Source organism: Lytechinus variegatus, chromosome 1, assembly GCF_018143015.1.
Source record: "Lytechinus variegatus isolate NC3 chromosome 1, Lvar_3.0, whole genome shotgun sequence".
NCBI classification, from domain to species: Eukaryota; Metazoa; Echinodermata; class Echinoidea; order Temnopleuroida; family Toxopneustidae; genus Lytechinus; species Lytechinus variegatus.
In genome coordinates, this window is record NC_054740.1 from 18,869,863 (window position 1) to 19,014,041 (window position 144,179).

At 35.1% G+C, this 144,179-nt stretch overlaps 3 protein-coding genes and 2 long non-coding RNA genes across 7 annotated transcripts; 3 read left to right on the top strand and 2 right to left on the bottom strand.

Annotated features, from left to right (window-relative positions):
• The first annotated feature begins 9,912 nt into the window (after positions 1-9,912).
• On the top strand, positions 9,913-45,451 carry LOC121408263 (adenylate cyclase type 10-like). The gene is made up of 25 exons (XM_041599671.1): positions 9,913-10,884; positions 23,577-23,696; positions 27,095-27,229; positions 29,735-29,878; positions 30,782-30,987; positions 31,243-31,288; positions 31,895-31,941; positions 32,761-32,856; positions 33,409-33,559; positions 34,121-34,152; positions 35,093-35,211; positions 35,719-35,795; positions 36,481-36,661; positions 37,047-37,090; positions 37,593-37,773; positions 38,237-38,429; positions 38,892-39,096; positions 39,692-39,857; positions 40,391-40,563; positions 40,910-41,323; positions 41,908-41,950; positions 42,488-42,635; positions 43,023-43,103; positions 43,444-43,494; positions 43,934-45,451. The coding sequence occupies exons 1-25, from the start codon at positions 10,857-10,859 to the stop codon at positions 44,363-44,365; spliced, it is 3,513 nt and encodes a 1,170-aa protein (XP_041455605.1). The 5' UTR covers positions 9,913-10,856; the 3' UTR covers positions 44,366-45,451.
• A 4,624-nt stretch (positions 45,452-50,075) lies between these two features.
• LOC121408273 (sodium/bile acid cotransporter 7-B-like) lies at positions 50,076-92,320 on the bottom strand. 3 transcript variants are annotated; one of them, XM_041599699.1, is made up of 12 exons: positions 92,022-92,320; positions 86,980-87,062; positions 85,270-85,406; positions 72,188-72,263; positions 69,466-69,504; positions 67,623-67,658; positions 58,031-58,114; positions 56,911-57,076; positions 55,464-55,589; positions 54,555-54,705; positions 52,383-52,448; positions 50,312-50,373 (listed from the first exon to the last, which is right to left on the bottom strand). In XM_041599699.1, the coding sequence occupies exons 1-11, from the start codon at positions 92,119-92,121 to the stop codon at positions 52,430-52,432; spliced, it is 1,017 nt and encodes a 338-aa protein (XP_041455633.1). In that variant the 5' UTR covers positions 92,122-92,320; the 3' UTR covers positions 50,312-50,373; positions 52,383-52,429. The 3 variants fall into 3 exon arrangements, with proteins under 3 accessions (XP_041455616.1, XP_041455633.1, XP_041455624.1); XM_041599690.1 differs by having other exon boundaries at positions 52,383-52,451; XM_041599682.1 differs by lacking the exon at positions 52,383-52,448 and having other exon boundaries at positions 50,076-50,373; positions 92,022-92,309.
• LOC121408300 lies at positions 77,921-82,753 on the bottom strand. The gene is made up of 2 exons (XR_005969027.1): positions 81,919-82,753; positions 77,921-80,253 (listed from the first exon to the last, which is right to left on the bottom strand). It is a non-coding gene; the product is annotated as an uncharacterized LOC121408300 (long non-coding RNA).
• LOC121408292 lies at positions 77,930-80,248 on the top strand. Its single transcript, XR_005969025.1, has 2 exons — positions 77,930-79,452; positions 80,070-80,248. It is a non-coding gene; the product is annotated as an uncharacterized LOC121408292 (long non-coding RNA).
• LOC121407296 (ORC ubiquitin ligase 1-like) lies at positions 92,175-115,748 on the top strand. The gene is made up of 7 exons (XM_041598327.1): positions 92,175-92,178; positions 92,388-92,479; positions 97,099-97,234; positions 102,700-102,791; positions 104,453-104,764; positions 106,267-106,355; positions 113,256-115,748. The coding sequence occupies exons 1-7, from the start codon at positions 92,175-92,177 to the stop codon at positions 114,265-114,267; spliced, it is 1,737 nt and encodes a 578-aa protein (XP_041454261.1). The 3' UTR covers positions 114,268-115,748.
• The last annotated feature ends 28,431 nt before the right edge of the window (positions 115,749-144,179 follow it).

Sequence of the window (144,179 nt, forward strand, 5' to 3'; positions counted from 1 at the left end):
AAAATGAAATGAGGTTCGTTGTTCATTTCATTTTTGGACGAACGAACCCTTGGAATTACAAACCTCATTTCGTTTTCGGACTAACGAACCTTCGGAATTACGCCCCAAATGCTCAGATTAACTAACCCTTTTTCGTTTTCAGATTAACAAACATCGAGATATAGGCAATTTACGTCTTTCGGAATTATGAACCTTCGGAATAAAGAACCTTCGGAATTACGAAGTGTAACTGAAACAACAATACTATACATATTTGAATGACATGCTAATATGTAGAAGCTCACGTTTATTATTAGTTTGTGAAGAAGAAATCTGCAAACTAAATATTAAAAATTGAATAACAAATGATATTTTGAGCAAATCTTTATAGAGATAGATGACAAGATATGTAAAATTGGAGCAAACCTGAACAAAAGAATAAAAATGCTGCAAACCATAAGAACACTTGCAAATATTATATACACAATTATTTATATCTTTAGATATTCATATATTCTGTCAGAAATATGCTCTAAACAAACAGTGTATGTGTTGTGAGTTATAAAGTTTGTTGTCTTATACCTATTCAGAGGGGAAAGTACAGAGTAATCTTTCAACAGTAAATGATGTTTTATGATTATTCAAATAATTGGACAATAGTTTTATGTGTGCTTGATGTGACATTGTTATAGCTGGTCTGATGTGCAGATTGCAGTTAAGTAGAAATTGGCTGGCTTTTCAGTGATTTATTTCAAAGTATTTACCAAGAATCCTTGATAGCAATAATCCTGTCATCTTGAATATACGGAATGGTTAGAAATTATTCATGTGTGCACAATTTCTGTATTTAAATCTAATTGTGAATTCTATTCCTGTAAAAAGTACTTGTGTATATCTACAATTTTGTAATTTATGTTTGTACATCTTTTACGTCTAGTTAATTTATGTCGGGTCTAGTTTGCCAAATTCTTCTCCTAATTTACCTTGAAAATTGTGAATTGATGTTGATTAATTTATTTTTGATTATTTTAGACCTTTTCTGCAATTAGCCAAATCAGGGTAGTTGAAGAAAATATCCAATTACTGTAATATTGTTTGTAATGTGTAGTAAGTGAATGTGATATGCTGTGCTTCTCTGGTGTTGTCTTTTAAAACTTCACCAAATTCTCTTAGAGAAAACAAAGTGCTGTTTTGTTGTGTGCAGTGTGTTTGTGTAAGCATATAAATCTACCAATACATATTTAAAAATATAATCAGAAGAATGTATTCATTATATGGTTATTGTTGTCTGGTACAATTTCTACATTTCAGAATATCATATTTTTTCTTCACATTTCAAATGCTGTAAATTCTGTTAATATTGTTTTAATGACTATTTTCTGTTCATATGATCAAATATGAGAAAACAAAAGCCCTTTTCAGAGAGTCAACTATTAAACATAAACGGTGGTGCTCGAAAGTTAGTACAACCCACCAGAAAATGAACTTATTTAGCATGTTCAAGTTCGGCAATGTTTTAGATATTAAATCGTGAAGTCTGATGATAAAATATATTTCATAAAGTTTGTTTCTCTGGGCTTGCCGAACATTGTAGTGTTGTTGTCTACATTCAACACTCAGCATGGAGGAGAGCACCCGTTCGGTTCACTAACTTTTCAGCACAACTGTAAAAACAATATATATATATATATACAATATCCCTAAAGGATTGTTAAGTCAAAATGTGAGAAAAAAATTCATGACATAATACGATGCACATAGACTTTGTATTCATACATTATCAATGATACCTAATTTGAAGTATTCATCTTTGACATATTTGGGTTTATTTTTCTTTATTGATTTATTCAATTTCATGTCATATGGTGTTACCATAAGTGACCTTGTTTCAATGTAGAAATATCAAAATGCTGGATATATACTAAATATGTATTACATTACAAGCTATGCAGAAGTGTATTATTTTGCGTGTGCCTTTAAGATGTAGATATATAATAATCACTTGTTTTTCTGTCTCTCTAAATTGTTGATGAAATAAACCTCTCCACTGACGTAATAAAGTATGTTTGAATTAGTTTTTCTAGTGTGATTTATGATATTCCAATGTGAGGAAGAATCCATGAATGACATATGTATTAAAACATCAGGCGTAAATATTTTCAGCTGATTTAATTAATTGTAAATTTTTTATAGCTTTTTGGGGGTTAACTCGGCCTAATCTAAATAAATTGGACCCCTTTCGTTTTCTTATAAGAACAACTGTTATGCCGGAAAATATTTGGCATGAGTATTTTCATTGGCCCGTATTCTGAAGTTGGGTTTAATTTCAACTCCGGCCTTAAGTTGTGATTTAACTATGAATAGTCAATTGTGAGTTAATTTATCTTTAACGGCGCAGGTTTATATGCTCATTTGGCCATCAAATAATGAATAATTATCTGTAAATAATAGCTAAAACAGTTGTCTTTATCATTAAAGCATGATCAAAGAGCACAGTAAACCTAAGAAAAATACAATCATTGATTTTTTTATCATTGATATATTTTTTTTTTTTATTGTATTGATTCAATAAAACACATGAAAAAAAAGAAAAATACAATGTAAACAAGCTTTTCTTTCCGGCCTCCCATAGTTTAGACCCAAATGTAGACCATGACTTGTTTTAAACAGGACTTCAGAATACGGGCAATTATATGATCAGAACATTCCATATAATACAGTATATAGTGTCGATGATAACTTTTTGAATTACCGGAATTGAAAGGATGACACCCCCCCCCGGTTGGGAAGAATCACAAATAATTAAAAGACATCAAAAAGACTGACCAGATGTCTTCTCTGACAGTTACCATAGTAACAGTCAGAGGCCAGTGTCTTTCAGCCAATCAAAAACCAAGGATTTCTATGAAGTTGACAGCACTGACAATATAGTCAGTGCTGACAACTTTCATGAAACACCCACCAGAAAAACTAATGGCGTTTCATGAAAGGACTTGTCGGACGTTTTATCCGACAGGTCCCATTTCATCCGACAGTTACCATAGGAACAGTGCCACTCAGCCAATCAAAATCATGGAAAGATGTCAGATCTCACAACTTGTCGGATGAAAATATTGATGAAATGCTCCCCTGGAGCGTGCTATAGTCGTTTAGGCGCCGCCCATTGTGATGTCACAGTTGAAAAAAATACTACGCGCGTCGCTCTCGCTCTCTAGCTAGCTCTATGTTTTATCAACATCAAATTTAACAGGAGGCCGGCCCGCATCCAGGAACCCCATGCACTACAGCAACAGAAGCAACAACAATATAAAAGGCAAAGAAACAAAAGAAACTTGAAAACAAAGCAAGAAAACTACGTGAAATTTTACAAAAATGGCTTAAAATTATATCATACCAACTAATTTCCCTGAACACATAAAAAATAAGGAGGAGAAATAATGAGCATCGCGGGTAAAACTGGATACACTTTGGCGTTTATGCCAACTTTCATCATAAAAAGTTTGGGAAAATCTCAATAATGCCGAAGGGGAAGAAGAAATCCAAAAAGCGGGGTAAGAGAATCAAACTTCTATTGATTATTTTCCCGTTATTATCATTTTTTTTGGAGGTATGAAATGAGAATGAATAGTATTCTATCTTTTAAGATGATTATTGTATAATATATTGAAGATGAGGCGAAATGCTTGGCAAATGGTAACTTTAGTCATGACTTCTGCTACAATTTGAAAGAGTAATAAAAAAAGAGAAGGATTTTGTCCTAATTCTAAGTATGATTTTTATCGTCATCATCGTCATTACTATATGTATCCTTATCGCTTCCACCAACTTCAGTATCATTATTTTTATTAGACCGTATTATCATATCGCCATGCAGATGATGCTAATTTTTAAAATGCAGATAAATAGTCAGAGTCAGCATAATGCATCTTTTAAAAGAGAGTCAGCATAATGCATCTTGACATTTAGATTAATTAATGGCGATCTATCTTTGTAATGAGATGGCCAATACGCATTTTTTTTCAAAAACAATGACCAGCTAGGAACCAAATCAAATTTGTTCATTCATTCTTTCTTATTTGGCGTACACCTTGTGCCAATGATTGACATTTCTTTGATATCTACTATACGTAGATCAAGGAAAAATAACTCAAGGGCGAAGGCGGGGGGCAATGGGTGCATGTGCACCCTCCCGCTGACGTAGAGGACACTACAAGCAAGACGAAATTTGTACCCCTTCTTCTGCTTTCAACAGCTGATTTTCCCAACTTTAAATCCACCTCTCCCAGATAATGTGCACCCCCACACCACTTGAGTACGTTCCACCTCCCAGGCTCAAACCAGCCTACCCCATTGAAGATCATCCATGAATAAAAATCATATTTGAACCACGATAGTTTGAATACAATTCCCTCCACTCGATGTCGACGATATCATCCTCTTATATCCCATGCGTTTATCCTCTCTATCAATGGCACTATAGATAAAGGTACCCGACTAGTATTTTCTTAGTAATGATACCGTATAAAAAATAAAGATCAAAGCCTTATCCGAGACTATGCATGTTGAATTCCCAGAGAGGGAGCTCCGGAGAGAGAGAGGGGGGGGGGGGGGGGTAGATAGTAGAGGGAGAGAGAGACAGAGGGGATGAGGGCACATGATAATTTCGGTGGTACCCCTTTCAAAACAGTACGCCATTAATGTGGTGCAGTATGACTGAAAAATCCCTATACAGGAGAATAAAGGAATATGCTTCAAACTTAAGAGAGTATCGTAATTCCTAATTAATATTCATTTTGAATCTCTTTCGAGTACTGTATAAGGAAGTTGCTTCGTCTGTGCAGGGATGTGGCAACCCTATGTTAACCTTGGACGACGGAGAACGTCGAGCATCTTTTGAACAATCATGTGCCCTTGAGAGATTGATTACCATGGAAACAAAAACAAACTCAATAAAGACAAAATAAAAACTGATTAAAATCAGGGTCGACAGAATATTTTATATTAAAGAAGAACATCAAAATTCACCTTTTTTTAATTTACTAAAGAAGGGTGAACATGATAGACAAACATGTCCCGAGGACATGTTCCCCGCTAACCTAATAAAATGGTAATCATAATAATGGGTGGGGTTTTCAAGCAGAAAACACAAAATGACTTAATCCGATGATCGGGGGAATAAAATCTGTAGAGCGATGTAAAGAAGCGGTTTATATTATTGATCATAATATATGAAATTGACCAATGAACAAAGTTTCCAACAATTCTTTTTCACAAATTCTTCTGCATTTGTACATTTCAGCCGCAATGTCCCATTCCAAAATGAAGAAAACATCACTTTAGAAATGTGTGGGCCCTTATTTTAATTCTTGTGAGTATATGAATATCAAATAATTCTATCAGTGAATATATTAATGATACAATTTGTAGTTTATATCTATATTTCTATTCATTGTCATTTTATCATCAAATTTCTAGATATTTGTTTATTTACGTTATTAAGTATATTGCCTAAATATTGACTCAAATCAAGTATTCATTTACAACTACAATATCGATGTTATTTATTGTAATCGTGAATCTGTTTTCATCAGATCATTGATGAAAAACAGCTGTTTGCCGATCTTTTGTAGGTGTAAATAATAAATAAATATTTCAATTCGTCCGTTATGTTATCATATATATTTTATTTTACATATTTTTGGGGAGTACAGGTGGCTATTCTTGCTGTTCTCTCGTTTTCTTTTTCCTCCTTTTTTTGGAGGGGGGTAGTATATTTTTGATGGACAATGATAAATACGATTCACTGTACTCATGACGAACGCGCTCTCTCAGTCAGATAGTCGCGTGTTCGTGATGATGATTTAATGATTGCAGTCTATTGATTGATCAGAAGCAATATGATAGGGGCCAATCCATGCCATCAAACTGACTCATCTCATCCAGGCTCTAATTGGTCAATTAGTGTTCCCATAGATGAGATAGTGCATTTGCAGCACGAATGTTGAACTCTGACAGATATAGGAATGCATATAAGGGTGCGCAAAGCCCCCCCCCCATAAAATTAGCATCTTTAGAAAATAATCGAATATGATTGTCCCCTTTATCTTCTCGCCTCTGATAATTCTGATATACAGATAATCATAGAAACAGTTGTGTAGTGAGTAAAAAAATGTGAAGGGTCAGAAAATGGAGCCGCGATGGGGAGAAACTTGAATAGTCTTGAACGAGCCAAAATAAATCGAACTTTTGAAAAATTAAAATCTAATTATGTGATTGATTAGTATGATATCTTCACAATGATTTCATGAAATTACGTTTTTTTTATTTCGGTCTTGGAAATTGAGGGACCGGAGCCCCCCCCCCCCGTCATGTCACTATCTCTTCTTCTTTAAAAAAAAAAAGGGTCTTAAAGAGAGAGAGGAATGAAAAATGTATTCAGAAGAAAAAGAAAAAGAAAAAGGAGGAGGAGGAGAAGAAGAAGAAGAAGGAAGAAAAAAGAAGAAGAAGGAGAAGAAGAGGAGGAGGGAGAGGAGGAGGAAGAGGAAGAATAAGAAGGAGGAGAAGAAAAGAAGAAGGAGAAGAACCCTTAAACACCAAGTTGAGAGGCACTGTGTCTATGTATAATTATGCTTGTAGCAATGCACGAACCTACCCTCTTGAGTCTTTCGATTCGTAGAAAGAGGAAGGGCCAAAGGATATATGAACTGAAATTAGACATGATTCCGGATGGAATTATTGATCATCATAGAACTTTGACCTGAGCTAAAATTAGCTCCTGGAAACGGAATCATCTCTCTGTTAATCAGAGAAAGAGATAAGTATTTGAAATGTGTCTGTAGTCAGGATATTACCTTCGTCATGGTTGCTCGTAGAATAAAGTTCAATTTCAAGTTAAATTCATTAAAAACCCAGACATATCAATGAACAGATAATACAAAAAGATAAATAACATATATGAAAGGTTTTCGAGGACCCCTAAAAAGCAGAGCTTGTGAGTGGGGCCCTACAATAAAGGAGATGTAAACAATGAAGGAACATACTGTACATAATAAGTTTAAAATACAGATACGTATAGAAAAAAAACAGATGTAAGCAAAAACAAAACAAACACATACACACCCACCTACACCCACACACACACACAATGCATTACATGAAAATTAATTATGATAACCAATATTGGTTGGTTTCAAGTTCAACATTCGCTATAAGTCTGAACTTACCACGAAAATTAATCCTGATTTCAATGTTACACAGCGCTTTATCACCTACAGACGTCTCTATAGAGAGGGGAAAAAAAGATGCTTGAGATAAATATCACTAACATTTATCTTATACTAATATTATGAATGTGCGTTGGGAGTGCGAGGGTGTGAGTGAGAGAGAGATATAAAGAGAGAGGGGGAGAGAGGGGGGAGAAAGAAAGTGATAAGAAACTGATGAACTTGATAAATACCATGCAACGCCATTATCCTCATCATGTCAATTGAGAAATTGCATAAAAATATATGAGAGGAAGGATTTCGTTAAAAAAAATGAAAAAAAGTTCCAGGATGAGTTTGCGGGAAAAGAAGAAACTCAAAAACTTTGAGAGTATACTTAATCCCCCCCAAAAAAAAACTTTCAATCGAATAACAAGATATCGATTTTCAGAATGATCTTGCTTATTAGCACATTGAAGTATAATAAGTGAATGATATGCGCTGGACTTTGTATTATTTCACAGCCCACCATAAATATACCCACTTATCCTGAAAGTGGAAGCACATTCAACACTTATCATATATGTATGTATATTCAAGCAATAATGAGAAGAAAGCTAACAGATAGCGAGCAAATACAAACACAATGATAGGCAGATGATATCAAATATGAATAACTAAATAAAGATGAAGATGGAACGTTTGCAGACAATATTGATCGTAAGTATACTCCTTATGACATGCAGCGCAGGGACGCTCACTCATTATGTCGTGACAGTCATACCAATGAGACAGACTCCAAACAAACTAGATGCATATTAACATAAAAGCTTTGGTCGAAATAGAGTCGGTTTCCATCGGTGTTTATTTAGGTACAACTAGGTCATTTTCCTGGGATGAGCTGATTTTGTAATGAAAAAAGTTCCTAAGATAAATAATAATAATAATAATAAAAATAATGCTCTTAAATGGCAGAATGTGAGGCAAAAGCACTCTTCAAATTTCCAAAATGTTGCCACATTATCAATTTATCTTTCTAATTTTGACGACACTCTACCACATCCGTGGGGAGGGGGGGGGGAGTGGGGTGAACTATTCTATTCATCCTCTTTCATTTACCAGTACAAGGAAGTATAAAGCAATGTAACCTCCAACCAATAACAAACATTGTAATAAAAACACTCTTTAATACTCACTTTCATGTGATGTCCATCCCTAATACATTCTCAACATGAATCCAACCACTATACAAACGAGGAAGATATCTCCTCGTATGTAGCCAAAATAAATTTGGATGTAAGGTTACAAATACAATTTAAAGAAAGAATGGTGGCAGTCATTCTTATATCAACTATAAGTCGGTACTTTCTTCCTTGTTAGAGAGCAATGATCTTAGAATTTCGTGTTCTTACGACGAGGAAATTATGTGAGGAGGAAAATATACCGTGACTAAAAAGCCACGATTGTCAAAAAAAAAAAAAAAAATCATGACCGCACCCACTCCTCAACGTTGGTTCAGGTAACTCACAGCTAATTATTTCTTTATAGGTATTTGCTATTCTTCATTTAATGAAGTTTGATAAAATCATTAAAGATAAGTGTTGATAATGGCACAATTCATAACCGAGAAAAAAAGTGCTGAAACGCATCTTTATACCTCACTCGACCCAGGTGAGGTAAATGGGTACCGGCAGGAAGTAATTCCTCAAAAAGCTGTGTGCACCGAGAAGGTAGCCTAGCTTAGCCGGGTAATAATAGCAGGGCCCGCTGGGAGAACAGTTTTCGGAACTGAAGTGGCTACCCTGGGTAAATATACCTTTATTATTATTATTATTATTATATGTTTAGGATGATATTGGATGATAAGGCATAATTGACACTCTTTTTCAAATGGATTTTCACATCTCATGTTAAACCATGGACCAAGTTGTTGGTCCATGGTTTAACACAACCTGGAGATAATTATGAGATGGAATTAGGGAAAATGGGAGGAATTTAATATGTTATGATGACATGCATTTACCTTTTCATTAATTTCCAACCAGCTTTTCGCTTTGTTTAATATTATCCCCATGATTAGGCCTATATTTTAACCTCTTCTCCATTTTTTTCCTTCTCCCAACCAGATCATCCAAGTATAACAATCTGTAGTATACATGTACAGAGAAGGAATTTTCACCTACATTATTGACAAAAGTAGAAACAGCAACATAAGTAAAATATTATAGAACAGTAATGTAGCATAATGAAGACTCATTATTGACATCAAGTACAGTCATGACAGTAGGCCTGTGCATGACGATCCAAATGGCAATTACAGCAATTACCATTTCTTTTCAACGATGATTTAATCAACAGTCGTTCAAAAAGAATGCAGCAATATCTTTAGCATGCTGATTCTGAACATAGCTCTTGACGGGGATCCTAGCTTGGTTTCTTATTAGTTACCAGATACCTTCTTGTGAATAATTAAGTACATAATACTAACGAACCACTTGTTACTCGAATCTCTGGCCAACATTATAGTTTTGAAGAAAAAGCGGATAAGATATGCATGAATAGTAATATTTAGGTGGGTGTAGATTAGGCATAGGCCTACTTTAATAACGACGATTAATTAAAGTGGTGTATTCTTTACCCCCTTATCGCACGGACTACCCGTCGCTAGTAGGCTATCAATTTGTATAGATCTTGACGCATCAGTGTAAACTTGAGTCTGGGATCATCTGTAAGGGATGATTGTCAGCTGATACATTCTATTCGCGCGCGTAAATGCCCCGTCACAAATAAACAGTTTCCCCAAACGCCTGTCTGCTGCAGCTTTGTGGATGTGCTGTTGAATGTAATGGTAACACGTTTCATAAGGAAAGAAGACCCGACTGTGATCCCGCCTCTCACCAAGCACCACTAAAGATCTTCTTCTTCAGGCAATCGTTCGTCTTTGATAACAAAGTGATGATTGCCAATTTAATGGTGATCGATACCAAGGTTTGTCTCAGATTTTATTCCGCATCACTCCCCGCGGCCGCTTGAAAGCCGAACATTTTCTTCCGAGGTTTGCGCCGTTCTGAAATCAGCTGCACTCGTCTCCTTGTGCGAATAAGACGCATCTTCTAATCATCTTTCCTCAAAGCTCAACATCGGCTCTCTCGCTTTGGCCATAATTGTTTTCTGATATTGATTCAAATTCAAGACCATGAGAGAAATACAATTTTGAAATGTTTTCCCAATTTTCTGAAGGCTACAAAAGGAGGAAGAGGACTGGAATATTTTGATAACGCACCACTTACCAAAAGTGCAACTTTATCGCATCAGTGATTATTGTGGTTTCCTTCATGAACTATACCAAAATATAAGCAGATGATTACCCTATTTAACGGATACTCGGCTATTTTGTTTCATTGCCGTCGTTGTTGAAAATATCCATGTTAATAATTATCTAAGATTTTCCAGTGAACAGTACAGCTGCGTTGATAGTGAGTGGATAATGTACAGAGGACTCATTCGTCATAACACCCGTGACTTCCGTACCTATCCCTATTTATCCGGGCGAGCTCTGGGGACCAGCGTCTGTTTAAATTCATTTCAGGCCGTCTAATTAAAAAGCTTCAGTGGAAATATTTTCTGGGATTAAAATCAATAATGTGACTTATCAATTTGAACTATCTCGCGATAATGGAAGCTGAAACAGAACGAAGAGAAGGTAAGCTTTAACTTATTTAACCAACCGATCAATCATATGATTTAATTATAATGGAATGATGTAACCATCTTTTAATTGTTTTTAATGCATGAAATTGGTATTGGAGTTGATATATATGAAGCGATTGTACACTGTTTGAAATATTTCTATACATACGTTTAAAGTGCTCAACAACATCCACATCGTTGTGTTATCTGACAGATGTTTGCTACCTATACTATGTTGTCTTAAGATAACACGATTGATAATTATACAAGTAGCAAACATTCTTTAAGATGTTCTTTAAAGCCCCTTAAGCCTATACACATTGACATCGTATCTCATTTGCTTTAACAGAAATCTGCAGTCTAATAGCCCAATTCAGCCCTTAAATATTAATTAACAATTTGGCATTGAGGTGTCAAGATTTTCCGGACCATCGATCAAAATAAGTTTTGAATGAGTCACGTTAACGCTTTGTACTCGTTATCTTCATCGTTTTTTTTTTTGGTTAAATTTGCCAATTAGTGATTCACATCTTCACTGCTGATATTCATATAAGATAATCTTCGCCGGCATCCATGTACATGCATGGGTTCAAGTTCCAAACTTGTATTTAGTAGATGGGCATTCTTCTTTAATAACGCATCCTCTTCATACAAAATATGTTCATCATAACCTGCCGGAAAGCTTGCCAGACATTATTTTGTGGGTACATGCAACTGACCCAGAACAATTATGCATCACCAAAATGCATGAAAATGATGAAAACTCGTGTCCATGAAGGCCCTCGGCTAAAAATATATGAATATATTTTGTAAACTAAATATCGATACTTTTTTCGACTACAATTGTATCCCTGACATGACTGCGACTAAAAAGCTATCGGCTATCTCTATCAAACTAATAAGACTGCCAGAAAGCTCTTCGTAATTTAGACTTGCTTTTCTGAATGTAATGCCTTTATAATGAGCTGCAGTAAATTGTAAGTGTACATCATTCATTTGGTCACAAAATTATAATGAAAGGTGGAATATATATCATGTTTCATATTTTGCAATGATTAATGAGCCGTCAGAGACATCATGCAAAGGTGCAATTTAATACCCAACCCAAAGAAGGGCGGATTGTGTACTAGTAAGGGTTTATAGCTATTTATATCCTTTTGAGTTTTAACGTTCAAGGAAGCGGTATATTAGCACCTTTCTTAAAACGCAAAACTTTCTGCACCCTTGATCATATTGAATTCAATGGTGCATTATACGGTAAGTACAAATTATGCATCTCTGCATCTCTACATGCAGAAGAGAGATTTATAAACATGTACCCCTGCACTTGTTATACCTACACTGTAAAAACTGTGGTGTTAAAACTGACACCAATTGGTGTTAATAGAGGACCACACCCTGAGGCGTTAAAATAACACCCTAGAGATTGAACATAACACCAAAGAGTGTAAATGTAACAACCATAGGTGTTGTAATAACACCTATAGGTGCAAAACTAACACCACCAATTTAACACCGGTGTAAAATGACTGGTGTGGTCCTCTATGTACACCGGTTAACACCACAGTTTTTGCTGTGTAGTAGGGGAAGGCGGGGTAAGTTGTGACACTTTTTGCATTTTGCATGTTAGAATTGATATGACTAATAATATTGTAGAAAAAGTACCTTGCCTTTAAATTTGATTCTTGGGTAAATATTTTTCACCTATTTATAACTTTCTACCCCCACACCGAAATTCATTGTGAGCTTTGAAAAAAAAACGATGTCAAATGGCTCAACTTGCCCCATATGTGGGGTAAATTGTGCCACCTTCTGGGGTAAGTTGAGCCACAAAAACTATGTACAAAATGTATGCGGGAAGAAGCAGCATGTCAATTTTTTTAATTCAAGTCTTCGCTTTCTAATTCTCTATAAATGCTAACATCCTTTCAAAGTGAAAGAACTGTCATGTGAATTTACACCTTTCTGCCTGCATATCAATGGCTTTTCAATTTTTTTTTTTTTTTCATTCTTATTACCATAAGAATTACATGGCTCAACTTGCCCCATGTTGGCCCATTGGCGGCGGAAGCCAAAAATTTTAGGAGGGGACAACCAAAAATTTTTTGACAAGCAAAAAAAAAAAGGTTCTCATCAACCCAAAAATTTTAGGGGGGACGTAGGAAAATAAATTGACAAGCAAAAAAAAAAAAAAGAAAAAAAAAGGTCATCAACAAAAAATTTAGGGGGGGGGGGACCGTCCCCCCCTCCTCAAATTTAGGGGGGGACACGTCCCCCCGTCCCCCCCGCTTCCGCCGCCTATGTGTTGGCCGGCTCAAAGTACCCCAGTCCGAACTTAATGCGATATTTTCACATCCACACATTTCTTGTGCATCCATAATCTAAAAGACTATGACAAGAATGAAGATCCATACCTGGACTAACAATATTGTTCTTATTTCTTTATTATATTTAAAGACGTGTGTGGGTAAAAAGCACTCTTCTATTTGACACTTTTTTTTACTTTTTTGGCTGAAATTTGTATTTTCCATCTAAAAAAGTACTTTTTGTTTCAATGTCTAAAACAATATGGTTGGGTAAAGGGTTATGTAATGGGTCATCAATACATGACACCACAACAATGTCTGACTCATAGGCTATTGGCCTGGAGGTGGTGGCTCAACTTGCCCCTATGCTCAACTTATCCCGCCTTCCCCTATAGGTCCATGGGTATACATTGCCAGAATGCATAAAGAGAATGTAGGGGGGTTACATTTAGACGTAAGAATAGAATGTTTTTTTCATAGTTAACCCATTTTTTTTGTCTGAACTATTCATGAAGGTCCTGAATAAATTTGAATTACACTGGAGCAATTTCATACCTATAAAAATTCAAAATAGATTAGCAATAATTCATATCGCCTTTCATTTTAAGCGGGGAGGGAATATGAGATTGCCCGAGGTTCTCCCGACCAATACCATGCAAGTACTTGTCTTTTCTCGACATCACTCTGAATCCTAATGATAAAAATCCTCACTAAGATGCATGACAAATATTCACAAGGGGTAGCATAATGCTATGTCTCGAGTCCCCGATGTCAACATCATATCGCCCGAGGTTTAGCAGATCAAAATTATTCCAAGTCTGAGCAAACCTCTATTTTTATTCAAGGCGAATAGTCATTAGGATTATTGTTATCATATATGCGATTGTCATTGACAATGTGGTTTTGCAGAGAGCTCGTGAAATGAGGAAAATAGTTGTCTCCTAACCGACTTCCTAAACCACAAAAATGACCGTAGTTCAATTCTAATAAATTGAAACAACTTATAGTGATACTCCAAAATAGATTTAAAAAATAGGTGTCATGGTTGGATACATGACTGCACCATGGTAGGTATAGATTCAGGATTTTCAGGGGTGTGGGTTAAAGTGTTGCAATTGGGGTATCAAAGTCTCAGTTGATTAAAATCATTAAATAAATATGCAAAATACTCTCTGCGATAAACAAAACTAAAACAAAAATACGGAGATCAATACAAAAGTTACATCTATCAATTTTTAGCATAATGTCATTGATTTTATCGAAAGATATCAAATTCACTTTCTGAGTTTCAAGTTCCTGATCATGCTGACAGCATGATAATTTTATTATACATGTACATCAAAAATCTTAGAAATAGGACATGGCACGTGGATCCTTATGTTAATAAATTGAAGGAAAAAAATGAAACTGATCCCACCTGCTATTGAAATGTTTTACTTAGTCATGTTAGTAGAGGAAGGGAGAAATGGATGATAACATTAAGGCGAGTTGGTGGCGGAAAGAATTTAAAGTAAAAAGATTTTTTTTAAAGTGCTTTCAATTGGGGTATCAAAGTCTTTTTTCTAGTTGGTGGCGGAAAGAATTTAAAGTAAAAAGATTTTTTTTAAAGTGCTTTCTTTATCCAAATCAGAATACATCTCATTTATTTCAGTCGCATCTTTAGATTAACCCCAATTGCAATTTGTGAAAGCTCTTATGTAGCGCACGATCGATAGTGATTTTTTTTTAAATTCAAGTCACGTCGAGGTGTTTAAAAGCGGCTGTAAGAATAATTATTAGGCATTCCTGAATAAAGCGAACTGCTGAGGGTTTAAGGAGTCTAAAATACCCCCTTTTAATCACAATCTGATGATTCATGCACAGTTGATTCTCTAGAAAATCAAGTAGATCTATTTATGTACATGTATATTTAGAATGACAAAATTGTGGTTTGTCTTTTCGTACTGAACTTGAAAGCGGTTGTATAACGCCAGGCAGATCCTATGCCACTGAGTAATAATGTGCATTATGACGGCCACTTTTAACAGTTTAAGGAGTTCATTGTTTTTTAAGAGTTGTTTCCGACAGTTATTTTAATAATCATGTTGATATCGACGCTGTGGTCTGCATTTTTAATACGATGCATTTTCATCGTATTTTACAAAAGTATATATACATTAAAAACTGTTTGAAATATTTATACAACGCTCTTTGCTGTGTAGTTGTTGAACACTTTAATTAGATTTTAAAATATTAAACAACAAAGTTTAGTTTTTAATATTCAATCTTCAATAAATTAAGCACGTTTTTTATGTTGTAAACAATATTGCATAAAAAGCGCTGTATAATTATTAATACACATTTTGACACGATTTTTTTGGTTAGTTGTTAGAACATCGTCAATATCTTGAAAAAATCTGGAGCCCCCATCCCCATCCTGTTTTCATTCTTAACACGACTTTGGATTGTTGTGCGAAAGCATTTTAATGGTACATTCTGTAAAGTTGTTGATGTCCTTGTCATGCTTGTAGCGCTCTTTAAAACCGGTCATGGCTAGTATTAAGAGGCAGCGTATCCTATCGATATATTCTATATTCCATGTACATTAATGTGTGTTTATAACGGTAATGATGATATTTATGACGACAATGATAATGGCAATGGTAACTGTAGCGATGTAATGGCAACGACAACGATGACGACGATGATGATAACAATCATTATAAAAGGATGATAATAAAAATGATGGTTATTATCAATTATCATTAAAGAATGATAGAATCCAAAAAATAAAAGTAATAATAATGATAATCATCATCATCATTAATTAGCCGTCATCCTTCATTTCGCTTTTCTTTATGTTTTAATTTGTTTGTATGTTTCCACCCTGAATGACTTCATTACTTTTACATTATCATTTTATTTCATATGGATGTATCCGCTATGATGTTTCGTATTTCATTGTAAATTCATGAACATCGTTATGTTATATAAATTTTTTTATAATTTTTCATTTGTGTTTATATAATGTATTTTATTTCGTGTCATTTTATGTTCCACTTTTCTAATGTATAAAATGTACATTGACCTTTTAAAATGTTAGCTGTGAGTCAGTGGAAAGTGACATTTTCCTGATGTCTGGAAGTAAATACATCCCAGATAGCTATCCAGCACTCTAAATCCAAGTGGACTGTAGTTAAGAACCAGTCGAATTCTGGATTTAGTTTGAATCCTACAAATTTATTTCTAAATCTCTAGGAATTTGAATGGAAATTCTCTGAGATTAAAAACTACAATAATCATTAGGATTAAAATTTAATTCAGAATTTGATTGGTTCCTAACTCAGTCTTCTTTGATATACTTTTAATCCCTGTGATTTAAAGTTAAATGCTGACTAAGTAATGATTTTTCGCCTTATTAGATAATGAACATATATATTTATCAATCTCAAATCTACATCTGAGACAATAACTTTACAATCAATGCCTAAATTTTAACAATGTTACTTTGTTCATAAAATTTCAAGCAACATGCAAACAGAGATTATGAATGGTTTTTCATAGGTTTCAATAGATTGTATGTAGAGGTCTACAGACTACAGTTATTTGGAACATTCGATTTCAAAACTTTTTCTGAACTAAACAACTTTACAGTTGATAAGTTTACTAAATAACAAGACAACATGTGTTGAGAAGTTTAATCAACTGTTCGTAATATATATATATATATATATATATATATATATATATATATATATTGTTAATAAACTTTCTCTTTCAAGTAATTGAAACCTATATCAATAAGAAGGAAAAACTCTATGAGAGAAAAACGAGAGAGGCGGATATAACTATATTACATTGCGACATTTTGTGACCACAAAATCAAATTGGAAATCCATTTTTAGACGTCGAATAAAGTGTCCACTTTCGACGTTTCCTAATCGTTCAATAGCTGTATTTAAAAGGAAAGTCCACTCAACACATTCAACACATTTGATTCAAACAGATTGCACTTCGATCTGATGTGATGAGATGTTTTAAGGGAAACTATAATGTACAATAATAATTGGGGCACCATCGTGTTGGTGCCCCAATATTGTTGGGGGTACCTTTGTTTAAGGGATGCCCTTGATGCACCGGGTCATATGATACGTACACCACCGCCTGGATCACCCAGTCTCTGTCTTTCATTGAATGTGCATTAGAAGAAATAAGAAGTGTCAGGTGAGATGTAAGGACTAATTACAGTCCAGACAACTCTCACATCCCAGCTCCTAGTTCAGCTGATATCACCTTCATAAACAAAGGTTATTAATACACCTAGGATGCCGAGGTGATCTAAATAGAGGACTAACACCTAGTCCTATCTATCATAGATATCTGAGATGCCTGTAAGTAAGGTATCACAACATAACCCTGATTAGTACAGTCTTAACTGGAACATTGAGGGATAGTATTCAAAGGTACCCCCTTATTCAAGGTATATGATTCAGTCACATCAGTGAAACAGACTCCAAACCGACCGTTGGTCTGTCATTGGTAATAGCTTTGATTGGTCTTGAGTCGGTTTCACCAGTGTGGCTGCTTGTTGGCGGAATGGGTTGGAGGTAAATAGGTGAATCTGAATTTTAGTTTTGAACTTAGAGTTGAGTATATCTTTCGTTCTATATGAAAAAGGTAAATTTACCTGTAACGAAAGATAAGGGGCATTTATTGTTCATATTTGTAATGGGGAAATTAATTGCTTCAATAAATTATCAAATAACTTTACAAACACGTCAATGAATAGGTAACATGGAATGCATTATTAAAGGAATACATAAATGAATAGATGAATGAATAATTACACAACAAACACGAACCAATGTATGAAAGGATAATTAAATGAATAAGCAAACAAGATAAGCATAATAAAAAAACAATCAGTCAAATTATTTTCTCTTTTATCTGAATCGGGCTGATAGTGACATTTTTAAATCTGTTGAAGAAATGGTTTGGATGATTTTATTTTGCAAAAGTATTATGTTCTATGACATTCGTAGTGATGACCATATTCCAGTGTGATACGGTATACATATACCATACTGGAGGATACAAAGTGTGTTACAGAAATGAGGGAAAGCATACCTTTCAAAACAAAATATACAAGACTGAAAATGTGTCAAGGATGAGTCAAACACGATATACTCTCGTTTCCTTTATTTTCCATTAAATAAAATTCTAAGAAGCATGGATGGAATCCTATACGAAATATTCCGAATGGTAATTTAATCAAAATTTAACGCAAACATATGCACGCCTTTGTGAATTATTTGGATACATACTATTTTTTCGCCTATTCATGAATAATTTGATTTCAGTGATCAGAATGTTGAATGTAACGTGCCGTATTACGGTATGACTATTGACGGTGTAAGTTTTCTTTATTTCCAAAATTACATTCTAACATGGATGATTTACACGTTAATATGTTTTTTTATCTCAAATATAAAAAAACAACTCTCAGAAATATGTACATTTTCATTATTACGCCTGTCGTATACTTGACGTATTATACGCTCGGTGTCCGTCCGTCTGTCTGTCCATCCATTAACCTTTCCTTGTAAACGCGATAACTTCAGTTTAACTTAACCTAAGCTCATACAATTTGGTGTGTATGATACTACTACTAGTATAAATCCCAGGAAGCCTATTAGCCTATTGATTTTGAGGTCAAAGGTGAAGTCGCTATCTTCCACTTTTCTCATGTTTCTTGCTTGACCAATACTCAATTTCCGCGTTATGTACAGGCGGGCGTATTTTGTGCTCACCTTAGCGACGCTTATAGGAGAGGGGAGATAAGGGGGGGGGGGTACACCGACTGCGTTTTCTTCAAAGATAAATAATAAATACTCAAATATTCTTTTTATATCAACAATCCATATAACCATAGGGTTACAGACATGTGAAATTGTATATCCACAATCATCATTATGCAGATAACTTTTATTGAATTTGACTCAAATAAAATAAAAATGAAATAATATCTTTATCGCAAGACGAGACAAAATTGGACAGCAATCGACCAAACAATTAATTTGGTAGCAATATCTAAAAAAAGAAAACATCCAAAGTCAACGGATGACGCTCGAGAGAAAATAAATTTATTGAAAAATATTTGATCCGCAAATACTTCTCATTATAGGCCCATGTAAATGTAGCTAATAATGTTTCGATAAATGCGATTATACATTTTAAGAGACGAACAAAAAATCCGCACTTTTATACAATTATTCAAAATAATTTATATAGTCGGGCTTACCGAGGGGAAAGTATCATTCAATCTTAAATTCAAATAAGATTCGGAAGTAACTCCGGGGGACTATATCGCAGACACTTCGATTTATTGCAATCCAAGCCCCAAGCACTGGCAAGCCGTCGCCTTACTACTGAATTCATATTAATATTGTAATCGAATCTTCTAAACAATAGCTGTGAGACCATCACTTATGGAATGTTAGGTGATTGAAGATTGAGGCATTCAAACACCCCCGACGCCATCTTGAATTACGCTAGGACAGAGATATTCGTGTAAATTTCATGTACATGTTCCTAATCAATATGAAAATGTAGTCGTTATAACAGACTCATCTTTCATCATTATCATGTTGTCTACAATGTTATATGCACATTTCATATTTCATTTTCCAGTAAGTGATTGTAAAACGGATTGGAAAATCAAGAAAATAGAAAGCCCAGACTTTATCAGTCATAAATTTACACAAAGCTTTGAATTCCTTTTATATTTCACAAACTTGCATGTAACCTCTGATGGCACATGAGGAAGAACAGTAGACCTAACTATACAAAATAATGCGCATTTTGTTACAATACCCTGAAATACAATAAATACAAGAGTATTTATATAAGGTTTGTCATCAAAGTGCATGTGAACATACTAAACTAATACCACTCCAAATTATTAACCAAAGTTACGGTTTACCTCAAACTAAGGCTTTTTAGTAATCATTAACATTATCATGATTATCAATCATAAACTAACGGGTTTATGGATTTATAGTTTCTTTCGTTTGCTTGTTTCCCCTTTTGTGTAAGATGGAGCGCAGTAATGAGCCATGATTTAGGTAAGACCTACATGTAATTCTCAACTCATCATTTATTCAGCATTTGTAATTCCTCATTCATAATTATTAGCGATGTACATATTATAGAATAACACATAGTGCAAACGTGAAAAGAAGCTTCCAAAACTGATAAATAAGATACATATTTTATCATGAAAATACATTTCCCTGACTGTTTGAATTTCTTGTTGACTAGTTATGTTGTCCTTTAAAAAGTGGGATGAGCATTGTTCCCTTTAAGCCACTTGCGACCAGCTTGGATGATCGATGATAGGGGTGTGAGGTATCTTGGTTGAATAGCTCGGCTACTTCACATGTCATTCTATCGGTCTCATACGTCTTAGTCTCCTGATACAGACACTAATACCTAGGGATACCTAGGGAAGTTTCTGAATGTAGGCATGTTATGCCTCTGTATTCAGTTCTAGGTTTTTCCTCCTCAAGATGGCTGGCTCACTTCCGGGAACAGGGCTTTCGTAGTCATATTTTATTGGCTCATTTTTCCAGCATCTATCCAGGGCAGCTTCAAAACTGTGCACACTTGGGGCAGTGACAACATCATTATTTAGGCTGTTCCATGTCTTACGTATTCTAATCATTCATAGCATATGTTATCTGGGTCTGACGAGTGAGACTTTAGGAGGTTCCTTCGTAGAGGAAACCACATTGTATGTAGATCCTAGAGGCATACTCATTATCGAGATTAATCACACTAGAATAATTAAATTTAGTTGAAACCTGTGAGATAGGGTCAGTTGATTTAGACTAATATCAGGCGGCAGGCCCAGTCAGATTCATAAAGTGGTCACTTCAAAATTTGAAATACAATTTCATATTGATATCTGCTTCGACGTTTTTGTTGAGCGTTTCAATATCAATATAATTCCTAATGCATATAGATTTTTTTTGAGAAAAGAAAGGTAGCATAAACATCATTAAGCTCAGAATATGATAATTATAAAACAAACCAAATTTTCTGACATGGCAACGAGTTATTTCTGTAGACTGAAAGGACTAACAGAGGCCTATACCCTTTTAACAATTCTTGTTTCCTTGTCAACCTGAAAATGAATCAGCCCTACTAACATGACTGTTTAATAGCTCAATGATGTAATCATGGTAATCTGTGACATAAGTGACCCCCCAAAAAATAAGGGGGCAGATAATGACAGATCATGGAGCTATAGATCCATGGACAGTTTGAGCAAAGTTCTAAAAAGATGCGAGCGAGCGGAGCGACCAAAACTTTTGACCTTTTAATACAAATATATGAATTTAGGATAGATTTAAAAAAAACGATCAAAAAATAATATAACATTGCACTCTTCCCCTTTCCCTTTTTTGTGGTCATTTTCCCCTCTTTGGGACATGACCCACAGCTCTCTCCCCCATCTACGCCAGTTATTGATAGCCAAACTGGCTTAGTCTTAATACTTCATTCATTGTGATAGGTTTACAGTAAAATCTCATATACTACGTTCAGAATGAAAGAGATGTCTATGAATATTAAAAGCTTATTAAACATGTGCTATCTTTTCACTTTATGTCTGTTATGAAGTAGACAGAATTACTCGATGCATCTATTTTGAGAGTCGGAAATTGTGGTAACCTTGGTTGTCACCTCAATTATTACCATCTTACTAGAATGCAGTCTGGGTCCCGTAACACATAGGTTAGCGATTAATCGGTTTTCACTGCAATCAATCGTTGAAGAATATTCTGCGATGATTGCTAAGCTTTAATTTGTGTTACGGGCCCCATCAGTGGAATGGGGGAGGGGGTCGATTTGTAGATTCTATTACATTCGAAACTATATTTAATAAGTGACATTAATAGTAAATTCACTTTTAGAAATAATGACAATAATTTCCTACGATATCGCTATCCTATGGCTTCTTGTATAGGAAATTATGAGTTTTATTTGCCACGTCACTACCGTGAATTTTTAATTTTTATGACATTAAAAAAAAATGGTCTCGTCTGCGAGCATCAATAATTTTTGTTTTCAAAGTGAAATTATGCAGTATTTGAAAGAATCAGTAAAGCGTAATGTTATTTATTAGAATTGCTAATCTTTTCTCAGATTCGTCCCTATAACTATATGACTTACATTGGATTTCTTATCTAAGATATATGACTATTCTTATTAATATTTCTCGATAAGTGCAACCTCAGACATGTCAAACTTTGCTTTCTGCTTGCCAGACGGAGAAAAGTTGTATGTATGACTCAAGTTTTGAATCAGTTACTCAAAGAAACATCCATTCATTTTGAATAAAGTAATTAACATGTCTGCTCCACAAAAGAAACTTTTTATTGCTACAAATTGGCGATTAACATGATTATATAGTCTTACCTATGATGTCTTCGATCTCCAACGCATTGTAAATATAGTGTCTTAATCTCTTGTAGAAACCAATTACCATACATGTTGGAAGTTTATTTGATTACGTGGATACCACTTCTAAACACATTTGGAAACGTGTGCACAATTCCTAATTCCCTTTCACGTTTTCATGTATAGGACATAGATAATTGCATTTTGGAGTACTTCAACGAACTTGATATCTTAACTTTTTTAAATAGCACGTTAAGGAATTATGTATGCTTTAATGTACTGAAACTTTGTAATAATCTCATTTGGTCGCGTTATGTATGTTTTTGTATTTCGTTAAATCTGAAAAAAGGAACAGAACATGCACAAATCTTATTCTAAATCTAAATGAATAAATGTGTCCAAATGGTCGAATACTCTCTTTTCCCTCAAACACGCCCCTCATTCCATGTTCGCCCCATTTTCACTTTCACTTGCGTATAAAGAAGAAGCGTTTTTTTTTGGGGGGTGGGTAGTGGTATCTCAATGAAATTCAGAAAAGGGAGGGTTTTTCTAATCTTTTTCTTAAGTCTACACATCGAATTTCCTTGCACATTCGTCTGATTGGGTTTACCTTTCTATGTCATTTCAATAAAAGAATGAAACATCACACTTTCCTTTACAAGATATTTTTTATGTTCCTGCAGTATAATATCATGCTTGTTGCCAGTCTTCAGGAAATTTGTACTTTATTTAGAACAACAATTTCCTTAAGCTGCTCAGCTGATATTGCAAATGTTCATTTATTTATACATTTCCCATCCACTCTTGTCTTGCTCTTTTCTCACTCCATCCCCACCTCTCTCTCTCTCTCTCTCTCCATCTACCTTTGTTCTCTCTCTTTCTTGCTTCTCCATCACAATGTCTTCAATTCTCTGATGTCTATTTATTTCTTCTCATCCCTCTTTTCATTCCGGAGCAGATGACATCTTAGAGCTAGCTGCGCATCTCCCCGACCTAGTGCTCCAAGCTAGCAACAGCATCCAAGATTACCCTGCCGTTCAGCATGTTGAGAGTGTTGTCATGTTCCTGGATATCTGGGGTAAGTGTTTAACTCTTTCTGAGTCCATGAAGTTGGCTCCTGCAAATGTTTCTCTAATATATCAAATATGACATCAAACATATAGCTTAACCTAGCCTTGACCCATCACATGATACCTATAAGCCAAACCATGTCACCATCCTACCATTCAGATGGGGCAGTGGTTTTTGTTTGACGAGTCTATTATATTTACTTATTTTGGTTGATGTTTTTACGTTGGTGTTAATGATGTTTTTACTATTCAACTTCACCTTCTCCGTCTTCTTCCCCTTTTCCTTCTTCTTGTTCTTCATTCCTCTTCTTTTTGTTGTTCTTCTTGTTCTTGCTCTTCTTCTTCTTCTTCTTCTTCTCCTTCTTATTCTTCCTCCTCCTCCTCTTCTTCTTCTTCTTTTACTTCTTACATGTCTTGTAATTGTGAAACATACCCTTCGTCATTTGTGTCATTACAATGATTTGACTATAATCATTTTAAGCCAGTTTATTGGTTAGTTATAGTTTTGTGCTTATTTCTATTGGTATAAATTTTTATTCTCAAAATAATGGGACAAAGTAAGAAGCCCTTGTCGGACATTATCTACCATCAAATGCAAGCCAAGGAACACATATAGCTCTAGAAAAAATATCATCGAACTTTGTTCCAAATATACCCCTCCCCGAAGCCCCTAGGCTAAAATAGAACGACCAACAATAACATCCCAGCAACAGTTGCTTTACAGGTGACATGTTGGATATTGAAATCATCTCAGAATAGAAACGTATAATGGCAGAGCTTAAAAAAGCTATGAGTTAAAAGGAAATCTACTTCTATTCCTGAATATTTTGTGGTGCCTCTGTCGCCAAGCTGTTGCTTATGATAAAATGCATTTGGCGGAAATGTAGAAAGACGAGACGATAAGATAGAAGAGGTCTTCTGAAGGGAAAAAACACACCAATCCATGGGTAGGCCTACGGGCCGGCTCCCCCCCCCCATTTTGAGAGGCGCAATTAAAATTTGTAATGCAAGAATGCCATTAAAACAGAAGTGTGTCCCTCTTTTAAAGTGAAGACCTTTTTATTTTTTTCGCTTGTTAATTTTTTTGCGTGGAATTACCATATTTTTTGTTGAAAACCCTTTTTATTTATGTATTTTTTTTTTTTTTTTGGGGGGGGCTTTTCAATGTTTTCCTCGGGAAAATGTGAAAATGTACCCCCTCCTTTTTGGAAAATCCTGGATCCGCCCCTGGATAGGCCTACCCCTCCTCGGTGTCAACGGAAAGATGTTGTAACTTGAAGAAGGTCTTCATCTAAATTGCGTCATTTGTAATCCATGAGAAGTTTCAATGGTTCCATTTTGGTATCGAAAATTGATTATGCGTTAAATTCAACTCAGAAATTAAACTTGTTTGGAATTAAATATATTCAGGCAGAGAGCGTCAGATTAAACGAAATCGTTGATAATCGCTACTAATAAACCTTTTCTTTGCCGTAAAACGATTTTACCTTTCTTTCCCTCCATTTTGATCTTGATTTGAATGGTATATTTTAATCTTGATATTCATTTGGACGTCTGCCTTGATATTTGTCCTCGAAGTAATACATAGGAAAGATGATATTGGGATCTTCTATTTGGCTAAAGGCCTGGTCACACAGCCCGAGCGTTGTTGGAGCGGTCGTGGAGCGGTAGGGAGAGAATGTCGAATTTCGCTCACAAAATAAGGGAAAAAATCGAAAATGGTGAACGGTAGCGAGCGGTGATGATTTTTTCTCTCCGCTCCACGACCGCTCCAACAACGCTCGGGCGGTGTGACCAGGCCTTTAGTTTGCCAAAGGATAGAGGTCTTGAGGGAACAAAAATCAAGGATATATACAGGACAATTAGAAAGTGTTGATTATACAAACTAAAGGTGACGTCACTTTCGTTCTCAAAATGAATAACGGAGTACTACACAGGCCTCTCTTTTTGTATAATTATTTCTTCTTCGTTCCCTTTTCTTCTTATTTAATTTCTTTTCTCCTCTGATTCTTAATTCACGCATTAGTGAGGTAAAACAATTGAAAGAAAGGATACCAAAATGTCATTTGTCTGAGGGGGAGGGGGTATCTGAATTTCAAACAAAAAATATCACATGTCTATAAAGTAAAATATCTGATCTTTACTTTGATACCTCAATCACATAAAATGGTAAAGAAATAACAAAGTTCTGTTTCTTTGAAATAAGGCTTGTATTTTACATAATTTCATTAAAAAATATGTTATCCCAGATTCCTTATTGTACCCGTCGCACAGTTAACAGAAGACTTTGTTCGTGGCTGATCGTCAACAAAACGGTGCGGTAATTAAGTGCGACAGCTAGCCAGTAAAACGTTTACATTTTATAAAATTGTTAGAATTTAAGCATTATTTAAATGAACAGAACTCTGTTATTTCTGGACTAGTTTCTGTGATTGAGGTAGCAATTTAAAGAACAGATATTGTACTTTAAGATATGTGATTTTCTTTTTGAAAGACAAATAACTTCTTCTTATCCTTTCTACCGAGTGTTTTACTCACGCACGCGTGAATAGACTCTAATTTGTGAGTTATATACCAGGTAAAATACGAAATTCTAAGTTTTAAAATAACATGTGATTTGTCTGTTGTATTTGTGATAACTTGTGATGAATCATCAACAATTTTTTTTTTTCTGGGACGCGCTGTATAGTCAAGCATTGGTGCAAGCATTGTTCTGTCATTATGTGCATGCATAGAAGTTCATACCAAGTTAATTATCTGACAGAACAAGAAGTAGTGACCATGAAGGCGTTTAATCAACATTTAACAACTTTCAAGTTGTCAGATCTGACGACTTTCCTTCTTTTTTATTGGTTGAGAAGCGCAGGTGTCTTGCTGTTACTATGGTAACTGTGGGTAATGACTAGTCAATGCTGATGAATTTCATAAACATTTTCATGGAATTATAGACCAAAACTTTCTTCACAGCAAAAACTGTGGTGTTAACCGGTGTACATAGAGGACCACACCAGTTATTTTACGCCATTGTTAAATTGGTGGTGTTAGTTTTACACCTATAGGTGTTATTACAACACTTTTTGTTGTTACATTTACACTCTTTGGTGTTATGTTTAATCTCTAGGGTGTAATTTTTTTACCTCAGGGTGTGGTCCTCTAATAACACCAATTGGTGTCAGTTTTACCACCGCAGTTTTTACAGTGTTTCTATACTTTTTTGATGATGATGATGATGATGTTGTTGTTATTGATATTGATGATGTTATTGATGATTGTTATTGATGATGAAGATGATGATAATGACGACGACAACGATCACGACGACGATGATGATGATATATATTAAAAAACAGAAACATTAATCTCTTGCTAATTCTTGCTTTTACTTATTTCCTTGATACTCATCCAGGTTTTACCTCCCTATGTGAGAGACATACAAAGCTCAATCTTGGAGTTGATATCCTGACCAAAACCCTCAATGACTATCTAGGTCTCATCGAGAATGCTATCCTCAAGAACGGTGGCGATGTCGTCGAGTTTGCAGGTAAGAGAACGCTCATGACCTTGTCCTAATAATGTTCCTTCTTAAAATATATAAAACAGGGGGGTGGGTCGTGTGGCTATACGAGTGCTAGTGATTGTACAAAGACTGTAGATTACTAATTTGTAGACGATAAAGTGCAGCGGTTTAAAAACTAGGACCATATTCAACATTTCTAAATAAGATAATTAATCAATGAATTGATTAGATTATGAACAGCTCAGTGATTATGCTCCAAGGGGGGGGGGGGCAGGGGCATCCCCCATTGTGAATTCCCTTGTACTATGAGCACACGCATCATTTGAATAGCCTATAATAGTTTGGGATGTATGATTTGAACTTTAACATCGGTGATGTTTATTGGTATTTAACTAATGATGCCCATCACTCGAATGCTGCACAAAAAATGATACCAAGTGTAATATTAGAGAATAATATCAATTAAAAAATGAAAACAGTTCCTAGCACGTCCTGTTGACATTTTAAAGCGAGTGTTTGTTCTCGAAAAGAAAATTCATGATTGGTTGTTTATCTTGCTGTTCTACAAGGATGTTATTGAGAGCATTCTAATAGATCACATAACAGTCGTGTTTCAAAACGAACACATCTATACCGTCAAAATAAAGAGTGCAAATGTTTACATTATTATAGGCCTACATCATTATTCTTAAAGTCTATCCATGTAAGTCATTGTAGGCGTGTCTGCAATAGATTGGTAATTTGTGAAATATTTTTAGAATTAGTTCTAATTACTTTGTGTTTAAGGCATGCCTAGAAGATAAGTTATAAATGCTGTAATCTCTTCAGCTATTATTGTAGCTCCTGTAGACTGTATACATTTAATTTAATATATTTCATTGTAAAGCGCTTAGAGAATCAAGAAATTATTATTATGCGCTTAGTAGAACTAACAAAAGGGCACAATTGTTTTCATTTTTATTATTAGATAGTCAAAAGGGGCCTAAGCTTCCGATCCTAGCAGAATCTTCTTCGGAGGCAAAATGGCAATATTATTACTAATATTAACAAAATATTTTGATATTCAATTTTTTCCTAAAATTCACAACGTCATTATTAATTCTTTTATGTGCCGGTAATTCATCACTTTGCTAAGATTGCTGAAAACAGTGGAACACAAAAGGGCACAATTGTTTTCATGCAGTTGCAAAAGAAAGCAATCGATGTTTGGTGCACGACAGTTTGCATTATCATTATTTAACACAGTGTTTAATCATATCAAATCACTGTACTTTGCCATATTGGCTTGCTCACATTTTACTGTAATTACTAGCAAAGTATGTACTTATTATTCTAAAAAAAATAATTTTAGAAGGCACAAATATCATTCAAGAATGATGAAAGTAAAAGTATGTGTAATCATTATTGTAAGCTATGTGAGTTTATAGTGATAAAAGAGACCATTAGTTTGGTAAAACTGAAAAGGTTGAAGTCTATTTAGATTTGGATCATTGGCATTGTTGGCAAACATATTATGCTGATTTTTTTAGATATTGAGGCAAGGATGGGAAAGGATTCTATCATAACAAGACACAACGTCAAACAAAATGAATAAAGGGGAATTCCCATTGCATTCTGTGCCTCGTTATATCGGAAAAAGGATTATTGGCTTTCATATCATTACGTCTATTTGTACATTTTCTGTTTGAAAACATGGCCTTGTACTTGTTTTCTTTTTCTAAAGGAAGATCCTATCTTCTTCTTATCAGATTATCATTCTGTGCAAATTGTACAAATTCATTATTTTGTTTCGAAGATGATTGGCATAATGCCTTGCCTGCCTACCTCTTTATATCTCGACATAGTAATGACCAATTAAGGGCTCATCATTGGTGGGAAAATAGGGGGAGGGGGTGCATGCTAGATATGTGACGATCCTAATAACATTTCTTGATATAAGAGCGTCTTTTTGGATGTATTCAGATTATGTTGTCAAAAGAATGTAAATGTCAAATAAATGTCAGTTAAATTATCAAATTAGTGATAATTGCAATGTGATGCATGGTAGTTCCTACATCAGAAGAGGGAGATAAGGAGAGAAGGGAGAAGAAAGAGAGAGAGAGACAGGGGGTGGTAAGATGAGGGGACGAGATATAAGAGAAGACATTGATAAAGAAAAACTAGAATGTGACTATTGACATGCAAATAATTTTATGACTGAATTGAAATTATTGCATTTTCATTAGACTTCATAGTGCTTGCCTACTGCAATGCAGGGCATGAGGAAAGGTCATTTTGACTTTGGATATTATTATTCAGGCACGTGTTTTACAAAAGTAAAGATGCTGGTTTGAAAGAACCATTTTCGTATTTCATAGCACTAAAAAGAAAAGGTCATATGCAAAAGGAATATCATCGTTGACCTTCACTTATCCTCACTCCCTTTCTTTCTTTCTTTCTTTCTTTCTTCCTTCCTTCCTTCCTTCCTTCGATCCCCACCCTTCTCCTTTTCTCCCTCTCTACCCCATCATTTACCTTTCATTCTTACAGGTGATGCCTTACTGGTATTATGGGATGTTGATTTATATGGCCAGAGAGCGGCCATGGCTCGTGCTATACGATGTGCAAGACAGATCCAGAGGAAATGTCATGATTGGACAACAGACTCGGGCATCTCATTGGCTCTCAAGATAGGTAAGGGTAGCGTTTCATGAATATTCTGTGAGTTTTTGTTGAAAGCGAAAAAAACATTGCATTTGATTGGCTTAAAGCCAATACGTCAGTGAAAATCACTCACAAAACTCTTCATACAAATAATGATCCAATTATTAGTCTGAAATTGATGCTAAATCAAAGCCTATGTATAGCCTTTCATTTTATGATGTGTGCTTTTATTATTTTTTTAGCTAAATGTCAATGGTAATGGAAATGGAAAAAAATTTAGGTTAAAAAGTATACTCTGAATCCTCAATAATTTAGGCACGCCGTTGACCTCCTTATAGATCTGATTATGATATCAATTAATGAAATTTACGATTTTGTTAATGAAATAGATATACATTTGAAATAGAATATCAAAGGCATAGATCATTGTGAGTGTTTCCCCCAGATGAAAATGAAAGCAAAAATCATCAATTAACATAAATTTACATACCAAAATCTCAAACTCGATGCTAAATGCTTTTATATCTCCATGTTATCTGTCAAAGATCTACCAAGTATACGATCTATTGTGAATCACTAATCCTGTGTAATGTTTACTTTTTTGGCGCACTTTGGAAAATAAGAACGATATATATACTTCGGATGAAAAGACATATCTTCACTATATTCTTTGTGATGACACTTAGCTGTTTAATTATAATATACAAAATTAACTTAGGAATGGCGTTATATACCTCCGCGTTAATTGCTTTACCATGGCGGCGCCCATTTCATTCGAGGATTAGAATAATGTTTTGAAAGGGGGAATAAAACTTTTCCTTCACTAATCTCAATACTCTCACATCATTAATCATTATCTCCTTTTCTGTTATGTTTTTCCTGTTTGTTTATTTATACACTTCCCATCTTATTTTCCTCTCCTATTCCGCACAGCTCTGGCAGTAGGTCAAAGTTATATCACTTACGTTGGATGTCACTCGTGTCGTCATTACAGCACTAGTGGGCCAGCGGTGAATGAAGCTAACAGAACAGAGAAGAGATGTAGTAGAGGAAGTATAGTCCTAAGCCAGCAAGCTTGGGAGACCTGTCCCGATAGAACAGCTATGAGTGTGGAAGAATTACCCGAGGGAGAAAGAAAAGTATGCTGATTTCATGTCTTAAGGGGATCTTTTCATTATTGTTATGAATACCAAGTTGTACGAATATTCACTCACCCACATCTATCTGTACAACCTAAAATATACCTCGAGGTTGAAGAACATGAATCTTAATTTTTCCAAATTATTGTTTAAAATTGACTATTTTTAGAATTCACCAACACATTAATGATTTTGAACATTCTTCCTTATTAGGAGCATTTTAAATTTATAACTGTTTTGATTTCATTTCCCAAGCTTTTGTCTGTCGAGAAAGAATGGGCTGAAACAGAACTTGATCCAGGTATGTTTGTATTATGATTTTTTATCTTGTATATCAAGATTTATTATCAATTTTGATTTGCGATTCCTACCATCAAATTTGCTACTTTTTGCAATGTAGGCCTAAACAAAGAAATGATTTTTGATAATTTCCTTGCGATTTAAAGTATTGGGGAGGATGGGGGGGGGGGGTTAAAACCTTTCTTGCAAATTCAATTCCCAAATTCACTTGATATATACCATCCTTCAAAACGTTCTTTGTCAGTTTAAGAATTTTCGAATATGTCTTCGTTGACTTCGTATTCTATTTGATCGCTATGTTCCATCGCTTCATTATGTTTTTATACAATTCATTTTGCCCCCAAAAAATTTCCTGCGTAGAGTCGTTTTTTAGCATTATATCTATCTGCATGAATATTAATGTCAACTTTGCATCAATATGAAATTTATATATCACCTTATGAAAACTTAGAATTGTACTCCTTATCACTATTTTCAGAAACATCGAGGTAAAACTTTCAACTTTGAGTGACGTCACCACGATCCATTTGACATACGTTGAATAGTTATAGGAATGAATGTTTGTACATTTAGAATAAAAGGTTCGGTTTTATTTTCTCTATTTTAGTCCGAAAAGATTTTCAGACGCTCCATGATGCCTTGAAACAGGGACAGGTAATGAACTTATTCCTCTTTTAAACACTTTCTATATCCCTTCTCCGAAAACATCAGCTTCTGCTCAATTTATTTCCAATATACCCTAATCGATTGAAACGCGTTTTATTGATACAAATTTCTCCGCCCCTAATGAAGCGAGATGTCTTCTTTGAATTGCCGATAGATTAGATCCCTCTGGTTAATGTAACGACCAAAATCTCATTGAAATAATGTACTTTCATGAAATAACTGTATGTTTACGATTTGTACAGAAAAAAAAATTATGGCATGTTTATCAAATTAGGATGTTACATTTTTAATGTTTAAACAGAAGAACGATCGATTTTAGAAATCGTAATTTAGCTTATGATATTTAGCATGTTATGTTATGTCAAATATTTCTTTTAGCTTACAAATACCGATATATGTTTAGCCCATACAATCTTGGTTTAGGGAGTGGTTTTACGAAGTGCTGTGAAATTAATGACGGTGCCAAGAATTGATAAAGAAAATATACCTCAGTTTATATTGATCCATACGATTTAGATCAGTCTCATTTCTTTATTTATCTTTTTGGACATAATTCTCATATTTTTCAACTCGGATCATTATACACCACGTATCTACAAAAGATACCCCTATTTTCGGAATTCTACGAATCAATGACGTATACGATAGCAAACGGCATGAATTTAACGGTATTATTGTTATGCAATTTCTAACGGACAGTTCTCATATTCAGCAAGCTTTATTTAAATAATTCTTTATAGACGCTTTTCATTCTTGAAGACGTTATCGTAGATGATTTTATTTTGATCGTAATATTTTTTTCTATAGAAACTAGAGCGTGAACCTCGGATTCGGAAGATTAATTTCAAATCTGTTCATCGATCCAAGATGCGTCCCTTCATTGCACCTCCAGTTCTTAGCAAGGTATAATAATATCCTTAAATGATCATCATTGGAAGGAGATCCGGGGTGAGATGGAACGATTGGAAAAGAATTTGGGATGAGAAAGACAAGAGGAAGGGTGTGTGTGTGTGTGTTAAAGAGGTAGATAGGAAGGAGAGAGAGAGAGAGAGAGAGGGGGGGGGGAGAGAAAGCTCAATTAAATAAATTCATTTTTTTTACACTACAAGTCTTGACTATGAATTTTATCCATCATTATAAGTTATGAAAAGGATATTGTATGGAATGAAGACGCCCGCTTTGCTTCAGGCTTAATTGAAAAAATGCTATTGCTATCTTCAGTAGATAGTATTGAGCAATCTTTTTAATAGTATTCAATCATAAAATCGCCTGGGCCTTATCAAAATTTCCTTTTAAAATGTTTAAAGCAAACGAAGGCTCCTTATTTATTCTATATATTGCAAGAGCAGATTCTTATTTTGACAATATTACGCAAGATATGAGATCACTATTGACCAGACGATACTGGTATCAATGTTCTGGTATTATAAGGAACATCATGCTTTTTACTTTCAGTTTGATGAGAATCAATCTCTTGACTACCTATGTGAGATGCGTGAAGTGACAGTTGTGTTCATCAATCTTCACATGGACTCTGCGCATGATCATTCTACGTGTCTACAATCAGTATATGATAAGATACATACATCAGTATCACAGTTTCAAGGTACATTCTATTCTGCCATGTATCATTGTATGTCTGTCTCTCTTCCGCGTCTCCTTTTTATGCCTTTCAACTACGTTCCTTACAAATCTGCACAACGTTCAAGTAAACGCACAGTTCTCTCATTTTTATCTATACATCCCTCTTTGACCTTTCCATCTTCTGATTGTTCCCTCCTATTCTCTTATTCTCGTTCTTTTTCTTGGCACTGTTATCATCATCACCATCATTATCATCATAATCATCATCATCATCATCATCACCATCATCATCATCATCATCATCATCGTCATCATCCTCATTATTATTGTTATTGCCGTGATCATTGTTATTGTTCTCATAATTGTCATAATCATTATCTTTCTTATTCTTATGATGATGATGAGAATTATAATTCCATTATTTTTTTTTATCATCATTCATAATTGTCATGGTCAACATTTTTTCTCTTCTCTTTTTTTTATTTTAGTGCTTTCATCTTAGATGTTTTTATATAAACTATATAAAAATGTTTCTTATGAATACAATGAATAGAAATTGTTTCCGTTTTGTTTATCTTTCCAGGAATGATCAACAAGATCTTTGAGTTTGACAAGGTTAGTACAAAAAACATTCAAAATTTCAGAAGTCACATAATTTTTAGAAATAATTAGGAACGCAAAATGACATAAATAAGCCAATTAGATTATATAACACAAAAAATAATCTAGTTTGAGAAAGATCAGTTCTCTTGCTCATAAATGCTGAAAGTTTTCATTTACTATCGTTAAGGTAAAGCATAGATTCCAAACGTATATGTTTCAATCTACTACATTCTTTAATACAGCATATTCAGTCCACAAGTCTTCTTATCCATGTTATCACTCTCATCTCGATGCTTGCCTCTAAGTCCCTTGATAATGTTCATATCGAGCACCTTCTTGCCTTGTAAACACTCTCTCCATGACTCTTGGCAAATAAAGTCACTCTACACATCACAGTCTGGCCTTGCCTTGGCTATCATTTTCACCAACCTCTACACAACCAATATAAAGACATTCTATTCTTAAATGACGACCAAAATTAGAAATTCGATTTATTGAAATGTGATTTATCGGCGCAAACGTGCTTGCTTTCATCGCGAGCACGGCTACACGCGACCAATCGCTTGCTCCGAACTCGACCTAAATATAAGAAGCGCCATTTCAGGTCTGAGTGTATTCGGAGGGTATAGATTGAGTGAAAGCGAGACAGAAAAATTGGCAAGATGTGGTAAGCTATGACGTCAATTGACAATACCCAATCTCAAGATCCAGAGATCCATATTGCTTGAATATGTCTACGTCTTTTTATTAAAAGCAGGGATTTAACAAAAATTCCCCAACCGTCATCTGGATGAAATAGATAAACACTAAAAAGCGCGCGGAAATAAAGTACAGCCAATCTTAATATAGATTCTCGTCTGCGCCGTGTCTTTTCTATTAAGCTCTCACGATAAGGATTTATTTTTGTCAGGTTGATGGATGTACTGGAGGCACTTTTCTGTATTTCTTTCAGGGTACGAGTTTCTTGGTATTATTTGGTCTACCAGGGTTTAAACACGAACATGAAGCTTGCCATGCTGTTCAATGTGCAGGTCAAATCAAAGATGTTGTCAGTTCAATGATTGAAGTCAAGTAAGTTAACCGTCGTATCATCAGTCTTTCTTTCCCCTTCTCATACATCTGCTATCCCTACTGCTCTTTGAAACATACATAGCATATGTGTTGTGGGGTGCTGTTAAAATCATGATTTTTCCAAACTCACAAGAACAAGAAAAGGTTTCCCTGAATCTTTGGTTCTCGTAATTAATGAAGCAATGAGTCAACTCGTGTTCTAAACGGTACGTATATAGAACATCAAAAATGAAATACAAAAGGATGAATATAAATCCCTCAAAAGTAGCCACCAGAAAAAAATAAAATCCTCCTGAATCCGCCATTTATCTTTATGTAGTGTTGTTTGCAATATCATCACTATTTTTAACATAATTTCGAATTCCACGTTAGATGGGTGAAGTGATGAAAACGAGAAATTTAATATAAAAACAGTAAAAGACAAAATTTAACAAAGATGATTTTGTATATGCTAAAAACAAACTTTATCATTATTTTGGCTGTTATAATTTGCCTCCTTTCTAACAGGCAAATCTCTATAGGTGTAACTACTGGTAAAGTGTTTTGTGGAGTCGTGGGCCACAATGAAAGACACGAATATACAGGTGAGTGGGACAGGGGTTCAATACTTTAATACGCAACCTAGAGTTGATTGATTCTCAAGCTTTAGGGTGAGGAATGGTAGAGGGATGATGGAACGAATATATGGGAATATTATTTTTCATATTTTAAATTTTGCCAACCGGTGCCTATAGGACCTAGCGAATGCAAAGTATATAATGATTTAGCATCATCTTTTTTCTGTTTGAAATGTTGCAAAGGTATTTGAATTTCAGTTGTAATAGGCGTGAGGATAATGTTTTGCTTCATGTAAATCTGAATATTTCAAGTAATGATGATTGGTTATGAAAAAGCTTTCAATTATCTAGTATCATATTTTTGTTGGAAATGAATGCATCGATATTTGAATTTGAATTGTAATAGGCGTTTAGAATTTTTTTTTTACTTCAGGTAAATCTTAGTTTTTCACATATTTATTGGTTATTAATTGGAATGAAGTTATAATTTCTAACTGATTCAGGCAATTGAAGATAAAGAGTGTCATAGAAAAGACAGTTTGATATCGCGAAATAATCATAAAGCAGTATCATTTGATTTATGAACATATTTCTTAAGTGTGAAACGGTCTGCTTTCGAATCTTATTGCTCAGAAACGTCAAATCCTGCTTATCCATCATCTTGCACTTCTTCTTATCTTCCTTAACGCCAATCTTTATCTTTCTTCATTAGTGATTGGACCTAAAGTCAACATGGCGGCTCGTCTGATGATGCATTATATCGGGAAGGTCACGTGTGATGAAGTTACCAAGAAACGATCAAGGAATGACTCTAGAGGATTCATCAGGGTTGCTAACAAGGAACTCAAAGGCATCGATGATCCAGGAATGGTCTGGGAGTACACAGGAGCAGGGTGAGGGATGAATACATTTTATGATAAGATAGATATAGAATAGAAGGAGAAGACTATAACTATAAGATAAAAGCATAATGATAAAGTATGCAAATTGCTCAATAGATAGCAGCCAGTGATAAAAATGAGGTGCTATCAAAAATAAATTAGTATAAATGAGATTTTTTTCTGAAAATTAAATTGTCGCTGCAAAGGAATCAGATAGTGGGCAAAGTGAAAGGATACATATCTTAATTCATAAGAGAAAGGATTAATGTTAATGTTGATGTAAATGATTAAGAATTCATATACCACATTTCAAAGATGAATATAATATATCTTTTATATTATAAAGCAGCTATTTCTATTTAGATGAGATTTTACTTGTTATTATCATTTCTTTCAGGAATGTTGACAACTCTATTCCAGAGTATGGATATCCTTTACTATGTAAGTTCAATCATTTCCTTAAGCAATTCAAAAATTTCAGACTTGTTCACAGCAATTTTCAACTTTGTATAAGAAGAGGGATTTTTTATAAGTTCAGTCACGTTTCAAAGTTGTATTGCTATACAGGGGCGGTGATACTGGCAGAAAGGCAAGGAGAGTGTCCCAACAGTAGATTTTTAAAAATAAATTGAAGAAAAAAAAAGAAAAATTGGAAGAACGTTTAAAAAGTGGAAAGGAAGGAGGATTTGAGAAGAGATGGCTTGTTTATATAACTACGCAATACATGGTTGTTTTTGTTAAAAAAGCAAACAAATCAAGCACTACATGTGTTATCTTGCAACCCTCTCAAAATATTCTCGCGCCACCCCCGTGGTTATAATATCTGTAAAATTTTTAATCACATTTTATCGAACAATGTTATCAATGTGATAAAATTGAATAATGTATGCTAGTGAAATTGGTATACTTGTTGTATAAGAAAAAGTTTGTTTTTCTTTATCAGCATATGTGGAGGAATTTGAGCAGTGCTGGAAGTCACTATGGAGAATGGCTTCCTTAGCAACGAATTCATCTAGTACTATCCATCAACCAGCTAGGTTTATAGTAATTGGGGGAGACCCTGGGGTCGGAAAGACAAGACTACTACGATCTGTCATGGATACAGCGAAGGGAATGAATATGGCGTAAGTATAATGATGAATGAATACATAGAAATCTGTTAATTTCTCTCTTGATAATTTTGGTGAATTACCTAAGATTTTATATGCCTAAGAGCAAATGGATCAAACTCGTCTTGGAAAAAAAGATTAAAACAGATATCATAAAAGAGGAAAACTATGAGCTAGATTTTATCAAGCAAAAGCATTTTGGCCACGTTTTGCATTACCCCCATCACCGTGTGATGCGGTCTCTCTCTGCACCTCCCGCATGCAATACAAACTTATTTAATCCTTTACTTGAAACATATATTCCGCAAGCATATTATCATACATGAGTATGATAATTTTGATATGATGATTTCATATATACTATATATCAGTGAACTTGTGAAACAAAACCATAATCAAAATACTTTGGAATAACCTCAAAAAAGGTCTTAAGCTCGATACAATTCTTGAAGATCTTTTCCTCCCAATTTTTTTACAGAGTATACACATGTCGACCTAGCGTTGGTCAGTCAAGTACTCCCTACCATACAATCTGCTCCGTAGTACTCCAACTCCTTGATCTCCAGGATATAGGGAGCCCTCAGGAGAGGGAGCATAGGCTCCAGGAAAGATTCGAAGATACAGAGCTCTTCTGGCATCTATGTCTCCTTAACGACCTACTTGGAATTCAGGTATTATGACACAAAGTGTATATTGATATTCCAGAATTTAATTTTAAGTACTAGAGTAAAGGTCTGTGATTCATGTTTCTAATACTTTAATACTCTCCCGCCATTAAAGAGAAAACCCTCTTAGGGTATATATATCGGTATACTTCCAGATATTATCATGCCACATTTTGGAAACTGAAGGGATGAGTGTTTTGAATGCTTGTAAGGAAGGGAAGAATTGGAAATTGTAAGTTTTAGTACATACCTACAACTTCCAAATGGGTGTAGTAAAGAGGCAATACAAATTGCAAATATTGACTCATAATTTATAGATTGTATAAGGTATAAAATAATTTTTTGTACCCCCTCATCATTCAACTCCATATCTCTTTACATATCTATGCTGGTTGTTTGAAGACATCACTATTCTTGTGTTTATCTATATAATTACTTTACAAAATGATTCTTATTAAACTTCCTCAGATCCCAGTAACGGATGAGATCGCTGATCTATCTCAACGAGAGCGGACTCAGGCTCGTCATGCCGTCCTTGCCTACATCGTATCAGAGGCAAGGAATAGAGATAGCGCTGGAACCCTCATTGCCATCGACGATGCACATTACATTGACCAAGATTCATGGACTTACTTAGAGGCACTGCCATCCAAATACTGTCTGGTTGCTTTAGGTAGGCCTACCTTTACAATCTAGAAAACTATGTTATCCTCTCACAACATTAACTTGTTTTATTCCCAATATCCTAATTTTTTACAGTGTATGTTGTTTGATTACTATTTGAATCTGGTATTTTCTCTAATAAATCTGGGACTCGGGTCTGGGACAATCAATATTGTGAGCTTCAGATTTTCAATTGCCAACAGACCCCCCCCCAATCATCTTCTTTTATTATTGAATAATTCACTTTCTTTACCCTTCCAGGTGAAGCTCTTTTTTACGATTTTAATTCAATCAAGTTTAACAAAGTTGATTGCATTGGCAACTTACTTTGGCTCTATTGGCCATGACTCTATATAATATGGATGATTGTAAATGCCAGGGTGTAAAAACAGTTATATTAACAGCAAAATAAAAGGACGTATCATTACAAATGATAAAACCATCATCCAATATCAGCTAGCTTTCTCTAAATGTTCTTGATTTCTTTGATAAAGAATACGCAAGAATCAGTGCACGGAGCTCTTTATATTCATGGTTTTGAAAGAAGCATTGCCGAAAATGTCAAATCATGTTTCTTTTCTTTTTTTCTCCTTATTTTTCTCCAGCAATGGGAAGCTTCAGACGTGATGCAGAGGTACCTATCGCAGCCTCCAGGATCCTTCAAGCCAGGAGCACCCTCCATATCAAGCTCCAGGGCCTGGAGCCACAGTGTATGGAGCCTTTACTGTGTCAGCTCCTGGAGATGGATAGTGTTCCAAGAGAACTTACCATGTTAGTAGACTATTATATCAAGTATATGATTCTTGGACCTCGATGAAGAAACAGAGCCATTATATTGATAGGTCTTAATAGAATGTTTCATTGACAAGTATTTCTTTCAAGTCATAATATATATGTTTTTCTTTAAATTTTTATTTATGGTAAATTACATCACATCAAAAGAAAAGAAAGCCCCTCTTCCTTCCATATAACCCTTCTCTTATGCCATTATTTGGCTATTCCCAAACTATGATATTTGGAAAGAAAGTATACATTTAGTTTGCAAGTGGCCACAATATTTGTAGGAAAACCGTTTCGGTTGTGAAACATTACTTTCCAAATCCACCTGAAGACGTATTGGATCTGTTTTCTTCAGATGTTCTTATAGGATATTTTTGCATATAAATTAAGTTTGATGTAAGTATTATTGTAATCATCGGGTTGACTATTTCTATATTACACGTTTTTAATCAAACATTAGTCTAAGCATTTCATTTACATGATTAATCATTTTCAACAAATTCATCTTTTTTTTTAAATTTCAGTATGCTAACCTCCCACCAGGGGAATCGTATCAACCCATCTTGGGTAAACCAATGTGTATTCAACATGCTTCATCATCAACAATTAGAGCTATACACAGAAGGAGAGAGAACAGTCTGTCGGGTAGCTAAGGGAGTCAGGCTTATGGAACTGGATATACCACCTTCTCTTAGAGGTAGGTCTTATCATTCTTTGCATAAACAGGTACCATAGCTTGTAAATTAATTTAAAATGGGAGTGATTCATCAACATTTTCATCCAAAATGTTGTCAGATCTGACAACTTTTCTGATTTTGATTGGCCAAGAATCACTTTTACTACGTTAACTGTCTGATATATTGGACTAGTCAGATAAAACATCTGACAAGTCGTTATATAAAAATGCTCCCCAGTTCACCTAAAAGTTTATGATCATTGATTTAAATTCTTGAATAGAATACTTCCTATTATATTTTTAATGCAGAAAGAAATAATTTTTTAATGTTTTCAATTGAAAATAACACATTTTTGTTCCTTTATAGGCTGTATGATAGCATTCATTGACCGTCTACCTGAGCTACAAAGAACCACAGTCAAGATCATATCCGTGGTCGGAACGTCCTTCACGGCGGACATCATAGCCCACCTCATGCCTAACGTCATCCAGGAGAAGATAAACCCTACCATCGGCTCACTCCAATCCGCTGGCATCCTGGTCTTTGGCAGCGGCGGAGCATTGCCGACGGTGACAAAATCGACGACGATGACAGCAGGGTCGCTTAGGTTCCAGTCTGTGACACTCCAGGAGACAGCTTATGCACTCCTGCTGGAGAAACAGAGAAGGAAGCTCCATGAAAGATATGCTACCTACCTGGAGAATAATCATCTATCTGGTAGGAAGGGGGAGATCAGTTCTCCTGGTGGTCTCTCTCCTGCTGGTATCAAGAAACTACTTGGTAGGACATGATTCTTAATACCATCATTATGATTATCATAATGTACCAAAATAAATGAACAATATGATAGCATAAGGGCATTTTTCCTCAAAATATCAATTGTCCTGAAAACTGTGCTCTTTCATAATAAGTTTCAAGGCTATAAAGGAGAGTATAAAAATATGATGCGGACAGATAAGTATTCCTGGGGACCATATCGTCAGCATTTTTCATCAGACAAGTTTTCAGATCTGACTACTTTCTTTGATTTTGTTTGGCTGAGTGCTATTCCTGTGGTAACTGTCAGATTCAGCAAGACTTGGTTGCATAAAATTTCCAACAAGTCCTTTCATGAAATCCTCTCCTGTAATCCACACATACAAATTTGAGAAAGAAAGAAAGACAAAACGAGAGGGTGGAAACCTCATGGACGAAACATCACATTTTTGGCAAGCTGAGCAATTTAAAACCTGGTGACATTACAATATCTATATATTTTAGAGATAGTGGTTTTTAAAGAGCATTTAATTGACATCTAATCTTTCCATATTGTATGAAAACATGAAATATAAATTGAATGTTATTATCTGATTGCCCCTTTGCAGGAATAAAGACCGACTCTAAACAAAGAGATGACAACAGTAACAAGTAAGTAATCTAGGGTTTCGATTTTAAATGTTGAAAATTATGAAATTGTATGAAATGTTCCCATTTCAGTATTGATATAAGGCATTTGCTTTGTAAAAATGCAGTAGGTGAGGGTCAAAGAGTTTGATTTCAAAACACTTTCCTCTGCACCAATTTAGAAAAATATATTTTCCCTTTAAATGGGCAAGATACTGCATTCCTGGATTTCCCCTTAAAGTTTCACAAAGTTTTCACTAAGTTATTTTCCCCCACAATTTGAGGTAGTCAATATTTCTTTACTTCTCAAGAACTTCAGTGTTTTAGCATACACCTGATCTCTTGTAGAGAGATCAGGTGTATGCTTGATATAAATAACTATTATTGCTTTAAATAGGAAAGATGACATTCATGAATCACAAAAGGTCTTTACATACGTCATGAAATACTTGATTTCAAATGAGGCTATCTGAATCAAAGATGCACTTTTTTGCAAATGTATATCTGTCTTGAAATGGAACTACTTGAACTTCTAAAACTCAATCTTATTTTCACTTTCAGCATACTTTGTAAGAATGACGAACAATCTTTACAGTCTGTATATCCACAACTCGTCACACATTGGAAGAAGGCTAACAATCTACAGAGAGCTATTCATTACATGGTCTATGGAGCAGAGTCGGCTGTGGCACTTGGATATAACATGCAGGTAAACTGAAAATAATTTTTTTTAATCCTGAAGTCAGATTATGCTCCAAGATATTCAATTACAGTAAGGTTTTATGCTCTATATTCTTTGTAAATGACTCTTCCCCTCACAATCAATAGTTAGGTAATATGCTAAGCAGTAGAAAAAAGTATGACAACATTTATTCGGAAATGACATGAAGCATCAAATTTTGTATCTTTGTTTTTCTCCTGCTAGCTTCTTTGAGGGAAAAACCATCCATATATTTTTGGGGGTTCGATATGAACATAACTCTAGACATCATATGGTCAGTTATCTTTTTGTGACAAAGGCAACATATCTGCCGAGGCAACACCTCCATGACTCATCCTAATGATTGATTATTACATTTATTTTGTTATATTTTAGGCAATATCATTCATCTTTCAAGCTAAAAAATTAAACCCATCACCAGTGCAACTGAGACGATTGGATGAACTAGCTACCAAGGTATTTATCTGTCAAAATATGATTAAAAGTTTTATTGGTATTACCGAGCCATTTGGCAATAGCATGATCGTGTTGAAAATGGGAGAAATATTCTCACTTTCTACAGAGGAATGTCCAATCACTTCAGCCATTCTGAAATTTTCATATTTGACAGTTGGGTTGGACTTTAAGTTTGCGGTCAAATATGTCTTGAGAAAATAACAGCAACTGTAAAATGTCATAGGTTTATAATTTCACAACCGATATTGTTTGATTTTTCTCTTTTATTCAAATTAACTAATTGTAGCAGCTGACTTGACATTGAATAATTTTACATCAATGTCTCTTTTTTCTCAAACAGGCCACTGCAAGTCTCCTCTTCACCAAGAGAAGGCGCTCTTCATCTCCTGGTGTAAGTATACATTGATGATCGTAGGGATATGAAAATATGAAGAAAAAAAATGGTGTTATCAACTGGGGTAAATATTCTCCAAAGGTATCCCATCTTTCTATTTCTGATTGCAGTTTCAAACAAGAAAATATGGATTTTCAATTTTTTTTCTTAATTCGTAGGTAATTTTATATTTTAATAGTTTATTTATATGCATTTGTCAGCATATATTATTCAAGTAACAGTCCAAACCAGAATCAGCATTTACATTGAAATATATTGCTTTCTCTATAAAAAAATTGTTATCGCACAACAAAGTCATAATAACACAAAAATAGAATAGTAACTAGTGGGAAGGAAGATATAACCTTCAGTTTAGAAATTATCACATTCTAGTCACTTTCTTAATCTCAGAATTTCCATGATTTGGTAAAAATAAAATTTCCTTTTTGTCATACAGGGGGCCAAATTCAAGTGGAGGAACATGGCTGTGAAAGCAAGAAACTTTGAACGTTCACTCTCAGTTGAAGAAGAAGAAACAGACGACAAGGTCGATGTCGGAGGAGTGGGCATCGTTGACGTCTCTCCTGAAGAGGAAATCATCCCGTCTGATCGCTATCAAACCATCATGAAGTCTGCATGCCCTGAATTCACTGAGGAACCTCCACCACCACCCAGCCGCCTCACAGACGACATCTCTCACAGATGCAACGGGAATGTAGATACAAATGCACACTCTATGAATAAAATGGCGGGAAAACTGGTGAAGCAGACAGTAACAACATATCGAATATCCAAATATTACATCTATGCCGTCTGCTCAGTGATCGTAGCTTTCTGGGCATACCTTATCATGAACAGAGCAATATCTACTGAAAGAAACTCAACATGACCAAAATGATAATAACTTTGATCACCTTCTTATAATGGCTGAAGAATAGTATATAAAATGAGTTAAATTTTGTTGTAAATATAATGTAAATATCAAAGCAAGCAATATAGAAATTGTATATTTGTTTAGTATCACATTTTGTCAAATGCAACTATTCGGTCTAATTATATTTTCCTTGTGCTTTGAATGCTCCTACAATAATGATCAGATTTTAAATTGTGTGACACACTTTCATACATACACTAGGTGATTTTAAGTTGGCTAATACGATGGATTTTGGCGTGAAGGGCAAGAAATTAAGATGCTGAAGATGACAACTGAATGTTTTTTTCAAAGCTAAATACCACATGATGCCAATCCCAAACACCAGCACTCTGGCACCAGGGTGCTACCTCTAATACTTGTTATACACCAACACCAGCATTCAAAAACATACTTGAAATCACCCATTTCAACTAAATTAAAGAAACTCTAGGTGTTGCAAATAAGATTTCTCATAGGCCATTTAAAAGTGATTTTTTTCATACAAGAAATCTTGATTGGCAATCCATCTTGAAAATTTTTTAATGCAAGACTGGTGTACATTCTAACAAAAATAAATCCTGTCTTTATTTTGAGGGTTTTTTCATATAAAAAAGCTAGGAAATCTAAGGGTATGGGGATTTTAATCGTCAACTGTATGTTAGTAGTATCTAAGCATTCAGTCATGACAAATGGTATAGCAAACGGTCCAATTATATTTCTATTTCAAAAGACAATTGCAAATAGGCCAAAAAAATGTTAAACTGTGCTAAAATGGACGCATAATTATTTAATTATCATATTGATACGTTTCAGTGAAAATTAGAAAATGTATGTACTTATTGCGCTGTGTGCTTTTAGGAAACAATATTTGTTTCATGTATATATAACAGCACCCTGAGAGTAATATATTATCCCCTGCAAGTATGTCTTCCATTAATGTCCATCAAATATGACATGTCATGTATTGAACCTGAATGTGTAAATACTTTATTATTGAATTCAACAAAACTTGGTCATTCATTCTCTCTTCATTATTGTATTAAACCAGATTTTAAAAATGTATTTTGAGATACTGTTTTTTTCTGTCAGTTGTTTGTACCAAATCCCTATCATTTTACCATGATGGTATTCTGTATTCTATGGAGTGGAACATCAAATTCTCAAAATTACTTATTTTTCACTCCTTATGGTTGAAATAATGGTATGAGGAGAAGAGTGGTCATTAACTATTATTCATCTTGTGCAGCCCATATTAAACTATTTTCACACGAACACCATGGAGGATGGAATAAACAGTTTAATATTACGTTAAAATCTTACTTTGGACCATTATGTATCATGCTTCACTATCTATTTCTTATCCTAAATAGCACAGAACAAACTGAGACCTTGGTCATATTTTCAAAATACATTACTTTGCTCAATTTTATTCCAACATATATCATCATAATATACATGTGTAAAACATCTCATAGTAAAGGCACACATTGCTCTGTCTCCTACGCATTTTCAGAAAATTAAACAGAGAGTGCTGAATGTTCAAGGAATATGGCACTGACAAAATATGCAATCATTGAAACTTGGAAAATGCCTTAGCACACACTATCAAATATCACTAACTTTGAACTCTAAGAGACATGATTAAATCTGGTTCTGGAGACTTTCATTAACATTTGTCATGTGACAGCTGGTCAGTTTTCATAAATTTCCTTGATTTTGATTGGTTGAGAAGCATAGGTGTCTGACTATTATTTGATGAAATAGTGTTATGGATGATCGTCAAAATAACTGACTAAAATCTATCATGTGGCAAATCAATTATCTTAGCTCACAGACAAATTTACTCTGAACAATTTCAATAAATAAAAATATACAGGCCATTCATGATAAGGATGAATATTCATCACTATCACTCCAAACCCCACCCCCACTAATAGGTATTATTACTATCTAAAAATCATTGACTAACAGTGTATATCAGGAGATAAAATTATAAATATGAAATCAATTTAAGATGAGAAAAAGGTAGATAAATATAACTTAATATGAACAAGGAATGACCAATAGTCTGTAACTTAATCAATTACAACAAACAAAAGCAATAGGCACTGTGAACAAATAGTATTTCTGCTATTCATATTTACAATAGTTATGATAAAAGCTTGGAATCATCATTAACTTCACATTTTATTGAGATACAGAATAACAAGAAATAGAAATTCAACTACATAAATTTGAATAGTATTTTCACATCTACCATTCAGATTTTCTGTATCCTTACTGAAAGACAGAGGATGACATAAAATTATATTACAGATGTAAAAAAAAGGTATTTACAAATTCTTAAGATCTAAATATAACAGGCTTATCTAATTTCAAGTAAATATTGAGAATTCATCAAGGTGAAAAAAGGGGGATACATAGAAAATTAAGATGGGGGGGGGGGGGGAGAAAGGGGTGTCCATGATTGGAGAAGGAATGATAAAGCAGGAAGAAAGGAAGTAGAAGGATAAGAGAAAGAAAGAGGGGGGGGTGACCATAAAAATATGAAAAAGATACAGTTGGGTAGAACAATAAAGAGATATACTATGGGATTATATTAAAAGAACATGTTGCACATTATGCAATAACATTCCAGAATCAAATTGAAATGTGAGAATGCAATATTGCAGGAATAACAAATCCAACCATGCTCATAACACATTCAACATATCAATTAGGTCTTATATCGCCAAGAGGATAGAATATCATCTAAATATCTCAGATATTTTCGATACATTTTTCTAACCCTCATATGAAATTAATATTGATAGTGTTAAGTGAATATTCTAATATCATTCATTCATGTTCAGTACTATATGTACTACAAATACTACAAATCAGTACTACATAACAATTAACTTTGACTTGCAGAGAGCTCTCTGGTTGTCAAATAATGTTGCACTTGATGGCAGATAATCTCAAGAGAAATTGCCAATAATAATAATGAAACCCAAAAGTAGTGCCACATAAAAGAGGGATGTGGGTGATACTCCCAAATTTTCTCTTTATATATTTTTTGTTCTCTTTTTAAAAGTGATATAGATAAGGGCAGCCCTTCCCTTAACCTAAGTATGTAGCACAAAAAGACTTCATAGAAGTCACATAATAATAATAATAATAAATAATAGCCAATTTTAATAAAGCGCTTTTCCCAGAATGGCTCAAAGCGCGTCACAGCATATTATTACCCCGGTCATTGGATTCATTTCAATCCCACACGAAAAGTGCACAATTTCCACTCCCTGGGAGCATTCCTTGCATTCATCGCAGCCTAATTATGGCGCTTGCAAAATCAAACATACAACATCTTTCGCATCCTACCGGGTACCCATTTAGCACCTGGGTCAAGAGTGGCAAAGTGTGGATTAACGCCTTGCCAAAGGATGCTAGACCGCGGTGGGATTCGAACACACGACCCTCTGTTTACAAGGCGAGAGTCAGAACCACTACACCACGGCTCTTCCATACATAGAAAAAAAATAATAACCAAGCCCATGTACAGTGTGAATACACAGAGATCATTATATTATAGTTTTGATTTCTCTTTTCCAATGATTCCTTTATCAATGTTTTCATTCTAAAAAATCATTTCCAGCATTATCTCATGTCAACATTACCTCCTATGCAATTACATAGACATTGATAACCAACAATATGATACATTATGATAAATCTGCCAATTTATAGTGTAAATTAAAATGTTGACATGTTATATGATAGGTAATCAATGTAATGTCTTTTGTCACTGACCTACAAGTCTATAAAAACCATATTCAGAACAATTTCCATTTAATCTGTCAACCTGTCATCCTTGTCAACAGAATTACATTTTAAAATCTTTAAAAAAAAAATCATGCTCTGTAAACATGTGAGAGGTAATACATAAACATAACTTTTGGAAATAATGCACTTATATATTTTGCACATTTATGGGTAAAACAATAAAGCACTTGCTATTTCCTGAATTTGATTCCAGAAATAAGGAGTATCATACCCCTTTTCATGAACATGAAGTAGCAGCATTATAGATGATCATATTCAAGTGATAGTGATACCTTTTTTTATATTGTATAATAAGGTGAATTTTGGCATACATTGGAACCTTTCAGATCTCGTTATCACCTAGCCCTGGAAGTACAAAAACAAACAAGTTTCATATGAAATCTGTTCTCATGTAGATAAATTATGAACCATACAGAATGATAACAAGATATATTCATTCATAATGTACATGTAGGTATATTTGATTGATCAAAATCATGAAAAGTCTCAGAATACAAGTGGGTAAACCCAAACTCACCCTCATTGGGGAGACAAAAGTATAAATGTCAAATGAATCACTAAGATGAATATAAAGCATATTGGATAGAGAAATGCGGATCATATAAGAGAGTACAAATGAATTTCATTTGAAATGACCTCAATTTTTTGTTTAAAACCTTATTTTTTTTTGCATGTTTAAATTTTTTTTCTCAAATTTTTGTTAAAGACCTTTTTTTTTTGCTTGTAAACTTTTCAGTCAGCTTGAACCCCCCTTTAAAAAATCCTGCGTATGCTACTGCTGTCGGTCACTAGAATAACAGTCACAACCTACGGAAGAAAATTGTGAGGACTCACATCAAAATGAGGTTGTCTTGAAGAACAGCTGCTTTAACATTTGATGCATCTAATTTAGCAATGATATCAATAATTCAATAAATTTGTATATTTTCGGTTGCCTAAATTAGAGATGATTTCAATTGATCCTAAAACAAAGTAAATTGAAAATATTTCAGCCTAATAGTCTTCAGCACACATCAATATCTTTTATGTAATAATCAGTACTGGTCCTCTAATCAATACTCACTGGGATAAAGGTGTCATAATATCACATTCCTTAATCCTTATATTACTGATATAATACCATCATGCCCATCAACATTAAGAGGTACTCCAGGCTGAAAATAATCACATCTAAATAAATTGATTAAAATTTTAAAGATAAATGCTAAAAATTTCATCAAAATGTGATAAAAAATAACTTATTTTAAAGTTTAGCAAGTCATCATGAATAGGTGGGCTAAGGATGTCACATCCCCATTATCATTTTCTTATGTTATTGTATGAATTCATAATCATTTCATATCTTCATACATGTAAGTATGATATAGCTCCCTTATAATAATATATAAGTTGCAGCAATGACTTTCTACTGCAATAAATTATTTGTCAAGCCATTTTTTGTGTGTTCTTGGAGGACAAGATTCCAATAAACAAAATTTCATGAAATAAAATACAACAGAACATTGAATACTCTTGAAGATGTGAATAGAACTGTTTCACAGAAATAATGTACATCTTTGAAATGACATTACTTTGTTAATTCAAATCCAATTTTGATGAAATTTTAGTGTTAAGTTTGTCTGATTTTTCTTTATCCGTTCAAATTCTCGGCCTGAAGTACCCCTTTATATCATTATGTTTATACAAGGGAGTAACTAAAGAATCATGTAGTAGTCTACAAACTGAATGGAAAAGATTATTTAACTTATTACAAAAATTATCTCTTGATATAAAAGGCATTTACTCTGTAACAGAATAATGGAATAACATATCGGCCTTGTATAATTTGACTACCAGGTATATACATATTTTTATACCGGTACTTCTAATAAATAAAAAAATTGTACATCTGGTCCTCCAAAACATAACAAATACAAAGATTATGCTTAAAACAAAATGGACTATTTATCAGACTTTCTCTTTTAGTAGTCCGACCACCGAAAGATAAACTTTCAGCAAATAATTCTTTCATTTTCAGCTCTGGTCTTGTTTTCAGTCTGGCTTTATAGTTGGTCCATCTCCTTTGTCTTCGGTTCCTGGTCTAACTTTTTGGGATCCTGGTTCTGGGTGTGGTTGAGCCGTCTGTTGAGGTAACACTACTGAGTCCTCCTTCTTTGCTCCTGTTAAATATAGGATGAATATGAAGCTTACAACTAAAATGCTACAATATGTCACACCTATAAATTTGACAAATGTCCTAGGAATAACGTTTTCAGACAGACTGACATTTCAACAAGACACTGTATGCATATCATAACATTTAGGATTTAGATTTTGTACTCATTTAAAATCTTTGGCCTAGAGATAAGAGGAGTTATAGCACAGTTTTTCTTCTTCTTTTTTTTTATTGGGGGGGAGGTCATAGGAATAATTCTTGTGATTGAAATTTTATTTCAGTCACATATACTAAATATCTTTGATGATAAATTAAATCTACCAACCTACCATAACATTTGGGACACTGTCATACCAAATAATTGATTTATCTTGGTCTCTAGAAACTAACATCCCAGGCCATAAAAATCATGTTCAACCTTAATGTTACCAAAATATTCATTTTCTATGCAACAGGCATATGGAAATAAGGTCCTCTTGTTCTGAGATGCAAAATTCATACTCTTATTTATCTTGTCAATAAATGAAAATTAAAAAGCAGTAATTGTGATAAAAATACATCATGCTATTTCATCAGTGAGGAAAATGGGTGAAACTACAACAAACATGTCAACATCTGTTCTAAAAACTCATGATGATTACTCAACGACCAAATGTTTCAATGGCCTGAATGATTAAACAATGATGACCAAATCATAACAATGTGATGAACCTTTTATTTCTTCATTTGTTTATATTTGTGCAACATTCAACTTTTGAGTGAGCTCAGTAAAGATTCTGACTTGCACGCTGTGCAGCACATTTCATTGGAAAAAAATATGGAGATATGCTTTTGCTTCATAACTTCAATGGACATAATGCATGTAACACACAGTGGAATAAAATAAATGTCAAACTTGTATGATTCAATAGCTAATACTTCTCAAAAATATACAGTACAATGTATGTGCTTTATGTCTGATTTTTTTCAGCATTTGTCACACACAAAAAAACAACAACTTAAGATGTACTAATATAGTCTGCAATTGTTTTTGCTCCATAAAAATAAAAAAAAAATCAAATTTGAACTGACCATAATGAATACATTAAAATAAGCAAGATAAACAAAAATATAGCAACCAAGCATGAAAATGATTAATTGCCCTTGAAACCAATGTGAAATATAAAAAGTAAGACAAAATAAATATAAATTTGAAGTAATTGTAAAAGGGGTATATGTATGTTTTTTTTTTTTTGGGGGGAGTGGGTTCAATTAATAAATGGAAGCAAACAAGGTAGTTCGTGAATCTCGGGTTTTACCTGATTTTGCAATCAATAAAATATGCAATATGATCATTTGACCCCTAGGTGACCTTTGAACTTATCATCCTCATGAATATGTGTGTGGTATTTTCCAATGATTATTGTACCAAGTGTAAAGACATCAATGCAGAAATGACGATATGATAGAAAGTTGAACGAAAACTTTTTGACCTTACATCATTTGACCTTTTGACCCCTAGATTAATGCATCATCTTCATGTACACACATGTGGTATAACCCAAGAATCATTCGTACCAAGTATGAAAATAATTGATGACAAAATAAACAAATGAGTGCAGGTTAAACCAAAACTTTAACATTTTTGTAACAGACCAACAGACAAACAGAAAAAGTGATCACTAGCTCTCCGCCGAACTTTGTTCAGGCGAGACAAAATGACTCCAAAGAAAGTCCCATCACTTCATTTCTTGAAAAGCTTTGAGAAAAAACATCAACAATAAAACATACATGACATGAGTAACAAAAATATGCAATGCATTAACAAAATCTGGGAATCTTTTGCTGAATTCTGAGAAGAGTTAATCGGTACCAATGATATAAAATGCTACTTGTGCCCATCCAAAATGAAAGTGCAAATAACAAATTTTATTTGTGCATTAAATGCTACCATAACCACCATGAACATTGCTTGAATTGAAAGTGAAAATGAATAAAAGAGAAAATAAATGAAATAATATGAAATGAACCTACCCAAAAGAGGTTAGATAAAGTTGATACCAGAATGGAATGAATAAATGTTAAACAGTTGTTTGGTGTCTGCTGAAAGAAAAAGGAAAGTTGAACAGATTGAGATGGGCTTCTGAAAACAGATAGGCGGTGAAAGACAAAGAAATTCACAGGAACACATTTAGTTACATACTGCCTTCAGGCACTTCAAATTTCTTTGTACAGCATCAAAACAGTTTTCATCTTATGGTTTGCAGATTGGGATGTTCTGTATGAAAAATACCATTTCCTGTTTAATCACATTGATCATTTACATGAATCAAGATTTGTTTGCTTCATTTCTTCAAGGTTGCAAAGGTAGCATCACCTGACTGATAATTGATAGGTAAGGATAAACTCCATGGTGAAAATAAATGTAGCACTAGAAGATCTATGTCCACCAACTCTCTGTTAGAAAGAATAGCAGAAACTTTTTTGAGAAGGTGACAGGAAAAGTGAGACCCTTTGTTGATAGGGAGTATGATTTGTGCCAATTATGAAAAAATAAGGATTTGCTTTTATTTTATTTATAAATATTTTGCATAAATTTGACTGCATATTTTTCAAGATCTCAGAAGAAATATTAATATGAAGAAAAACAGGATAGAATATTTGCATACATTGTATAAATAAAACCCTGAAGACATTGTACCTTGAAAAAATTAGAAAACCAGATGATATTGCTAAAATTCATATTTTTTTGCTATTTTTTCTCAAAATGACTGCCATCCATTTGAAAACTGTATGGAACTTGTTGATTTTCATATACTTGCAATATATGCTGCATGATCAGGTATCATCATTTTTTTTGGTTTAGTAGTCATTTTGTATTACCCAGGGTAGCGCCGGCATTATCTACATTGTTCTGCGTAGAGGGCCTGAAACATATATTCATGGTTTATTTATTTATTCCAAAAACAATACACATTTGGCAGCCAATGGCTGAAAAAAAATGTGTTTACAAATGGTTAGTTCATTTCTTTTAAATCTGGTTTCAGAGTTGATATTAGTTCAGTGATTAAAAAAAACAAAACAAATTAGTGAGTGAGATTAACTGATAATTAGAAAGAATACTAGTTTAAAGGACAAGTCCACCCCAACAAAAAGTTGATTTGAATAAAAAGAGAAAAATTCAACAAGCATTACACTGAAAATTTCATCAAAATCAGATGTAAAATAAGAAAGTTATGGCATTTTAAAGTTTCGCTTTATTTCAGAAAACAGTTATATGCACATTCCGGTCGGTATGCAAATGAGGAACTGATGACATCACTCACTCACTATTTCTTTTGTATTTTATTACATGAAATATTTTAATTTTCTCATCATTGTCATGTGAAATGAAGGTTCATTCCTCCCTGAACACGTGGAATTCCATTATTTTAACATTTTGTGCTTCAGGCAAGGAGGTCCTAATCGTCAAATTCGTAAAAACTGAAATATTGTATAATTCAAACAATAAAAAACAAAAGAAATAGTGAGTGACATCATCGACTTTCTCATTTGGATGTAACTGGCTCGTTCATATAACTATTTTGTCAAAAATAAGCGAAACTTTGCAATGACATAACTTTCTAATTTTACATTCGATTTTGATGAAATTTTCAGCATTGTGCTTGTCTGATTTTTCTCTATTGATTCAAATCAAAATTTTTCTGAGGTGGACTTGACCTTTAAGTAAATCAGGGTTAGATTATCAGCAGAGATCAATTCTGATGTGACAATACAAATTAGGCTGTTCTGTAATTAAAAAAAAAATTGTGCCTTATTGATACCTGCTACTAAACATGCATTTTTTAAAAGCATTGGTTAAGAGTGAAGGTATTAATTAAACTTAATTTCCTTAATTTCTTTTCAAGTAACAAGTATCCTGGAGACCACACTGGATAACATGGCCTTTGATCTGAAAACGACTATCACATCTTACTTATTTCCTCAGTGAAAAAAAAATGGAATACAGTAATAAAATATTTAATTACCCCCCCCCCCCCGATAATTGTGATACATAATCTCTACACCACGCAAGCACATACACAAAAATAAATAATACCTTTCCAACACAAAGCCAACTATCTAATTTCAAATGGATTAGTGAGCCCTCTACTGCCCAGAGCATTACAGTATGACTAGACACACAAAGGATGATCGAGATCTTACCTTGTTTTCTGAGCTGCTACCATCCAATTCCTAACATATTCTACTAATACCCCACCTAGTAGTATCTGGGTGGGATGGTAGACTAGGAGAGGTATGGAGATGAGGGAAAGATGATCATAACCAGCAAATACTATCTTCAACATAGGTATACCTGATAAAGAAAAATAAAAAGAAAAGGGAAAATTAAAATTAACTGCTAAGGATAACCAGCAAATACTAATTTCAACATAGATATATGATCAACAAATGTTAGTCAACATAGCTATATTAAACATCACCATCGATGGTAATTTGAAATCATCTTTCATGGTAGGAAGTTTGTTATTTTTAAATTCATATTCAAAAGCCCAGTATCATTATATCACATCAGATTAATATCTGAATGTGAAAAGAATAAAGTAGATCTAAAAGGTAGTTTTTTTCCCTTTTTCACATAATAATGAAAACGATTTTATTTGATTAACAGATCCGAGAAATGATACCATAATTTGAAGTTAAATAAGCATGGATTGATGCCCACTTTGGCATTAAACTTCAATGTATTGAAAAGAGCTTATGCGTTGAATTTCACAGTCTTTCAATTTCAAAGCATTTCTTTCCTTACTCATTAATTCATCCCATTGAGGGATTACTATGACCGGACTTTACCTGGTCTTTAGTAATATCATGTTCTAAACGATTCAAAACAGCGTTCATCTCCCTAAACAGAAGACTCAGCGATGCTCTGGAATTCCCACGCCTGAAATTTTAAACCGCTCGACATCAAGCCTGTGACACCGCGTGACATAGCGCCACCTAGGGACTATCCCTTGTACATGGAGATTGGAAAAGTATCGTCAGGAGTAGCGGTCGGTCTATAGCACGACCCTCATGTAAAATGCAATGGCTTGGTAGATGCAAATCACTTACCTAACGTTAATGATTTATGCGTCGAACAGAACATAATGGCTACAGTGTCGGCCGGGCTGAAGCCAAAGAAGGGTAATTGTGAAGATAGGAATGTGAGGAGAAGTAAAAACAGCTGCACCAATAACACTGAATGGGAAGAAGATGGAAATACATCAATCAGATAAATAGAATGGATGACAAGGAATCATCTTTTTTGAGCCGTTAAGTAAAAAAAAGAGAACATAGACGGGACTTTCTGATATAACATATACCATTCAGTAAGGCACCTGGATGATGTAAATGGTGATATATTGATATTTAAGAGTCTATTAAATGGAACAATCATAGCAAAGGAATAAGGGTAAATAGTCACTTGGTATACAAACACTAAGCCCATTTTTTTTAAATTTGTCTCATCTGACATAGTCTGTTATCAGTTCATCTACCAACCATTTGGTCTAATTTCCATTTCATCCATTCACCATTTTGTACAATTTCCAAATGTATGGTCAAGCACCACTCACTACACACGATTAGAGAAACTGTTTATGTAACAATTTCATTTGATGACATATAAAACATCAAATAGACAAAGTGGAAATTAGAATATTAATTAAACTAAATGACATTTAGACAGATTGATATTTGGACCAAATAGTAAATGTAATGGTTAGACCAAATGGTAATAACCGACTTGGTAGTAGACCAAGCATATTTTACTTTATGAATTGCTTTGTAGCAAACATATTTCTTATTTTCCACAAACTTTATTTTCCAGACACAGGCTACTAAGTGACAGATGTGCAATTCCATAAAATGATCAACCTTTTTGCACATCACACCCCTATTTTTCTCAAGTCTTACTTCACTTCATAAAGTGACCAAGTCATGGTTAATGAGAGAATATTACTGACTGTCAAGAGATATCAGAGACAAAAAAAACTTCTGAAGTTCCCACATATAGGGGGTCGGATGTACATATTCTATGGGATTGCCCAGATCTACTTTAAAGACGAATTCCACTCTTACAAGCTGATTTTAACAAACAGGGAAAAAATCACACAAGCATAACACAGAAAATTATTATCGGAATCAGATGTATAATAGGAATAAGCGATTATATAAATATGAAATTTTAAGAGCTGAAGTCACTTTTGATAAAATTGAATTACTGAAAAGAGACCATACATGCAGTTTTATAACCATATTTGAAGTCAAATATTGACCTAGTTTGAAGGTAACCAAAAAAAAAATAATAAAAAAAAATCTACCATCAGCAGGGAAATCTGATAAACCTGAAATTTATCGAAACTTAGCCCTTCTGTACAAAAGGTATTTTCTAAAACCTGATGAAAGAGTGATGTATCATGTTTCACTTTTCTGCAAACTCTGAAGGTGAAATGGTAGATTTAGCTCCTTTTTGTATTAAACTCTCCATATTAATATTCCTGTTTAATGGCAGACTCACCTACAACTGCTATTGCAATAAGGCTGTAGTGGTTGATTTGAAGAGAAGGGTTTGAGAATGTATCGCAGAATGTACAGTAAATAATTAGTAGTAAAACTCCTTTACCCATCTGGCCAAATGGAGGTTTGGTCCTCTCTAACCAATCCTTAATGAACTGCCTGACAATCTGAAGAAAAAAAAATAATTAAGATTGAATACATCATCCCATAGTGAAACTTGCCTATATAGACTACCTACAGATATAAAAGTAGCTGGATTTATAGAGCGCTTTTTGCCTGAGGATACAAAGAGCTGCTATTATCACCCCGGCTTTAGCTCGAGCTACCATCACCGGCGCTCAGTGCATTCAAGGAAATAATCCTGCCAGGTACCCATTCACCTCACCTTGGTCAAGTGCAGCACTGTGGATAAATTTCTTGCTGAAGGAAAACATACCATGGCTAGGATTTGAACCCATGACCCTCTGTTTGAAAGGTGAGAGTCAGAACAACTAGACCATTACGCGCCCACTCTAATAAGGACATAAAGACTACCTACCGAAATAAGGATGGTAAAATTTACCAGCAGATGGCTTTTATGGACAGGTTACATGAATCATATGAGAAACTTTTGAAAGGAAACCAAACTAGCAGTCATTAAAGACATGTGGTTGTTCTGTACAGGTGGACACTAAATAGGTTTGAGTAGATTTGACTACAATACTATATCAGGGGCCTGTATCACAAAGCCTAGAAATCATTGTAAAACATTTTTTATGATTAATTGCATTGAGCCTGATGTACAATAAATTATCAAATCAAGCATATGATCAATTGCTAACCTTTGTGTTACAGGACCAAGAACTGCAAAATCCTTTTTTACTTTGAATAGTTGAAGAAATATATATTTTTTAAAAGTTTCAATATATACATATAGTTCAATAATTTACCTACAGGTAGTAAGGTTTACACAAGCTTGTTCAATACAATCATCACCACTTTACCACTTAAATCTATTGCCAATATATCAAAATAAACATTTTAATTAATTCATATAATTGAATATTCTTCACTTTGATGCTCTTGATTGGTCTTTATAGAACTTGTTTCACATTAAAGTTGCTTTCAAATAGAAGTCTTACCTGCCCAGCTATCACAGGCACTACTACAGTCATTGAAAGTTGACTTAAAATAGAACTGAAAGGCACTGAAGATGATGATCCCATCTGAAATAAAAAATAAACAAAATTAAAAGAAAGAATTTATACTTTCATTGCTAAGTTATGAAAATACTTACCTGATTTTCTTATTTACGAGATAACTCATACATCTACTTGATTTGCTAGTTCAGCCCTCTGGACTGCCATACCCGAATAGAACTCCCAAGGATTTAAAAAGCGCGAGCGCGCCCTCTCCCGTTCAGGCTTACTACCCATGATCACCGCGCAACTAGCGTCCATCTTCCTCACCTTTCGCAAGCCCATACGTTGAAACATGTTGCTACGCAAGGCGGAGGGTCGGTGGGAGGGTATCAAGTAGATGTATGAGTTATCTCGTAAATAAGAAAATCAGGTAAGTATTTTCATAATTTACTTCAATAACTCCATACATCTACTTGATTTGCTAGACCAGCACGGACTCAAACCGTAGGGAGGCATGTTTTCAATTGTAAGCCTAAGAAAATTTAAAAGAAAAAACAAAAACAACGAAATTTAGGGAGAGGGGGAAAAAGCCGCAGCTGCTTTAAGCGCCGAAGCAGCAAATCTCGCCTCGCTGGACGGAATGTCCTTCAAGTAGAAAGAAGTGAAGGAGTTAGTTGAGCGCCAAAAGGCGGCCCTCAAAAATGTCCTCGAGAGGAATGCCCTGTATACTCAGGAATACTAAGTATCATGGGCCCTCGGCCTAGTGTCAGGAGAACAACATCACCTGCTGACTAGAGCGTAAGAATCGAAATTTGTTGAAAATTTCAACAAGAATCGTGATCGGAAAACTGAAGCTTTTAAGGCTCAGTAAGTGATCAATCGACCAACCTGAGAAGGCGAGATATCTCAGAACCCCTACCGAAATTTAAGCGTGCCGCTTGCTAGTAACTAGCATGCGACTAGCAGGGCACTCGCTTAATAAGCGAGTGCATGCTAGCGAACAGTCCCTGCTCGCTAAAAGATCGCTTAACTATTACTCTGCACGCATATCACACGCTTATTAAGCTAACCGCATGCTAGTTACTAGCATGCCGCAAGCTTGCGCAAGCTAGTCGCACGCTTCCCGCAAGCTTGGAAATTTCTGTAGGGGAAGCCTCCGCGTGGGAGAAAACGCCCAGAATTCGATATCTGTCTCAAATGCGTGAGGGCAGAAATCTGCAGAATTCTGATAGAGAGCTGTGGTAAAAAGTTACTAGCGGTCCGAAGGGGACCAGGAACGACGGAGAGTAGGGATTTAGGAAGAAAACCACTCGTAAGGCAGACAAGGGTCGAGAAAGCGACTGAGTGCCATCCTGTTAATAAGGAATGCCGCGGACATGTTGCCTATGTAGAATAGAGCAGTCTGGTCAAAACAGCTCAACCGGGCGTGTCAGGGATACAGCGCGGTACACATCACGACAAAAGTGTGTTAGACCGAGTGATCGAGAGAGAACTCAGGATCCCCTTTCTCCCATACTGATTGAAGCACCCATCTGAGGGTGCAGTGCCCGCGGTGGAAGAGGTGGCTTGGCTCAAGCCACCATCGCCGAGAGAGCCCGTGAGGCTAGGCTGCGATGGCTGTCCGCTGGGCGGGGGAATCCCTAGCAGCAGCAAGTGTACGCCAGAGGGAGCTGGCGAAAAAAAATCTGTCACGATATTACGTGTAAACGACCATCAAGAGATGCTCTAAACGAACAGACATCGCCAGATATGATACCTCAACCGTTACATTCCCAACGGAATCGAATGAGGTAGCAACGGCCCTGTCCTATCAAGTTAGGGACGGAAACTGGCTAAGAGTGTCGAAGTCCTCGCTTGAAGAAACAAGCGAAGGAGACTTGAGGAAGTAATCACAAAATTTCCATCAGTCTGCGGTGAGAACCAGTTGTTTATGAAAACAGTCACAAGGCCTGTTTCTCAGGTGATCGTAAGAGCGAGCACCGCCGGCGCCGGTTGCGGCAGCGTGGAACAGTCCGATATCGGTAAGATAAGGAGCTCCAAAAAGCTGCGGGGGGGGGGGGGGCGGCAAAAATGACGCCCTAAGCAGCGGGGGATGAGAATCTAAATTTCTAAAAGAAGAACTCCAGTGAAGTAAATCATTTACATGGAGAGGCTCATCCACAGTCGGCCCGAGAGAAGGCGGGTCGTAGTGATCGTGGTTAGGAAGGCATAAGCATACATCCATCCACTGTTACATCATCCTCGGTCGTGCGGTGACCCTGGCCACATGCCTTGCATGGAAGGAGGATGAAAGCAGCATGCGGGGCGACTCGAGTGTGCCGTGAAAAAATTTCTAAGAAAGAAGCCGATTCGACTAACGGGCACGGTAAAGACATCCACCGTAGACCACTCCGCACAAGGAGGGAGCGGCGGAGACGCCCGCAAGATTGACCCACATAGAGGGCAGTCTATAAGATAGACAGTTAGAGCTCGACCGATGGTCTGGCGGTGTACAGTTTGGTGTGAACTCGCCGACCCGGTACGGTGGGTGTGCCCAGAAAGTAGGCATAGAATGCCGACAGAGAATCCTGGGGCTTTAAACAAGTTTGAACGCACGTACATAGCCAACAATCTCATGAGATGTACGGCGGTTACTTTCCTCCGAGATGATGTTTACCCAACCGGGAAAGACTCGGGGAACAGCTGTGAATGTCAACAGGAGGGATATCTAGCATATGAAAAGCTGATTCCTTCCACGTATTCGGTGCGGGTGCTGCCGGCGGTGTCCGGGGGGACGACCGGTGATGGCAGCTCGGGCAGGGTTCGTACGAGCCGCCCGAATACGAGACAAATAGGTTAACATAACCATAATGCATCGGGTGGTGAAGGCATAGCGATTATTAAGCACAGGAGAACTTTTAATCGCCGTGACATTCAGATCCGATATACATACTCATAAGCTCGGAGAGCTATGAGATAGTGAGACATACCGCTGAGCGGTGATGGTGCTCATATCAGAGTCGCCCTCTCTTCAGCGGCGATCGCTGGAGAACGGGTGTCTGTACTATAGCCCTGACTCTGGCGTTGCAAGGGTAGGAGCTAAGTAAGACAGGGCACCCTTACTTTCGAATAGAAAGTGAGGTTCAGGCCAGAAAAGCGACGGTCCCGTCGCCTGGGCGGACGGTCCGCGGACGTGATAGGTTGTCCTCTCAAAGCAGCCAAACATTCTCACGAGAGAAGTGCGGCATGCGGTATGTAAGAGATTCATACCTCCAATCTACGGGCCCGCTTAGGGGGAAGAATGGAGAGGGTTACCGCTGAAGGAGTCGTCGCCGTATGTGAGCTTGACGTAGAGGGCAAATTCGGGAGTACCTGCATAATAATCGCCCCCCCCCCTGCCTCTGCCTTCTCGCTAGCCTCGAGAGGCTTGAAAATTTCGAGACGGCGGCGCCGGAGCCTGGCGCTTCCGGGCAGCAGCAGAGCGGGGGTGGGTTTACACCCACGGAGCTGGCGGCTTCCTCGTCGTAGGAGCCGCCTCGTCTAGAGCGACCCCGTCACTCTCCGAGACCCCCAATTCGGCCGATTGAGCTCGGAGCGCCTGAAGAGGCGGGGCGAGAAAATATGGACTCCCTTGCTTCATCAATACCCCCGCTCGGAGGGTAGATGTGAGGTAGATACTTGTCAAGCAGCGCCTGAGCGCTTACTGAAAAGTCGCCCGCGGGATAGGGGTTGTCCTCGTAAAGGGAGTCTCGCTCTATGGACTGAACCGGGAGGTTGTCCAGTAAGCGCCGGGGTGGCCCCGCGTGTCGGCTGGGACACGTGCTCTGAGATCGACGAAAATGCTGGAAAGCACACGCGATCTTGGGGCACCCGGTTAGTCGGTGCACTGGCTGGCGATTTAACAGAATCGCTCGAGGATTTCCCGGGTGTCTGGTGGTTATTGCCCACTTGTCTCGCTTGATGCTCAGGGGCATCAGCGGGGTGAGTAGACGTCGAGGGTGGGGTGAACCCGCACTACTCGAAAGCAGAATGTAGCAGCATGAATAGCTGTGACATCTGACCACCGACACAAGGGTCTGAAGGAGGGACGCCCATGGCAACAGGGCTGGCCGACCTCACCTTCGACCTCTTCTTCTTCGCGGCCTCCGCCGGTGTGGCCGGGGCAGAAGAAGGCACAAGAGGCACGGGTGATTTCTTACGATTTGCCGCCCCTGGCAGGGCGGCCGTCAACAACGAAACTTCACCCGAATCTGACGGGGTCAGATTGTGGTCACAGTCTGATGTGTGACGCCTCTCGCGGTAGCAGAATGTAGCAGCATGAATAGCTGTAACATCTGACCACCGACACAAGGGTCTGAAGGAGGAACGCCCATGGCAGCAGGGCTGGCCAACCTCTCCTTCGACCTCTTCTTCTTCTTCTCTTTCTGCGGGCTCCGCCGGCGTGGCCGGGGCAGAAGAAGGCATGAGAGGCACGGGTGTTTTCTTACGATTTGCCGCCCCTGGCAGGGCGGCCGCCGACAATGAAACTTCACCCGAATCTGACGGGGTCAGATTGTGGTCACAGCCCGATGTGTGACGCCTCTCGCGGTAGCAGAATATAGCAGCATAACATGTATGACTGTAACATCTGGCCACCGATAAGAGGGTCTGAAGGAGGAATGCCCATGGCAACAGGGCTGGCCGACCTCTCCTTCGACCTCTTCTTCTTCTTCTTATTTTGCGGGCTCCGCCGGCGTGGCCGGAGCAGAAGAAGGCACAAGAGGCACGGGTGATCTCTTACGATTTGCCGCCCCTGGCAGGGCGGCCGCCAACAACGAAACTTCACCCGAATCTGACGGGGTCAGATTGTGGTCACGATCAGATTGTGGTTACAGTCTGTGTGACGCCTCTCGCGGTCAGGGGCTGGGCGATCTCTCCCGATGCTGTCAACGGAGGACGACTTATACGGCAGAGATCCTGACCTGTGCCGGGGGGAGAGAACCGCACTCTCCCTCCGGACTTCTGGTGACCCGGTAGCCGGTGGGTCGCATAGCCCTATGGGTGCTGCGGCGGCAGGACCTAGTTTAGGCTTGGAAGCCTTGGCTACCACTTTTTCCTTTGTCCGAGACCGTGGCACCACAGTCTCGGCCTTCCTTCTCTTAGCATCCGACCGCAAATTCGGAATGCTGATCGACGCACCCTCATACTCACCGCCGCTGGGCGCTCACCGCGGCGTCCCTCCTGCTCGCCTGGAGGCGGCCGACTTCTGTAACTTGCAATCGGGACGGTCCCCGTGGAGGGCACCAGGTCCTCTGGGGCTGTGTTAGTCCCATTCAAAGATACCTCTCTCTACCCTGAAAAAGGAAAAACAAGAATTTTTCTTTTTCTTTTTTTTTTTTTACAAAGATCTCGCTTAGATTAAAAGTGGAGACCGGAGTGGTCTTTCCCTCCTCCTAAAAGGAGTTTGTTTGAGCAAACAGAACAAAACAAGAGGGGAGGGGTAGGGAGGAAGAAGAACCTAAGAATAGTTTAGGTATCTGCCTGTAAGAAAATAAAAAGGAGGTCGGAGACTTTGAAAAAAGAACTCCTACAAGGTTCCCCTACTATATTCTCTTTTTTTTTTTTTTTTGTGCCCGAAGGAAAAATTCGAAACAAAAATTCAAAAATGAATGCAAGTTCAGAAGAGAAAGAAGTTTCCACCTGCGAAGAAACACAAAAACAAGCATTTCAGAGCAGGAAGAAAAGGGATTGAGAGACAAATAATTCCTAGATAAGAGAAATTTTACGATAATTTCCAAGAGGAAAAAAAAAGTAACCTCCTGTGGAAAGGTAAAGAAATTCAGAACAGGAGGAAGGAGGAACGTCTCTAGTAACGATTCCAAGAGGAAGAACGACACAGTAAATCCTCAAAGGGAATCGTAGAGCCCGCCTGTCGAAATAAAAAAATATATAAGACTAGGAGGGAAGAGGGAATTGAACGAAGAAAACAATTCCGGGACAGGTCAAAAAAATTTCTAACAGGAAGGAGACCCCACCTGTAAAGAACAAAAAAAATTTTTTTTTTTTTTTTTTAGGGGGGATTGAATAACCAAACAATCATCAGGTATAATTGCGTAAGCCGAATTAAACAATCCCCGAAGCGTCTGTGAATAAAATATTAATCAAGAATTTTATTCAGAACAGAAAGGAAAAGGAATTGAGCTTTAGGATCCGCCTGTGAATAAAATATCAATCAAGAAATTTATTCAGAACAGAAGGAAAAGGAATTGAGCTTTAAGATCCGCCTGTGAATAAAATATCAATCAAGAAATTTATTCAGAACAGAAGGAAAAAGGAATTGAGCTTTAAGATCCGCCTGTGAATAAAATATCAATTAAGAAATTTATTCAGAACAGAAAGGAAAGAGAATTGAAGAATTAATCAATCAATAATCAATCGAAAATCTTAATAAATCAATTCCAGAAAGCAAGGAAGGAACAGAGTTGAAGATCCCAACCTGCAAAAAGAAATAACAATAACACCCTCGACAACAAAGTGTAGAGGCTGTCTAGAATTTAATTCAAAAACGGCACCAAAAGCCACCACGCTTTGAACGTGAAGAACAATAACCATGACAGGTGGTGAAGGCTTGCTGCCACGTAGGCAGGCCAAGCCCGGTGCCTCGCGAACGCGCTAGCGATGCGGCGCGACGAGAACTCAAACGTTAGAAAACAATTTAAGTGTCACCAAAAACACGTCTAAAAAGTCACGCCAAGTGTAAATTCTGAACACAATCTTACACACAAATGGAAAGATTGAAATTAAAAGGGAGAATGCACCACAGATAAGCGAAAATAATATACCAAAGCTCAAAAAGATTTGAGCTCTTAGGAGACTTATCTGAGCACGTCTTGACAGGTGGCTTGCCGAAAGCAAAAGAGGAAGATGGACGCTAGTTGCGCGGTGATCATGGGTAGTAAGCCTGAACGGGAGAGGGCGCGCTCGCGCTTTTTAAATCCTTGGGAGTTCTATTCGGGTATGGCAGTCCAGAGGGCTGAACTAGCAAATCAAGTAGATGTATGGAGTTATTGAAGTAAATAACATGTTATTATACTTTCAAGTGTATGAATCTTTAAGAAAAATAAAGAGAAATATTAGCTATGTTTTCAGGGGTAGCAGGAAAAAAGTGTGAGAAAAACAGTTCTAACACCCTGGTCTTCAGCAGTTCATCTGCACACCCAAAATTCATCTGCAAAAATCTTCAATAATGAAGGAGGCAGATTAAGATGAAGTAAAATAGAGAGAAACAATAGAAGTAACATGAAACAAGAAAAAAAACTATTCTTCTTTATCCCCCTTCATTAAAGCAAATCTTTCTTCACTAACCCTTTAAAAATAAAGAGAATGTCATCTATCACAAAATGGGGGTAGCTGAGTTATGTCATATTCATAATCAATTGGAGGCAATAAAACATGAATAATGCCATTTCTAATGGAGGAAATAGCACTCCAGGGGATCACTCATTCAATATTCATTGGGAGGTTTGCACAAATCAACCCAAAACACACTCTCTTTTTTCAAATCCAGTTGATTAATTGACATTTTCAAAACAGTTATCTATATATCACATGTTGGGCACTTCAAATGAATTGAAGACTGAATTTGAATGCTTGGCCAATTTACAACCTGCTCGGCATGATACATTAAAGCTAAACTACAGTAGTTCAGTAAAACACTGATTTCATCAGAAAGTCTCTAAAACCAATAAGTATTACTATATCATTGTCGATCTAGATCTCGTACAATTACATAAAGTGAACTTTGTGAAATCATTAAATCTTAGCTGAAAAACATCACACTGAAGATCGCCAACACAGATAGGCACACGTGGGACAGTGTATATTATATTGCTGGAATAAAGACAGGACGGAAGTAACGGAATCTGCGCTTATTTCTCAGCAATTACACATTTTCTTCCAGAATCCTTCGGCACATATTTTTTATTCATATAAACAGACACTTAGGTGGTCATTATATTGGATTCTGTAAAAATTCATTTTGAGATCGTTACCAAAAATGGCATTTACCTTTAAGCTTCTTCATGTATGTTTAAGTTCCACTTGCAGTTGTAACAATTGCATTATTAAACATTTAGTTTAATTGAATCATGCCAACTGCATACCAATAAATATTACAAGACAGTGATGCATATTGTGACCAATTTTATTGGAAGTGATTATCTTGAACGTGCAATTCCAACAAAACATCAATCCCTGCTCTTTAAAAATGCAGAGATATCAATAATCATACGACACACATGCATCTCAAATACATGCTAGCTTTGATAATCATGACTTTGCCTGAAAAAAATAAATTGAAAGCGGTCTGCATTTTTTTTTCAAACATGGTAGATGAGATCTACATGTATATCAATCAAGGTCACATGACTTTGACGATTAAACATTGAAGCATTCCCAGTGACACATGGCAAAATATGATGTCTCATTTTCTGATAAATCATAATCACTTGCACTCGTGAAACCACATAATATGAAGAAGTGCCTCGTTATTTAGGTCAAGGGAAAATCTGTGAATTAATGCACATCAAACAATCCATGTTTGACGCATTTGCTCTGTAGTAGAGATAAAATATTCAACCAAGTTATTAACCTTCATGAATAATAAGAAGCTTTCTCAGCCTTTTTTCAATCCTTTAGCTCTACTAGAACAAACAAAGGAAAATCAAGACAAGGAGGTGATGTAGAGAGTAAATCGGCTGCTTGACTGTAGGCATAGTAATCTAGTCAGCCAACAGCTTCACGCCACGCTCCCTCAAACTTTCATGAATTCGGCATGTAACTTTGATGCTATCATATATAAGTCAGCAGATTCTGGCCATAGGGACTGAACGCAGATTTGAAGGGTGACGGGACATGGGAGAAAGAAGGGACACAAAACACTCTCATGAAAAAACATTACCTTGCAAGATTGCTTTCAAGAGAAAAAAAAGGGAACAAGGAACAAATATTTTGTTGCTTTTGTTAAATCTTACCTTGTTTTAGTAAAAGGAAACTGGAATTTTGTTTGTACATTTCTGATTAAACTTAATTTTAAAATCCTTTATAAGAATCCAGCCTAATGCTGTCAAACTATTCCCACGCTGGCAGTGAGGGCTTTTTATTTATGTATGCCCTTTCAAACAGATCAATATTTGAAGAAATATTTTCCCAGTCAATGAAATGGATCGCATTGAACAATTCAAACAAGAATCATTTATTAACAGACAAATGTATATCATAATTTAAACAGATGTATCAATATTTGAAGAAATATTTTCCCAGTCAATGAAACAGATCTCATTGAACAAATATCATTTATTGACAAAGAAATGTATATCAGCATTAAAAAAATATATATCTTCGAAGAGTTCAACTCAGAGTCATTTATTAAAAAATAAATTCAGAATCACTTCAATAAATTGAGATAATTTATGATTTTGAAAAGAACATATTCATAAAAGCTCTATGTAAATCATAAATCTTACAGGAATTTTCAATATTTATGAAATAATTGTCAACTTATACATAATGTAATGAATATCAACTTTGAATAATTTAGAATTTTTTGAAATTCATCAATAATTGTAATACTTACAAATATAAGTAACAAGATAGGCGTCACAATTATACCCTGTAATAAAAGTAAGAAAGTAAATGATATTAATGAAAATGAAATAGGTAATATTAATAGCATAAAGTATTTCTGCCATTCAAAAGACTTTGATATTAATTGGCGAACATGATTGGTTATTCAACGGAAAACCTCTTCATTGTTGGTGTTTAACCTGTTCTGTCATTATGAAAAATCAATATGAAAAAAAAAGTAAATTCCTACGCACATTAATCTTCAAATGATTTCAAACATCGTGGAGATTTACAAACAATGCAATGACCACATATGTGTTTTGCTCTTAAAGGGTTAAGCTTCAGCACTCTCTGTGCCATTTGAATGGTGAGCTTCCCCTTCTAGGCTCCACGCAGGCACTTAACTATCACTATAACCCCAAGAGGACATAGCTGAAATTGGGAGCCACTGGCGATCGCATCAAATCAAGACAAAGATGCCGAAAGAATGAGAGATAAAGCAGAATACCTTAGACAAAGGGAAGGAGAGATGAAGGGGATGGGAAAAGGTTGGAGGCAAAAAATATGTACCGGCCAATATGTACTATAACTCTTTAAATACACAGAAAACAAGATGAGAAACAAAATATTGAATTCTTTGAACTGTTAATAATAATATACTTATGAGGGTAAAACATAAAATTAGAGACTGCAAGATTTCAGCAGGAATTTAAAAAAATGTAAAGAAATTCTTAAATAATTTACTGATTCCAGAATTTAAGCAAAAGAAATTCAGTCACAAAAATCAAAGCCAATCAAAATACAAAACCTGAAGAAATGGAACAAATCGATCAAATTCAACCAAGAAAAGGAAAAAAACAAACAAACTGAGAACCACAAAAATCACAATGCCACAGAGCTCCCGGTAAAAAAAATATAAAGAAATATAAAAGCAATGAAAGTTTTTCATAAGGATAGATAGTGGTACACAAGAGAGAAAGGGAATAAATAGTGAGAGGTAAAAGGAGAGAGAAGCTAAAACGATGTACTTAAAGTACAAGGGTCCCACTTGTGACACTGACACCGTCTTGCGTTTAAGTCGTGCTTATCGGCATGTAATGAAGCTACAGTGACAAGGGTGCCACTGAGCCCCCCAATACACATGCAAGATAGATGAAGGGGCATCAAATATGGATGCTAGTTGCTCCCGATGGACAACGGAGGAGAAAGACCGAGGGGGTAGGAGTAGATGAGCACACCACATGTCAAGCTTCAAGCAAAGGAATGGGGAGAGATCAGCAGAACCTCTTCAGAAAGACCACTGGATGATGGAGAATTGATGTGAACCTCTGTAGAAAGGTCATTAAACTTGAATCAATGAAGATCATTGAATTTGAAGGTCAACGATATCATGGTTCTAGGTCATGAAAGCTGAAGGTCGTGAAAGTTGAAGAAGGCTGAATGTCATGAGATTTGAAGGTCAGGTGAATTTGGGTAACAAGAACTGGGGATATGATATTGAAGGTCACAGGTGTGCCCATTGGATGAATGACAGGATTTGAAGGTCAAGGATTAGGGAACAAGACAAAAGAGGGTCACGGGAGAGCAACAGCTATATGTGGATGAGAAATAAGAAGACTAAAATAAAAATATCTGCACATTACACCAATAAAAACAGAGGGGAAGCAACATAAATCTTTGACAGGCTGGGATAAATGAGAGGGGGATATGAAAGTCATGTTAAGAAAAAGACAGAGGAAGGAGGATGGGTCCTCATGGTGAATTGAAGGCCATATATCATGGGCTGTCTCTAGTATTGTGACATCTTCTAGTATGAGGTGCGGAAATGGTGAAAAATGTTCTGTTCAACTTACCAGAAAACTGCCAAAAGCTGAATTGAAAATAGCTGCCGCCTGTGAATAGATAGAAATATGATACATCACTAAAAAGGGCACTTTAGTGAAAACAATATTTAAAAAAAACCCCGTTAATTAACACAACTAAACTATATAAAAAAATAGTTCCACATAAAAACCTAAATATGTCTATATATTGGTCATGATTTCCTTGTTTCAGATAGAAATTGTATTAAGTGACCTATCATATCGAGAGCAATGGTTGATAGAGGATTTTTGACAATGTTAGGTTGAGTCTTTCTTGCGGTCACTGGACAATGAATCAAAATGTGTATGTGGATGGTTGATTTTATGAGGTGTTAAAACACCCCAGGACTCAATTGACATCCTACCATACTACCATCTTCCATCCCTCATCTTCTCATTCTCCATCTCTTATTCTCTTCCTCTTTCTCTCATTCTCTTTCTTCCATTTGCCAAGATCATCTATCCCCTACTTTTTGTTTTATCATGGCTTTGGTTAACCCAATTCTTTATCACTTCTGTATATCTTGGTCTTCATTTGTTCTTTCAACTTTGCTTACATGACCCCTTCTATCTCCATCTATCTCTCTCTTTCCTAACCCATCTCTCTCCTCTCTATCCCGTTCCTTCTTTCTCCTCCCTTACATATTCATTCTCTCTTTTACCATCACAATGATTTACATATTTACATTCTGTCCATCTTTTTCTGCTCATTTTTCCCCTTCCACTTCCACATACATTCAAGCGTTTTAATAGAGACATATTTTGTGAAAAGCGCTATACAAATAATGTTAATTAATATTATTACATTTATATGGTTGTATATAATGATTTTCTGTTATAATGCATCTAACATTTCATATGAGCTTATTTTCTTATTCTCCCTCTTTTTCCTCTTATCTCTCTCTTTCATATTCATCCTCTGTATTTCCATTTTTTTTGTCACTCTATATCTATGATTTCATTACATGTGTGTACATGTACATGAATAACAGCAGGTTGGCATTGTGGCTAAAACAGTATACACACTCAAAATATCATAGTATTTATTTCCAATTCATTCCTAAAAACAAATATTTCCAAACTGAATTGTTAACCAAATGTTCATCTGAGTATTTTCAATGCCACTATTTTACCTTTTCATAACCCATCAAGTCTATCAATCTTCTAACATTCTTCAACTTCTCAATCTTCTCTGATCGATTTTCTCTCTCTCTCTCTCATCATCTTTCTCTTTCTCTTCTCCTCTCTGACTCTCTCTCTCTTTCTCTTCCTTCCTATCCCCTCTCTCCCCATCTTCAGGGCACATTTTCTTCTTCTGATGGATGATAGGGTAGTTTGGCAGGGCTGTGCAGGGGCATCGCAGTGCCTACACTAGCGGCCTAACTACATCTAGCACCTACCAAGCGTGAAGAGCGGAAGAGTCTCTCTTCTTGTCGCTGCTCTAGACCCAAGCAAGCGTGACAGGGTCCCCCCATGCATATTTCAGCCATCAAAAGCGGCAAACATGCTCCGACATCAAGCGTGTCCATATTTCATGCCAAGGCTGGATTATCTCAATTGAAACATGAAGCCAGTCACTGAAATTGCTTCATCTTCCACAAGTTTTAACCATCCCATTGTATCATAAAGATACCACTTGCATCTCTCTTCTTTCTTTTTTTCACTACTTGGGATCTAACTTAAGGGCACCCTCCTTAAGTTACCCATGAATGCCTGAATTCAATTCGTTCGCTAGCTTCAGTTGATGTAACTGATAGTGTAAGAACAACAATGGTCTGTGAAGCTAGCCTTCAATAAATGTATTTACCAGCACCATCAAAGTTTGATGGGGTAGGGTGGTTAATAGATTCTGGTTAATTATATCCTCATGCCATCTCCATCCTAGAGGGACCAGTAGAGTATTCACTCCTCCATAAAGCTTAAATGAGATGATGATGGAGTCTCTTACACCATGCACTTTGTTTATTGATATGGGGAAGTCATTTATATCAAATCATGTCATTGGGTAATAGCCTCTCAAAAGATACCCATAAATTACAAAAAAGGGTAATTATATTGCAGACAGTGCCGAGACCATGAGAAACTCTTTCCAAAATCCTTCCTCAGATAGAATTTTGTCTGAATGGAAATGGAAGGTAAGGAGATTCTTACTCATGGACATCTCTACTTTTTTAACAAAATAATTTTAAAAAGTTTTAACTACAAGTACATATTAAATTAATTGAAGAACATACATGTACATTTATGATCTTATGATGCACAATGTTTTAGAATCATAATCATCATCACCACCCCCACAATCATTGTCATTAAAATCATCATCATCATCATCATCGTCACCATCATCATTATCATCATCACCATCATCACCATCATCATCATCATCACCATCATCATCATCTTCATCATCACTAATATCATCACACACATTTTTATCATCAAAATCACCACCATGATTAGAACTTATTTGATAACCATTATTATTGCCAGTAACTATACTTCAAAATCCACCATGATTATCATTATTAATATCAGATCCTATTTTCTCTCAGAAAAATGACACTCTGGGAATTTTTTTTCTACCCATGGATGTACCTGTTTATGTATGAGGGTATCTTACTAATCAAATTTGTTCCATAATTACCAAAATAACCACCATAACCACCACCACTATCACCACTTCTTCCAATGATGGTGGCATTCATTAACTCACCTCATTTCCTCCAACAGCCTTAGTTAGGATGACAGCTGATGATACAGGTGGGGGCATGCATCCTACTACCTGTAACCTGTCAATTTATCAGTAAAAATAAAAAATGTAAATCACTTACTTTGGTTACATTTGGTATAAGTTACTCTCAGAACAAAAGAACAAATTTGTTCCCTCTCTTTTTAGATAAAAGTTTGGCAACTTCATAAATGACCCCGAAAATGGGAACTTACATGTATCTTTTGCTTGAGGGACTTGCTTACTATTGAGGGACAGAATGCTACTTTAATAGTGTATAATTATATAAAAAGAGAGGGAGATGGAGAAAGAGAGTTGGTAACAGTTTCTAGAAAGGAATACTAGATATCCAGGGTAGCAACCCATGCTTGCACTTTTAAAACCAACCAATATTTTAAAATTTAGGTTGGTTTTCAACTTTTTAATAAAATTAAATCATTCAACTAATTCCATAAAATTTACTATATTTGCTTGGGTCTTCTTTGAGCCTTGGGTTTTAAATTCTGTCCAACATTTAAAAAAAACATATTCATTATCTATATATAAATAATGTTATTCTTCAATCAATAGCACTAAGATCACATCTTTAATTTTATTTTTTCTCTTTGTTTTTACTTTCACTAAAACACATCTCCATCTAAAACGCTTCAAAATTTACCATGAATACACTTTCCAGTCTCACTCTAGATCAGAGCAAGTGCTATCCATTCAATTATCTGATATGAAACTATATTGCTATCTGCATAAAAATCATAAGACTAAAAACAAAACTATTTCATAGGAATGATCAGTGAAGCAGGTTACAATAAAATGTGTTAAACTCCTCTGCACAAAGATCAATTAGTACAATCATATTAGTATAATAAATGTATCAGTGAAATGGAGCAGTCAAAGCATGAAGGATATCTATTATTTCAAACATCAAAGCAACCTCCACTTCATCCCTAATTTCAATCATACTTTTTTGAACATCTAAATGGTCTTTTCTAATTATCCTAAAGGTTAGATATAAAAATGAAATCATGCATTAAACAAATGAATTTCAAAGGATGTGAAAGCGAAAACATCACAGACTCATTTTTTTTTGGAAATGAAGAAAGTTGATAAAAAGTGCATGTATAACTTCAAGTATCAAAAACACATGCACACATGAACAAACAAATCAACCTTGAACTATACAATTCATAAAACCTACTCATCTTTTTACAGGTATTAAGTAAATAAAAATATATATTTTCAAAGACTGAAGCAGATCTATGGAGGAAAAAGAAATTATTATTTTTTTGTTTATTGGGGAGAAAGTGATAAAAAATATATCAAGAAGGGAATCATCATTCAGTAATGATGATAGTCTGACTGTGAGAAAAATAAAGATACACCTATACAGAGAGGGAAGAATTATCAAAGATATAAAGATGGAGTGAATCAGTGAAAGATAGATAGAAAAAAGAGAAATGAAAGATGAAAAAAATCCATTCAAGAGACAAACTATCCAAGCTATCAACCCAAAGCTCATTAAAAATTCTGTTCATTATCAAAAGTACTCACAGACTCTCATAGAAATGTGGAAATTAATGGGTCTCCACAACAAATCCCATACACTTCAGTGCTTTCAAAAAGAACAAACAACAAAATTTCCCATCACAGCTAAATTAATTGGATTCTACCTCCATGCTACCTGTTGGCCTTCCATAGAACTCAATCCAGTCTCAAACATGAATGGCAGCACACAATCGGTTTTTTCATCGTCTATCATTCATTATGCAACACCGCCTTGTTACACTCTCTTTCCAGCTTTCATCAATTTTTGAGTCTGGGTATTTTTACTCAACTTCATGGAAAATTCATATTTTGATAACTACAATGTAGGATGGTTGTTTTTTACTGCTACACATGAAGTGATTTTCTAATCTATTTTTCATGGGCAGCAAAGTGGGAGAGATCAATAGGAATTGTATATGTAGTCAAGTGTATAATAGAAAGTCAATAATAATTAATGAAGTTCAGATTTGTTCTGTCTGTGCTCACTATTAACTGATTGCTTGTTGAATATTGCAGTGAGCTAGGATGTGATTACATGATGCAGGCATGCAGAAAACAAAGATTTTTATTTAATCTTTGATTCTGGACCGTTCATGTGTATAATCAAAATCCTATCAACACAAATTCTGTTGTTTCCAACACTAAACATATAAATATCATACACCCCTTACCTTAAAAGCAAAACATCATATTTATTGTATCATATTTGGCATAAAGTGTTCCGGAACTGCAAATAGTAGACAATCCAAAAATGTGGCAATGATGTCATAAAAGAATATAGTATAAAATTTATAAGTATTCTTCACATATTCTGATGATATTTAGGTCAGAGATTTCAAAGAAGTCATTTATTTAACATGAGTTCTTTATGAATTATAAGAGCTACACAATATCCAAGGTTAGAAGGAACTATTTAGTCTGGTTCATTTTAATGCAGCAATAATTGATGAATCTCAGAGTCTTCACACGAAGTAGGTAAGAGTACATGGATTTTCCTTGTTCAATTCTGTTTACTCAAGGTTTTGTTTGTCAACATAAGGCAGCATTAAACTTTCAGACCACTACAGGATATGACACAGAATTTAGATTGAGAATAGGAGGTTTCGAGTAATAAAAAGCATTACTTTATGAAGAATTTGAATACCACAAACTTTAACTGATTAACTATAAGGTCATCTTTATCTCCATCATAATAAAAAAAATGCTTGTATCAACAATGAATTTTTTAAATCAGACTCAGGCTTAGTAACAGAGGCTTTGTTCCAGACTACCAATGAAAAAGTCAGGTCATTTCAGTTATCTTAGTTAGATATAAACTAACTAGAAAGTAGAATTAATTTGAGAGTATGGATCAAATTCTATATTTTTCTTGCACACATTGCATATGGAGATGTACGCTATTTTTTGTTTCACCTTCAAGTTAGAAATAGACAAATCACTTTTTAAAGAATTAATATTTAATTTTAGAAAATTTAGTGTCATTTGTAGTTATTCTAAAAGTTTTTACGAATTTTTAGTTGTGTTATCTATGTTGGATGTAGACTAACTAGTAATTATACATTTCTTAAGACTAGATCTGATTTGTGAAATTGTGGGTCAATTCTAATGGCATGACATATTGAATTACCCAATGTTTGTCCAGTTTATAGCTCTTTAGATATATATATCAAATTTACTGTTGGAAAGTACATGTACATCTGATATGAGCCTGGGGGATTGTGGGTCATTTGTGATAGGCCGTAGATTTATTTTATTTCTATTTTATTTTATTTGTCTTCTTTACCGAAGGTAGCCTGTTGCCCTGTTCAGTGATTGAAACACTGTTATCAACCAGGGCCCTGCACAATACCATGTGAGTAAAAAAACCCAACTTATTACACCTCACAAATCCCCAATTTAAGGACAAATATATAATGAACACATAATTGTTATACCGTATACATGTATGGCCTGAATGAATATGTTCTCCAAAATAATTTGATGCCATATTTATGTGGTATGTGTTAACACTTGTATGATGGGGAGGTATTCTTTGCAGTAATGTAAATTTTGATTTGCGCCAAAGACATAACTGTAATAAATAAAGCCAGATGTCAATGATCCTACAGGGGTTACATTAAAATCCCTGTCAAAAAACTCTATTTCAGTAATTCACATTATAACTGTTTTATAAACACTTTGTAGTATCAATTCTCAATTAAATTTCATTAAAAAGGGATTTGCGAATATGTTTACCAACTCGTAGGATTATGATATCATTTACATCTTGATTCGTTAATTGCAGTCATGCCTTTCTGTGGGGCAAAATCAATATTTACATCACTGCAAAGAATACATGTACCTCCTGATCATCTAAGCTTGAACACATACCACATAAATATGGTATCAAATTATTTGGGAAAAGATACTCTTTCAAGCCATATTTAATAATACATTCATTAATTCCTTTTTTTTCTTAACTTGGGGATTGTGAGGTGTATACATAAAACAATCATAAGATATACAACACATATGAAGTTGACATTATTACATTACAGTACATACCCCGTAGCTGCTTGTATGATGTCACAAATCAACAACTTAAATTAGAACTAATAGTTTTCTAAACTTTGATGGATTTTCTTCAAATATTATTTTTTTTGTATTACAACAAACTTTTGAATCAGGGTGAACTTCCCCTTTAATGCCAGAAAAGTTGAGTCATCTGATATACTGTATTTTTGCTGGTATACCTGCAGTTGAAATGATGAAACATTGCTCAACAGAAGTTGAACTACAAATTTGTACAGAGTATACTAGGAAGAGTAATGATTTGCTGGTAAGATCAACCTACTCTCAGGTCTATCACTAACTCAATTCTACTAATCTGGCCAGGTTCCTAACCCATAATGCAATGTTCTGAGCAGTGTACTGATTGATTATTAATATTTTTTAATATTAGTATCAACACATGTCTCAGTGCAGTCTTGATGAATTATGACACAACTAACTAAAGTGCTACTGAATATTTTTTATATAATATACTCAGTATATTCATAACTGAGACAATACATTGATCACTACATCACTACAGTCAAATTAGGTCACATCGCTCAGGATGGCTACAATTAGCAGGGGCCTCAGAAGCAAGGGTGGGGGGGGGGGGGGCTTCAGCCCCCAACTTTTTTTCCAAGACAGTGCACAAAAACGTAAAAATAACCATATGATTGTGATTGTTGGCATGGTTAGCCCCCCCCCCCCTCTGAAAACTGCTCCGTGGCCCCTGTTTAGTAGCTTAAAATTTCAAGGTACACTGTAACTCTTAAGTTTTCTTAATGTGCTGTGAAAATAAGTTCTAACGTTGAGATAGTTCAACAAATAATATCCTTAATATTCTAAATAAGTCACAAATACTGACAAGAAACAGAAAAATATTCTCGAAATAAGTCTAACAATTTCAAATCATTGCCCTTAATCAACTGAGCAAATGTAGGAATTATGTAAAAGGGTATTCATACAGGAAACCAGATAGAAAAAATCTTAATAGAACAAAAAAGATTAAAAGATGCATTTAAACAGAACCAAAAACACAGAACAACTGAGATGATTGTCCGAGAGATTGAAATACTTGAAGAATGACTGATGGCTTTTACTACACCATTTTTCTTCTTTTTAACATTTCCCTGTCTCTCTTCTGATTGCCAGGAAATGTGTCCATCCTTCGTTTTTTAAGAGCACTTGTTAATGAAGTTGTCCCATTTGTGGTAACTGCAACTTAGTGCATTGAGCCATGCAGTTTTAACTTCATTAGTATTAATAAGGTATGAGGATCTCACACGACTATTAATCTTGTCCATTTATGGCCCATTGCCTTGCATGCTGATGTAGCAAAGTGTAATCTTTTTAAGATTCATATCCCATCCACAGCCTATTCCCCCTTGAATATATATTTCAAAATTTTGTTTATCTCTTTTGTAGGGGGTGTTTATCATTTTGCGATTAAATACCATGTCCTCATTTATTCCACCAATTCCAATTTCCTTGGTTTTGTTTTCCTCTTAATGTTCTGCTCACCAACCTATCTCCGTTTGTCTTCTGTCCTTGTTCCTATAGTAATGTAAAAACAATAAAATTGATTGTTCTGTTTGATATTCAATACTCTCCTTGTTCTTATCTTACAAACTCTCCATGTAGATCATATTATTATATAAGGGTCATTCCATGGGGTTGGGGCAAAAATTGTGACATCAGGGTCAAAAAATAGAAATGTAATAAATGAAATGTTTTATTTCTTATATGTTTCATGGGACAATCCTTCAACTAAATCCACTTACAGGCATTTCATACCACCCTGCATATTGGAGTAAACTGAGAAATAAGATTTGACAAAATACCACCGTTACATGGACATCATTTATCATCCTTACTAAGACTATGCTCTCCCACTGTCAAAATAAAGGGGTTGATCTCCATTACTCTTGATAAATATTTTGCTAACAACATTGTTAGTCACTTTATTCCACACTTTTCAACATGGCATATATATTTTGAAAGATTTAGCATCAATAAATGGAACTTGATGCTCTGTGTGTATACCAGTGCCATGTTCTGTGTCGTTCTTTTTTCTCACCAGTCTAGAAAATTGAATTTATGATGGCATGTAGAACTAAATAGTTGAGAGAAGTCATGCCTCAACAGAATGAAATATTCTCTTTGGAAAAACTAAACTACTCTTTCTGGCATAACCTTCTATTTTTAGTGTTACCACCGCTACATGGACATCATGTCTCAGTAACAGAGGTATACTTAGAAGCAATGTTAAGTTAATGTCCATTAATGGCCATTACACACCAAATTCCACTTCATGCCTTAGAATATTTGCACAAGATCAATTGATTACACTAAAGAAAAACATTTTGCATGTCAAATTCTTTGCAAATAAAAGCAAATTAAATTAGAGTTTAAACAAGGAAAAATGTACAAAATTATTGACAAATTATATTTAAAATCATACTACGATAATCCTCAAGTTTCCACTTCCGTCTACCTCTGGAAACATTTACGTTTCTGCCTAAAGGGAAAAAACAAAACAGTGCTATCTTATGATCTCCAATTCTTTTTACTTTAAAATAACTCCTTCAAGATATTACTTTCAAATGTACATACCACCGTTACATGGACATCATGTCTCAGTAACAGAGGTATACTTTGAAGCATTGCTAAGTTAAGGTCCATTAATGGCCATTAAACACCAAATTCCACTTCATGCCTTAGAATATTTGCACAAGATCAATTGATTATACTAAAAGACATTTTTCATGTCAAATTCTTTGCAAATAAAAGCAATTTAAATTAGAGTTTAAACAAGGAAAAATGTACAAAATTATTGATAAATTTATATTTAAAATAATACTAAGGTAATCCTCAAGGTTCCACTTCTGTCTATCTCTGGAAACAAATGTTTCTGTCTAAAGGGGAAAAAAACAAAAGAGTGCTAGCTTATGATCTCCAAATCTTTATTACTTTAAAATATCTCCTTCACGATATTACTTTCAAATGTACATACCTCCGTTACATGGACATCATGTCCTTGTAATGATCATATTGAATAGTATTACATGTACTTGCCATTCTTTTAGTATCAACACACTAATGCGAGTTAACTCATCTTACTCAAGTGTAGAAATACAACATCTACAGGCAAGCTTCTAAAATGCATCAATGAACAGGTAAAATGTTTTTTTTTTATTCATACATGTACACGATTATAATTTTGATACCTTTGATACAATACTCGGGTGAAAAAGATGTAGGGAAAAGGTACTAGTTTAGTTCTTCTAAGCTACATGTATGGTTTTTCAAGACAAAACAACACAAAGTTGGCATGCAATTCATGGACAATGCATTAATACCTTACACATATAACTTGTTCAATTTGTTTACTCTAACTTATTTTACCTCAGTTACATGTACATGGTAATGTAGTTCTAAGTGACATTAATTAAAATATAATCATGTCATCACTGGAATAAATGCATTGGATAAAACAGTAAGTTCCAGCATGCCAAAAGGACAATTGTAAAGTACTTAGTGGACAAATTGAATAAAAAAAACTTACATCTGTTGTTTGAACATAGAGTCGTGAACAAGAAAGTAAAATGTACTATTTCTACTAAGCTACATGTATTCTAATAAATGTTCAAGAATAACACTGCAAACTACAATCTTTTCCTTTGGTTAAAAACTCTATGGTAAACTTCTTACTGGCAAATGCAAAAAAAAGTATTACACTGTACACTAAACCTGACAATAAGAAATAACATGCAATATTTCTCTCTGCATTCAGGTTACAAGTTTATGAACTTCAAGATGATCAGTGACCCAATGACAACTGTGTGGAAGAGGACTCTGTCAATGTCACAAAATAGATAGAGGTAGAATTGTGCCTCGCCATCAGGCCAGGAGTACAGGTCACCAGATTGACACTTCATGTACTGAAGATATATATTTTTACCTTCAACAGAGGCTACCTGTAGTTATTTGAGAAAAATAGTATTTGGAAGTTTGACTATTTTTTTACACAATTCAAATTATTACATTTTAATCAACAAAACTTGCTGGATTGTTTCCACGATATTTTATATTATTATATGAAATCATTTACTCATGTACATGTCTTGACATTTTCTCATTAAAGTAAGGGGGGTGGATTACTAGGGCAATGACAAGGAATCTGATCTGTTCTTGCAAAATACACCCTCACTTTGTATTTTTTTCATAGCAATTAGAATTCATCATTTCCTAGTTCATAAATTAAATATAAAGTTATGTTTTATACAAGGTTTTGTATTTGCTTTCTTGTGTTCTACTTTGTTTTCACAATACAATTACTTGCCCATTACCGGTACCTTTTCATAAATTATCTTTACTTTAATTTCGTTTCTCAATGGATGAATTTAATCTAATTTTATTCTGCATTATAATCTAGGGTGGTTATCTCGACAATTCCATTTAGTTTTGTATGACCATCCTATTTAATTTTCAACTATGAAGTTTAATTGTTCAAGCAATTACATAATATATTTGTTTTATTGGAATTAAATGAATTAATGGAATTCAAATGTGCAATTTACCTTCTGATACAGCAAATAAACTCTTGTGAAACAAACTCGATTGTGTCACTTTTTCTTTTCTTCGCTTGTACATGTTTTTAAAATGTCGTTATATTGCAATAAAAAAAATCACATTGAAAACAATCACAAAGGCTTTTGCTTTCTGATAAAACAAATACCCACCCCCTCTCCTAACAATTGAATAAATATAAATTAAAATACGATTGAAAAAAATCCTTAACTGAATATATAGAAATAAAAAAATACAATTGAAAAACGGAGAAAGAAATGAGGGAAAAAGAATGAGTGCTGAAAAGTATACCAACATTCAACAAGATGAAAAGTTTGGGGAAGGTTAAGCCTATAGCTAAGAATTACTAGTAATTGAATTATTCCCATGCTTCATCATACACAAAGCCCATCTACTATGTGTAGGGGGGGTAGTAACAGAAAAATTATTTTGCCCCTCCCCCCTCCTTTCGGGCTGGGATCAGCTGACAAGCAAAAAAAAAAAAAAAATTTTTTTTTTTTTTTGGGGGGGGGGGTCTGCCTCCCCCGTGGCGCCGCCACTGGTTCTAAATTCTCATTTTTTTTTTGCAAATTCAAATTTGATCATCAGGTCTTTGATACCCATATTACCTAGAATCAGTAGGAGCCAATTTAAACAAGGAGAAATTTTGTACCAAATTTGAGATGTCACCGTCATGATCATCAGTGAAAGAGCTGTTTCTGAGTATCCATTGGCCTATTGAATCAACATATTTTTGTGTAAAAAAAATCAACTAAATTACGATTGAATCATGTCAGCTACCATTCAAAACATGTTTGCACGGAATCACAGTAATAAAAGCATTATTTTCTTTGGAACCATTCAGCAAATCTGGAACAAACACGGCAATGTCTCAATCACATATTTCACTTACACGAGAAGCTACATGTGGGACCGAAGTGAAAGATGATGGAAAATTAGCGAGATTTTTCAAACTTAAAAACACTTTCTGCATGGTAATACAGTTCCACATTTTAAAGATAAGGTTTAACTAGTTTCAAAATACGAGTATCGTGATAAATCTCCGTACTTACGTCGCTTTGAAAGGGAAAACATCGTGGATATCCAATCCACCGTTACACAGACATTGCAGGAATATTCCCAATTGCAATGCTTCAAAACGCCCGCTATCATAGCTGTTCATGTGCATGTGGATTTCGGCTAACAACCCGTCCGTCTGATACAACGACGGTCTCTTCTCCGGTGTCTCCTTCTTACATACGCGATGAAATGTGATCCACCGTTACAAATTTGGCCCGGACATCGCCCAAAACATCGGCGACTCTCGATTAATTTAGATGACATTACCATAGGTTTTCAAAGCTAATCTTTTGATTAACAGTTGCTTACTTCCTGCCCTTTATTTCTGACACATAATTTTGGAAAAAATGATTTCTGATTTTTAGATATTAACCACATTACCGCCGTTACAGAAAAAATAAACGAGGACATCGCATGTAACGGTGGTATGCCGATTTGTAGGAATGATTTATGATATGAAGTCTCTTTTCATTTGCTATCCCATTACTGTTTTGTTATTAAACAAATGTTGCTTTATCAATCATGGCCATTTGAATTTGACTAAGTCTATCTTTTGATTAGATATCTTCAACTGAAAATGACCATTTTGGATGTCACACTTGGTACCCCAAAAAAGAGTCTGGACATCATCATTTAAAGTCTCACCATCAATAATACTTGCAGTTCAACATTTTTATTTCTGCATCAAGTAATTGCTTACATAACTGCCTTCCAACAAAACCACATTGCAACATCAAAACACCAAACACATTTTCAGGATAAAGCTAACAGTTCATAAGGAACACAAAAAAGTGCTGTTGCCCCAACCCCGTGGAATGACCCACAACTCAAACAAAGATTCTTGCCATCTGATTGGTTGAAAGGTGTTCAATATTTCGTCCATTCTTTGCTGCGTGCATTTTGTAATTTTCCATTGCAGGGTGACCGTGCATTTTTTATTTTTCCATTGCACGGTAATCGCGCTAGCGCTCCCTCACTATAATCATGTGTATGTCTACTTACCTTTTTGTGTATGTGTGTGTGTGTGAGGGTGTGTTTGCGCGAATGAAGTTAGCGCATTAGCGCATATCAAACTGACTGTGCGCACTCGACTCAAGATCCACGAAGCAATGAGCGTCACAAAACAATGAAAGCAAAGGGCTGATGAGCTTTCGATACATGGTGTAATCCACTTATCAGAGCAATTATCAGAGAAAAGGAGTTGATGGAAATAGGCCAACCTAATCTTCATCTTTTTTATTCCTTTTTTACATTTTAAAAAACTTTGTAACTTATATGAGTTATATAAAACAAATAATGAATGTAAAACTATTTGTGCAATGGAAAGAATATTTACATTCGATGAAAGATTAAATGTTCCATTCAACTCGGCTAACGCCTCGTTGAATGGAACTTTACATCTTTCATCTCATGAAAATATTCTTCCCATTGCACGCATACACATTCATTATTTGTATAATGAATCATTCTTCTTTTATCATTGTCAATATACATGTATAACATCATTTTCAAATTATATTTTTCTAAATTCTATTCTTTCAATTTCATTTCATTCTTGGAAAATATTACCCTCTTTTTTTTCTTCTTCTTCCTTCCTTTCCCTCCTTTGCTTTACTGTACTCATTCCTATCGTTACTTTACTTTCTTCTCTCGTCTATCATCATACATCTTTATACTCTAATATATTTCCATTCCTTTCCTTCCTGCATAGTCTTTCTTCTTCCTTTCTTTTTCATCTTCCTCCTCCTCCTAAAACTGTTTCCTTTCACACCTCCTAACCATCATTATCTGGGAATGGGCAGGTATTTTGTGAGTGAAATAATAAATGAGAGCAAAATATCGCCCCTGGGTATTGTACGTGTGTATCATTCTATACCCATCCATATCCTTGCGGGCTTCCCACTGCTCAGGCCGGCTACACCACCTATCATTCTGTCACATGATTTAACTATCCTTTCAAGAGTTCCCTCTTGGAATGTCCTTATTTTAGCCAAGCTGACCAACTGTCCTTTCAATCATAAATCTTGGGTTACAAACAATATCTAGTCTAATATTAGAGAGGAAACTGGAAAGGTCTGCAATTTAAGTTACTAAAAGGCACTAAAAGAGGAGGGTGACACAAGAAAGTGATGGGGGGGGGGGGGGGTCATCGGGATATGGGGAAAGGTGAGGGGGGGGGGACAGAAAATAGGAGGCCATGTGGACAAGGAGTACAGACAAATTAATTTAATATTCCAAGAGTCTGTAGGCACTATTATATTGTACATAACAAGCAAGAGATCAGTTACACACAAAAAAGCTATTGCTAAGCTATGTTCTGTGGGCAATATAAAACAATTACAAGCCATTTTATAAGGTTTTATCAACATGAGGCTTGTTCTGCAATACATGCAGATTTAGTCCTTGAACCAGGGGGTATTTTTAAATCATTAAATTTTAATCTTGGAGGGGAAATATTGGGATAATATTGGCATTGATGTATGATGCCAGTGGTACTATACTACAATTATCTCAAATTCCTGAGCACAAATGCTTGATTGACCAAGTTTCAACAACTACTCCTACATGTACTTCAACTATTACTACTACCACCATTTGCATAATAAGCTAACATATTTCAAGGGTAGAGCACAGCATATGGGGCAAAATTCCTACAACAAATGAAAGTGCCAAATTGACTGATGAAAATTTGATGATTTTAAAATGCAAATCTTATTTTTTTACTGATAGATTTATTACCAAATAATATATTTTACCCTTGTCTATTCATTACCCATTGTCTTTTTTCTCCCTTGTTATTAGGGTCAGGTGCCCATAATCCCTGCCCCCTCCCCCAACCCCAATCCACATGCCTGTGAATACCACCATCACCACCCCAAGTTACAAGACAACCTCTGGAAATTAAGGATGCCAAAATGAAAACCTGTATTTTTCACAAATCCTGTCAATCAAAACTTAAATTAACATGAATGTTATCATGCTATCAAATACACAAGAGAGACAAACATGATTGTCTTGAAGGCACAATCTTATCAAGTGGATTCATGAATGGGGTTGAAGTCTACAATCTATATATATTAAATATAATAAAGGGTTTTTCTGTAACATTTCCATCATCTACATAGGGCATTATCCTTTGAACATCCAATATTGAATACAATTAAAGTGTCAATTGAATGAACCAAGATACGTGTACATGTTTATAATATAAATAATATAAGTTGGGTAGAATTTCATTGAAATTGAAAGAAGCATGGGAAAAGGATTGGAACATTAGTATCATGTGATAAATATCCTCCTGGAAACAAAGATAAACAACAATTTAAAGAATATTTCCAACTTACCCTTTTAGGAGCCAGCTATCTATATCTGAGACTGACAGGAATTTGATAAGAACCCATATAAAGCAGGGAACAAATGCTAATGTGAAGAGCTGTACATAGCAGTGTAGCTTGACATGTAGCAATGCACTCTTCAGGTCCTATAAAGACAAAAATATAAGCGAATATATAAAGAACTTCATCCATTAACAAACTAATTAACAGAGGAAATCTTTGATAATGCTATTTTGTAGCTCAATTAAACAAAACTTGTATCTAAAAATAACACAAAGAATAAAAACATATACTTGAGATGAATAAAGTGCACATACAGGTATCTGCTTATTAATCTCTAAGTTCACAAAGGAAATTGACAAAATTACCAGTAAACAAAATAAAAGATTAAAATGCTATAAAGACTGTTGTTCAATCACGAAAGAATACTACTCCCTGAACACATGTAAATTGTTCATTAGGGACTGCATATTTCTTTGTACATGTATGGCAAAAACAAACAGTATGCAGGAAATTCTCATTTAAGTTGCATCAAATGAAAGAGGAAGAATTAAGCTCTAATACGCTAGTCATGAAATGTAATTGTGATGTTTTATGATATTAAAAACATGATACATTTGTTTTGTTCACTTGGGATGCATTGTATTTGTAAAAAATAATTGATGAGATACCAGAAACCATGAATGGTGTAGAAGTTCAAGTTGATCCCTGTCATTCAGTCATTTTTAGGCTACAGCCACTTTGTCTTCTTTCCAATCGCCACTTGGTCTAAACCCTCATTGTCTACTTTCCATTTGGTCTAATTCCATATGGTCTAATTCTAGTTCTACTCCAACTATTTTGTATAATTTTTCATACCCATTCCATTTAATATCCACTTGGTAGGCCTAACACTACTTTGTGTATGATTAGATATTCAAATAAAACAATCTGGGTATCTGACTTATTATTAGACCTGGGACTTTCGGGCATTTTTTTTACCAGTGGTAAATTTTGGGTGGGTACCTGCTACTGCTTCTACTACTACTTCTAGTACTACTAGCTACTACTACTGCTGCTGCTTCTACTACTACTACTACTACTACTACTATTACTACTACTACTACTACTACTACTACTACTACTACTACTACTACTACTACTACTACTACTACTACTACCACTACTGCTGCTGCTACTAATGATGCTACTGCTTCTACTACTACTACTACTACTTGTACTAGTAGTAGTAGCACTACTACTACTACTACTACTAATATTACTACTTCTACTACTACTACTAAATTCTATTACCAATATAATCTATAATCACTTATAAAGTGAATGCACCAGCTAGTCCCTTGCAGCAAGCATAAATGGGGGGGGGGGTGTATGCATGTAGCTAACTTTTGTGAGTGGATTACGAGAAGGCTTGAACCCAAATATGTTTTCTTGCCCAACTCTATAAATTGATCTTGTGGTCCTTGATCCACAAAACAAGAAAGCCAATTTAGTATAAAAAAGATGTTTCATTTTATAAGGAAACTTAAGCAGAAAATGGATCTGTACGTACAGCTGGTACTGATTAGCTGTATACTCCACTGAGTACTCTTACCTTGACAGACTACACATCAAATATGGGTGTAATACCAGTCATGTATTATAGTGATTTCATAAAAATTTATGTCTGAGTTGTAGTTCACGGTAGTTTCTTTTGGTAATTTGTACATAGCTACTTACCTCTGTTTTTAGTGAAAGACCACTATTGAAGAATATGATGGACACCGCAAGATATTTGACAGTTATCTCTGGTAGAAGAGGTCCTGAAGAATAAGAGTAAAAACAGTTTGTTATACTTTTCTTAGACTTTGAAGCATGCAAAGTTTGAAAGCAATATAGTACCTCATATTTGAGATGCTATCTAGACATTTAGTGACACTCTTTACATTATTAAGATATAAGAGAGACAATTTTCCATATCACAGACTTAGCTTACTAAAATTCAAACCTTGATTGTAAATAATTATTATTTAGTTATTATTTATAATCAAGGTTCAAATTTTATTGTTAAATAATAATTTTTTGCTATTATTTTTCAAAACGGCATTTTGTAACATCGCTTATTGAAGCTACTTCAAAACGAAGCTGTTCAAGGGTCAAGCCTATTGTATTTGTGATGTTTACGAATGGATCGAGGGATCTACTCAAAATCGGTTTGGTATGAAACCTCATTTTTCATATTTATACAAACAGTGTTTTCGTTCCTTCATACGCCTAATGTGTATAGATAATTAAAATTCAACAAATTTAGGTGATTTATAGCTTTAATTATGGATTGTTTATATGTCCTGCTTAAGCAAGTATGGGGAGGGTTTCAAGGCTCCATGATGAAAAGTCTATATATCACTATTCAATATATTTCAAGGCTAGGCCCCCCCATCCCGCGGGGCCTTTTTTAAGAGCCTGACAGACTTGTTGTCACCAACATTCATAGTTTTCATAATTAATGTAAAGTATGAAGACTACAGTATTATAGGTGGACTTCTTTCAGTTTAAAACATTAGTACAGTCCGACCTCTCTTATCCGGACACGTTGAGACCAGCACCAATCCGGATAAGGGATTTATCCGGATCTAGGAGACCCAATATTAAATACACGCAACTGCTCCCTCAATCCCCGCAAAGGCGGTAGCTATAGTACGCGTTATCTATTGAAGTGGGTGTACAGACAGAATTCACTGCAGTGTCAGCAGTATTTTTATGGAAATGAAATTGAACGATGGATAATTACCTGCTAAAATGATTGAGGTATAAATTGAGCATACCTCGAAAGAAAGAGAATGAATGACTCGATGAAAAACTAATTGTTTAAGATTAGGTCATCGCAGCGGGTATCGCAGCTTCGCAATGTCAGCCATTGTTATACTGACTATAGGCTCAAACATGACAGATGGTGCTGTCCGTATGAGGCCTAGCGTTAGCTCATGAGACTTGTGTTGTTTTTCCCTTGGAAACAAAAAGAGAACGTGATGAAATATTTGCACTGCGCCCCGATTTACTGGAAAATTAATCCTGCCAAAGTTCTTGCGGTGATTTGGGTTAGATATTTTCATGAAAAATAATGTTGTTTTAGGTAGACCATATTCTAAAATATATGTAATAAAAGTGAGTTTGCGTATAAGATTGAGTTTAGATGTAATCTCATATCCTCACATACTACATGTAGATTGAATTGAAAAAAAATATTAAAAAATCTTGAGCGGTAAGTATGCGTCCGGATAAGGGGAGGCCGGATAAGAGAGGTCGCACTGTACTAAACTAAGACAAAATGACAAAACCACAATTCAAGGGAAATTAATCAATATCAGCATCAACATCATAGCATCAGCAATATACGGAAGAGAAGGTACATGTAGTCCTATAAGTCTTCCGGTCGCTTCTTCTAAGGGAATTACAGACGATACAGCTTTGAGGGTACGCTAAAGAGTTGGATCATGTGCTACATAGTAGAGGTTTGACCAATGAATGTCCAATAGTCTTTTGAATGTATTTAGACTAGGTGCAGTGACAACTGACTAAGGAAGATTGTTTCAATCATTGACAACTCTGACTGAAAGCGTGCCCTCTGAGGTAGAATCTGTATTGTTACTTAAATATTTTCAATGAGTGACCTCTAGTTTCGTGGGCTTGGTGCATAGTGATAAACTTATCAACTTGGCAGAAATCAATACTATGAAGAAATTTGTAAACTTGAATCATGTCTCCACGTTTCCTTAAATTCTATATACAAGTGAATGTAGTTCCAAATATTTGAGTCTCTCTTCATATGGCTTGTTGGCTAAAATTGGCAGTAATTTAGTGGCACGTCTCTGGACTCTTACAATCTTGTCAATGTCCATTAAAAATCTTGGATTCCAGGCACTTTTCCCATTACATGCACTTTTGATTTTTGACTTGTTTTGATTTTTGACAATCAAAACAAGGGCTAACCTAGACCAAAAGCTTCGGTCTCTGTTAAGTTGGTTTTTCAGCTGAACTCCGTTGGCTTCACTCACCAAATACAGAGACCGAAGTTCTAGCGCGATCTGTACAGGAGACTCAATATCCATATGTTTATGTACTTAAGATCGGATAAAACGGGGAAGTAATTTGCGCGACAGCCGAGGTAAGTCACTGTTTTTGTTCCTTTTAACTTGATTTTTCTCCGTTTTTTGGCAATTAATGCCAAGAGGAAATATTAATTTGCATTTTGGTCGCCTTTATTTTCAACATTTTGATTTATTAAAGACAAAAATTGAAGAGCCCCGACGGGGGGATTTTGCATTGCAAGTCCCCTAATGGTGGCTGCACGATAGCGAGCCGTCTGTGTACGAGAATAAAAAAAAAGTTAAAAAACTCCTCGAAACAGACGGCTGCCAGCTGTCTAGGGCTAACCTTATGATTCATAACAAAAATGGCAGATCGAGATGGGGTAGAAGGAGAGAACTTTTCGTTTTTTTGAGGTTCCAGTTTGTGCACAGAATCCAGATGTCAGGAAACTGCCACTCGTTAGACCTTCATCCATATAATCGTGGTAAGTGCTTGATTTCTGTTTTAACTATTTATTCGGAGAATTATTTTTACCATACTTCACGCTATTCAGGTGAGTATGGTCAATTACACGTAAGGTCCTGGGCTCCCGCCCGCGGGCGTTCCCTGGGTAAGGGCTAGCCTAGAGCAAAAGCTTCAGTCTCTGTATTTTGGTTGTTCCGCTGAACTACGTTGGCTCCACTCACCATACATAGACTGAAGAGGTTGGGGGTCCGTGGCTACAGACAACGTATAGTGAACTAGCGTTTTATAGATCGCGATTTAAAACTGTTTTTTGAGCGAAATTTACAGTTTAATAAGACGCCCTCTCCGTTCGTTTGTAAATATTTCATAGTTTGGCTGCCTTAATTTGGATCGATTAGCTGTGCTTTTCCCAACTAAACATCGGTAAAGTATAATTTTCATGCATTTTCATCTATATCGTTTTTAGTTTTAAAATTGAATAATTAAATATTTTTAATTTGTAGTTTACATATCCTTAGATTGTAACCTCGATGTGTTATATAACCCCAAACTTTGGACTCTTGTCGGACAAAAGTGCTGGTGTTATAACAAATGGGAGCCCACACGGACACTGTAATCCCCCGTCGATGAATGGGGATTACAGCAAAATGTCAGAAATTGTTGAATAAATCCCAAGAAACGACGGTTATTCCTGTCTAGGGCTAACCTAGACCAAAAGCTTCAGTCTCTGTATTTTGGTTGTTCCGCTGAACTGGGTTGGCTCCACTCACCATACATAGACTGAAGCACTCATTCAATGAACAAGGTTATAATATAACCTTGTTCTCAGTTATATCTCCATGTGTGGCAAAATAAGGGTGGCAATGTTTGGCTTATTTTTTCTTTTTCTTTGGGGCAAATGCTTGATTTTTTTACACTGAGATTTCATTACACCTATTATTCATACTACTTGGCTCTTATTTCAATTTGATTCTTTAAATCATTTTTTTCTTAATTAAAAATAGAGATCAAAAAATGAAAATTTTCTTGCCATATTACTTTCCACCAATAGAGGGCGTACACAAAAATATGCCCAAAATTCAAGTTTTTGAGCGCTCTGGTGAATACAAATATTATTCCCAAGTTACTAATGAAAAATAAATTGCAACTGTATGAAAATTAGTAATTTTGGTCACAAAAGTGATATTTTAATGATTTTTTTAAGTGTGTGCTCTGTACAACATTGGCATACCATAGTCCTACCTGTAGATTCACCACAGGCAGGGTGGTAGCAGTGAACAAGTGGACTGAAGTGGTTGGGGGTCCGTGGCTACAGACAACGTATAGTGAACTAGCGTTTTATAGATCGCGATTTAAAACTGTTTTTTGAGCGAAATTTAATGATATAAATTCAGGGAAATACAAATAATTTAAGTAATTGCATACCTCCGACCGGATTTATGCCATTTTCTCCTGACCTGACGGTTTATCTTGCAAGTTGCCATCTTGAATGACGTCATTATCGTTAATGTCTTGATATATCGCGATTTAACTATTATCGTTTGTCTTCGTGAGTGTATCGTATCGTATTATTGCCTTGTAGGTGTGCTGGTGGAATGCAATATCGATATCACATTCGTACATTGTTGACGCCCTCTCTCCGTTCGTTTGTAAATATTTCATAGTTTGGCTGCCATTTTGACCTGTTTTCCTGTGTCGTACCCAACTAAACATCGGTAAAGTATAATTTTCATGCATTTTCATCTATATCGTTTAAAGAATGTTAAAATAGAATAATTAACTATTTTGAATTTGTATTTTTTATATCCTTAGATTGTAACCTCGATGTGTTTTAGAACCTCAAACTTTGGACTCTGGTCGGACAAAGGTGCTGGTGTTATAACAAATGGGAGCCCACACGGACACTTTACTGTCGGTGAATGGGGATTACAGTAAAATGTCAGAAATTGTTGAATCAATCCCCAGAAACGACGGTTATTCCTGTCTAGGGCTAACCATTCATTTTTTTGTAGATATCTAACAACAGCTGGGCATAGTAGTACATAAATCTATTTGACCCTTTTCTACTTAGGCCTACAAAGAAAAAAACAATAACAATTGTAACAGTGCTTATTAATAACTGAAAAAACATGAAAACAAAAGATAGAATTTGATTCTTTTTAGTGTAGGCCTAGAATTTTTAGCATGTTCATGAAATTTTAATATCTTCTTTTTTCTAGTATGCTTACCGCCTTTCTGTCCAATTGACGGCTCTGCTCTTGCAGCAAGTATGACAACTATGATCCCTATCAAAAACCAGTTTTCTTTTAATTTCTCAAGCAACCCCATTTTTGGTCCTTTCTCTGCACACACTGGCCACTCACGAGTCCACGTTGCACAAAATGTGTAGGCCTACGAGTGTTTACATGCTCGCCCAATAACACAATATGAAGAAAATATAGTTCAACCTCCTCGCGTAATACACTCTAATTTCTGTTCCAAATTCAGAGACAATTAACTTCATACAACCATTTAAAATCATAAGATGACCCTCCATGGTCTTTTCAAAAGCCTTAGAAAAATACATTCAAAATGCGCAATAATATTATCTTAAGTTTTCTGGTTATCAAACAAGATGGCAGCCTCCATGAAGAAACCGTCTGTATCATTTACGCTACCAATTGCTTGTCAAATCTGCTTAGGAAAGGTATTTTGATGAAAATTGTTGATTATTGTAGTTAAAAACAAATCGAATGTTTTATTCTAGATGTTTTTACTTTTAAATATACCGGTTTGCACTGAAGTTGGCATCGTAAATTGGTGTGTAGCTCAATGTTCAGTCCCAAGGCTTTGTTATCGTGTAAGTTAGTTTCTGTAATGTGCTAATGGAGTTCTACTGTACTTCTACATGTAGTTGTTTGTGCGGACTGCGCGCGGCTACGGGATTCGGGGGCTCGCGCTCAAGATCGTGGACCAGGCCAGCCTGGCGCGGTGGACATGGTTAAGACTAGGGAAGGGAGGAGGAGGTGAGGAAATAATTGAAGGAAAGAGCTAGAGAATCAAAGAAAGATGAATTATGAAAGAGAAAGGAAGGAAGGAATGAAAGAAATAAAGAAAAGAAGAGAGCAAGGCAAGAAAGAAAGATAGAATGAAAAGGAGAGAGAATTAAGCAATGAAAAGTAAAGAAATGAAAGGATTAAAGAAATATAAACAACTAAAACAAGTTAGAAAAAGAAAGAAAGAAATAAAAAAAAGCATGAAGGACATAAAGAAGGAAAGAATTAAGAATATAAATGGACATACATGTAGAAAGAAGGAAAGAATGTTATTTGATTCACAAATCAAATTGGCTATATTTGAAAAATCTACTTCCATCCACTCATTCAATGAACAAGGTTATAATATAACCTTGTTCTCAGTTATATCTCCATGTGTGGCAAAATAAGAGTGGCAATGTTTGGCTTATTTTTTCTTTTTCTTTGGGGCAAATGCTTGATTTTTTTTACACTGACAGTTTCCATTACATCTATTATTCATACAACTTGGCTCTTATTTAAATTTGATTCTTTAAATAATTTTTTTTCTTAATTAAAATTAGAGATCAAAAAATGAAAATATTCTTGCCATATTACTTTCCACCAATAGAGGGCGTACACAAATATATGCCCAAAATTCAAGTTTTTGAGCGCTCTGGTGAATGAAAAAATTATTCCCAATTACTAATGAAAAATAAATTGCAACTGTATGGAAATTAGTAATTTTGGTCACAAAAGTGATATTTTAATGATTTTTTAAAGTGTGTGCTCTGTACAACATTGGCATACCATAGTCCTACCTCTAGATTCCCCACAGGCAGGGTGGTAGCAGTGAACAAGTGCTTCCATCCAACTTGAACATTCAGCAAATTCTGCGGGTCTACACCTATAAATACTTTGGAGTTTCGTTAGGTCCAACTTTAAACTGGGAAAAACATTTACAAAACAGGTGATAAAAAGAATAGGGTCAAGGATTGCATTGGTCGGACGTTCAAGAAGTTACCTCTGGAAGGAATGAAACAGTATAATACATGTACATGTATATTGTATTATGCAGTCATTTGAATATTGTAATGCTGGGTGCATCTTTTTAAAAATACTATAGAGGATATGATAAGTAAACAACATCTAAATAAATACTGGTGGCTAGTATGAGAACCGCATCTGAGAATACTTAAATGGGTTTGCTTCCAAGATAGATGGAAATACTTTTATTTCATAAAAAAAATATACTTTCTGCCCTTAACTTCGGATCTTTTGAGAATTGAATAATTTTATAAGAGGATACATTTGAAGTCTGCACTAAAAAAGTGGAAAGCTTGTTGTGTTATGCCATTCATATTTTTTTTCCTCATATTATTTCCAAGATAACAAATCTAATTCATCTTATACCATTATTCTCATACTATTTCCTGTCTTATTTTCTTTATTTTTCATACAATTCTTTTCTTTTCATATTTTTTTCGTCATAATTCATTTTTGATCAGCTATTTACAAGATTTGCTTTAATTCTATTATGCTTATCATCTTCAATTCTATTATGTAAATTGAGATGAATGACTTCTCTACGCCCCCCTTACTTCTACCCAAACTCACTCTCTCTCTCTCTCTCCCCCCTCCCGCTTTATCTTTATGCTACATGTACCTCCCCAGTGCCACATATTTGAATTTCTATTGTTACGACCGTTTGGATTTGCATCCACATATTTTTGCCATTTCATGACAATGTTGTATACTGTAGTGATCAGTAAATGATATTATTCCAATCTCTCTTCTCTTTGCCTTTACCGCCTTTTCTTCTATTTCTCCCCCCTCCCTCCCCTTCTCCCCCTTTTCTCTCTCTTCCTCGACCCTATCTAATGCTTTTTCGTTTCTTTCTCTCACTCTTCCCCTCGTTTACTTCTTTTCCCTCTATTTTTCTCTATTTCTCACTATCTCTATCTTACTGTGTATCAATGCGTCCATCGTTGTTTGAATTTATTTGTAAATGTATTTTAGATATTTAATGTTATAATCTTTATATTACTGTATCAAACAGTAATATAATAATGTATTATGATTGTAATGTATAATGTACTCTGATTTATGTATCATGTAACTACATTGTATGTAATTTAACCTGCCAGCCAACCTGATAGGTTGCCGGCCGTGGTTTTTGTCTCACCTGCGAAGCAAAGTGAGACTATAGGCGCCGCTTTTCCGACGGCGGCGGCGGCGTCAACATCAAATCTTAACCTGAGGTTAAGTTTTTGAAATGACGTCATAACTTAGAAAGTATATGGACCTAGTTAATAAAACTTGGCCATAAGGTTAATCAAGTATTACTGAACATCCTATTAGAGTTTCATGTCACATGACCAAGGTCAAAGGTCATTTAGGGTCAATGAACTTAGACCATGTTGGAGGAATCAACATCGAAATCTTAACCTGAGGTTAAGTTTTTGAAATGTCATCATAACTTAGAAAATATATGGACCTAGTTCATGAAACTTGGACATAAGGTTAATCAAGTATCGCTGAACATCCTGCATGAGTTTCACGTCACATGACCAAGGTCAAAGGTCATTTAGGGTCAATGAACTTTGGCCGAATTGGGGATATCTGTTGAATTCCCATCATAACTTTGAAAGTTTATGGATCTGATTCATGAAACTTGGACATAATAGTAATCAAGCATCACTGAAAATTTTGTGCAAGTTTCAGGTCTCATGATTAAGGTCAAAGGTCATTTAGGGTCAATGAACTTTGGCCGAATCGGGGGTATCTGTTGAATTACCATCATAACTTTGAAAGTTTATTGGTCTAGTTCATTAAACTTGGACATTAGAGTAATCAAGTATCACTGAACATCCTGCATGAGTTTCACGTCACATGACCAAGGTCAAAGGTCATTTAGGGTCAATGAACTTTGGCCGAATTGGGGATATCTGTTGAATTCCCATCATAACTTTGAAAGTTTATGGATCTGATTCATGAAACTTGGACATAATAGTAATCAAGCATCACTGAAAATTTTGTGCAAGTTTCAGGTCTCATGATTAAGGTCAAAGGTCATTTAGGGTCAATGAACTTTGGCCGAATCGGGGGTATCTGTTGAATTACCATCATAACTTTGAAAGTTTATTGGTCTAGTTCATTAAACTTGGACATTAGAGTAATCAAGTATCACTGAACATCCTGTGCGCGTTTCAGGTCACATGACCATGGTCAAAGGTCAATGAACTTTGGCCGAATTGGGTGTATCTGTTGAATTACCATCATAACTTTGAAAGTTTATGGATCTGATTCATGAAACTTGTACATAAGAGTAATCAAGTATCACTGAAAATTTTGTGCAAGTTTCAGGTCTCATGATTAAGGTCAAAGGTCATTTAGGGTCAATGAACTTTGGCCGAATCGGGGGTATCTGTTGAATTACCATCATAACTTTGAAAGTTTATTGGTCTAGTTCATTAAACTTGGACATTAGAGTAATCAAGTATCACTGAACATCCTGCATGAGTTTCACGTCACATGACCAAGGTCAAAGGTCATTTAGGGTCAATGAACTTTGGCCGAATTGGGGATATCTGTTGAATTCCCATCATAACTTTGAAAGTTTATGGATCTGATTCATGAAACTTGGACATAATAGTAATCAAGCATCACTGAAAATTTTGTGCAAGTTTCAGGTCTCATGATTAAGGTCAAAGGTCATTTAGGGTCAATGAACTTTGGCCGAATCGGGGGTATCTGTTGAATTACCATCATAACTTTGAAAGTTTATTGGTCTAGTTCATTAAACTTGGACATTAGAGTAATCAAGTATCACTGAACATCCTGTGCGCGTTTCAGGTCACATGACCATGGTCAAAGGTCAATGAACTTTGGCCGAATCGGGTGTATCTGTTGAATTACCATCATAACTTTGAAAGTTTATGGATCTGGTTCATGAAACTTGTACATAAGAGTAATCAAGTATCACTGAACATCCTGTTCAAGTTTCAGGTCACATGATCAAGGTCAAAGGTCATGTAAGGTCAATGAACTTTGGCCATGTTGGGGTTTTTTGTTGAATAACCATCATATCTCTGTAAGTTTATTGGTCTAGTTCATAAAAAGTGGACATAAGAGTAACCATGTATCACTGAACATCTTGTGCGAGTTAGAGTAGTATTCAAAGTCAGCACTGCTGCTATATTGAACCGCGTGATGCAGGTGAGACGGCCAGAGGCATTCCACTTGTTGTTATTCTTTATCTTTAATAAAGACATGATGTACTACTACTTCTCTACATGTGTTTTACCTCTAGGTTAAAGAGCCGGTGGTCTGTAGCAACCAACATGTATTTTGTAACTCTTGTATGGAGGTATGGCTTCAGCACAGGTCTCATTGCCCGACATGTCGTATCCCCATTACAACAGAGAGCCCATGCAAACAAATCCTTGGTAAGATCACACTTGTCTTATATCATCTTTGAGAAATAAAGAATATGTAATTCTAGGACCAGATTTACACTAAGGGGAGGGGTACTGTTGGAGAAAAAAATTGAGAAGAGGAAAAAGGTTAAGCTCCAAAGCCCTCTTACCCCCCCCCCCTCCTGGAATATTGCCTGATATTTATATCCATTAAAAATAGGAAAATCATTGTAGTACATGTACGTGTACTGTAGGTGATTATGGATACAGTAGTGACCCAATCGTGTACACCTGTTTGCCTAACATTTCTGTCTATCCAGATTTCAGTAGAGAGCTTGTTTAAGAGTAAAATCAGATTTTTGTCATTTTCTATATAAGAGAGATAATTATCCATTGAAGAAATAAGTTGATAAAAGTTGGTAAATTTTAAAGGAAAAGGCCACCCCAACAAAAAGTTGATTTGAATAAAAAGAGAAAAATCCAACAAGTATAACACTGAAAATTTCATCAAATTTGGATGTAAAATAAGAAAGTTGTGACATTTTTAAAGTTTTGCCTAATTCAAATGAGGAGACTGATGACATCATCCACTCACTATTTCTATTGTATTTTATTATAAATATGAAATATTCTAATTTGCTCCTCAGTGTCAAGTGAAATACAATTGATTCCTCCCTGAACATGTGGAATTGGCACTGTTTAATACCATATGGTTCAATCAAGTTTGTCCTTATTATCAAATCTGTAAAAAAATATTGTATAATTATGAAAATAGAAATAGTGAGGGACATCATCGACTGTCTCATTTGCTTGTCAATGAGTTGTGCATAGCACTGTCTCATGAAAAATAAGCGAAGCTTTAAAATGGCATAACTTTCTTTCTTATTTTACATCTGATTTTGATTAAATTTTCAGCGTTATGCTAGTTTGATTTTTCTCTATTCATTGAAATCAACATTTTTCTGTGTGGACTTGATCTTTTCATGATAAAGAATCGAGATTTACCTTATGTGCATTTTTTCCCATTGTTTGATGAGTCAAAGTAAAATAATAGATCCTGCAGAGCTTGCTTTTATGGAAGATTTATGTATTACAATGAAGATGATAGTAATGTAAGCAAATCATTTATATTCTAAAAGAGGACACTGCTACCTGAGTAGTTGGATTATCATCCAGGTAAATATTTTTGTCAACATCGTGCTGAAATAAAATGGAGCTACATGTAAAGTAACATTTTGGCTTAGTCTTAAACTTTACCTGGTTTTTAATATTTTGTCATGATAAGGAAATGACCTAGATCTATACATGTACATTGTATGAAGAAATGTGATGCAGATTGCATCCTTCATGTGAGATGTTAAAAGTTTTACTGTTTTTAATGTTCTATTATTTTTTTGTAATTATATTTTAATCAATTGATTGTAGATTGACGAATTCATTATTTGATTTATTTGCATGTAATTTATTTATTTGTTTTTTATCATTATCATTACTTTTATTATTCTTTTTTTTTGGGGGGGGGGGCACTGAAACACTAAGACCCTAAACATGAAGTAAAAATCAAATGGCTTTCAGAGTTTCAGATACATGTGCTATGAATATAAATTATCATACTAAGTAAACCTCCAGTGAAATGTACTGTGTATAATGTATGGTATAAGCATACCATGTTCACATCTTACATAGATGTCCATTATCAATGTGTCAAAGACACATCATGTGTACATGTACTTGAGTTAAAATCTGATAACATTGTCATTCTTTTGTGTAAATGATTTTGTATTTTGTACTAGTTTCTTAATTTTCTCACCAAAATACAGTAATATGATACATGTACATATGAAATTGAAATTTTATTTATATCATGCAGTTGTACATAAAATTGTTGTTCAAATATACTCTGTTCACAGCATTAATCTTCAAAGGTACAAAATTGATTTATGAGTTTATAACTATTTTAAACACTGCACATGTACAACTATGATGGGAGCGTGGAACGGGGGCCGGGGGGGGGGGGGGTGCTGTAGGACTTTCTTTCCCATTAAATACATGTTATAATAATATATTATTATTATTATTATTAATACATGTTATGCTATGTACATATAAGTTTTTTTTGCATGTTCAATGCCCCTCCCCCCCATTTTCATGGCTCAGACCGCTTTCAAAATCATTCTACTGCTGCCACTGACATAGTTGTATTATGTATAAATTAAAATAAAGAATAATATGCATTGTACAGTTCTTTCCATGCAAATAAAAGAGAAAGCTTTGGATACTTTTTCACAATTTTTCACTTTTTCATAATCCTGAAAAGGTTCCATGACAATTGCTCCATTGGAAAATCTACATGAACTACCAGAACTGAATAAACCCTAATCCTTTTCTTTACATCATTCTGAAACAAAAACTCTATTACAATCCTTACTCTGACTGTATGCCCCCTGAGATACTAAGACCAGAGCAAATGTCATCGGAGCAAGTGTCCTGTCACCCCTGAAAGATGTCTAAAACAAATATTCTATGATTAAAACAATGAAATAGAAATGTTTTTTTTGCAATGTCAGAATTTCCTGAGTGAGAAAAAACTATGCAGCAGCAAAAATAATAAAAATCATCACCACTCAGTAGAAAGAGCTCATTGGCCATCTTTCCACTGTGATACACATTAATGCAAGTGTTACTGCCAATGAGCTGGCTCACAATCATATAACACATGCCTTATTTGGTGGATTTATTGTAAAAGTGCTATCAATGTTTCTGTTGGTGAATGCACTGTAGCCTTAATTCCAAACATTGTCATACAAAATATTTGCTGTCTTTTATTACCCATGTTAGCAGTTGGCAAAACATGTATGTGACTAGCCAGCACAAAAGACACAAGTCAGCCTAAATGTACTGTTTGGTTAATAAATCTAAGTTTTAGAAAAAGCTAAGTATTTTGCTTCAGAAATTCTAATGCAAGTTACATGCAACTTGGATTTGTAATCTGGATAACTTACATGTAATGATTTATGTTATCTGTATAGTACTATTAATTATTTTTATTATTATTGGTTATTATTAGTGGGGTTTTTTTTTGGGGGGGCCTCACCTGTGCTTTGGAGGTGTAAAGCGAACTGAATCACAATGACCTGCAAGTCTCTCCTCTCGATTTAACCCTATTGGGGAATGCAGGTGGACCATTTAACAATGGGGTTTCCTCCTACTCTTATACGGATAGCGCAGTGGGTTCTTAAGGCATGGTCACACAGCCTGAGCATTGTTGGAGCGGTCGTGGAGTGGAGAGAAAAAAAATCATCCCCGCTCGCTCCTGTTCACCATTTTCGATTTCGATTGTTTTTATTTTGTTTTCGATTTTTGTTTTTGATTTTTTCCCCAATTTTGTGAGCGAAATTCGACCCCCTCTCCCTACCGCTCCACGAACGCTCCAACAACTCTTGGGTGGTGTGACCATGCCTTTAACACAGGGCCTCCATTTAACATCCTATCCAAGGGACAGAGTATTTTCCACTGTAACCAAGCCTGCATCTATGGAACAGGGGAGAGACATTTATAGACTACCCATGCTCCAGTCATCCACCCAGGGTAGACTCAGTCTCAAACCCATGACTTTTGATTTGACAGGCAGATGCTTTACCGACTGAAGCAACTTTGAATGCAAAGGTGGCTCAGTCTGGAAAATGCAGGCTATATTATAGTGGAAAACACTCTGTCCATCGGATAGGATGTTAAATTGAGACCCCATGAAGAACCCACTGCACAATTCGTATAAAAGTAGGGGGGGCTCCAGTGTAGTGGTCCACCTGCACTTCCCTATTCACTTTATTGGGAGGGGACTCGCAGGTCATAACGATTTAATTTCCTTTTCGCCTCTCTGCCACAGGTGACAGGGAAAACAAATGACTCATAGAATTACATAAAATCACATTTAAATAATACCACTTGCAAATGTTGGAAATCAGACAGTTAAGGTAGGTGAGAAACACAATAGAACCTTTTTCAGAGCTTGTTTATAATTTTTTTTCTGAATCAAAATATGCAACTAGGCAAGCAGTGAAATAAAATTGTATTGCTCACCTGTATTTCAAGCTTATATACATGTAAGCCTGTGATTCATATTTCACTTTCTGCTTTAGTGCTTTTCTTCTCGGATTGGGTCTTTAATAGCCATTAGGTGGCACGTAAGGGAAAGAATTAACCTTATAAAAAAATCATGGCCCACTTAAAATTATGCATAAAAGATACCAAGTAAATTACAAACAAATGAAATCTAGGTGTATTTGCCATATAAACCTTAATAGATATGGGTAGCTGGTAATATAAGCATGTACTGAAAGAAGTAATAAATATGCGGCACTTCAGTCACACCTTCGAAAGAAAGGATTTGTTTTTTCATTTTTCTTTCTGTTACTTCGCTATGAAAAGACATAAAATTGGAACGACTGCCTTCACATTTTAGAAGTTTATCCATTCCAATATCTAGATTATGGGGAAAGTAATAAACACAACTTATTTCTATTTTTGTATTTATCACATTGTCTACAATGCAATGTAATAAAGGAACACATAAAAATGGAGGGTAATAACACTTCCCTAGAGAAAAGGCAAATTCTTTTATTCTTACAAAGGTTTGTAAATGCCTTAATACTACTGTATCGATAACTCTATGATAAAATCTTCTCCATTCCTCAATGATTTTTTTCCCCGATATGTAATACATTATACAAAGAGTTACACAATCTAGCTTTCAAAGAAGTACTGTAGGGCAAGCTTACTATTTTTAAATTTCACTCACGAAACTCAGAATATAAAAAGAGGAAATAGTTGTATGTATCAGTCTTTATTCTGTTACATCCAAGCACCTCTTGTTTTCTTGATTGTAATTCAATTAAGTTCTAAACTTTGAAAAGTTGCTGCTTTAAAGTACCAGTATTGATAATCTGCAGAGCAGTTTTCCAGCTTTCTGTTCAGTCATAATCAATACTACATGTATTCTTTAAATTTCTCTTGTAAACTTGTTGCTTTTAAATTGATTGCATCAAAATTGTAGAGAGAGAGAGAATATTTTGCACTCCGCAATCATCTTGCTTTCACTCCAGTCCCATGCATACGCCATCATGTGTGTTTACCAGCTATGAATCTTTTACACCAATCAGTCTAGTAGTGTGACTCCTAGACCCTCCTTTCATACCTCTGTCAGTTCTCATTAAACTTAGAATGCTTCATTAATATACCAGCACAACATTAATACACAAGCTCTACTAGACTCCATAATTGATGCACCAATTTCCAGTCTAATTGTATATTCATTCTCTTTGCAGTCTCTTTCTCCTTCTCTCTTTCTCTTTGCCTCTCTCCCCCTCTCTCTGTCTTGCTATTCTCACTCGATGGTGCCAGTCAATAAATACTTGATTCCTACTTTGTTTACTTTCTCTCGAAAAGAGGGATATCTTGTCTATGGATGAGGTTGATATTGCTATATTTTTACTCAGGTGGCCCCAGTTGCAGCGAAGGTTCGGAAAAGAGAAGGTCTACCCCAGAGCTCCGGAAGATGAGATTTGAGATCCTACACAGGGAATATGAGGTAAATCTTCTTTTGTAACTTTGGATATATCACTTGGACTTATTTTTATCCCAGATATGATTTGAAGGCTTCTGATTCATTGGTGTATATTCTACATGTGTTGCATCCTTGGATGTACTTTGGAACAGGTGTATCTAATCCAAGATGTATTTTGGAATGACTGGATTGGAACTGATTGCGATTGATTCTAGGATTGGGTACCTGCATTCTAACAGGTAGATATTGCTCTTTTGGATCTTATTATGAATTGCTAGAAATACTTTGGAGAAGATTAGATGTATGGGATGTGGTTTAAGAAGTTTTATACAACTGGTACTTGTGATTGAAGCCTGGAATAGAATGTTTACATTGTGTCTGCCATTTGGTCAGGAATGATTTAGAAATTTAATATTTGTTCTTGTGAAGGAGAAGCAGAAGAAACTGAACAGTATGGGGAGGATGCCAGGAGTGTTTCAGCTGTTCATAAAGCCATGCATACTGTTTGTAAGGTTACACATGACTTCACAAACAATGCAAATAAAAGTGCCAATATATGAGCTTTGTTTTTTTTCTAGGAGTATAGGACATAATTGGTTTCAAATAGTTTTATTTAAATTATGGTAATAAATGATTTTATGAATGTACATTGAAACATTGCTAAGATGCACAATTTCTTTGGTACTGTATATTCCATTAGTTGTAATAGCCAAATCTGTAAGGATTTATTAAAGGATAAAAATGATTGACAATATTGCAATTGAATTTATCGATTATATTTGTACTGCAATGTTGTATGCATTGGAATAGAAGGTGAATATCATTAAATGATTTCCTAGTTTAAATTTGATGTTGATAATTGCAACAAAATTTTATTTTGAACTCTTTTTACATGTACTTGTTATTAAACTGTTTGCATTTCATACATGTAGATCTCCTGAATGAAGACATGCCCAATCAATAAACCCATTGCTCATTTGAAAGCAATACCAGCCTACTTGCAATATCAAGTTTTTTAATAAATGAGGAAATCAACTCTTTTATTTTAATATCCATATATTTTTATTGTTGATCTTTTACAGTTTACATATTTTGTTTTGATTATTTTTAATTTACCCTTTCCTCATTATCTTATATACATGTATTTAAATTTTCATTACCTAAGTATTCTTGCCTATACACATATTTCTCATGTCAGTTTTTACAAAGGTTACTGTTTTTTAATGTTTGAAATATGTACATGTAATGAGTCTTTTAATTGTTTTTACTTTGTATACATGAACAATTCAGCCATTTGGCTGCGACTCATGTTTTTAATAAACCTTGAATTGAATTGAATTTCATATAATTTATGATACATGTCTGTCATCTGTAATATTCAATTGAGCCTTTGACGTTTGTACTTTGGTTCATCTACAATCTTATTAAAGATTATTCTTTATGCAATTTGGTATAGATCATATTTTATTGAATTTGGCCATTTTTCTCCCATACCAGTAGTGTACTTGTATTCAGTCATCACGTATATGGTTCTATTAATAATAACAGATTTCCTCAAAAAGCTCAGATTTTAACTTTAATTGATTATGAATTTTGATGAGTGTGATCTTTTAAAATACATTTTTATGTCTCCCATCATCAAATAATAATTGAAGTTTCCATTTTTATTTTTTTCACCCGTGCAGGCTGAAATTGAAACTCTCGAAAGTGAAGTGAATAGGCTCAGAGCTAGAAATTCTGAACTTGAAAAATGCAAATCCAATGAGTATCAACACCCCTCAACATCAGTAGACCCGTCCACTTCAAAACTAACTTCATCAGGTGGTTGTACTGACTTAAAGAAGCACCAGGTTGATACCACTAGGATAGAGGGGAGCTCAGAACATCCCAGTCAAAATAACATCTCAGCAAGTAATTTTCTTTTGCTGACACAGAAATACAAGAAGATTAGCCATGTTTATCAGAAGCTAAAGGCTGAGATGGAAAGAATGAGACAAGTAAGTATCATCCATCTCTCTCTCTCTTCACCCCACTCTCCTTCTCTCTTTCTTCCTCCCCTCTCTTTCTCTTTATTTAATCTCATTTGTGCATCGCTGTTCTTTTATCATAATGTTTATTCTTTCAACAGCTAATCTCAAAGAATTTTTTTTTTGTTTTGGTAAAACTGGGTTCTCTGTGACATTTATCCAATGCTTTTACAAGATGGCATCACATTTTCATATCCTATAATTGTTTATTAATAAAAAGCTACAACAAGGTTAACTGGAGTGGAGTCCTGAATTATAAAATTATAATATCTTGGAAGCAGTCATATATGTATCATTTGAATGTTTTCTGGTCTTTATTGAAAATAAGATGCTTTGAATTATGAACATGTATAAAATTCAGTTTTCCTTAGTTTTGCAATTGGGAAATAAAATCAAAGCTTAGACGCAACTTTTTAGGAGCATAAATCCAGATATGTCCAGTATGAAATTAACTATTGGACGATTTTCATAGCAAATGGAAGTATAGTCTAGATTGAATAAAAACAAGCAAGCAAACGTGGAAATAAGATGAAGTGAATTTTGGAAATAGATTCAGGGAAAGGCTTAGAAGCAATCAACAACTACATGTGCCTCCCCCATCAAAACCAAACCCCTCAAGAAGACTAACTCTTGAAGACTCTTGAAATATATTTGGAGGAGGGATTCTTTCACAGGAGACCAGAGGCACCCAGTGAAAGACAAACCTGTCAGAATGATTTGTATCTATTCTCTGTGATGTGTAAGAAGTCAATGACATTGTTTTGAGGTTTGGGTTTAGGGGGGAGATACGTGGGTTTGTTAGGGTGTGAGAGAAAGGTGACATACCGCGTGATAATGCAGCGGAAATGTGTCAAACCACTACCGCATTGGGCTCTGCATTAATAATAAGGGAACCTGTCTCTTCTTGATATGCTCATTGACTCAAACTGGTGTTATTGGGGCATACCATAGATCCTCTAAATAACTAAAGAGGAAAGGTTAAGAAATAGACAGTAATATGTGAGAGTGTTCATTGGAAACACTTAAGACTCATTTCCTATTCATACTTACAAGAAAATGACTTCCAACATTCATTTGTGATTACATATCCTTTCATTCTCTCAAATATATTACTTATTGCTGAGCTGATTTTTTATTCAAAATTGATACAAAATATCTTGAGCTATTCCATGCTTTCCTATGTGTTATATATTACTAACTAATGATTTATTTTATTTATATCCACTTCCTTTTTATTGTTACCAGCTTGACTGCATTTATAAGCCAATATAGTTGAACATGTTGGGATGCTAATTTCTTTCCATCATGTCATTTATTTTTTTGTATTGTATAACTGATACATGTATAAAACTTTACTTTGGCTGTATTCTTTAATGTCTGTTATGTACATGTAGTTAATGTTCGTAATAATGATATTGATGATATAAAATGTAAAAATCAAATGATATATTAAATGATATTCTTGATTTCAGGATAGCAATCAGTTGAGAGACACCAATTCAGGTTACCTATTAGAGATTGGAAGACTGAAACAATCACTCACATGTAAATCACCTAGAAAGTAAGTCATAACTGATGAATGTGATACATTTAGCTTTGTGTAGACTCAAATCTGATCTGGCGATTGCCAATACATGTAGCCTCTACTGGTGATGCTGTTATGTTCCATATAAAGATATCACCAAGGTTCTTGTGTTCTCTATGGCCAGGGTATGCATGTAATCTGCAGAATTACTGACACTATGAAAGGGCTAAACATTTGGAGATTGGCCTTCAGATTAGTCTATTATGTACAGATTTAAAAGGAAAACATGAAAATATATGTGATTTGTCTCATCTGACTGATTTCCATTATTAATTTTGTGCATTTTTTTTCAGCTGCGGGTGTTTTGTAATAGATTTATAGTTTCCAAACTGCTATTAATTGTGTCCTCAAGCTCCTTTCTCTTCCATTTTTTGCTTGGCTGCTGCCTCTTTATTTTTCATTCTTTCCCGCCATGATTACCATGATAATGTGGGATTCAAACAACATGCTGTTTCTGAAGATTGAATCTTATATATTACATGCATTTATTCAGTTATTTACACACAAGGATTTTTTTAAAAGAATATTTCCTCATTCACATTTAGATATTTTTTTAATTACTTGAGAGCATAAAAAATACAAATTTGTACAAATATGTGCTTCCTACCTAGTCAGCAGGTAAATGTATGAAAGAAGAATGAAGATTGTTCTCTCACTTCAGCGTTTGGAATGATTAATTGATTTCTTGAATGCTGCCCTCTTTAGTTGATGCCTTGTTATATTCAGAAAAACACCTACCTATATACATGATCTTTTTATGAATTCTAAGCAGTGGATTCTCTGATTCTCACTTGTATTTATTTTCCTATCTCATTGAAAATAATAACAAGGGCTACTTAGAGTATATCATTCAACAGGATTTCTATGTGTTTTACATACAAGTAACTTAGTCATATACCATAACATGGCATAAAAACATAAATATAACATGGAAAATGGACAAACTAACATTATAATACACCTTTCATGGACAACATGATTTAACAAGAGAACTCGCATTTGAGGAAGATGAAACTCAAGGGATGACCTTAAAGGGGAATGAAACCTTAGGAGCAAGTAGGCTTTCGTCGAAACAGAAAAATCAAAGAATAAGAACAAAGAAAGTTTGAGAAAAATCAGACAAATAATGAGAAAGCTATGAGCATTTGAATATTGCAATCACTAATGCTATGGAGATCCTCCCATTGGCAATGCTACAAGGATGTGTGATGTCACATGTGAACAACTTTCCCTTTGATGGATTATAAAATGCCCTCAAAATGTCTCTTTTTGCTTTCCATATCGTGATACAAAATCTTTATCCATGATGTATTCTTTAAAAATCTGTATGCCCTCCTATAGAAAGAACACACGATCAACAGATAGATGTGATAAAAGAGGAAATTTAAGTGAAATATATACTAAAGTAATGGGGAGAGTTGTTCACAAGTTACATCACACAATTTTGTTACATTGCCAATTGGAGGATCTTCATAGCATTAGTGATTGTAATATTCAAATGCTCATACATGTAACTTTCTCATTATTTGTCTGACTTTTCTCAAACTTTCTTTGTTCTTACTGTTTGATTTTTCTGTTTCGACACAAGCCTACTTGTTCCAAAGGTTTCATTCCCCTTTAAGTTGACTAGGTAATTAATTCCATAGTACAGGTGCTGCTGACTGAAAGGTATGATCCCAAAACGAACATGTTTTAATCATCATGATCATTGGTACATAATACATTCTGGCTAGAAGAGCGGAGAATTCTATGTGAGACATAACCAGATCAGACATATATAATGGGGACTTACTTGTCTTGCCAACTGAATTTAATTAACTTATTCTTAGCTTGTCTACTTTTACTTAAGTTGGTAGTGCAGGGGTATACTTGATTTTATGATTCAGGAAATAGTCTGTTTTTAATATTCTTATGTTTTAGGCTGATTTACTATCCATATCTGTTACAAATACAAACTCTTGCTTTTAACTACAGTGTACTTGTATATCTATAATCAAACTTTAGTTCTTGTGTTAAGAGATATTGAGGGAATTTTGCTACTGATTCTATATTTCATTCATATGAATAAAATCCTTGCATATTTTAATTTTTTATTCTCATTAAATTGAAAAGCATGAAGTACTGTATATGGAGATTTTTTTGTATGTTTAATTCCCCTCTTTGATTGTTCTGAGAGGATGAAAAGCTGATATCTTGTCTATAATAACTTTAGGCCTATAGTAGTTAGGGAAGAAAATTTGATGTTTATTTTTCATTTTCTCTGTGTTAAAAAAATCAGGGATGATAAAATTTTGTGCAATATATTTGTCTACTATATAACCAGATACTTGTGGAAAAAAGTGTAATTTGCTGGTGTTTTTCAAGGTAATACGGAAGACCTGTTGGTATTTTTTGTTTAGTGGCATAATGAGTCAAAGCTTTTCAGTGGGCAAGATTTAATGTATCTAATTTATAAAATTGTTTTGTTTTTATTTATTCGATGTATAAATTGTGCACTCTTATGGAAAGTTAAGCATTCCTGAGAAATATTGTAACATACAAATTTCTCAAACAATAAAAAATTATTGCCTGTTGTACGTTGTACCTGTAAATTGAGTAAACATACAGTGTAAGTTCTAGTATTCCAAAGGAGTCACCCTAAGAGAAATAAGGAGAAGAAGAAAAACAGTAAAACTTTGAAATTCATTTGAGGAAATTTTAGGAATAAGGAAAAACAAGATAAAAGGAAAAAATGTTGGATTTCATGAAGCTCTAATATCCCAAATCTCCCTAAAAAAAAGAAATGAAAGGAAACAGAAAAGCCAGTAAAATATAAATAATGGATAAGATTATTATTTATCATTTCAAAAGATCACTTGTTGAATGTACATGGTAGTCTATTCACTTTTCTTGGATATGATGTACATGTGCATGTGCATGTACCTTTAGGTGGTTTCAGACCGCCTCGAAGTTCGTCAGTTCCAGGTATTCTCTGATCGGGAAATTTACCCCGATCAGAAAATACCAGGTATTTTGGTAATGTGAAAGCAAACTACGCATAATTTCCCCGAGAGAAAATACCCTCTAAATAGTAGGTACTTGGCGAAATTACGAGACCTTTTGCAGGGATTTTTCCAAGGTTGCAGGTATTTTGGCAATGTGAAAGCAATTTACGGGAATTTTTAGCCCAGCGTGTCGTTGGGTGGGCGCGGCGGTGTGTTTGGCTGCTGGGCTAGTGACTTTGAATCTCGCGCCTTGCCTGCTTATCAGACCATACTGCACATGCTCGTAACTTTGGGAACTTATCCCGAAAGGGTATGTTTAAGGGCGGTGTGAATGCAGGAATAATTAATGGGTATTTTTTAGCCTAAAAAAGTTCTCGTAATTTAACGGGGATTCTTGTGATCGAGGCGGTTTGAAACCACCTACTGTTATTCTCCACCTATGTGGTTAGATGGGTACTGGCTGGATCAAATTCCTTGAAAGCTTCGGCCTTTGTGCCTACTTAGCCAAACTTTATGGATGGCGTCGGATTTCTTTCTTGGATAAAATTTGAGTTTTATTAACAACCAATATTATACTCTAATATTCAACTATTCCTAGATGTAAATGTTGTATGGGTGTATAAATATGCATTGTTACATCACTCATTGTCATTAGAAATCAGAATTAACTGATTTAAATCATTTCAATAAGAGAAGTTTGTACTTTATGGTTGTGTGTAAGTTACCCCTAAAGTATCAAATCCCCTTACATGTATGAAATTGATGTTTTGTACGGTAGTGCAACATGTTTAAAATGACAAATTCTTTGAGCAAAGTTTGTGAGCAAGACAAATTGCCTTTTAAGAATTGATGTTAAAAGCTCCTATTTTTCAACGATCTCAATTATTAGCGGTCTTGAATGCATTTTAAATTAATCTCCTGATTTCAATTATGCATGGAAAAGTAAACGTTACAAGTAAACAACTCTGACATGAAATATTCATTTTTACAATTTTTCATTTTTTTAATAGGAATTACATGTACGATATGACTAGAAATAAATTATGCATCAGTTACACTCATTGATGGGTAGAGAGCTAAAGTTCTGTAAGTACTTTTATGATGGCTGATTATCAGTTTTATTTTATGTAAAATAGTAGTTTCCTTTTTGTCTCACCCACTGTAGGTGAAGGGGAGACCAAGGGATCTGTTGTCCGTAACAACAAGGGTCCGTATTGTGAACTTTGGTGTAATTTAAACTCTACTCTAGTTTGTAATTTTGTATGGAAAGCCAATCATGAAACAAATATCTAATGCAGAAGTTCAATTTGTCAGCATGTTGATTTGTTACATTAATTTTCTTATATTGTACCGGCCTCATGGAAGACCAGCAGCATTAATTAGAGTTACAGCTGAATATGGGCTACCAGCTGTAATTTTGACCTTGTTTTATTCGCTGTACACTATTCTTGTAATATTATATATATTTTTGTTTAATCTTACAGAAATAAAAACAACAATGACAACATCTTTACCTAATTATTTCTTAAAATGGGTCCATCTGCCTATTTGAAATTAGGATACAGTTAGTAATTAGCAAATGTATTTTTACTTTTATCTCTTTCTATCACTACTTCAAAATAGTGCCGTCCTCTATGCTTGAGTTATTATACATGTACTTTACCTATCTCAAGGTCAAATCAGCCAACTCAATATTTGCATCAATTTTCTAAATGAGAACAATCCAGACAAATTTCTTTCTTTCTATATATATATTTTTTTATGACATGCTCTATTGGAATGAAACATCATGAAACCAGTTTCATAATTTGCCGATTTGCCAAATTGCTATGATGCATGGCTAGTTTTATTGGATGTTTACCATTTGTTTTAAATTCAAAGAATCATTTTGCTGATGATGCAGCATCATCACAATTGCTTTTCTCAAAATTCTTATATTTACTCATACAGATAGATTAATTTGATAAAAAAACAGATCCCAATATAGTAGCCCGGGGGGGGGGGGGGAGGGGGCAGTCAGATACATGTATATTGCTGTACACATGAGTGACCCCCAAAACATTTTTTTTTCCGGTTTACTAGTATTAGTAGTGGTAGTAGTAGTAGTAGTAGTAGTAGTAGTAGTAGTAGTAGTAGTAGTAGTAGTAGTAGTAGTAGTAGTAGTAGTAGTAGTAGTAGTAGTAGTAGAAGTAGTAATAATAGTAGTAGTAGTAGTAGTAGTAGTAGTAGTAGTAGTAGTAGTAGTAGTAGTAGTAGAAGTAGTAGTAGTAGTACTAGTAGTAGTAGTAGTAGTAGTAGTAGTAGAGTAGTAAGTACTAGTAGTAATAGTAGTAGTAGAAATCACTGAAGAATCTGTCATCTATTAAATCTGATACATATATTATACCATCAGGTTCTTAATATTTCTGAAAGGTGTCCTGTAAGTATGAGGGACACGTTTTATAGTAGCATGCAGGAAATTGAACCTCACAATTTCTTTATTAAAATTGAAACTTGACTTTACAAGATGGTTCTCAAGCAAATGACTTTTTGCTGCTGTTTTTTTTTTTACATAGATGCAAGTCCTAGATGATGAGTTGACTTGATTCTTATTGAGTTAGTCAGACTGTCAGGTTACAGACAATTCCCTTGTCCTCAGCTTTGGGGTGCTGGGACACTCCCCCTAGCTCTCAATTATGCATGATATTTGTGGGTCCAAGTCAAGCACCCTGCTTAATATTTCATGATTGTTTACACTCTAGGCTATCAGCAGCCATTCTAACCAATGAATGGTCACCACAAAAGAAAGTTTGGACCACAATGGCACCAATCAATAATTCTTCTTTGTCGGTAGCTCTGCCCCAGACATGCTTTACCCATAAGGTTTCCTTGTTAGTGATGTCGCTATTGTCTTGCTGACAATGAGGCGGTTTAGGAGATCATCTGGGTAGCTTGGATCATATATGATGGGATAATCATATGATCCCGGATTCTGAATAGATATCAATGTACAAGCAAGTACTCTTGTATGGAATAACATCCCCCTTTCACTGAAGTGAACTACATGTATCTAACCTAAATTTGCCTGTGGTTTCCGCTCTCATGAAATTTATAATTATAAATATCATTTATGGTATAAAGCTGTTTTAAGATTCATATATTGATCAACTTCATGTCATCTTTAGCCAAAGGAGCTTGTTCATTCTTTTTATTTTAAGGCCTGGTCACACCACCGGAGCGTTGTTGGAGCGGTCGTGGAGTGGAGAGAAAAAAAATCATCACTCACTACCGTTCACCATTTTCGATTTCGATTGTTTTATTTTGCTTTCAATTTTTTTCCCCAATTTTGTGAGCGAAATTCGACCCTCTCTCCCTACCGCTCCATGACCGCTCCAACAATGCTTGGGCGGTGTGACCAGGCCTTTACTTTCAAAGGAGGGGTAGTATCTTTCTATGTATGTGAATAGAGAAGGTATTGATTGAGCCAACAAGCTCCAGTTAGTTTTTAATCCTATAATTGTCTCTGTATAGAGACCTTGAAATGCAGCGTTTCCACTTGTAAACATGCTTTCTTCAGTATGCAAGTTTATCCTTCGAGATAATCTGATATGAATCTATTAACATTACATAAGTCCTCATGCACTTTTATCTAGTGTTGGAAAATTACATTTCAATTTCATCAGAAAATCAGTTATATGATATTTAAAGAAAAAAGCTTACAGTATTTCTCAAGATACTTTTATATGTTCCTATGATGCCACTTAAGTGCACAGTTCTTCACTTCTTCATATTCATTGAACTCTACAAATTTTAGTTCAAATATAAAGGTATAATTATTTCTTTTCCTTGTATAGCAGTCAGTAATGAAGGATAATACTAATTCAGCTTCTATCTGTGTTTCATGATGTTTCAGGTATGAGAAGTATGCCCAGGCAGCTCAACAGGCCAAGCTAGACAAGAGTGAGCAGGAGGTGAAGCAGTTGAAACGAGCCTTGGAACGTACTGATGTCTATGTGGAAGAACTAGAGTGCAAGTTAGAGAGATATAAACAAGCTCATGGTGCTTCAGAAGCCAGGGCTAATCTCTCTCTTGAACTTGAGCTGGATAGTTTAAATGTCGGACAGTCCAGGGATTCTGACAAGGTTGGTGAAGATATCACTAAGTTTCCAGAGTGTCCTAGTGCAAGAGATGACTGCTTGGCAGAAAGTCCTTTTAAGATTGAAGGTGATGAACCAGCAGCTAAGAGATTTTACTCCAATAAGGGAGTGACTCTGCAGTATTCTCCCTCCAGTAGTGGTACACCTTCCACAAGTTGTTTAAGTAGGGACACCTCATCTTCCCCTGATCTAATGCTTCATGCAAAGTTCCAGGAGTCCTCTAGGAGTGGCATTGTAAAAGGATCAGGAAGGGACTCACTATCTGATGATAGACCAAGCACAAGTTGTGTATCTTCTACTACTCCTAGCAGTGCTTTCAGTTTCCTAAAGCTGAATTCAGATACCAAGTCCGTAAGTAAAGTTGACAGTCAGGACAATGCTGCAATGGATGCAGAAAGAGGCACTTACTCCATGTTGACCTCTTTAAAGAAGAGTCCAAGAAGACACCTGAAGTTCGACACCCAAACACAGTACTCTTCTAGAGAGCCACTGAAGATTGATCACACTGTGTCTGAATCTGTTAGTTCTGCTACCGATAACCCCATTAACCCTGGTCAAAGAAATGCTCTTGATGTCAAAGGGAAATCTCCTGTAAAAAGAAAGCTGGATAATACTAGTGATGATACATTGAATGATCTGGATTATACATTGACTGAAGAGATTGTAGAATGCACAAAGTTGTTGAAGGCTGCAGAAAGAAGGATTCAGGAAAGGAATGGTAAGAACAATCTGGATCCTTCATCATCAGGTAACAGCTCCTCAAGTTAATATGAGAGATCCCAATTTAGATCTCAAACTTTGGCAAATTTCATGCAAATTCTGAGAAGCCAAAAGTGGCAAAATTTTTATTAATTTGTATGTTTCTTATGTTTACTGTGCTCTTTCTTAATTCATCGATGGTGAAGACAATCATCCATTTATATTTCCTAGACAATTGTGAATGATTTGAGAGCCAAATGAGCTAAAATATGATATCCCTACTGCTAGTGATTTATGTAACAATCGACTATCCATACTTAAACCACAACTTTAAACCCAAGTTTAAGTTGAACCCGACTTCAGAATACGGGCCATTGTTACAAGAATGTGCTGGGTCCTTTTTTCACCAAACTTTGCCATTTCTTAGTGGTTATTTTTTCTTATTTCCCTCTTAAGCAACATTAGTGAGGAAAATATGTTTATTGAGGCTGGTCAATTTTGCAAGTGAATTTAAGCAGTTATTCTTGTAATTATGTATGTGTTGGGGAGGGGAAAAGAAATTGGTATGTGTTGCATGACGTACGCCCGGGACAGACGCACGGTGCAAATGGCTCCTTCCCCTTCAGACTTTTTTTTTTGCGGGGGGGGGGGGGGTGCTTTTTACTAAGAAGAAAATTCTTATTTTTTCACTGTATTGTCCCCAGTCATTCCGTAATCCTCTCCTGAGCTGTGCAACACCAAAATGCATTTTCATTGTGTTGTATACAGATCCATAATGTATGGATGGAAATAGGTCCTGGTGGCAGTATACAAAATCTTTCAGTATGACCTAGAATTTGTACATATTTAATCAGCAGCTAGGCAAGTAAAAACTTTAATGATGTAAAGTTTCTTAATCAACAATATGAACAGAATCAAAATCCAGCCAATAATATATCAATATACAAATAGTAAATAAATTCCCATTCGTACAGGCACATGTTGAATGAGTCTTCTTTTCACACATAAATTGAAAGCAGCTCATAGGGGTAGCATATGATCAGGGCAGTACTAGATATGGGATAGCCTACTTTTTTTTCTCCTATATGATTTAGATAATTCACGTCCCATTTTGTTTCTTCATATTTATTTCAAGTCATTCATATTCAATGGCCCCTCGTGGTCATGTTTTTTTTTTTATAACTGTGTACAAAACATATACCATCAGATTGTGATTTTAAAACAGGTATGCGACCCCTGATATTATGTTTAGCTATTAAGAAAAGCTTTATAAAAAATGACCCTTGAGTATTAAGTATACATGGCAGGTCCTTGGTGGTCTAATTCATCTTTTGTATGATTTCATATCATTGTCTTTCTACCTTGTTTAATATAGTTGTATTAGTTGCATCCATCAGTAGCATTTAATTCAGTAAATATTTGTGTCATATCTCAGGTCCATTAGTATTATCTTTTTGTTGTTTCAAAAGCAATACATGTATGTACAGTATGAATAATGATTTAGATGATGCAAGACATGCTGGAAATATAATTTGTACATGATTCTAAAATTATGTCTACCCCTTTTCTATTGAAGATACTATTCAGTGTTTATTCTTTAGATGATGATGATGATGATAATGGTAATGATAATAATAGTAGTAGTAGAAGTAGTAAATGATAATATTAGAAGTGATGATGATTATGATAGTGAAAATGATAACGAAAATACTGGTGATGATGATGACGATGATTATAATGATGATGACGACTAAAGCGATGATGATGACGATGATGATAATGATTATGACAATGATGATGACGATGATGATAATGATGATGACAATGATGGTGATGACCATGATGACAATGATGATGATGACGATGATGATAATGATGATGACAATGATGGTGATGACCATGATGATGACAATGATGAGGATGATGATGGCAATGATGAGAATGAAAATGATGATGGTGATGATAACGGGTAGGTCAACCACCCTTATATGAGATCTTAGATGTGTAACTTTATATTGCAGCCGTTATTCCCAATGGAAAAAAAAATTATTGTGGCAGATTTTTTTTTCATTTAAGGGTAAATCATATTCAGAAGAATCGGTGGTAGTACACTTTCATCATTAAAAAAATGATACTTTTTTATCAGAAAATCCAGTAGGAAAACTAAGAAAGTACAAGTTTCTTTTCAAATTGTTTAAGAAAAATGACAAAAAGTTATGATTGTTCGCTGGATGAAAAAAATATTTTTATTCAACCTCCGTCAAAGAAAAACTACCTAAGTCCATTTGAAATTCAGTATTATCTAGATGACTTTCAAATGTAATTTTCTCCATTTTACTAATATTGCAAATACAATACTTTGATTACACTTTTCTCTAGTTTATGAGAGAATATTCGAGAATAGCCAGGTAAATAAAAGTGTTATTTTTCTCCAAATCACTTTGATTTATTATTGTTCCCGACGCGTACTTGTTCCCATTTAAACTTTACATAATGGATTCTTCTAGAAAGAAGTAATGAGCCATTTAGAACTTCAGGAAGGAGGATGATATTTTTCTCTTTGAAATGATGCTTTGTATATGGATCATCTTAACCATTATATTCTTTTTGTCATCTTGTTTTTATTCTCCTTCCCAAATGTATCTTGAGCTTTTATCCTCTAGGAGCTTGGGTTTAGTATCCTGTATTAGGAAAGAAAATATATGATCGCAGTGATGATAATAAAAAAAATCATTTCCTATCTGGCTGCAAATAATTCCATTTGAAATCTCAACGTTTGTACTATAAAGCTGTGATTGCGATGGAGAACGAAATTAGTGCAGCCTGTGCACGTAGGCAGTGGCACCGGAGGGGAGGGGGTGGGGGCGCCTGCTCCTATGATTTTTAAAGGAAAAGGGAGGAGAAAGGGTTGGTAAATAGAAGTCTCAGGCCAGCAGAAAAGCTGATAACTTTCCGTTTCCAGGTCTGAATATAAACATGTATTTAAGCTCGCCTTCACTGTCGCATTATTTGTTTAGTAAGGTACTTTCTTGTTCATAAATAGTCCTTGATATGTCTCATTACTTTTAGGTCAATACAGAATTATAGAATTAATTCGCATTTTATGTCTTTATGACATATGTGTCCTGTTCACCAATACATAACAAACATTTCTTTAACATTTTCCTTTCGCAGGAATATTAACATTAAACTCTGGCTAAAATAAGCTCGCCTTTTTTTTTGGGGGGGGGGGGGTAATCTGCATCCTGTTCATGACAAAAGGTGTATAGGATGGCTTGTTCTCGGGTTTGAATGTCATCCATTGTGAAGCTGCGCTTCGCGCTCGTTTGTTTAGACATGATGAAATGGCTAATCTTGCTTGTAGAAGTAAAGCTACTAGGTTAAATCACTTACAGTTCAGTGTTAAGAATTACCTACCCCAATCCTACCCCAAACAGCTTTATGCAATTTCAGGAACCAATATGTGAAAATATGGATGATTTTTTCCACCACCCCCACCCCCGTCAAAATATCCTGACACCTCCTCTGTACATAAGCAGTCATGCACGCTATGGTTGTTCAGAAGGTGGATTTTTTTTTACTAACAGACGTTGACGCAAATTCCTAATCTCTTTCTCATACAAAGCTTGGTGTGTCCCCCACTCAACTCTAATAACGTTTTTATATCTTTATATGATTTTTATCATGCTGTTTTGTTTGATTGTTTTTTTTTTCATCTTCCCGAATCCTCAATCAGACATAGAAGAGGTCTGAATTCAAAATGTCATAGCGCCTAGGGCTATGACAACCGGGTAAAGGACTTTTATACAAACCACCTTTTGAAGCTTCGCGGCCAGAGTAAGTCATGAAATTTTTGTGCATTAATTTCCTTTCAATTTATGAAAAGGAGAAGTATCGATGGCTCGCAAAGATACATAAAAACAGCTGCCCTTTAGGAAAAGTCACGTCCAAAGCTACTCCTTGTAGAAAGGGTCTGAAGTTTTTTATGCCATTCGATGGATGATGATCAATGTGGATTGAAATTAGCGCTATTGAGAACAAGCGATACTGATTATTAGGAATTGTAGAGCAGACAGCCCCCCATCCTCTACGATGAAAAAAAAAGATCAATTTTAAGGTGTAATAATCCATTAATATTCCTTTCGTAATACGTATAAATAAAATATTAATATCCAGAGATGCATCACAATACATAGGTTATTATATTCATCTCATTCTGTCTCTTTGTCTTTATGTTTTATTTTTCTGAACCCCCCCCCCCACCTTCATTCTTTTATTCAATCCATAACTTGTACTAATAAAAGTCCCCTTTCTAAGTTGTGACTGCCTTGATTTTAGATTTACCAATTAATACCCTCCCTATTGTTATTTCAATAAATATACGGCGCAAAAGTTAAATTACCCCTAAACAGTATTTTGCAGCGTCACAGCCTAAAGTGGCGTTATGTTTGTTCTCAATTTAATAATACGGGCGTTAATTGATTAGGTCATGATCAAGTCACATAATGGTCTTCTTTCTTTTCCCTTTCTACTTTTTTTGCACTACTTAAAAAGTGATAGGGGGAAATAACCACTATCCGCATTGCTTTATTTATTTGTTTACTTATTTATTTATTTGTTCATTCATTTGTTTGTTTTCTTTATTTTATACTGCTTGGTTGGCCTGTTCAGGTATGCAAAACTGCTTTCCAAAGGCGCCCTGCAGTTTAACAAATAACTGAACATCATAGAAATTCAATGTATGAGACATATATATATAACTAACTAAAACAGAATCAATAAATATCATGAAATCATTACATAAAGTAATTCAGTGTAATTACGTGTATGAGTTGACAGTAACAATTTTAATGATTTACAGTGTTTTTTTATTTCATGGAGGGACGTGAATTTTTGAATATCATAAAGGAATGAATGACTTAAAATATTAATGTCTGTGAAGAAAAAAAATAACGGAATCGATATAGGTCATGCACATGTATGTACACAATCATTCAACGCAAATTGCATCTTGTTAAAGCTTGTATTGGAAACATTTTTTTAAAATAGTTTGTTGAATTCGACTTCTTGTGATATAGTGCTGTGGTTGTTTAGTTTATTGTTGGACTAGCCTAGGCCGATTTTTCATCTACGGGGAGGGGATGAGGGTGGGGTGGGGGGGGGGGCGTTCAACCCTTCTAGATAACTGCCAAATCCATCCAGGTGGGTGTTTCATAAAGCTGTTCGTAAGATAAGAGCGACTTTAAGAACGACTGGTGATCCTTTCTTTTGGTAAATGGTATACACCATTGACGATGGTTTAGTGCGTAAGAAGGGTTCACCAGTGGTTCTTAAAGTCGCTCTTAACTTACGAACAGCTTTATGAAACAATCACCGGGTTATGCAGGTTTGTGATCTGTTCACGTTCGCGTAATGTGAACTCAGAAAAGTGATCTTTCCTATATATGTGTTCAATCATGTTAATCCTGATGAATCAATAATTATTTTGTTCATAGTCAAAACTGGAATACTTTTATCCAAACATTTTGCTCAAAACCCTTTGCATGTTTAGATTGTTCTTTGTTTTCTTATTGGCTATTATGACAACGAAACATAGCGGTTTATCTGTAGAGATGCAGGTGCGGATGGTTACACTTCGTAATTCCGAAACACGTATATTGCCTATACCTCGATGTTCGTTAATCCGAAAACGTGAAAGGGTTCATTAATCCGAACATTTGTGGCGTTATTCCGAAGGTTCGTTAATCCGAAGGTCCGAAAACGAAATAAGGTTTGATGTTCCGAAGGTTCGTTAATCCGAAAACGAAATAAGGTTCGTTAGTCCGAAAACAACATAAGGTTAGTTAATCATGAGTTTACGAACCTCATTTCTTTTTCGGATTAACGAACCTTCGGAATTACGAACCTCACTTGGTTTTCGGACTAACGATCCTTCAGAATTACGAACCTCATTTCTTTTTTGGATTAACAAACCTTCGGAATTACGAACCTCACTTGGTTTTCGGACTAACGAACCTTCGGAATTACAAACCTTCGGAAATACGAACCTTGGGAATTACGAATGTATGCGGGTACGGATGGGTAAGGGATCAGGGGCGCCTGCCCCAATGCTTGTCTTACACAAAAATAGTAACACATGGTATGAATTGACCCATCCTCCTGAAATGAGGATTAATCTAGGTCCATTTGGAGTTATAACAATTGCATACATTTAACATTTTTCCGAGCCCCCCCCCAAAAAAAAAAAAATTATTCGCCCTTATGAAATCTATTGATAATACTTTGAAATTTTAAGGTGTGTTTACATAGGTGCCTATGAAGTTTCTGAGTACATCAATTCTTTTATCTACAAGAAACAAAAGCGGGAGTAAATTGCACGAATTAACATTTTACAAGTCAAGTTTGAAAAACAACCACGTATGTCCATTGAAGGACTAAATGGCTTTATCTCCTTAATTGATAATTTCCAATAAAACTTTCATCGTTAATGTTCTTCGTTTCAACCTTCTTCCTTTCTTTCTATGCAGATCGATTCAATTTTTCAAATATATATTCCATTTCGTGCGGTTATGTGTATGAATTTAAAGTTTTCATAAACATATTAATTTGACTCAGAGTATGAAACACTAAGAGCAAACGAGGCTGACGTGACATCTACGCCCAAACCTTGGGCGTGCGAGCTTCTCACTCTTCGCTTCACGGCGCCACCTACATGACGCCATCTTACTACATTTTTTCTTTGATTATTTCCACACGTTATTCACTTTTATTCTTTATACTCCAATCCACCTTCAATTGTCCTTTTTTTGAAGGCAGATGACAAAGGATGAGACAAGATTCGTTGGCGATATCTCACGATTTTTTGACAACTCAATTATTATAATGGATTTTTTTACAGCATTTTTTCCATATTTTCGCCTTTTTGCACGTACGCGTAGTGTATCAAAAATTCGTCTTTCTTCATTAACGATATTTTGAAGGAAAGAAAGGAAAGGCTCTTAGATTGCCGTAGCCGATGGGAAAAAATATATTGATACCAATTTTTCTTCATTAGGATTATACTTTAGAAATTATGCAACATGTATTCCTATGCGTGAAATATCTAGCAACATGGATAGCAAATGGTAGATTACATTATCCGATATCAAAGTAAACACGGTCCACTCGATAGGGTAAATGCTATTTAAAAAGTGTCAAATAGATTTTGAGATCAAAATAGCGTTTAGATATTACTGACATAATTATGCGGGGTTTTTTTTCTTACATTATTTTATCTTATTTATTTGTAAATCAAATAATATTTTGGTTGGGGATGGTCAATCGACCAAGATTCAAAGATGTGTTTATCCAAGTTCCACTGCTGAAAATATATTGGTACATTATAGACGATGATTTGAACAAAATACTATACATGTAGTATAGGGTGAAATATTTCATAACTGCAGACACACTACCTGATATTCATGAGTATAAGAAGAGATAGATGGAGGTCATGAATGCTGAGTACACATAAAAATATATTTATTCATCAATAAAAGTCATGAATGTATAATAGACGATAAAAATGTAAACAAAAAATTATGAATCAATAGGCTCTAAATTACAGGGATTTGAAATAAATCCACATGGACTGTAGTTAGGGACCAATCGAATTCCGGATTTTGTTTGAATCCTTAAGATTCATTTTTAAATCTCGAAAGTTTTAAATTTAAATCATTTGAGATTTAAATTTAAGTCTTTAGGACTAAAACTAAATCCAGAAATCGACTGGTCCCTAACTACAGTCCAGCTGGACTTATTTTAAATCCCTGTAATTTAGAGTGAAATAATGTAAATTAATAAAAGATAAATACATTAAGAAAGGGATATAAATCAATGAATATACTTGAATAAATGAATGAAAAAATAAATGAATATATTAATCAATTAATTGATAACGGTAAACTGTCAAGTTATTTTCATCTCCCTCCAACCCCTTTAATATTTTCATTTGTTTTCAACATAAAAAAGATATTAGCATAATCATTTGCTCTCTGACAAGTGATACACACTTTTTCATGATTTTTTTTCATCAACTTCAAAATGATTAACAAGCCATTCGAGAAAAAATTAAATCATATAATCTACATAGAGACTGAAAATAATATATCGCGACTATATATCTCTCCCCCAATCTCGCCCTTTCTTTCTCTTTCTCTCCTTCCTATGTATGCCCCCCCCCCCCTGTGGAGCGTTGTGGCCCAGTGGATTAGTCTTCGGATTTTGAAACAGAGGGTCGTGGGTTCGAATCCCAGCCATAGCGTAATTTCCTTCAGCAAGAAACTGACCCACAATGTGCTGCACTCAACCCAGGTGAGGTAAATGGGTACCGGTAGGAAGTAATTCCTTAAGAAGCTGTGTGCACTATGAACGCCTATTGCTTAGCCGGGTAATATAGGAGCGCCTTGAGCACCTAACAAGGTGGATGCGCAATCTAAATATCCTATATTATTATTATTACTATTATTCTCGGCTGTTCCGTTCTCCTACATGTTCTACTCTTGCCCACCCCCTCAATATTTTTTTTGCTCAGTATACACCATTGGTGGAGATTTACATTTTATGAAAATGTTTTTTTGTCTGCTTTTAGAACCCTTTTACATAAAATATCCGTAAACTAAAGTTTTGTAATTACATACAATATCTTATAAGACATTGTCTTATGAAATTTCCATCCTTTCGTTCTATTATTAGGGGGGGGGGGGGTAATTATACATGTAAATGCATATCCAGCAACGCATTGTTAGAGTCTAATCGTCACAATGATCGTTTCATTTAGTAAAAAGTCACACGTTTAATTTATTCATTATTGTAAATCGTTTATTTCCACGTCATTGCATTTCTCGTTTGTTTTATTAATGCATGTCGTGCATTACCCATAGAAATCGATAAATTTCAGACTGATGCTGTCTTTATCTCCACTGAGGATGATAGTTACTGCCATTCTATTTTCAAAGCGGCATTCGAGCGTTAGTTAGAACTATTAATTTGGCTGTAGCTATTTCTTATCATCACGGCATGGTGTTAAGATCGTCCAGTATTCTGACCTTGACTTTCAGCGATTCCCCTTGCTAAACGCAAAACAATAGACATGGTGTTTCTCTAATAACATACAAAGGAGTGGGGCGTGTGTTTTAGAAACCGGTTTGTTGTATGGACGCGGAAACGAACGAGTAGGACGACATCGTCCTCATCTTGGCGTCGCGTTCCTGAGGATGGTAGCTTGGTTAGTTATGAAAACAGATCAGGAAGCGGTTAGCTTACATTAGAAGCTATAGAGCAGGTGGGACGATCCTTAGGCTTGCGATGCTCGAGATACGTATGATACACACCCATTATTCAAATGAATATAATGACACCTGCCTTCTTGTATTACACCCTTTCAATGATTCTTTAAGGTTAAGTGCTTAAACAATAAAAGCATAATATACCGGACATAATTGAAATGAACGCATCCACGCAAAAGCTCGCCTTTTTTCAAATCTAAACCAGAAGAGACAAGTCGGTTGTTTTTAAAGTCTATCAAAAGAGAGAGGATTACGAAATGGCAAAGGCAGGTGACTCTAAACTCATTAAGAAAAATAATTCGCCTATCAAAATCCAAACGTTCCCACGAATCAAAAGGGCTTCGTTAAATTGTGTTAATTTCTAATTCTTATTTTGGAAGCAAATTAAAAGAGTGGAAAGCAGTTATTGCTTATTAAACTCTAGAGGGTGGATTTGATGCGTTGCAAATCTGTAAATTCCGTCATTAGTTTAATTGAAAAATAATTTGGATTTGTAATTAACATTTTAGGTCAACTTTTGTATTGTAACAAAAATATGACTGCAAGTTCGAGAAATTGTAAAATATCGAACGAGGGGAAAATATTGGAAGAGCAATTTGTCCGAAAATGACCATTCCTTCAATCTGTTGTATGATTATTTTATTATTCAACGGTTTTACGATATGGAAAAAAGTTAGAATATATTGTATTTGGTCATATGTGACCTTGATCACTAGAATATAACTTGTATATAAAAAAAGATATTCATTTTGTCCATTTCTTTTACAAGTCATGTTAACGACCTTCAAATTTTACCTTTTCGTTATTATATGCCGATAATCCTCTTTAACGAGCGACTGGTCAGACATATTTACATATCCTCTAGACAATAATCGGTAAATATATAGTTGTTATTCAGTTTTGTTTCGTAGAAACACCAACTTCACGGGCATTTAAATACCATTTCCCAGGCAGCCGCTGTTTTTATTAGAACTTGATCAGCGATCCCGCTGCGTTTGTTCGTAGTATCAACAATCGAATAGCCGATCAGGCCTTGTGCCGACGCTTTGCCAGGCATCGAGTGTGGCTAATGTGTTCAAAAGCCGCACGCGAACCCCCCAAAACGTCTTTTTATTAGAACCATCAATATTTTGCTCATGGTCTTTTATCTAAAGGATAATATAATGTCACATCGATAGGAAAGAGAATGAGAAGGGAAAGGAATATTCTTCCATTGCCATGAACAAGAAGACGCAATACACCGAATTCTTTAGAGAAGAGTTGAGGATCTGAGTACATTGTCATCTGCTAAAGAGGTGCAACCTGAAGTCTTGGTAAAAGCCAAAAATTGATATTAAAAGATTGAAAATAAGAACACGATTATTAATAAAGATTAAAAAATACAATAAGCACTTTTTAAAAACTAGAGATTTTTTATTCTTAAATTTAAAATTTGTCGTGACTTATCATGCGAGAAATTCCCTCATTATGTCATGTAAAGTTTATACGCCATCAATTGAAATTTTCATAGAGAATTTCAAAATTATTTTGGCAGTGCATGCTTGGAGATATGATATCAGATTCATGCAAGCCAGGATGAGAGAAATGGTTATATCATAAACATTTTTTTTAAGATAGAAGTTAATGAATTTATACGCGACAAAAAACAACAATCATAATCATGACCAACTAATCGAACTCGAATGTCACAAAATCAAAATTTTAACTCTTCATAACTGTTATTTAGCATGTTTAGAATTTCAGTCAAACTTTCATGTTTGAACGAATTATTTATGTTTTTATACAATCCAGCTTGCATGGTGTCGAGATGAAATTCACCTTCAAATTCAAATTTGAAAGTAATTATTAGGATCCAAATCAACTTGCTGGGAATTAATTAATTTTTATTCGAAATTGTAAGTGTATAAGACTTGTGATGACTATTTTTTTCAAAATAGTTGGAATAATTTTCTTTTTGTAGATTTTACTGATACATGTATTTTCAACAGAATTTATCTAACTAGAATTCAAAGCCCCAAATTGATTTGAATTCGGAATTCCATTTGACAGAATAATAGATTCTTCCTTCCTTCCTTCCTTTGAGATAACTCACTTCCATAATATGCATATCCTATTTTCATTATTCAAAATCTTAAAACTAAATCTCCTATTTAATTATCAATTTTTTTACCCTGCATGCGTCTTGATCTTGTTCTTACATAAATCTACTTTGAAATTAGATGATGAAAACAAATGCTTCCAGCCTATCACTATCGTCAGTATGGAAATGAACTATACAGGCTACCTGTTATAATGTGACGTCATTATCATTTTTGTAAGGTGAGGGACGCAGATGTCTTCAAGGGTGTCTTAGGGAGCCGGTTTCACAAGATAAGTGGTATGATAATGTACTTGAATTGATAATAATTATTTCTACTTCAACTTTTTCGTTCAATATGAATTTTGTGATTTTACTTTAGATTTTGTCTTCGTATCTTTATACATTTCGTAAATTATGGGAAGTTGGTGGGCGGCGGGGAGGGGGGGGGGGCCTGCATAAATCCCACGTTTATGTCTTACAACGTTTGTTGTTATTTTTATATCCTATAATGGTTTTCATTTTAGTTTTAGTTTAAGCGATGAATAAAGTTCCATTAAAACTAGAACCCACCACGTGCAGTTCAGCGATTAGCCATTTCCCACTTCTCGCTCGTGCCTGCGAAACCTTACAAAAAAATTTACATCAAAGAATAAATGTTTAACATCATAAAAAGCTTTCAACTACAATCATGATTATAATGGTGCATTAGTCCCTTGTATATGAATAACATAAAAAACTGATTATCAACAACTTTATAGTTCGTGAAACCGGGAAGATGAAAGCCTTCTCTTCCAGGTGTTGCATGTGTAATGGCGTCCAATCAAAGAGAAAGGGTGTCAGTAAGGTTTAAACTTGGGGTTGGCAACTTTATCATATTTGTCATTGTTGCGAAAATGAAATTAAAAGGGACCATCAAATAATGAAGGAAGGAGTTTTCCTCGTCAGTGTGATGTTACGATCATTTCATAAAACCATGAAATACCCAACCTTTAGCTTGACTTTAAATCGTCTTTTATTTGATATTTATTTCATTCTTTTTCTTGATCTTTCTCATATGATTATCACTTATATATTGACATAATTTCTTTGATAATTTACATGGACTATTTTTTCAAAAGAATGTTAACATAATAGAAATAAAAATAGTCCCTTCTTTTGGTCAAGGGAATGACGGTCATGTATACACTATGGAAGATTATTTGGAAAATAGTAAGATGCTTTGTGAATAGATGCATCAAAAAAAGATAAATAAAAAGAGAAAGCTAGGGAGAGGGAGAAAGGAAGGGAAAAAACGAGAGGGAAAGAAATAGAGAAAAAAATGTGTGTGTGTGGGGGGGGGTGAAGATGACATTAGTAAAAAAAACAAATGTTATAGGCTGCAAAAGGGCTTATACGGGGGGGGGGGGTATCAAGCGCAACTGACGCAATGTTAAACACAACAGTTATTGCGGTGAAATGTAGGCCTATTACCCTTTGTCATGTTTTTAGGGTCATTGATTAAAAAAGTAGATTTTAGCTTTGGGCATTTTTTTTATTCCGCCTTGACCAAGGTAAAATCCTTAATGATACATGCTTGAGTTCACTGCAGAAAAAACGGCTGTGCCATATCATCTGAGATTTAGGAAGTCCACATGAAATATTCACGGGAAACAAGTTAGTAAGGACTGTATTAAACCGCCTACATTCATTTTACTCTTCTCTTCCTGACCATGAGATCGATATCACTATCGATAAATCGATACGGAGATAAAGTTTGTTTGTTTCAATAGAGTCTGGTTCCAGGGGGGCTCTTCTGCACCCCTTATTGTGTTCGTACCCTCTTTGGAAAAAAGCTACCGATTGTTTCTGTATATTATAAGAGCGTAAGTTTACAGGCCGTTATAAAAGAAGAATACAGGTTACTTAAAAGACTGGAGCAGAGCGAGTGAGCTGTATTTTATGCCTTGTGTCCGGCTTCCATACAAATAATATTATGCAATTTTGATGTTCATAAAAAATGAATTTAAAGTGTTTGTCGTATGGGCCTATATTTATTGTTGATAATTTCCTATAAATACTATTCCTATTTTCTTGCCATGTTTGAATCCGATTTATAATTCTTTATTGTGGTTTTCATAAATACATACAAAAAAGAATAAGACTCGAGAGTTTCAATCTTTAGAGGGAAAGTCCACCCCCAACAAAAAGATGATTTGAATAAAAAGAGAAAATTCCAAAAAGCACAACACTGAAAATTTCATCAAAATCGGATGTAAACTGAGAAAGTTATGACATTTTTAAGTTTCGCTTAATTTCACTTAATATAGTTACGTGTTGCACATCCGTGTCGGTATGCAAATGAGGGAACTGATGACATCACTTACTCACTATTTCTTTTGTTTCTTATTATAAGAAATATGAAATATTTTAATTTTCTACTCATTATCCTGTGAAACAAGTTTTATTTCGCCCTGAACATGTGGAATTACCTGTTTATTATTTTATGGTTCAGCCAAAATGGTCCTTATTGTCAAATCTGTCAAAATTAAAATATTGTAATTCAAACAATAAAAAGAAGGAAATAGTGAATGGGCACATCATCGATTCTCTCATTTGCATGTGTGCATACAACTATTTTATGAAAAAACGGGATAATAAGGATAATATTCCGCATTTATATAGCGCTTAATACATCGGAACGACGTCTCTAAGCGCTTTACAGACATATTATTACCCGGTCATCGGATCCTTAATGCATGCCCGCATACAATGTATGCACCTTCTCCACTCCCTGGGGAGCATTCCAACAAGAGTTCCAATACTCAATTGCTAGGCATACTACATATAGGCTTTCACATCCTACCTGGTACCCATTTAACACCTGGGTGGAGAGTGGCAAAGTGTGGATTAACGCTAGGACGCTAGGCCATGCAGGGATTCGAACACAGTGCACGACCCTCTGATTACAAGGCGAGAGTCAGAACCGCTACACCACGACGCTTCCAATATTTTGAAATGTCATAACTATTTTTACATCCGATTTTGAGGAAATTTTCAGCACTATGCTTGACTGATTTATTCTCTATTGATTTACAAATCAAACATTTTTCTGAGGTGGACTTGACCTTTAAGCAACAGTTGAAATCGCATGTGGACTGATTAAAGTCGATGAGCATGAAAAGTGAACTGATTAAAGGTGATGAGAATGAAAAAAAAAGTAAATTGAAATTGCTAAGTTCTATCTAGACAAATAAAAATGAGTATTGAATCATATTTGGCACGTTCTAGCTGGCGTTAGGTCCCATCGTACCAATCTTTACCGTACATCTGTCGCCCCTTCTTCTATACTGGCTCACCGATCGCCCAATTTGCATGAATATTTTAAGGAGCTGATGGTAGTGAGTGTGTGTCGGCTCCTAGCAATGGCCACCAATAAAATAATCAGCTCAGGAAGGAGCAAGACAAAACGGGTATATGAATCTTCAATAAGAAATAGACAAGAAATATTGTATCTAAAGTTGATAATAGGCAAGAAGGGGGGGGGGGGGCGAATGGGTAGTAGATAATATACAACTACAAGTAGGAGCCAGTTTTCATACGATGTGTCATATCTTTGGGCTATGGTGTTGTCGAGAGCTGTTTCGTCGGCACTTTCACAATGAGATTACCGCTCTACGCTTTCCCATTAGTATACGATCATAGCTCCTGAATTTGTCAAGGGGGTTTCTGAAAAGAAAGAAAAATCCGAAATAAGAGCCACGACACTTGCCGGAGTGGGTAGGTGGACGTTAAGGCGGATAATGATGTTGACGGAAGAAAAACGAGGGTCTTATAAATGCATTTAGATTGCAGAAGAACGAGAATGAAATAATAGAAGATTGGTGGAAGATTTGAATATTAAATTAAGATTTTTTAGATGGATGTATTGCTTCTTGATATCAGCCTGGGGTTATTTTGAGGGTATTAATGGATTATAACATGCCATACCTAACCCCTAATAATAATCTCCCTCATTAGTTTGCATTAAGTGACCATGTAGCTAAGTTCTTCTACTTTCTTTAAAACACAAGTCTCCTAATTCTTTATTTTGAATAAAGATATTGAAGCTACGAAATTATAATATTTAAAATAAACTCATTGTCATGATACCTTATGCGTAAACGAAAGACCTTCAATTCAATTCTTTTAACCTTAAGTTAAAGCCCATCAAGTTTTCTAAAACATTTGTCATTCAGTCTTATACTTTAGAAAATGCCGATAATCTGACAGTAAAAATGACAAGCTCCATGTGACTTATAGAACCGTATCTGAGCTAAGTCTAGGGTAATAACAGTTGCGTTTGTAATTCCTCTATAAAAATTGCTAATTGAATTCAATATATTACTGTTATTAGTAAAATTAGTAGTAGTAGTATTATATAGATATTTAAAAAAACCTAGGCATCACACAAATGTGATTCGAATGCTCAGAATTATGGAGATCATAGAACCAGACGCGAAGGAACACTTTCAGTTTTAGGGGGGCAAAATCCCGAAGGGGGCACAATACTTTTGACAGCGTGAGATACCGGAGCGATAAAGCGGGAGAGGGTGTGGGACCCCCACTGACGGTAAGGACATTGTGTATAAATGGAGTATAAAAGTTGCGTTTCTAAGAGCATTCAAAAAAAAATTTCTTGATAATTAAACGTAGAATTCACTACGGAATACTATACTTATAATTTATGAGAACATAATCTACGCGCAAAACGATCGCTTCGGAATGTGGTTTTCATGTCTGATCAATTAAATTACGTATTACGCTTATATTGAATAAAATACCAGAAATTACATTTTTTATACAATATTCTTTCAGAAACATTTATTCATGCATGTACATTTATATACACGGACGACGCGAGAGAGCACAATCATCATAAGTTTCAAGTAATTCCTGTCAGAACAAGGAGTGTATTAAGCAGAAGGAGCGTAACAACAGAAACAAAAGAAATTCTAATGAATGTCTTTTCAAATTCATAATGTATACTGCTTAGTGATATCGGGTCCGGTCTGAGCGTTTCTCGACCGCGCATTTGTTAGCCGACACAGCCAGTGTGCATTGGTGAACCACTTTCAATTTGCCATTCGGTTTTAGTCTAAAATGTATTCATATTAAAAGGTTATACATTATCACACTGTAATAAGATGGGATAGGGGCTTATCAAAGGTATGTTTCACAGAGGGACAGAGGGATGTTTCACAAGTGCCCCCGCTTCCGGCGCCCTTGCAGAGATCTTGTGGAAAATTCAAGATCAAACCAAAACGAAAAATACAATTTAATTGAGACAACCCCTGAAAAAAAACAGCGATGACGTTAACATTCATTTGATTTTTTTACGTTTTTTTTTAGGCCTCCTCATTCATAAATATTGCTTTTATCTTAGATTAATAACTTTTCATATGGGTAATGTACATGCATTTCAATCTTTTATATAAAAAATATAAATTTAGATTGTTTGTCAAGTGCTTGAATACCATAGTCGCCTGTATTTAATTTTTTAGATATAAGATAAATGATTCATTAAACGGACGGTTGAATGGTCATTTTATCTGGAGGTAATGAAACATCCAGAAATCTATTTAGACAGAATACAAAAAAGGGTCATAAGGAGATCGATCCCCCACCCGCCTGTAAAAAATCTACTGGTCACTATTCTCTTAAAGATAAAATTTCATTAACTTTCAGTTTTAAAGTTTGAAGTGGAATATTTTGACCACTTCTTTCCCTTTGTGTATCCGACTGAGAGGCGCATCATCTATCTTGCCCGAGATTATGAAAGAAAACAAGCTCATACCTAGATCAAGCCGGATAGCATTACGATCCTCCACTGAAAAGAGTTTTCAGCCGACTACAAAATTTCTTCATTAAAAGAGCCATTTCAACGTTTTTTTTTCGCTTTTTAAAATCATATTATGCTTAGCAGCTTACCTAACATGCTTCAGAGCATTGTGTTTGGTAAATCTGTGAAATAAAATCTTTAAAAAAAAATCTCGAAACTCCGAAGTACAGCCACAGCAACGACTCACCTAATATCACTTCTCCTTCATTAGCTCCATAAAATGAAATCTATAACACATCATTTTCTTTGCTCTGTGTTGAAACGAAAAGATAATTATTATGAAAAGAGGATTTAATATTCATGACCGTAACTCTTTCTCATTCTAGGTCGTAAAAATGGGATGCATTTTAGCGATATGAGACAAAGACGTAATATATCACTGTAGGCCTGACAACGGGATAAATATGGAGGGAGATTTTCCACCTTTTGAGACAAGAAAGCAGGCTTTGAAAAAAAGGATAGCATACAAGCAAGGCGTAGACAATAGTTACATGCGATAAATATCCGCCACCGTCGTACTGCATGCATAGGGCGGTTTATTCATTTGGTCTACAAACAGTTGGGCTAATTCTCAGAGTGTCTAATACCATTTGGGCTCAGTCCCTTTCGTTTGCTATTAACTTGGTTTAATTGCCATTTCGTCTATACTGCACTAGGTCTAATACCACCGTAGTCTAATTCTCATAGTGCCCAATTAGTCTAAGTTTAAATTCAGCTACTCATCATTGTGTACTTTGTCAACTAAAAAGTTGGTTCCTCTAAAATACGTGGCATTAGACCAAGTAAGACGAAATGGATATGGCCCGACTGGTGTTTAGACAACATTGTAAAATGGGCTAATTGGAAATTGGAACAAAATGGATAGTAGACAAAATGGATATGGCCTAACTGCAGGAGTTTAAAAAACATGGTAAAATGGGCCAATTGGCAAGTGGACCAAAGTGTTAGTAGACGAATAGATAAAGCCTACCTGGAGATCGGACAGAATGGTAAATAGGCTAAATGAGCATAAGACCAACTGGTGATCTAGGCTGATTAAGATTTGAACATCATTTCAATTGAGGCTATTTGAATCCAAGACACACTTTTTTTGCAAATGTATATCTGTCTTGAAATGGCTTTAACTACTTGAACTTCTAGAACTCAGTCTTAATTTTACTTTCATACTTTGTAAGAATGATGAACAATCCTTACAATCTGTATATCCCCAACTCGTCACACATTGGAAGAAGGCCAACAATCTACAAAAAGCTATTCATTACATGGTCTATGGGGCAGAGTCGGCTGTCGCACTTGGATATAACATGCAGGTAAACTGAAAATAAAACTTTTCAAATCATGATTTCAAATTATGCTCCAAGATATTTAATTACAGTAAGGTTTTATGCTCTATATTCTTTGTAAATGAGACTCTTCTCCCTCAAAATCAATAGTTAGGTAATATGATAAGCAGATAGAAAAGAGCATGACAACATTTATTCGGAAATGACATGAAGCATCAAATTTTATCTTTGTGTTTCTCCCGCTACGTTCTTTGAAGAAAAAAAAATCCATATATGGGGGGGGGGGGGGTTCGAGATGACAATTTATACAGTCAAAGAATAAAGCATTAGTGTTTATTACTCTACAATCATATGGTCAGTTATCTTTTGTGACAAAGGCAACATAATTATCTGCCGTGGCAACACCTCCATGACTCACCCCAATGATTGATTAATTACATTTATTTTGTTATATTTCAGGCAATATCATTCATCTTCCAAGTTAAAAAGTTAAAGATTAGAATAAAAACGGGAAGTAGACGAAACGGAATGTGACCAAATGCCTATTCAACATGTTTAATGACTCTCATGGCTTGCAATGAATTCTAAAGGGGGCAGTGCGGTGGGTGGGGTTATTTCATGTATTTTTTCCAGCATTTTCCATCATCAGAGCAATAACCAACTGTTAACCACTGATCAGTATACGCTGCAACCCCTTAGCTGGATATTTAAATGAAATGTGGGGGTAGTTTGGGGTTCTTCACCCCACCTCTTCCACCCTTTATGACCATGCAGATTTGTTTGCATAATACTGCGCAGGGATCTATTTTATATTAATGCTTCTGTTTATCTTTCAATTTTACAAAATTGCAGAAATGAAATGATAACAGAAATAGAATGAAAATAAAAGACAAGAATTACAAAATCATTGTTTATGGCTGAAACAGATGATATTTTTTATTCATATCTTTTTAAATATGACACTTTCAGGCCATCATTGCAAACATTAATTTACCCCCTTTATTTTTACTGTCATAATGATTTCTAGAAATTGGAAGATACGTTATTTGTTATTTTTTGGGTTGGAGGCGGTCTACAGTTCTGCTTGCATTGGAATTACCCCTATTAAAAACACCCCATAGCAATCTGATATCACTGAATCACGACAGAAATGAAACCTTATTGGTTGTAATGGTGATCATGTGACAATGCAATCTGGGCTACTAACAGGCCCGAGGAAGTAGAACGAGTTGAATCGCAACCTGCTTGGGTAATAATTACTTTAGTTTGGAAACTATATCCTTTATGACATGGTTTAATTTTGGTTTATTGTTCAGTACTTCCATGATTGACCCTTTCATTTCATTTATTTAGAAGATGATTTTTTTTATCAGATCACCATGTAAACGTGAATAATGAAAAGAGGGACCAGGCTTAATGGTGCGAGATAATTAAATTTAGAAATAATGCATGATAAGTGTAAATCTCAGTCCAATGACAACCGATAGATCAAATTAACTCGATGCATATATATCGCAACATGATTTGTAGAATAGTTCATAGGCAATAAAAAGGGAAAGCTTGGCGAAGGCATGAAAAATTAAGTCTCTTTGCTCAGTGTTTCACGACGCTATACGGGGTGAGTGCATTGCTTGTGGCCTTGCTGTGGTATCGCCTGTAGAGCTTAATGCAATGACATGTATTATGTAAACAATTTCTAGCTTCGCGCGCTTTTTGCAGCAGCGTCATCATCTTAATCATTCACAAATCAAATGAAATTTTAAACGTTAAACAAGAAATAACGTGCGATGAAAATGATGATACCATAAAAAGCGATTTAATTATCTCAGCCCAATTACTCTCAGCAATCTTGCGCTTAAAGCTGCATTCCAGTCATAGGGAAACACAATATCATACACGATATACTTTCATTTTGAGAATACTATTACTTTCTACAAGTACATTCATTGACTATTCCGGAAATGTGATGAATCAACTCATGGCATGTTGACATGCTTTTGAATAAGCAGAAACTTCCAAAATAAGTACTGAATTTGGGGGATATTTATTTTCCCCATCTCCTCCTCCCCCTCTTTCTTCTTTTTCTCTTCTTCATGTTCTTCTCCTTCTTTTCTTCTTCTTCTTCTTCTTCTCTTCTCTTCTTCTTCTACTTCTACTTCTTCTTCTTCTCCTTCATTTTAAACTTTGCTAATTGAAAATAGAATAAAAGTTTATTAAACCATATTAATTTTGAGACACTCTATACTAAAACGAATGACATTTGCATTCTGTCACCCATTTTTCTAACACTAGACATAGAAAAAAAGGGAGAAATGTTTGTTTAATTTATATCTTGATAATACATTTCATTCCTAATTGAATTAGTAATGCATAATTCAGTTGAAAATAATACAGACTTTCCATTACACAAGATTGCAGTAATTCAATTAATGCATTCTGACAGATGCCTTGATAAAGAAATTTCCAGTTTGTGATTTATAAAGGTTACGATACGATCCCGCGAAAAGAGAGGTGATAACAATGTAGATTATTTTTAATTCACTTAATTCAACCGAAAATTGGGGTAATTTTACGAGCCGTAAAGCCACAAATTGTTAATTTTTCATGCAGATCCGTTGACTATTGTTGCTTGATTATTGAACATGATTGTCTACAATCCTTGGTATTAGCATCCGGGAACTTCAGGTCAATTCACACGAAAAAGAAATGCATATACAATTCCTTAAAAAATATTTTGTATTAAATATGTGACAAACGCAATGATTCCAGGAAACATTTCGATAAACACGAAAAATTTAATTTCTCTAAAGTCTTTGTTCAATCATCCACCCCTCCAGAGTATAACGGGTGTGTACATAATATAGACGGTCTTTAAAGATTCGTGCAGTATATTTAATTGGTTGGAGAGCATTATTTGAAGATTTGTTAGCAATTCTTCCCTCTTTCCAGCCCGTAAAAAAGTTTTATATAAAAACAACATCTCTATTTCATGTTAGACAAAAATGTATGTTCGAACCGGGAATAGTCAAAATTTATTGGCGAAATATCTCCACTCCACTTTTTACGAAGCATAATAAAGTGCAAACAAGCGAGAAAATGCTTTAGAAATCAACAATAGAATAACATTTTGAAAATAGAGTAACATAATTATACTTGCATGCAAAAATAATATTTAAAAAGAATATTGCAGAAATTAAATGAAAATGAAACATAAAATTGGTTAATATAAGTATTGAATTATTGGGAGATAATGGAAGAATTAAATCAGTACAGACATTCGTAAAAGGGATGAGATAACGTTTGGTGAGAAGGCGAGCAAGATGCCAAATACTCCGTTCGAAGATTGTTATACTATCAACTGGAAAATGATTATCTTTCTATAATCTTTCCACCAGATGGAAAATGATTATTGGTAATTAGCGATAAGTTACACCCCAACGCCCATGAATTATATAACAATTATGTTGAGGATTGAGCAGAAAGACGGGAAGTGGGGTGCAAGGGAAACCAATTGAATGGAAGTCATATGTTGAGCTCGTATGTGATTAAAGGATTATTTTGGCGAAAGATAATTGGATATTCACGAATAACTAAACACCTCACAAATTAGCGAATGAAGAGTGCAATGTTGTGAATAATGTATTTCCGCAAAACAAAGGAAAGATCATGAAAGATCATGAATATATTTTATTTTGTTTGATTATTATCACTTGTAATTTGTTGTCAATTTAAGGTACTGACATTAATATGCCATTAAAGCGAAATAAAGTGGAGAGAATAAATAATAATAATAACAATAATAATCAATAGATAATGGGTAGACAGAGTCTAGACTCAATTTAATTTTACATAGTTATAAAAGAACAGAACAGTTTATACTTTTATCATCTTCTATCCACTTTCGTGTCAAAATAGAAGAACCTCATGATAATGAAACGCGAAAAAAGAATGATATAAAAATGCCCACCAAACAATAAAAATATTCTATTTATGGCCTTTTGTGAATATGATCTTCCCTTTATTTTGATAACAGATATTACGTGCGTTATCTTCGCTCGTTTATTGCTATTTATTTAATAGATTTTAGAAGTTTCGTTATCCCTCTATATATCAATATTGTCTTCCATCAAAATAATCTTATCTATTTATAAACGAATAGGCATCGAGACTAAATAATATGATTCAAGCAAGATATTATAAAGCATAAAACACACATAATTATAATAATGACTTCATATCTTCCAGTGATAGATGTAGGCCTATAATTAGGTTCATCGCATTCATTGATGAATTATTCATCTCATTGAGAAAGTATAAGGAAGCTTTCACCTTAAAAAAACAATGCTTGAAAATAAAGAAAATAACGAGATTATTTGCTTCTTACATACACTTTAAACTTCTATTATTCGATAATGTTCATATTTTAAGTAACCTTGCCCGGTAGACAATAATCATTCTGCACGCGGCTTGGACAAAATATATTCTATTCCGATATCAGCTCGAAGTCATGTAATTCCAATACTTTCAAGGAGAATAAGAGGTGAATAGATTAAGGAAGGAAAATATCTTGATGATGATGATGGTCATAAGCGCATACATGTAAATAACACAACCTCGCCCGCTCTCTCTCACTCTTTTTAACTCTTAGGGCGATAGCGCGAGTGTATTATGATCCGGCGTGCATCAGCGGGCGCGTTCGACACCTCTCCCGGGTTCCCGTGGGTTTTACAAGTCTGTCTCGGCCTGTAGTCTAATTACCTCGTTTGCAGCATGTTCCCCAGGGAAGAAAGCAGAGTTTCTATTATACAGCGAGCTGGATATTATTAAGCTCAACTATATTATGATTATTATGATGATGGTTAGATGGGATTTGCACGAAGGAAGATACTTTGAAGGTTAGGGAACGGGAAGGAGCTGAGAAGCTATATATCTACAAGCGTACAGGGTGAACAAAATTTTGACCTCAAACATCATTATACAAGTTTAACTGATAATTAGACGTAGCAAAGTATTAATACGTGATGGCGATGCCATTTTATATGCTCCTTGAGAGTTGATTAACGCGTAATTTTGAAGTAAGCATAAATTCTAATCAGATCAATTTTTATTCATAATAAGTATTGCATACTTCATCGCGCTAGTTTAATGCTTTCTAAATCAACAGTCGGTGAAAATTGTTTAAGGGCATTATAAACTGCCAGGCCCTGCTTATAATGTTGCCTGTGAATCTCATGATGATGCGAAAACTGATAATGTATACAACTTAAACTGTGGTACACCTAATTTCATTTTCACAGGGCAGTTTTATTATTCATTTGAAACTAAAATTCTAATAAAAAAAATCCTATAATCATTTATTGTTATCAATGTTGTTAATCTTATCATTATTATTGTTATGTAACACTATAAATAATTTGTGTTGCTGTTATCATTCTTTTTATCACGATCATCATCACCATCGTCATCATCATTATTATTTTCGCGGCAAAGCTGGTCCTAAACAAGAGCTGATAGATAAGATGAATTGATAAGATTTAGACAAACTGATATCAAATGGCGCGATAATATTAATTGCTATTGGCACAATGATTAATAATTTACGTCATTATACCCAATGAATTCATAAAATATGATCCTTTTTTCAATGAATTCTAGTAATATTGTACCACCCTGTATCGTTTAGTATGAATGTAGCTAAACGCAGTGGTAAGTGAAACGTGAAATGAAGAAGAATAAACTTGAACTATGTCCCCAACGATCTCTCATTCTTAGAATAGGGAATTACTCTGCTCTATCGGTCATCCGTTATCCTTCTTCAACCCGACCCATCTCACCATCTCTCTCTATCTTTTCCCAAATACTTGTCACCCCTCTCTTTCTTCTCCTTCAAAATCTTCTTGACATTCTTCCATTTTCCTATTTTCTCCCTTTTATTTTTCCTCTCCGTCTGTCTCTCCATGCACTGCAATAAATCGAGTTATATTTGTACCCCCCCCCCTCTTTCTCTCTCTCACTCTCTCCCTGTATTTTTGCCTCTATATAAATTTCATAACCTTTCCCTTACTTTTCTCCCTATCCATATCTTTGATCCTGGAGAGGGGGTGATTTTGCATTGATTTTGTACCTAAATTGCCATTATAGGGTCACAGTTCTAATCAAATTCTAATGATTTTTATATGATAATGACGATGATGATTATGATGATAATGTTTATAGGGGCACTGGTGTTAGCAATGAAGGTGCACGTTGTCTTACAAGATTATGATGACGGTGATTATGGTGGTGGTGGTAGTATTATTGTCGGTGCTGGTGATAGCGATGTAAGGCATAGTGTCATTAGATATGAAAATGACGATGATGATGAAGATGATGACGACGATGACGATGATGACGGATGATGATGGTGATAATGACGATGATGATGATGATAATGCTGCTGTTGATGATGGTGGTGGTGGTGGTTGTGATAATGATGATGATGATGGTATAAAAAGACGATGGTATTGTTAATGATGTTGTTGTTGATGATGATGATGATAATAATAATAATAAAGATGATGGTATTGTTAATGATGATGATGTTGTTGTTGTTGATGATGATGATGATAATAATGATGATGATGTGATGATGATGATGATGATGGTGATGGTACACCCTAATGGGGCATTGCAAGAAACTTACGATCAATTGCGAGTCTATTTTTGGTCCCTAATACAATCATTATGTCTTGCAGTTTATTCTAAATTAGTGATTGATTGCTAATCTGCTCCTTGAAACAAGAAGTTTAATCTGATTTGCTGTAAATACGTTGATCTATCTGTTGTAAAATTGAAAGAGAATATTTGCAATTGATGGCAAATATTTTCTTGCAACATAATAATGATGTTGATGATGGTGATGTTGATGAAGATAATCGGATGATGATGATGATAATGCTGCTGTTGATGATGGTGGTGGTGGTGGTTGTGATAATGATGATGATGATGGTATTAAAAGACGATGTTATTGTTAATGATGTTGTTGTTGTTGTTGATGATGATGATGATAATAATAATAAAGATGATGGTATTGTTAATGATGATGATGTTGTTGTTGTTGTTGATGATGATGATGATAATAATAATAATAAAGATGATGGTAATGTTAATTATGATGATGTTGTTGTTTTTGTTGTTGATGATGATGATAATGATGATGATGGCGATGATGATGATGGTGATGGTACACCCTAATGGGGCATTGCAAGAAACTTACGATCAATTGCGAGTCTATTTTTGGTCCCTAATACAATCATTATGTCTTGCAGTTAATTCTAAATTAGTGATTGATTGCTAGTCTGCTCCTTGAAACAAGAAGTTTAATCTGATTTGCTATAAATACGTTGATCTATCTGTTGTAAAATTGAAAGAGAATATTTGCAATTGATGGCAAATATATTCTTGCAACATAATAATGATGTTGATGATGGTGATGTTGATGAAGATAATCGGATGATGATGATGATGAAGTTAAATCTGATTTGCTATAAATACGTTGATCTATCTGTTGTAAAATTGAAAGAGAATATTTGCGATTGATGGCAAATATTTTCTTGCAACATAATAATGATGTTGATGATGATGATGATGATGACGTGATGATGATGATGTGATGATGATGATGATGATGATGATTGATGATGATGATGATGATGTGATGATGATGGTGGTGGTGGTGTTGGTGGTGGTAGTAGAGGTAGTGGCAGTGTGTCGATGTAATGTTGATGATTTCATTTAGTTTGAAGTAATTTCGGAATTGTAAACCCTATACCTAATTTCATTACGATACATTGATACGAATTAGACAACATAAACATGATAATAATTTCAGCTGTGAATGCACCTTTAACGAATTTTGAATCAATCGCTTACGTTGAAACCAACTAATCAATCTTTAAAAAAAAAATCCGAAGTATACACGGTATATGGAAATGGTGACAAGACTTGATTTAACATATGATATAAATTGATCAACGAAGTCCAATGTATGACCCACTAATTGCTTAACCAACAAAAAGGTAAATAGCACATTGAAAGATCTTTAAAATTCACACACTTCTACCTCTCAAATTCACTCTAATCTTGGTTGGGACACTATTCAAAAAAGACATTATACTCAGTACAACTGAATATATGAAAAATATGTTTCACATATAAAGCTACTCCTTGCCCTCTTTGAAATGAGAATATGATATGAACATTATGTTTGCCCAGACCTAGAACCAATAGTTCTAAAAGATCTTTCTCCAACAGAGCTGCCTCTGAATTCAACAGAATCCCTTTTGACGTGCGTAATGTCACCATTTTCGATTCTTTTAAGAGTACCTTTTTGAAATATATCTGTGCCAATTGAAATGAAGTCACTGATTTGTACCATGGGGTGGGGGTGTTGGCTATAAGATTTTTTTACAGGTAATTTGTATTTTTTTTATGGTTTACTTATTATTATGGTAATCATAGCCATTATTATAGTAGTCTGGCTCCATTGAAGACCAGTAGCAATACATTATTGCATATTATTGAAGCTGAATATGGACTGCTAGTCGTATGTTTTACTTTTTTATTCTTACTGTATTTTTAACTGTGGCCTTTACCATTTCATGTTATATATCTATTTTACAAGTATTATATGTATTTAGTATTTGTAATTTTATATACGGAAATAAAACTAACAAACAACCAAAAAGATGGGTTGATAAGAATTTTCAAAGAATTGCATGGTAAACATGTTTGAGCATCTTAATATGACCTCATAGTATGGAACAGTTGCTTTTAAAAGTGTTCTAATAATTTTTGCAGAATACATCTTCCTTCTCTTTTCCATTTCCCTCATATGTCATTCAGTTAATTTCTTCTTCATTCCGTCAACACAGTCTAAACACCAGCTATCAAACATCATCGCCTCCCTGCTCAGCTGGTGTATTTAACATCGGTAATATTTCCTTTCTATATTTCCTCTCTTTCGACCCCCTTTTCTTTGGACGCCACGCGAACGACGTCCTTGTCAACACGCCATTCTCCCCGGTCGATATCCACTCACTTGCAATTCACCTTCCTTTCTATCTGCGCCTGGCGAGGCGGTGAAAAGGAGAAACATATATGTGTTTTGTCAAATATCATATTTCTTATATTTCACACTAGGTTTAAGTGGGAAGTGACTGACACACGTTTATACGAGTATCATGTCAGTACCGTATTGAGACGGGAAGAAAGTCAGGGCAGAGAGAGAGATGGGCAGAGAATAAAAGGAGGGGGAGGGGGGGGGGTACAGAAAGAGAGAAAGTGGCTAGAAATTGTTTTAAAAAGAGTAAAAGGCGATAGGAAGGTGATGAAGAAATAGAAGAAAATGAAGAAGATGAAGAAGAAGAAGAAGAAAAAGAAGAAGAAGGAAAATTAAAGAAAGAAGGTTATGAAAGAAGAAGACAACGAAGAAGAAGACGATGATGAAAAAGAAGAAACCAAAGAAGAAGAAGACAATGATGATGACAAATAGAGAGCAGGAGTTAGGGCAGGAATCGATACTTTTCGTTTAGATGGTTTAAATTGTCTAGATAGAGAGATAGACGGCTATAGGGGAATGGAAAGTGCACACTGAACGATAAACAATAAATTAATTTCCTTATATAAATAAATTCCTTAAAAAAATCAGAACAATTATTTTGCGACATCTCAGAAAAAAGCAAGGAAAAGAAGAAAGATATATAGAGGGTCAAGCAGAAAAAAGAAAGAGAAAGGCACGTATAAGAAACAGATATATGTTTTGTTTTTATCTAAAATGATTATATCTATAGGCCTATAACAACTTTAATTACAAATTAATTTGATGATTAACAGTTTATTATACTTTCACCGAATGTTCCATCTTATTTGGTAGAGGGAGAGAGAGGGGTGAGAGAGAGAGGGAGAAGATAGAGAGGTTGGGTTGAGAAAGGAGTGACGCAGTGAGATGCTACAAGTAGATATTGTAAACGACCTCACGCATGCATGGTGGAGAAAAATTGACAGTGAAAACGGGGTGAAACGGGTGACAGCAGAAACCAAGCACTTATTTGATTAAACAAATTGATTAAATTGACGCTGATAGGCCCACCATAAATGTCTAATAATACTTGCTTCTCGTTCCCTTCTTTGAAATGCAATATGCGGACTGTGATGGTTGAGTGGAGAGGGGCGAAAATGCGACTTAATTGAATTCTAACCTCCTGTTCAACATGAAAGACGACGAATTTGTACATTAATTGAAATGATCAGTTGCTATATCAGATATATTCCCTCTTTTCACATTTTATTCTTTTAAATGTCTTATCATATCAAGTTTGAAATTTAATGATATATATCACCTGAGAATGTAAGCAAATATTTTTTTTTTTATAAAGAATGATTATTGATGGTAATTTAAAGACTATTCATTTTCCACAGATTGTTTATTTACTCTTTTGAATATTATTTAATAATTTCTTGAGACATTTCATTTCACCTGATTTATATTCCCAATCCCAGTCTGTAGCCTTTAAATCAATAGTAGTGCTTGCACATCTATCTTTCTGGAAGTGATCAAATGCTGTTTGATAATTTATGATAAAAGCCTTTTAAGATAAATGACCTGTTTAAATCAATCTAAATACAGTATCAACTTTTGTAAAATACTTCAATGGCAAAATACATTTAAATACCACGATGGGATTGCATGGCAAGACCTTACTGGGGTATTATCAAATGGATGTAGAAGTGGGGCTGATGTCTATATAGTACACAATCTGTCGAAGAAATTCAAGAAAGAACATTGATCTACATGATTGATATTTGTATAAAACTACATAAAAACAAACAAAAAATTAAGCGTTCCACTTTTAACTGAACAACGCTCGGCAAGAAGACCGTATTTCGGGGGAGGGCGTTGGCAGGGATGCTTCGCTATTCAGTTTATCACGTTTCCCGCCATTAGTAAAATAAGAGTGGTCTGGTAGCATTCTGGTATCATAATGATAGCACTCTATCAGTATAGTGATCGGTACATATCTAAAATTGAGCATTGTTACATTTACTATAAGACGTTCACCAGGTACGTGTTAGGAAGAAAAGATGCGGACAATTTGATGTACGCATATAGAACAGACGATTCAACGTCTGTTACTCCATTACACATTGTTAAAAATTAGATCCAAATCATAGATCTGACAGAGACGCAAGTTCGCCCTGTCTAATGCCATTGGTAGGGCCGTCATGGTTGTGTCTCTTTGTCTTTGGGGGACATTGACCAATGCTTTTATGGTCAACCGGCGCCATTCTTCACGAATATGTGCCATTATGATATTAATGGTAATCAATGCCTCTTGTACAGGTTCTTATCATCATATGGAATGGAAATGTTCATTTTTTAAATAACTTTGTTATTT

Coding starts and splice junctions, on each gene's coding strand:
- LOC121408263 (XM_041599671.1), top strand. CDS start 10,857: ATGGAAGCTGAAACAGAACGAAGAGAAG. Junction 38,430..38,891: donor ACGACCTACTTGGAATTCAG/GTATTATGACAC, acceptor AAACTTCCTCAG/ATCCCAGTAACGGATGAGAT. Junction 42,636..43,022: donor CACTTGGATATAACATGCAG/GTAAACTGAAAA, acceptor GTTATATTTTAG/GCAATATCATTCATCTTTCA.
- LOC121407296 (XM_041598327.1), top strand. Junction 92,480..97,098: donor GTCAAATCTGCTTAGGAAAG/GTATTTTGATGA, acceptor TTTTACCTCTAG/GTTAAAGAGCCGGTGGTCTG. Junction 102,792..104,452: donor TCCTACACAGGGAATATGAG/GTAAATCTTCTT, acceptor TCACCCGTGCAG/GCTGAAATTGAAACTCTCGA.
- LOC121408273 (XM_041599682.1), bottom strand. CDS start 92,121: ATGGGGTTGCTTGAGAAATTAAAAGAAAACTGGTTTTTGATAGGGATC. Junction 87,063..92,021: donor GTCAATTGGACAGAAAGGCG/GTAAGCATACTA, acceptor CTTATTCTTCAG/GACCTCTTCTACCAGAGATA. Junction 50,374..54,554: donor GTAGCAGCTCAGAAAACAAG/GTAAGATCTCGA, acceptor TATATTTAACAG/GAGCAAAGAAGGAGGACTCA.